The 112,775-nt window shown below is 34.5% G+C and overlaps 4 protein-coding genes across 4 annotated transcripts; 1 reads left to right on the top strand and 3 right to left on the bottom strand.

Moving 5' to 3' along the window:
- Window positions 1-11,546: 11,546 nt before the first annotated feature.
- Window positions 11,547-14,556, bottom strand: LOC134279252 (uncharacterized). The gene is made up of 2 exons (XM_062761607.1): window positions 13,525-14,556; window positions 11,547-11,600 (listed from the first exon to the last, which is right to left on the bottom strand). Exons 1-2 carry the CDS (start codon window positions 14,554-14,556, stop codon window positions 11,547-11,549), a joined length of 1,086 nt encoding a protein of 361 aa, XP_062617591.1.
- A 21,266-nt stretch (window positions 14,557-35,822) lies between these two features.
- On the top strand, window positions 35,823-53,552 carry LOC134279251 (uncharacterized). Its single transcript, XM_062761606.1, has 8 exons — window positions 35,823-36,252; window positions 37,270-37,311; window positions 37,589-37,719; window positions 50,665-50,961; window positions 52,315-52,407; window positions 53,099-53,134; window positions 53,239-53,292; window positions 53,391-53,552. The coding sequence occupies exons 1-8, from the start codon at window positions 35,823-35,825 to the stop codon at window positions 53,541-53,543; spliced, it is 1,236 nt and encodes a 411-aa protein (XP_062617590.1). The 3' UTR covers window positions 53,544-53,552.
- Window positions 53,553-56,351: 2,799 nt separating this feature from the next.
- On the bottom strand, window positions 56,352-80,922 carry LOC134279256 (glutamine--tRNA ligase-like). The gene is made up of 22 exons (XM_062761612.1): window positions 80,760-80,922; window positions 80,240-80,393; window positions 79,910-80,019; window positions 78,652-78,727; window positions 76,176-76,300; window positions 75,786-75,855; window positions 74,406-74,477; window positions 73,883-73,968; window positions 72,638-72,724; window positions 71,232-71,331; window positions 69,634-69,821; window positions 68,977-69,107; window positions 68,551-68,643; window positions 67,984-68,121; window positions 64,858-64,945; window positions 64,147-64,232; window positions 63,652-63,814; window positions 62,835-62,927; window positions 62,597-62,724; window positions 61,638-61,704; window positions 61,243-61,368; window positions 56,352-56,458 (listed from the first exon to the last, which is right to left on the bottom strand). Exons 1-22 carry the CDS (start codon window positions 80,871-80,873, stop codon window positions 56,408-56,410), a joined length of 2,346 nt encoding a protein of 781 aa, XP_062617596.1. The 5' UTR covers window positions 80,874-80,922; the 3' UTR covers window positions 56,352-56,407.
- Window positions 80,923-88,057: 7,135 nt separating this feature from the next.
- LOC134279249 (regulator of nonsense transcripts 2-like) lies at window positions 88,058-98,434 on the bottom strand. Its single transcript, XM_062761605.1, has 16 exons — window positions 98,381-98,434; window positions 96,616-96,717; window positions 96,365-96,424; window positions 95,833-95,971; window positions 94,132-94,271; window positions 93,768-93,951; window positions 93,173-93,265; window positions 92,704-92,783; window positions 92,311-92,394; window positions 91,562-91,657; window positions 91,161-91,242; window positions 90,886-90,986; window positions 90,424-90,486; window positions 90,131-90,209; window positions 88,625-88,736; window positions 88,058-88,453 (listed from the first exon to the last, which is right to left on the bottom strand). Exons 1-16 carry the CDS (start codon window positions 98,432-98,434, stop codon window positions 88,444-88,446), a joined length of 1,479 nt encoding a protein of 492 aa, XP_062617589.1. The 3' UTR covers window positions 88,058-88,443.
- Window positions 98,435-112,775: the final 14,341 nt, after the last annotated feature.

Raw genomic sequence — 112,775 nt, 5'->3', positions numbered from 1 at the left:
GTTTTATACTTATTCTCACTGAAAACTGTTGGACAATTTTATTTATTAAAAATCGTCCAACCCCCCAATCCCCACCAGCACCACCAACACAAAGATACACATATATTTACCAAACAAAAATGAAATATTTGTCCCTTAAATATTCATTCATTTAAAACACTGGACAAAAAAAATTCAAACTGTGCCAAAATTGAAATTATTTGTCTCCTGGGTCAATCAGTAATAATGTGCCTTCTAGCGTAGCCGAGGTGGATTGAAAATGAATTTCGATCTGCAATTTCAATCCCATGTTTTCCAAACGTCCGCGTCGAATTGTACCCGCCCATTTCATTGTCTATCACTGAATGTTTTGATTGTAACAGATAGAAATGACGTAAGCTGTATATTTCCAATTTTGCCAGTTAATGTTCCGCGGTCTTAAACATTATATGAAGTGTTTACTTCATTGTATGCGGTACTATTTTAATTATACGAAGTAGTTTTTACATTATATCGTGTGCAACTACCATTATATGCAGTTACTGTACTTTTTTCATTATATGATGTAATTATGTCATATTATTATGTACATCTCTCATTATATGAGGTGTTTTTATTATCATATGAAGTGCTTTTAATATTATAATATGCGGTAGTTTTAACATTATATGCAGTTAATACAATATACAATGTACTTCTCATTTTATATACAGTATCGTTAAATAATATATCCTCATATAAGACAGTCCCGGCGTTCCATAAGGGTCCCCATATATATGTACATGTAGATCTCTCTCCTACCCTTTGAAAACTCCAGACAGCTCAGTATTACGTTACATGTATGTGTTGGATCAAAAAGTAAAATAGGAGGTGCATAATGGAAATATGTAATAAATATTATTTGAAAGTTTCATCAAATTCATTCAAATAAAGGAATGAAAGGAGTTACGAATTTCAAAATTTTCTTTGTATTTTTAAACCTTTCAAATAAGTGGTACAAATATTCCAGAAGCATAAATGGTTAAATATAGAGTTGTTAAATACAATACCTCTGTTTTCCTAGTTTTGAATTGATTTTTCATTATCGAATCAAATGTTCTCTCTGGTCGATGACTTAATAAATAAAATAGGCTGACGAAATTACAGTTCTACATATTCCTTTTTAAAAAAATCCACATTAAGTATATAATCATAACTGGTTGGTTTAAATTGATCATTTTTGTAAAACTAAACTAAACAATATGAAAAATCTTGCATTTGTTAAAGGAAAAAAATTAGTTATACAGATGTGTGCCAAAAGTGAAGATATTTTTTTTCTATGTATATTTCATTGTAAACAACATTTTGTACAATCACATGCAAATTGTCCAATTTTTTGTCCAATTTCATCACGTATTTATTTCATTGGCGTTGGAAGCAAATTGAAAGGGGGGCTGAGTAAAAGAGTTAAAAAAAATCTCAAAAAACTTGACAAGCAAAAAAAAAAAACGAAAATTCTACTTCGAGGGGGGGGGGGGGTCCAACTTCTTTCAGTTCCAATTTTTTTTTCCAAACACAACCACTTAACCCTTTTTTGACCTAAAGTGCAACGTGGCTGTTGAAAGTGGGGGGCTAAGCATACGCCCAAATGCCCCCTCCCGGGTTTCAGTACTAGTTACATGTATTCTTTTTGTTAAAAATCATAACATATTTTGTTTTTAGTAAAACATCTAACAATTCATCACTTAACATCAGTTCTAAATTCAAGTTCAAGTTGACTATATTTATTGCCTGATAGTAAGGGAAATATGAAGATTTATTCAGTCAAGAAAAATCATATTCCACGAGGGCTTTGATCATGTGATAATCTAGAACCAATCATATAACGCGTTGTGCAGAATATGATAAAATTTATTTTTAAAAAAAATCGACTGTACCATATATATAACGTTAAGGCCAATCTCTAAATCGTAACAAAAGCGAAAAATATCAGAATGAGATATCGATTTACAAGAATGATATACTAGGAAATCATGTATTTCTGATTTTTTTAAGGGGGGGGGGGGGGGGGGGGGGTATGTCAGGTGCCTTTGGAAGCATGTCATTAAAATGTTAAACATTTAAAACAATGCCTATGGTATCTTCAGATATTTCACACTGGATGTATTGTTACTTTGTAGGATAGAAACAGAATATTCTTAAATACTTACTTATATTAATAAAGATTGTCTACACTGTAAACTTACAAAGAAATGTTGAATTTTCCATTTGTCGAATTTCGTCTGTCTGTTCTGTCTACTGTGTTGATCCATATTTTCTGTATTCCGAGCCCGATTGAAAATAGGATCAATGAGGCCTATAAATCTATTATCCAATACCATGATTAAGCTAAGTATCGCAAGGAATAATATCACAGGCACTTGATTCGGTAATAAGAGTATAACAAGCACATTCACAGAATTATGGTTCCCGGCTTTCTGTGTCTTGGTGGGTAAAATTTCATTATCTATTGCATATTTTGTCAAATATGAACACTCCATCATCTGTCATTCAAAAGTAATCATCAATAATGTAAGCTTTACTTGTCATTCTCTGATTGTAAAGCATTTGTTTTGGTAAGGATATACATCGGAATGCTATTTGGTAAATATACAGCCCCCCCCCCCTAAGAAAACAACAAAAACTGATTATACGACAGAAAGTCCCTTGTTTACATGTTACATTATTTTGTGTGTGAAATGTGTTTTCATATAATCTGAATTATTCACAAATGAAGGGCCACGTCCAAGGGTGTTGCTAAAAACTCGGAACGGAACGGAAAACGGAAAATAGCATCTTTTAAAAATCTTCTCAAAAACCACTGTGTCAGGAAAGGTGAAACTCATGTTTTTTAAAAGTGAAATAAATATTCTTGGGCATTTTTAAATGCCTGTTTATCAGATACTGAGGTCGAATTTTTTCTCAGTAACTTAATTGGCGTAGAGTAGTTACTCTTGCACTTCCTGTCAAGGAAATGTCATTCATGCTTTTGAAACACATGAGCCCAAAAAGTCGTTATGTAGTGTATTTTTGCATCTGTAGCTCTCCTTTTTCTTTATTTTGATAATTTCAAGCATGAGCAAAGAAAATGCGTGCTTTCAGTCATTTTGAGGAAATACAGTTATCAAATCCAGAAAAGAAAGAAGGATATTTTTCCGGGATTTTAGTACAATACTTATGATTAACAGGTACAAAACTTTGAAAACCCAAAATATTGTCAATAAGTTTATTAAAAATGCTTATTTTTGATTTTGTTAAGAGGGCTAAAATTCAACTTCCGGTAATGGAATGAAAATCATTCAACCGTTAAATAACTGATTTGGCAAATTTAAAAATGTCTTCACTTTGTTGGTACATAGTTATATCCCGTATATTATACTCACCCTAAAATTAGGGTGTTGCGTTTCTTTTGATTGTGAGTTTATTTAATTGCAAATAAAAGTGCACATTATCGTCCCTGAATTATAGGTGGCGCATGACACGTTTAAGTTCATGACTATTCGTACCTTCAATTTTAGAGAGAGTTCTTCAAAAGCATATTTCATGTAGACTTTTGCTAGATTAATTACAATTTATACTGTCTACGTTTTTATTTCAATGTCAGTCTGAGTCAGTTTTTGACGCATGTCATTGTCAATCTGTATTAGGCGAAGCCAAAGGCTCTTTACGTTTTAAACCTTTATTGTTGAATTTTATCAATGCAGATAAAAAGTTTAAAAAGTAAAGAGCCTTTGGCTTCGCTTACATAAATAATTCAATTAAGAGTGGACTTTTTAGTTATATACAATATTTGTAACATAATAGGCCTACACTGTATAACTGGTAAATGTTAGTAACATGATGCATTTAAGTTACATATGTTGTATAGAACGAAAAAGACCATTCTTAGAATTATGTAGGCTTAGCTTACAGGCGCTTGACGTTTAAAACTTTTTATAAATTTACTGTTACCTGACTGCACTGCCTATCACCTAGTATAGGCCCCAAAGTAAAAAAAAAATTAGGCCTGAGAGAGAGAGTGAGAGAAAGAATTATGGATGAGAAAACTCTGTTTAAACCATATAACTATTGCAGTCAGAGACATATAAAATATGTCTCTGATTGCAGTACATATAAAAATATGTAACAGTTTGGTTTTTTAATTGTAAGTTATATCTATACATACATTCACAAGTGTTCCCCTTCAACATATTTCAGACTTCAAGCATATGACAGGAATGCAAATTTTGGTGCTACAGAAAGAGTAGAGAGAGAATATTGTATGCAAGTTCCTTGTTATGAAAAGTTTAAAGATATTAACAAAGATACACAGATAGTGGGAGTGAGAGAAGAGGCAGTGAAAGCATACCTAGAAAGAATGAACAAAAGTGTTGATAGCAATGTGATGTACATATATGAGAGCAAGTTTCTGAAGTATGTGAGACTCTGTGCTGAAAACAATTTTTACTACATCAAGGCAGAATGCAAGGCACAGATGAAGAAGAGTGTGTCATATAAAGTGGATGTGTGTGTTGATATGGATGGGTGTATTGTTGAAAGTCAGTGTGAGTGTGCTGCGGGTATGGGCCCAACTGCTGCGTGCAAGCATGTGTGTGTTGTATTGTTCGGTTTACAAATGTTCAGTAAAAGTCTAGACATTGTCACAGAGGAGACATGTACGCAGAACCTACAAACTTTCCATCACACTAAAGTATACAAAGGCAGTCCAATTAAAGCAAATGACTTGCCTTTAGCGGGTGAAGTGGATGTCAGTTACGATCCACGACCCAGGGCATATCGGAATATGCCAGGATACCCTGATACCTTCAGAAATGTCTGGGTAAATCATCCTAACATTAGTGATTTGGCTGTCTCACAAATCTTCCCACTAGCAAACACCATTGGGTTAGAAAAAGATCATGACTATTTCAGTCATCCTTTGTCATACATATGGTTACAAAACATGAATATAACAAAAATTTCAGATGAAGATATTGTCAAGTTAGAAGAGCAAACACGGGGACAAAGCAAAAGCACCATCTGGCGTAATGAAAGACGAAAGAGAATTCACTCATCCAACTTTGGTCAAGTTTGCAAGGCTACTGATAAACTGATTTTTCAAAACTGGCTGAAAATTTAACTAAGCATGTGCCTGAAATTCGTGTACCAGCTATTTTGCATGGTAGGTGTTATGAGTCAGTGGCGATAAAAAAGTTTGAGGAAAAATTTAATGTTAAAACCTCAAAATGTGGAATATTTGTTTCAAAGTTGCATCCTTTTATTGCTTCTTCACCTGATGCCATCTTGGACCAACCCTAATGTAGATTTTCCAAAGGGTCTGGAAAAGTTTTGGAAATCCATGGAATTCCAATCATTTCCATACATAACTTGAAAAGTGTGTCTGGAAGTTTTTGGAATATTTTGGAATTTGAAAAAAAAAATTGGACTTAGACATTTTTTGGCTTGGAAAGTAGTGGAATTCTTTGGAAAAAATTGTAAAATGAGAACTTAGCTATTTTCTGCGCTGGAAAACTGTGGAAAATTACTTAGATTTTTTTAAGCTGTCGACTAATAGTACAATAACATCGGGATCGAAGTCGGGCTCAATAAACAATTAATTTTAACAACACACCGAAATTCAAAATGTAATAATGTTGATGTTGCACAGAAGGAAAGTTGGAACGAGGGTGTCACAAACAGGGGGATCGTGATTAGCTTGAAATGGAAGAAGATGAAGACATTTTAAAGACCGGTAGGTACAATATTGTACAGTATTTTTTATGTGCCCTTGAACGAAGAATGCTTCTGCTACTTTTGATTAATCCGGGCACCATACATAAAATGCCCGACGGTGAAATCGTTAGGACAAGCACTATTTCTGTAATAATTATTTAACAAATCTGAACCGATCATTAAGATCATGGATTTTAACCCAAATTTCCTTGTTTGTAATCAGTCTAGTCGAACCCTCAAACGGGGGTATACCCCCAAACGAGGGTTTTCCTTCCCTTAATGCAACGCGCGAAAGTCAAGAACGATAACTCTTCTTATTTAAAAAATATATATTTTTTTTAAAAAATCACAAACATGCAAAAATGATTCGTCTACACCTTTATTTTCAATTTTAAAAAAACAATAAATTACTTTTCGTTTTTATTTACCTCATTTCTGAAGCACAAAAGTTTGTTTACAGGGCAGAGGAAATTCTGAGAAAGTGTCGAAAAATAATTAATAACATGTTCATTACACAAAATTTGTAATACTTTGTATTATATGTAGTTTAACTTTAAACAAAACATTGTTTGTTTATTCATCCGTTTTTATTAAATTATGCATAAAAAATCTAGTTGTATCAAACCTGGTGGTTAAGGCACAGAAAACGCTAACTTTGGGAGAGAAAAAGTCTCGATTTTTGCAATAAACATATATTTTTTCGCAATACAATCTCTTTAAACATCTTTAATCTATCAAATTTGAGTACATACAGAGCTACGAAATAATCCATCACTTTGCACAAGCATATTTTGTGGACCACACGTTTTTCCGTGAAAACGGCACTTTTTTGAGTGTCTGCGCATGCGCGTACCCCCGTTTGAAGGTACGGATTTCCTACTTCCGTTTACCCCCGTTTGAGGGTTCGACTAGACTGGTAATGGAACTTATGTAAAGAATTTTACCTGTGGCTGTACCTTCCTTTGTTCAAGATAACATTTACAGAGTATGATGTACATGTAATTAATTATACATTTTGTAATGCATGACCATTTTCAGCTCTTATCTTGCATGTTTTGATTGTTTTAATAGTTGCTGCATTGCCTGAGATGATTTTCACAGCCCTGGCGTTTGATAAATTTAAAGTGGATATACATGTAGATGCTTAGCCAATACTAGGCTTGTGAATATGGTGAGAACCAGTTCAAATTATCATTCAAAACAAATAAACTAACTTTGATTTTATTAATCCATGTCTTTTAGCATAAGATTAAAAAAAATATTGCAACTATGCCAAGTAAACAACATTTAAAGGTTTACATTCTTAACATGCTTAATTTTCATATCCTAATAATTTATAACAATGAATTCTGAAAGGTAATCTAAACATGCTACCTGCATGGGTATGTATAATAATTTTAGATCAAATAGCTATCTTCTATGAAGTATACATGCATTTTACAGAAATCTGGATGCTCACAAGATTTAGGACAAGAGCTGTATGAAAAAAAACGGTAAGATTTCATCATTATTTTCTCAATCAACAAGCAAATTCAAAGAATTGTGGTCCCCCGCTTTCGGTGTCTTTGTGGGTGAGATGTTATCTTTTATGACATATTGTGTGTAATATGAACATCCTATCATATGTCATTTATTTAGAAAGTAACACTGAAGTTGATTTTTTTTAAGGATGAAAACCCTAATCCTGACCGTTAAAAAGTTATGGCCAAAATAAAAAGATTTTTAAAAGTAGGTCAACTCCAAGGTCAAGATCAAAGGGTCAAAATTGTTGATATCCAATGAAATGTTTTCTCACAAGGATTACATATGTGAAGTATGAAAGCCCTAGCCCTTATTATTCAAGATTTATGGTCAAGGTTAAAGTTTTTTCATGAGTACGTAAATCTTTAAGGTCAAGGTCAAAAGATCAAAGTTGTTGATATCCAATGAAAGGACTTGCCACAAAGAATACATATTTGAAATATAATAGTCCTAGTATTTACCGTTCAAAAGTTGTGACCAAAGTTAAAGTTTTTTTAAAAAGTAGTTAAAACTCCAATTTCAAGGTCAAAGGGTAAAAGTTTTTGGTATCCAATGAAAGGTCTTCTCAAAAGGAAAACATATGTGAAGTACGAAAGCCCTAGTCCTCACAGTTCAAAAGTTATGGTCAAGGTTAAAGATTTTTCATAAGTACGTAAATCTCCAAGGTCAAGGTCAAAAGGTCAAGGTTGTTGATATCCAATGAAATGTCTTGCCACAAGGAATACATATGTGAAATATAAAAGTCCGACTATCTACTGTTTAAAAGTTGTGACCAAGGTTAAAGTTTTTTAAAAAGTAATTAAAACTCCAAGGTCAAGGTCAAAGGGTAAAAGTTACTGGTATCCAATGAAAGGTCTTTTCACAGTAATTACATATGTGAAGTAAGAAAGCCTTAGTCCTCACCGTTCAAAAGTTATGGTCAAGGTTAAAGTTTTTTCATAAGTACGTAAATCTCCAAGGTCAAGGTCAAAAGGTCAAGGTTGTTGTTATCCAATGAAAGGTTTTGTCACAAACAATACATATGTGAAATATGCAAGTCCTAGTACTTACTATTCAAAAGTTATGGCCAAAGTAAAAGTTTGAAATTTTTGTGTAAAAGTGGGTCAAACTCCAAGGTCAAGGTCAAAAGGTTAGATTTGGTGATACCCAAAGAAAGGTCTTGTCACAAGGAATACACATGTGAAATATGAAAGTCATAGCCCCACTAAATCAAAAGTTATGGGCAAGGTTAAAGTTTTTGTGACGGACAGACTGACGGACAGACAGACAGACAAATGAGATTTAATGTCCCCTCGCTTTCGCGAAAGCGGGGGACAATAAAATCACATGAATTGAAATTGTGTTTTTTTTTAATGTTAGTCAGGCATGTTTTTTGATCAGTGTCACAGTCTGGTCAGTGGTGTTTGTCTGTTGTCTTTCAACTTTTCACATTTTTACATTTATCAGAATTAATCCTTATTTGAACAAAAAATTGCAAGATAGTGAATTCATATTCTACAGTAAACTGATCTGCCGGGTAGAAAGAACCAATTGTTTTGTAGAGCTTTAGTTTATTAATTGTCATATATTTATATGGATATCAATAATGATACATCTTAATGGTCATCTCCTCTTTCAGAAATTGTGCAAGGAAAGTTTGAAGTGTCTGTTGGAATGATCAACATCGAACTTGCTGAGCCTTCGTACTAAAAGTGAATCCGTTCGTGACGCCAATTATCTTTCAACCCTCTATTGCAAATTTCATGGGATATCTGTGAGGAAGTGATTCTAGCAACATGTCAGAAGTTTTGGATCCTCCACAATTGGGATCTTTGGCACATACATTGGGGGAAAATAGCAACTGTTCATTTTATGGATCTTTGTATCAATGTAGCTGTGTAGTACATATATTTTTGCATTTAATACATGTGTTTGTCACTCTAGTCAATAACTTTGTACAGTAAATTTACATGGGTCACTGGCAGTTTATTGTAAATGTATATCCTGTTGAGGTTTCAATGACCTCTCCCAATCCTTGGTCAATGTCATTTCATGAATCTAACCTCTTATTTTTTTTTTTTTTTAAAATTGCAGACTAGAGTTTACTACATACATCTATATCATAACTTGATTATCAGTAATTTAACCAAGGCGATCCTCCAGTAATCATATTTTTTCTTGGATATTTTTGTTAATAACCTTTGATGTAAAATACTTTGAAGTTTCAGTGAGAATACATGCATTGAAAAAGTGTGCTTATATTGTACATTTGAGAGGTATATGCTATTATATTTGTCTCAAAAAACATTGTAAAAGAAACAGTGAATTTTTTATTTTGCAAATATAGATTTGATCTATGAAAAATTGTGATGTTATCAAGTTTTTTTGTAATTATTTGGTACTAATATATTATACGCCCGTCTTCAGATGGGACGTATTATGGTATAGGCTTCGTGTCCGTCCGTCTGTCCGTCTGTCTGTCTGTTAGCTTTTTCGTTTCCGGCTCATAACTTTAATACTATTATTTATCAAACTTTGTCATCTGATGCGTCTTGGATTATTAGAAGGTGTCGCGCACAAAAAGTAGGTCGCTCTGACCTTTAATTAAGAAGTTATAGCCAAATATGGAAAAATCCTTTCCGGCCCATAACTAGAAAACTATTAGACTCAGAGTCATCAAACTTGGCCAGTTTATGCATCTTAGGTAGAAGGTGTGTCGCGGCCTATTTCAAGGTCACTGTGACCTTTAATTTAAGTGAATTTTTTAAAAAACTAAGTCTTTAAAATTTTAAATTTCATAATCCTAAAAAATGTAAAAATATAGTTGTATCCTTGTTTAAAAATGTTAAATCAAGTAAAAACTTATTTTTTCATTATATGCTTTGCAGCAATCTGTAACAAATGTTAATGTTTTGAGAGGAATTCAGTGTGTCCCATGGGCATAATTATCAAGCACTGGTCAAGAAGAATTTTGATAGCAGAAATAGAGAGAAATTAATGAGTTTATTGTCAGGAGCTAAGTGGTAGAGCATATCTCTGAAAATGCAGCTGTTATCTTTATCTTTAATCTCTTGGGAGTTGAGCAAAAAGAAATGGCCTCATAGTTGCTTGTGTTAATTAAGAGTTCTTGATGGCTAGTTCAGAAAAAGATCTTTCAATTGGTGTAATGTAATTAAAACAAATTGATGCTTTAAAATACAGTGTATGAAAAAAACTAATTTACTATTGTATAATATAATTAAAACTAATCCTTATGAAAAGATGTTAAATTAAGTAAAAACTTATTTTTTCATCATATACTTTAACAGCAATCTGTAACAAATGTTAATGTTTTGAGAGGAGAAATTCAGTTTGTCCCATGGGCATAATTATCAAGCACTGGTCAAGGAGAAGAATTTTGATAGCAGAAATTTGCATGACAAATTAGAGAGAAATTAATGAGTTTATTGTCAGGAGCTAACTGGTAGTCTATAAGAACATCTCTGATCATGGAGCTGTCATCTTAATTTTCCTCTTGGGAGTTGGGCAAAAAGAAATGGCCTCATAGTTGCTCGTGTTAATTAAGAGTTCTTGATGGCTATATAGTCCAGATAAAGATCTTTCAATTGGTGTAATGTAATTAAAACAAATTGATGTTTAATGGATGATTAAAACTAAATTAGTATTGTATAATATAATGAAAACTAATTATACATGTGTTCATTGAAATAAAATTACCGGGGTACATTTCAATTTTTATATATTTGCAACAAATTGCAGTCACCATGCCTCACTTAGAATTTTATAGTCTAAAGAATAATTTATTTTTGATTTTTTTTTATTAGACTGTAGCATTTCCATTATTCCATTAAATATGCAATAAACAATTTAAGCTGCAGATGGATATTTGTTAAGTTCTAACACAGCCAATTTAGAATTATATGATGTATTATTTGTTATAATTAATCCCTACACTGTAAGTCTCTTAGAGATGTATGTACAATATTTTAAACATGATAAGAAATGGAAATTAGATCATTGAAATCTGTGTCAATCTGTTAATCAAGGTAATCTGATTTTCTTGCACCTTAACCAATTTATGATTATTGAACAATATATTTGACGGGCGTATCATGCTGTGGCGGGGCACTTTTTTATTTTCATTGTATTTTCCTGGAATTCCACGGATTTCCATGGAATTCCTTAAATTTACAAATAATCTGGAATTCCACGGATTTCTTCCACAAATTTCTATTCTGGCATTGTTCCGCCAGGCTAGATTTAAAATTCCATACCATTCCGGAAAAAGTTCCGTCCCAATACTCTCAAGAATTCCGTGTAATTCTGCGGAACAAAATTTACATGGAATTTCGTGGAATTTGGTATGGAATTCCACGGATCTTGCGGAAAATCTACATTAGGGAAAGTACACTTATTGAAGTTAAATGCCCCTACAATGCAAAATACAGCAAAATATCAGAGGAAACTGTCTCCTATTTAAAAAATGTTGATGGATGTTTAGAGCTAGACAATACTCATGACTACTTCTATCAAATTCAAGGGCAACTCTTCTGTTCAAACAGAACATGCTGTTATTTAGTTGTTTACACATTGAAAGATCTCAAAGTTATCTCAATTCAAAGAGATCAAACATTCATTGACAGAATGTTGCAGAAATTAATTTCATTTTTTGACACATACTTCAAGACTGCTGTTCTTAAGAACTTTTATTACCATGACAACAAAATGAACTAATTTTTTGAAGTTGTTAACTATGACATGAATGGACCTTCAGGCACTGCCACACATAAGCATTTTTTATGTTGTACATAGAAATTTACATTGGTTACATGTTCATACATTGATACCTATACTCTATGTGTTCATTGTACATGTACCTCAATACATGTAGATCTATTCATATGATTATGTAACTAGCTTTAAGACTTTAGCTATACAGATACTTGCAACTAATTGAGAATTTTTAAATCAATAAATAAACTGACATCTCCAAGTTTATGGGTTATATTAGGGTATTATGTAAGAATAATGCACAAAAATGTAAATTAATTTTCACCACCTTGTTATCAGTAAAGAAGTTCATTACATAGGCATGTGAATTTTTTTTTCAACCAGTCTGTATAATATTTTATTAACAAAGTGTCAAAACTTCCCAATAAAAATGTTCTAATATATTTAATAGTTTGGTATGACTCTGTGAACCAATCAGCTTATTCATTTTCATTGAACACAACATCATGCATGTTTGGGAACAATGCATTTTTATACCCCCCGCAAACGAAGTTTGGGGGGTATATAGGAATCACCTTGTCCGTCTGTCTGTGCAATCGTGTCCGGTCCATATCTTTCTTACAGAGGGACATTAGAATCTACTACTCCACATTAAGATTGCTCATAACCTAAGGGTTTGTCATGACCTTGACCCAAGGTCATTTGGGGAAGTTCAAGGTCACTGGAAGAAAAATTTCATAATTCGTGTCCGGTCCATATCTTTCTTATGGATAAACTTGGTAGGTTCTCATTTCACACAAAGATTGCCCATGACCCAAGGGTGTGTCATGACCTTGACCCAAGGTCATTTGGGGAAGTTCAAGGTCACTGGGAGAAAAATTTCAAAATTCATGTTTGACACATATCTTTTATGGATAAGCTTGGTAGGTTCTCATTTCACACAAAGATTGCCCATGACCCAAGGGTGTGTCATGACCTTGACCCAAGGTCATGTGGGGAAGTTCAAGGTCACTGGAAGAAAAATTTCATAATTCGTGTCCAGTCTATATCTTTCTTATGGATAAACTTGGTAGGTTTTCATTTTACATAAAGATTGCCCATGACCCAAGGGTGTGTCATGACCTTGACCCAAGGTCATTTGGGGAAGTTCAAGGTCACTGGTAGAAAAATTTAATAATTCGTGTCCGGTCCATATCTTTCTTAAGGATAAACTTGGTAGGTTTTCATTTCATACAAAGATTACCCATGACCCAAGGGTGTGTCATGACCTTGACCCAAGGTCATGTGGGGAAGTTCAAGGTCACTGGTAGAAAAATTTAATAATTCGTGTCCGGTCCATATCTTTCTTATGGATAAACTTGGTAGGTTCTTATTTCACTCAAAGATTGCCCATGACCCAAGGGTGTGTCATGACCTTGACCCAAGGTCATTTGGGGAAGTTCAAGGTCACTGGAAGAAAAATTTTATAATTCGTGTTTGATACATATCTTTATTATACAAAAACTTACTTCTGAAAAACCCAGCGGGGGGTATTTTGTCCCGATTGGACAGTTCTAGTTTGAATTTACACAGTGTGAAACATACAAATAAAATTTCACTGGCCAATTTTGTCTCAGTTGTATTTAAGGGTGTTTTCAGAATTTTGTATGTCTTTCCTAACCCTATCAGCCGCTCAATATGAACTCTTTTGCTAGAGATTTTGCGATCACGCAAAACTGTCTTTCCAGACATTCTGTTCTTTTGTTTAAAAAATGATGGAATGTTTACGGTTACGTCTTTGGGAGCAAATAAATCTTGTACATTGAATCCCTTGTCTGCCATAAGAGAATCGCCAGGTTCAAATAAGTCAGCACTTAACAAAGGACTCCGTTCAACAAGCTGTCTGTCACTAGCAGACCCTCCATAAGCAGGTGACACATATGAAATTAAACCCCCTGGAGTTGAGCCTACGAGTACTTTGACAGTGTTTCTATTTTTATACGTAGAGAAGGTTGCTTGCTGGGCAATGGGGGGTTTAGGTTTCTTTACAGGAATTTCTGTTCCATCAAGTAGTACTCGTGTAGAGGGGAATTTACTGTAAAAATCAGATGGAGAGAAAAAGGTGACCAGATCTTTTTCCGGCCAGAAATTCAGTTCCCTCCACTGTCTCGACATAAAGTTCACCCAAGTAATCCAAATATTCTCAACAGTTGTTTGTGATATTGAAAATAATCTACTTAATTCAAAATTGGGCTTATGTTGCCTCAATTTAATCAGTGTCAAAAAGAGCTGATTTTCAATGGACATATTTTGAACCTGATTATAAACATAATTGAGATGAAAGGCTGCTTCACCAAGACTATACAGTACATGTAAAAAGTCTGTGTAGGAACTCAACCCTGTATAAAACATGACGCCTTCATCATCATACATGAAATTTTCAATACACATGATTGGCAATTTTGCTGTTTGACTCGACGAATCTATAATAAGAGGTGCAACAGTAGCACTTATATCAATATTATTAATATCACTAGGGCAAAACTTTTCATCCTCCACTTCTACACTGTTGCCCACTTCATATACATTGCAATCATCTGAAACCATTTCTGAATTTTCATGGTCGCCTTTCTCCATTTTGGCACAGCGGGCCACTACTCTTTTGCTCCTCTCATCAAAATTAATAGATGGCGACTTGGTCCAGGGGAAAATGGAGGGGACTGCCTCAGGTTTTCTTTGCCTCCTTAGTGGCTCAGTGCCTATATTATAAAAAAAAAAAAATTATTGTGACCTTAATAATAAAAATGTTTCGGAGGAAAAAGACATGATATTTCAGATTTCAGAGATGTTAAAATATTTCAATTCAATCAGATAAAAACTAATATTAAAGATATATGTATTGTAATGCTTATCGTGTCCAATGGTGTCTTCCTCATCCACTCATCAGGAGCTTCCAAGAGAGCATGATTGTAGAATGACTCTAATTCCTTGAAACATCTTGATGAATTATGACATAACAAAATAGCCATGAAGTAGCAAACTTGGTATTTTTCAATATATATTTCACAAGTTTGACCACTCCATCGCATATTTTGATAATATCAAACCGTTTAATATCCAGATACTGCGCTGGGAATGGAAAAGAAAAGTACTTGTCAACATGAAAAAATAAATGGAGATAATAAGTAACACATCATGCAAATGAGAAAATGAAAAAAAAAATTAAATTCTTTGTCATATCAGCTGTTTCAGCGATTCGTTTCAGTGTCAACTATGAACATGTGTAACAAAAGTAAATATTGTTGTTACTTACTTATGGTTACTTATGGTATTTTTCCAACACAGGTCCTGCAAGGTCCTCTTCGTCGGACTCCAAACTTGCTTTGTAACTGCTTGGGTGACTACCGGTGTACTCGGTTTTAAAGTCTACTTTGTAGTTATAGAGCACATCCTGGTCCTTCCAGAAGTTGTCTAGTCTATTCTTGAAAGTATTCAGAGTTTTAGCACTAACAACGTCCTCTGGTAAGCTATTCCATAGACTGACAGTTCTAACACTGAAACTGAATTTTCTTATATTGAGTCTCGGTCTCTGTACAAATAGCTTCTTGGAATTCCCTCTTCCTTGTTCCCTCATAACGTGGTCTCTCCTTAACTTGATAAAGTCTGCTGCTAATGGGTCATACTTTCCACTTGTTATTTTGTACACTTCAATCATATCTCCTCGGTGGCGCCTGTACTTCAGCGTTGGTAGTTTTAGTTTCTTCAACCTTTCTTCATAGCTTAATTTTGCCAATCCTGGAATCTGCTTGGTAGCTCTTCTCTGCACTCCTTCAATCATCTCTATGTGTCTTGATTTGAAAGGGAACCAGACCGAACTCGCATAGTCTAAATGTGTCCTGACAAGTGTCTTATAAAGAGGAATGAAAGTTTCTTCATCCAAATGTTGAAACGTTTGCCTTAACATTGCAAAAATAGAGTTTGCCTTTTTCACCTTCTCGCTTATGTGTCTGTCAAAGCTGAGTTGTTCATCTATGATGACTCCTATGTCTTTTTCCTCTTGTACCTTCTCCAGAGTGCGTCCTAACAGCTCATACTCAAAGTCTTGGTCTGGGTCTTTCTTTCCAATGTGCATGTGTTTACATTTATCTGGATGGAACTTTAGGAGCCAGGTGTTACTCCATTCTGTTAGTTTCTCAAGATCTCTTTGAAGTGTCATTTTATCTTCCCTACCCTTAACTATGTTGAAGATTTTCGTGTCGTCGGCAAATAGGTACACAGTTGAGCTCATGATATCAGGGAGATCGTTGATAAATATAACGAACATTATCGGCCCAATTACTGACCCCTGTGGAATGCCGGAAGTTACGCTATGCCATTTTGATGTTGCCCCGTTTATGGATACTTGTTGTTTCCTTCCACTTAGGTAGTTCCTTATCCAGTCTACAAGTTCTTTCCCTATTCCATATGCTTCCAGTTTCTTAAGCAGTCTGTTATGTGGGACAGTATCAAAGGCCTTTTGATAGTCCACGTAGATACAGTCAACATCATGTCCACTGTCCAAAGCCTCTGTCCATTCCTCTAATACCCTTAACAGTTGTAGTGATGTTGATCTACCACTGATAAAGCCATATTGTTTAGTTGTAAAGAGGTTGTTGCTTACAAAATGCTCTATTATGTGGTCCCTAACTAGTCTCTCCATGACTTTACACACCACTGACGTTAAGCTCACTGGTCTGTAGTTTCCTGCTATCGCCTTGTTTCCTTTTTTAAAGATCGCGCTAATACGTGCTGTTTTCCATTCTTCTGGAACTTTTCTCTCATCTATCGATTTCCTAAAGATCCTTGCTAGGGGTTCTGCTAATTCCACTCTTAATTCCCTCAATAGCCTTGGATGCATATTGTCTAATCCTGGTGACTTATCTGGCTTTAACAGGTTCAGTGCTTTGACAATTCCTTCCTCCAATATTCTTAATTCTGTCCACTCCTTCTTGATAGGGCGTTTGTCCAGTTCGGGTATGGCTTCCTCAGGTTCTTGTGTAAAAACGCTACTAAAAAAGTCTGCTAAAATGTTTGCTTTCTCTTCGTCCACTTCTGTTTTATTAGACTTTGGATTTTTAGGGTCTACACACAGTTCCCCGATTCCCTGTCTCGTTTTACTTTTTGAGTTAATATACTGCCATATCTTTTTTGGGTTAGTTTTTGCCTCTTGTGCTATACTCTTTTCGAATGACTTCCTTGCTTTCCTCACAAACTTTGCCACTTTGTTCCTAGTCCTATTGTACTTTTTCCTTATATTTGGATCCTTGGTAGCCACATATTTTCTGCTCAGTGCGTTTTTTTCTTTAATCAAGGTGACAGTTTCTTTGTCCAAGGGCATTTTCGTTTTTCTGCTTAGTCTGATGGTGACTACTGGCACATACTAGTATTTATCTTCTATGTCCTCAATTTTTTGTCGAAATTGACGCCACATCTCGTTTACTGTGCTCTGTGACTCCAGAATGCTTTCCCGATCTGTTTCGCTAATTTCCTTCTTCATACCCGCAAAGTTAGCTTTCCTATAAGTCCTCCTCAATATGTCAATATTGTCAATATCATCAATATGCTTTGATAAGGTCTGCATATGATATAAACTGATTAAAGCATTAAATTATTTTTCTGCCCAATTTCTCAGTATGGCTTGTCATTTAAGGGAAACAATTAACGAAGTCTTTCACTTTCGCTGTATATTTAAAACTATTTGATTTTGATATACACGTTTCAAAATTCTCTTGTGTGTCCGTCGCGTTATTATTACACAGCTGTTAAGATTTACAGACAAATTATTATTAATTGATAAAATATTTAAATGCAACTACAAATGGAGTCACATAATCTTACTAACCTTGCTGTGTTTCGCAGGTAAATCTTCCTCACGGAAGTGTTTGTGGCACACAACACTGAATGGCTGTGGCGTCCAATATTTATACGTAATATCGTCATCGTTTCTTCGAATGGCTCGAATCCACAGCTTTTTTATCTTCTCCTCCTTTGGGAAACTTAATCCTCCTCTCGTGGAGCAACCAGGCACGCAACAGCAAGTAGGCATTGGATGTTTATTTTGACGAACTTTTAAAATAGTTTAGTGACTAAGCGAAATCGAATCGAAACCGGAAGTAAATATGAACTGTAACAGGAAAGGAGAAAATGTATGGCTGGACCGGGAATCGAACCCGTGACCCCTGTATCACTAGTCAGGTGCTCTACCTACTGAGCTATCCAGGCCGATATCCACGACCCAAACCATTACATTCCTCCCTCCTTAAATGGTCTTCGCCCTCGAAGACACAACCCAAGTTCTTATTGCCCCTGGCAGGACTTTCACCTGCAATTCCAGGGGTGGTCAACGGCACCAAATCTGTAACAGGAAAGGAGAAAATGTATGGCTGGACCGGGAATCGAACCCGAGACCCCTGTATCTCTAGTCAGGTGCTCTACCTACTGAGCTATCCAGGCCGATATCCACGACCCAAACCATTACAGAACCTTAGCGTGTCGTGCGCCACCTATAGTACAGTAAGGGGCAAGAACCAGGGACCTATATACTAAGTATATAGGTCCCTGGCAAGAACTGACAAATATTTGCAAATCATTTTTTGGACAATAGAATTTGCGAAGTATTTACTTTAAATGAGACTGGGTTTTTTTTTCATGAACTTCCATTTTCAAAATATAGCAAATAGAAGCAAATTCTTGGACTTCTGAGCTTGAATACTCTTCATATATTTCATTGTATAAAGTGTTCAAAAGTTGTATATTTTCTTGTTCGAGTGACCTTAGTGATAATTTGTATACACGCCAAAATTATCACGCAAGCCAATTGATTGATCATCGTCACGAAACCAAAAAATCTGACAGTTATAACTATTCTTAATATGTTTTACGGTGTGACCGTTGGGGCGAGCGCAGTTGTACCATCAAAAACACTTGATCAGCCACTTCAAACTTCAAGCCGCGCGAGACATCTCGACTACCTGTGACGTCACACGACGTCACGGAGCTCGTCGGAGCTTACGGAGACAGCCGAGCGTCTGTTTGAAACTATAGATAGTTTTCGATTGACCAAGAGTTACTTCCCGTTGGCCGCCATTCTGGAGGTCCAATTGATCATATTCCTTCATTGTTCAACCAATTAAAAATTTTTATATATGCTATTTTGAATTAGAAATCATTATTTTTCTGAAGTATATAAATTTTAAGAAGCCTCCTCTATTTAAAAAAAATTATTTGATAAAGATTTTCTACCAAATATTTCTGTTATATTTTCTTAAACTTGGTGAGACAAAGAGGGAAAATCACTGAGTCGACCTCCAATATGGCGGCCAACGGGAGGTAACTTTCGCTAAATTCAGCCCTATCGAAAACTATCTATAGACCTAGTGCAATATTTGGGTCGAAAACAATTGCAGAGTTATTTTTTGTTTCTTTAAAAGATTTCTACATACTGTAAGCCGTTTATGTTTTAGTATTTATTTATTTATTTGCGCAAAGGACATTGGGTAGTAAAGGAATTCTGGGAATGTTTCACAGAAAAATTTGCCTGACGTATGTACAGATTCCATTCCGAATTTCCTCTGTTCTTACACGTTAGTCTATTGAGCTCGCTTTGCGAGCGTCGCTTGGCGACGCTCCCTGCGCTCGGTAATATTTACATGCTCTTGATTCCGCAAATTCACGTTCTAAAAGCCTCGCTTCTATCTCTATTTGTCCTGCCCCGCCTTACTATTTAGTTCAGACGGTAGAGCGCTCGCTATGTGATCGGAAGGCCATGAGTTCGAATCTCGGCCGCGTGTGACATAGGTCAATGAAGAAAAATATTGTTTAAACTGTTTCTTTGCCAATTCCAGCACTCGGCACATTAAAGTGAAAATTCGGATGAGACCTTTCAAGCCGAGGCCCTGTGTCACAGTACCGCTGGCATGACAAATATCCCTAACTGTTCAGTGGCCTTGAGTGTCGATTTAATGTTTAAATTTGAAGCCTTTCATCGGTATTTGATCACGTCTCAATATGGGTGAAAAGTCTCAAATAGGACGTAAAACAACATACATGTACAATTAAGGTATAACTGTCTTATTTTTCGATTTCGCCCTCGGCGTTTATGCAAATTATCACGCAATCCATTGATCATTGTCATGAAAACTAAAAATCTGACAGTTATTCCTCATATTTACATGATATTGAGTCCACCAATCCATGTGCTAGAAGCCCCGCTTCTGTCTCTATTTGTCCCGCCCTGCACGTGATTTTTGGGAGTTGGAACTATGTTCAATCTCCCATGGTCGTCACGCGATTTCTAGCGCAGTAATTTTACAATGAATTACATAGCGGCCGTCGTGGTGCTTCTGTGTAGACCAATTTACTCCCCTGTGATATTCAATATAAACTCGCACCAGTCTATATAGGATCCGGGCCACAATTAAAGGGTGAAGGTCAAATGGCTAAAACGTAGCACATGTAGGAAATTCATATGCCTCCCTTTCAATGATAAAAATAAAAATAGCTCACATGTTTTAGATACTTTTGGGGTATAGAATAAAAGTAGAGTGTCTAAAGTTTACAATGATATGCAGCAAGGTGCATTTCAAGCAAAAATTATGCCTAGAAATATGAATTGAAAAGAGCATTCATTTGGTTTGTTTACACTTTTTTTGACAAGCGAGAGCTATCCCGAGGTCATGACGTCAGAAGTTTATTAATAACCAGGGAATTCCACATTCAACACCCCTATTTCTGGATGTGAATATTGATCTGACACATTGCTCTATCATGTGGTCAAAGATATTTTGGAAATGAAGATTTTTAAAAAAGTTACAAAGAAAATAAAACACATCTTTTTACTATATAAGTCTATATGTAAGCTAATTGTGGTCCGGGTCCATATAAACTCGCAGAACCGCCCGCAATAAAAATAGTCCATCTCATTTTTCTGAATTAATCTAATTTTCATAAATGATTTGAAAGTAAATTAAATTGAATTTTATTTAACTTAATTTGAATAGCATATTTTTGTCATATCTCTGAGAAATGACTCATAAGTTTGATTTCCGGGTGAAAAAATAGTCCCAGTTTTCTGTCATTTATCAATCGACAATCCTCGGCTGACTCCACTACGCTCCAGTGCTGTTAAGAGTTTATTCTGAATAGTAAACTTTTTGATACGTGAGTTTAGTTCATTCTCTCCTTTATATACCAAGTGGTTCGATGGCCATGTCATTTAAAGGAATGAGAAGATTTAGGAAAATCTTTGGAAAGGGTCAGAATTATTTAAAATAGAGCTTTTGTCTGCTGTCAGAGTAAGAAGCTGTGAAATACATGTAATGTCAAAAGAAACGCTAAGGTTTTACACAACTTCTTTCAATTTGTTTCAGCAATGAAGAGATAGAACAACGTTTCGTTTAAAAATTACTACGGAAAAAAATCACTGTCAGACATTTATTTGTTCTGACAAGTAAAATGATCTGTTAGACTGGAAAAAGTTTTGTCAGACCACATATATGTAACTCATTTTTTTACGTTGGTAAAGGGGAAAAAATAATAGCATTTAAATGCTATTCAAGTTTTTTGATATTCGATATCACAATTTCAAATGACATTGATTTTTAATTTCATGAATTTATCAGCATTTAGTTGGTCACGTGTTCAACACTAGAACTAAACTTGAAAAATGTGCGTGGCTTTAAGTAATAATTTATAAAACAAATAAAATGAATGAATACATGTGTATGCAGACACAAAGCTATAATAATCCCAATGATCGATGTGTGAAAACATATCGTTCCTCATGTTTTTTTTCTTGTAGTAGCTCGTTAAACTATGTCTGGTTTTTAATTACATTTGAATTAAATCAAAAACACAGAAATTAAGTGTCACTCGCGTGGCGCAATTGTTAAAAAAGTTTGCTCTAGAGATTCAAAGTAAGGTATTGATTCCTTGCGTCGCACGTTCAAACCCTGCAGGATGCATTTGGAGATGAACTCTTTTGATGAGGCCATTATAAACCGAAATCCCATTTCGCTGTAGGTGCTGGCAAAAACGACCCAATACTGCTCAATGGTTCTGAGTGTCCTTTATTGGTAAAAATTTGCAGCCCTAGCCTCCATTGGCAAGTGGTAGTGTCTCAATTTGAGCGAAAAATTTTCGAACGTAAAACGAACAAAATGTAAAGTATTCAGACATACTTACTTCTATATAGAAATTACTTGAAAGGAAATTTAAAATTATTGAACATATAAAGATAGATACGTTTGATAGAAAAGATAAGCACAGAATTCTATAAAAATTAATTATTGTGTCCGAGAAGAACCATTCATACCCAAAAGAGAAAAGAAAATGCTTGTTTTAATCAGAGAAAGAAAAACAAGAGACCATGGGCCACATCGCTCACCTGAGTAATTTGGGTGATGCAGTTCTTATCAGATTTCCCCTCTTGCTATACCTATCATGCCCCACTACCCCCTTCCCTTTTATGATTTTAAGAATTTAATATCTACACTACCCAAGGATGCTTCCACATAAGTTTCAGCTTTCCTGGCCTAGTGGTTCTTGAGAAGAAGATTTTTAAAGATTTGTTCTATATATTTCTATGTAAAACTTGGATTCCCTATTGTGGCCCCGCCCTTCCCCAGGGGGTCATGATTTTAAGAATTTAATATCTACACTACCCAAGGATGCTTCCACATAAGTTTCAGCTTTCCTGGCCTAGTGGTTCTTGAGAAGAAGATTTTTAAAGATTTGTTCTATATATTTCTATGTAAAACTTGGATTCCCTATTGTGGCCCCGCCCTTCCCCCGGGGGTCATGATTTTAACAATTTAATATCTACACTACCCCAGGATGCTTCCATATAAGTTTCAGCTTTCCTGGCCCATTGGTTCTTGAGAAGAAGATTTTTTAGTGACCCCACCCTATTTTTGTCTTTTCTTGATTATCTCCCCTTGTAAAGGGACTTGGCCCTTCATTTTAATAATTTAAACTCCCCTTCAACCAAGGATGCTTTGTACTAAGTTTGGTGAAAATTGGCCCAGTGGTTCTTGAGAAGAAGTCGAAAATGTGAAAAGTTTACAGACGGACGGACGGACAAACAGACAGACAGACGGACAGACGGACGGACGACGGACAAAATGTGATCAGAAAAGCTCACTTGAGCCTTCGGCTCAGGTGAGCTAATGACAATCTAGTGTCTGTTGATGGTAACATCGAATATAAAGAGTTTGTTTGTTTGATGGGACCAAATATCTTGTACACATTCAAAAAGAGTAGGGGGCTATTTGATTCAAATGCTTCATAAGTATAAGGGCAGTGTTTGAGAAATAAATGGTACTGAAAGAAGTTTGAATCCTACCCAGAAAATAGTATTTTCGAGTTTGGAAAAATTATTTTTTTTGGTGGCGGGGGTTGTTTGTTTGGTTTGGTCAAATTGTTGTCAGATTTTTATCAGGTAAGTTGAATTGTTTTTCTCTGCCCCCCCCCCCCCCCCCCCCCCACACACACACTTTCAAAAACGGTGTTAAGTAAATTGAACTTACTAGTATTTCTAATGCTTGGTGTTGTATCTCTTTCAAATCTGCACTAACTGACCTGTGTCTAAAAGTAGCTGCAGAACTGTAGCTCTCCGAAAAAATATTTTGACAGATCGCAGAGCTACAGCGCCTACCATTGTAAAAAAAAACATGTACATTTATTGAGCACGAAAAGTTGAGCTTAGTTCGGGATTAATTCTTTCTAATTCTTCCCTCAGACTTAAAAAAGATTTATAAAACTTCCTTCCTCCTCTATGAAGTTCGCTTATATTTGACATTTGCACGAAGTGCGTTGGACCAAATTATCTTGCAAACCAAAATTGCAGCATAAATAGACGACATTTTATATGATCTCAATTTCGAGGCCAGAAGGGGCTGAAGGGCTATTCACAACAATTATAAGGAATGTTTTGTTGTGGAAACAGTGAAAGAATATTTTAGAACATGTTAGTAATATTTTGATATGACAGTTAAAAAACATGGAAAAATAAATCAAGAAACAGCGCACTTTTTTGCGCGCAGTAAATAGATACAGTTTTTTTTCAATGGATGCCACTGTAGCTCTCTATCAAAATATTTTTTTCGGAGAGCTACAGTTCTGCAGCTAATTTAAAAGCAACCCCATGATCTTCGCTATTAAAATGCAATTGAAATTATTTTAAGGTTTCGCGTTGTATCTCTTAACAGATTAGTTGTAGCTGACTTAAATCTGAAAGCATGAAAATGTTCCTCTACTTCCCGTGAGATCTTTCAGATTACAATGTTCAACTCCCATGAGTACTTTCAGTGATGTATACTATTCCCGAAGTTGTTTTTTGAATGCAATTGTATCATATACATCAGTCTTCCTCATTAAATAGAAGGTTAATTTCACCCATTTCCAATTCTTCTTTCTTCTCGTTTTGATCTGCCTGAAAAAAAAGATTTGTAAAATGAAAACACACAAACACACTACAAACTGACCATTTACATAATTAAGAAGTAAGAACATTACTTGTTCTTATTTTACATACCCGTTATATGTTCATATATTTGTGTGAAAGCAATCTTAATAGTTATAGTTATTAACTTCCAATTTCTAAACTGAAGATTTAAAATTTGTTAATTATCATATTTGTTATTCATTATCAGTGGTTTTATTCACTATTTAATGTCCATGAATTTGGACAGTTTAAACATTTACAATCGTATTTGTGAATACTGCCTGATCCTTCTTATAGCGAATTTAAGAATTTCATACTTTTAAGTCAAAGCAAAACACAGATGGTCTTGTAACAGGGAATATAGAAAACCTTAGTTGAAGCTTTACAAACTTATATATCAAAGTCAGATCATGAGATCAAGAAAGGAAATGTTGGTGTCCATAGAAATGTTTTTGGACCAGTGAAAAATCAACAGTTTAAAAAACTTTTCGTACACAACCATTCCCCACGATTAATTATAATCCAGGCTTTTTGATATTATTGACAGCTGCTTTTTCAATAAAAATTGAACTCGTAAAATCTACTTACATGGTCATTAGTTATTTACAATTCATAAATTTAATTACATTGTCATTGGTCATTTGCAAAATTATTTTATTAAAAAAACATTCTGACTGCACACAAAAGTACTCTGCAGTTGATATCAAAAAGATGATTGAGTTTCTGATTGACAATATATATGTGGTTTTAGAGACCAGGTCTTCCAATAATCTATTGGAATTCCCATGGGTACGAATTGCGCTCGCTTATTAACAAACCTATTTTTGCATTCATATGAAATAGAATTTGAGCACAATCTTATGCGTAAAAAAGAAGAAAACACTTGCTGTGGCCTTCAACTCGAAATTTAGATATATCGGTGACGTACTGTCAATTAACAACTGTAATTTCCATTCCTATGTCGATACGAAATGTTCTGGTGAACTTGATAAAAGCTACCACAGAGTCTGACACATCTGTTTCATACTTGGATATTTTACTTGAAAAATACATTAATGATAACTTTAACTTCTCTTTCGTCAACATCCCTTATGCAGCAATACACCTTCATCACCTGCTTACGGAGTATATATACCTCGGTTTATTCGATACACAGGAGTATGCTCTACATATGAACAATTTCTGAATCGAGGTTAATTATTGACAAACAGGTTGATGAAACAAGAATTGACAAAAAAAAATTGATGAAACAAGAACATCAGCAGTCTCGTTTAAAGTCATCATTTCGTAAGGTCTATGTTCGATACAATGACCTTGTCAGCAAATTCAATTTATCATTGAGTAAAATGCTGACTGACGTATTTCATTCTTATTGATAGTCCATTATTACACTGAATTGACGACAAATCTCCCCGTTATTTCGCGATCATGACAAGGAGTACATCGCGAGTGTGATCGGTCGGTAGGGTATGCCCACTCCTTCATGGCACCCCACCTCTGATGTTTTGGTGGTCTGTGTTTGCTCTGCTTCTGTTTTAAAATGTTTTATGGACTTAAATATTGAATACTGTTCGTTGTCTCTTCAAGAAGGCTCTAGCAAAAAGAAAGTTTGATTCATTGCGAAATGAAAAAAAATATACTAGGTAATTAGTCAAGCGGTCATGAAGACATAGTTCTGAAGTTAAAAAAAAAGAATTGGTACCTAAAAAAAGGATGTGTTACACGGAATATGCAATTGAAATATGTGTCCTAGAACTAACTATTTTAAAAATGATGTGCTATATTTAATATAATAAACATGTACTGCATTATCTTGATATATACAAAGATTTACCTTTAATACTTTCCGACGAAAAATTATTATTCTGACTCCAAAGGCGATATCAGCAAGAATTAGGATGGTTAAAATTGAGATCAAAACATAAACAGGGTAAAGAGATTTGCAGGTATTTTTGTCATCAGAGTGAAGTGTGTACGTGTGTAATAGACATTTTTTCCTACACCAGGAATCGTCGATAAATCCTTTGCAATCATCTTTATATATACAAGTCATGTCTTCTTCTGCCAGACGGTAACTCCCACAGGATGCCAAACACTTTTTTGATAAAATGCCATTTCTTTCTTTAAAAGGTTCCTCTGCCGGGCACCCTGTTTTACACTGCTGTCCGTGCGGGTATGTATTTGTAGGGCAATTAGCTATACATTCAAGGTTGCTATTATAATATTTTGGGCAATTTTCAACACATTTGTCTCCATTTGTAAACCTAGAAATGTCTGGACATTTTTCAACACATTCGTTTTTGTAAGTTTTCATATTATAAAGACAAGAGTCGTAGCAATGCTTTCCTCTAGTCATATTTGGACAAGAACTGACACAGAGTCCTTTATTGTTGAATTGGGCATGTTCTGGACAATCGTCTAAGCACTGTCGTTCGAATTCCACTTTATTTGGTGGACAGTTGTTGTAGCAGTTTTTTCCTATCATGTAAATATAATTTTTGCAGTTTTCTACACAGTTTCTGTCATAAATGTAGTGACGTTGATCGGGGCACATTACAACACAAGTATTGTTGTCACGGAATAAATTAGATGGACAATCATCCACACAGCTTAATCCTAATTTGTAGTGGGTGCATTTTTCAACACAGGATCCCCTGTATATAAAGGGAGCTTCTTTTGGACAATACAAAACACAGTTTCCTCTGAACTCAATAAAATTTTCTGGACATGATTCGTAACAATTATCGTTTAGTTTTACTTTTCCATCTTCACATTTTTCTAAACACAGGGGGAAAAGTCGGTGGTACTTCTCAAATTTCCAAATGTATGGTGCTTGTGATGGACATTTATCCAAACATGTACCATTATATATATAATTGTGTGTACCATACAAACAATACCATACACAGTGATTTTCAAGTAAAAAATATTCTTCTGGGCATTCAGTTCCACAGTAATCTCCTTTTCGTTGATCCCGGAGGGGGATTGGCATTTCGTTCGGACATGTCATTACACATGATTTGTTGTACAATTTTGTATTATAGGGACACTGTTGATAACAGTGAAAGTTGTATCCAATTTCAGGACAAACTTCAACACATTTTTGTCCATCATCGAATTTACCCATTTCCTGGCAGGACATGCATCTGCCTTTAACTATATACGGCTTGCTCTGTGGGCATCTCAAAACACATCGGTTATTCAAAATGTATTTAAATCCGGGACAAGTCTGAACGCATATAAATATATTAGTGTTACCATAATTTCGATTGTCTATCATTCTGACATTGTCAGGACATGTCCTAAAACAGGTTTTATTGTACATGAATAGTGCATTGGGAGGACAATAATCGTAGCATTCATTGTCATAATGAAAATGTCTACATTCATCGACGCATTCTTGGTCTTTACCTTGTGAAAACATCCCGATTTCCGTACAGTTGATGCATTCACCCTTGTATTCTGATTTATGAGACATTGGACAATTTTCTAAACAATTCATGCCAAAGTGTAGGTAATTACATGACTTTGAGCAAAAAACTTTACTTCCATTTTCAGTCATGAATGGTTGGTCATCTGGGCATTTCTCCAAACACGTAGAATTATATACCATTCTTCTACTTACATTCAGGCAGTCATGATAGCATCCATTTCTGTCAAAATAAAAATCTCGTGGACATTTGATTGCACAAACTATAAAGGCAGAAATTGGCTTTTTCACTGTGTGTGTTGATGTGATATTGGTTGTTTTTCTTCCATTCACTGGTAAATGTACACGAACTGGATCAGACACTGGACATTGTGACTGACATTCATTTCCATACAATACTTCGTTTGGTAGACATGTATCAACACAAAGCTTGTTTAAAGATACATACTTTGGACAAGAAGGTACACATTTGTACATCATCATGTCAAAAGGGGAAACTACTGCTAGAATGAAAATGGAAGAGTTTGGACATGTTTGCAAACAGAATCCTTCATGATAAAAAGGATTATCATTTGTACATTTTTTCTCGCAAGAACCGTTTACCTTAACAGTTAAATCAGGACACGATTGCACACAAAGCAGATAACTTTCTTTTTCAAAAGTATAACCATTAACACATTGTTCCATGCAGACTTTACCGGTTTCATTGATAAAGGTTTTATTGGGACATTTTATCAAGCATTTAGATCCAGATATATATCTCGCGGGTGAACAAGAATTGAGGCATTTATTGTCCTCGGTAACTGTGTTGTTGGGACACAATACAACGCATAGTCGTTCATTTTCGAAATAACCATTTGGACATTGTGTAACACATTTGTTTCCCGAAACATATCGGTTTTGTGAACAATTGTTGACGCAATGTCGTCCTTCCAACATGGTAAATGTAGAACAGTTCGACACACATATATTATTTTCAATATATTGGTTCTCTAAACAGCTTGTTACGCATACATTTCCTGATAAATACCGACCCTCAGAACAATTCGTTAAACAGAGTCCATTTTCAATAACATTTTCTTCTGCTGGACATTGTTTGACACAGACTCCGTTATGAAGAAATGGACGGTCCTCATAACACTCAATCAAGCAGCTATTGTCATATTGAACAGTAAAAATAGGACAAGATAGAAGACATTGCATGAAATAACAAACCGGAGCAGATTGGGGACAGTTGTTCAAAGGACAGAAGCCAATGTTAAGATATTTGTCTCTACAGTATTTTACATCACCCCTTTTATATTCTCTTCCTTCCAAACATCTATGTTGACAAGTTTTGCCGGATATAAGCTGAGTCGATCCAGTACATTTGTAAACACAAATGCCACTTTGGCCCAATGATCCAAAATTTTGATACAGTGTATTAGAGGGACAGGCCACACAATCACCATTGTAGAGTGCTTTAGGATATAAACACACTGATGCTTTAGATATCTAAAAAAAATAATAAAATACAGCTCTTATATTTACCTTAAAACAATTGTGTGTTTTATTTGAGAGTATCGTTGAAGGGGATTGATTTTTTTTTTTTGGGGGGGGGGGGTTTCTATTTACACACATGTTGATGAAACAAGAATGTCAACAGTCTGGTTTAAAGTCTTCATTTCTCAAGTTCTGTGATTAATGACCTTGTTAGCAAATACAATTAAAGTGTAATATTTTCCTTTCTCCATAAAAACGTTATATTACATCAACATCAAATTTAAATACATTTGAACAATTGCAGCTTACTTATCGGTCTATCGAGAGTCAACCATTTTCAAATTCCTTTCCTGTTTTGTATTTTAATAATTTTCTAGGGAAGTGTTGGGTTTTTAACAAAAGTCTCTGCAGCTTCAATGAATTTTGAGCATAAAACATCATCAATTGTCAAGAATGAAACCCAAAATATGATGCTTGTCCAGACCTGTATTGTCATTGGCAGAATCATGGTATCTTGGTATATCTTGGGAGAACAGTAACCGCCAACCTCTATAAGTAATTTGTGGGCTTTTATTAGCAGACTTATTTTTGTATTCATATGAAGCAGAATTTGTGCAAAATCTTATACGTGAAAAGAAGAAAAACACTTGCTATGGCCTTCAATTCGAATTTTAGATATATCGACGACCTATTGACAATTTAACAATGGTAATTTCCAATCCTACGTCGATACGATATATCTTAATGAACTTGAGATAAAAGATACCATGAGTCTGACACATCTGTTTCATACTTGGATATTTTACTTGAAAAGGACGTTAATGGTAATATAACAACCAAGCTACATGATAAACGTGATAGCTTTATCTTTTCTACCGTCAACTTCCCTTCGTAATGCAGCAATACACCTTCATCGCCTGCATACGGAGTATATATATCTCAGTTGATTCGATACGCAAGAGCATGCTCTACGTATGAACAATTTCTTAAACGAGGTAAACTGTGACAAGCAATTTGATGAAACAAGAATATCAATAGTCTCGTTTAAAGTCATCATTTCGTAAGTTCTATGTTCGATACAATGACCTTGTCTGCAAAAACAATTTATCATTTAGACAAATGCTGACTGACGTTTTTCATACTAATTGTTAGTACATTATTTATACACTGAATTGACGACGGATTTTCCCGTGATTTCACGATCATGACAAGGAGCATACGGCGGGTGTGACCAGTCAGCAGGGAATGCTCTCTCCTCCATGGCACCTGATCCCACCTCTGGTGTTTGGGAGGTCCATGTTTGCTCTGCTCCTATTCTGTCCTGTTTTATGGACTTTGATATTGGATACTGTTCGTTATCTCCTTTGGTACCCATCGGAATTCCAATAGATTGTTGGAATACCTGGTCTCCAAAACCACATAGATATTGTCAATCAGGACTCCTTCCTTGATCTCAATTTCAGAGTACTTGTGCGTGCAATCAGATTGTATTTTAACAAACTAATTTCGCAAATGACCAATGACAAGATCAGTAAATTTACGAGTTCCATTTTTATTAAAAAAAAAAAAAAAGCAGCTCTCAGTGATATAAAAAAGCCTGGACTTTAATGTATCGTGGGGAATGGTTGTGTACCGGTATAATGTTGAGAGTTCTTCGGAATTTTTGAGTATCCACACCTGGTTCACACCACTTCTTGAATAAATTGTTTCATAGTACTCATTTAGTTTCTCCTTCACTTAGGTCAATATCCTAGTGAGGAGTAAAGAAAGAGGCTTTGTTGAACATTTACTGGAACCTGCAATGTATCTTTGTTTGTAACGATTCTGATGAAGTTTCGGAATCCAATAAATATGTGGTAGTTCAAATTCATTTTGGTTCTTTTGGATATTAAAAATATTCAAAACTGACATATGATTTTGAAGAATTTCTTCCTTAGAAAGGGAAGTATGAGTATAAGTAGGATTACCACTTGTAGAATTAAATCCAAGTTGTTCTAAAGTACAATTTATATAATGAGCCTTACAAACAATGACAATGCTGTTACCTGTTTTAAAAGCAAGTTTGAGTTCTCCCGATCTGAAACAATATCCTGTAATTTATAATAATATCAAAATAGTAGTGTTGGCAACGAGTACCCGGTTAACCATGCGAGTATCGGTTAGTAAAATTGCTATTCGGTTACTCGGATAAAATGCATATTATATGGTAAATAACTAAAAAATAAAATGTTAGTTTGTTTATAAGCGTACAAATAGACATTTCTCTAATTTTCTTTACCGTTAGACTTTATGATCTATGGTTTCACTAATACGATTGATTGGTTTTCACACTTAACTGATAGCTTAATTGGATTGCCAGCAGGTTATACAAGTTTTGAAGACCAAAATTATAATTATCTCATTAAATTTATATAATTTAACGAGATGCCGCCAAAGACGTGTACATTTATAGCTTGGGGGTATTTTAAAAGAACAGCTGATTCCATACCTGTAAAATGTAATTAATGTGAATTGGAGTTACCGTGACTTCAAATTTCTAAATAATTATTCTCATTGATCCTGACATAAATCGGGGGTTGAAAAGTAAAGCTGATGAACGCTATTGTTAAATAGCGTGAAACATTGAATATTTGTTTTTCTACTGATTAAATTAATTTTTTGATTATAATTATATTTAAAATTCAAGATATTGCGTGTGTGTTCTTTTTAAGTTTATAAAAAAAAAGTTAATTCACAAAACTTTTGCGTTTTATTAGAACTGATGAGTAAAAGATGAGATAAATGATACAAATGAATAAATCATCCGAGTAACCGGGTACTCGATCGGAAGATTGAGCGAGTAACTGGTTACTAAAAATTGTCCGATTTGCCAACACTACAAAATAGCAATTTATATATTCTGAAAATAATTGGAAGTGCACCAAACTTTACCCATACTGCTGAATTAGCTTTATTAAGGACAGACGAGACGTTCCTTAATAATAGATAATTTTTTCTAAGAGTTTGCCATTGAATTATTGCTACTTATACATGTTTTCTCACAAAAAATTGAGGTACCTTACCAGGCATTTCTGCAAGATACCAGGTGTAATTTTTCTTATATATTCCTTAGGGGAAGAAAAATAATTCTCCAATTTTAAATGTTTAAGTCTTTGGATTTTTTTAAAAACGTTTAGAAACTGGTTTAGAAATCAAAATGTTATTAAAACGTTGAATATTTTTCATACATTACGAAGATATACGAAACAGATTTTGAGGAACGTCTCGTCTGACCTTAAGGAACCCTTAAATTTCCTTTAAGATTAAATTTTGAATTTTTTTCATTCAAATTGAGTCTTGTTAAAGTCTTTTATCTGTTAAAAAAACAAAACAAAAACAAAACACTTATCCAAACAGAAGTACATAGTTATGATAAACAAGAATGCCTCTTCAGAAAGTGTTAAAATCCTTGCCTCAGGGTCGGGGGTTCTGGTGTTAGGGTGGGATTATTATAGATCATTCAGTAAAAGTACATTATTTCTTTCAAAATCCTCTTCTTTACTCCTGGTTAAAAAACAAACTAAGTACATATTTATGATAAACAAGAAAGCCTCTTTAAAAATTATGAATTTCATGACCCCATGGTAAGAGGTTCTGATGTTAGCACGTGGTTCTTTTAATTATATAGTTAAAATGCATAATTCTTTGAAAAGAATTCGTCTCTGGTCCTACATGAGTGTCGGAAGCAAACTAAAAGGGGTGGGGGGTTAATTGAAAGTGGGGGGGAGTGGGACTAAACCAACAAAAAAGGTAAACATCAATTTTCAATGCCTATATTATGTATATACATGTACAATGTATTTGCTAAAAAATGATTAATTTCAGGGCTCTCGGATTAGGGGTACTATGGTGGGGGTACATATTCTGAAAATAAATGAATGCGTAGAAATTTGTCCTTTTATATTATTTATGATGACATTTATGATTAGCAAAGATGTGTTTTTGAACATTTTGAAATACTGGTATGTGGTCCCAGGGTCATTGGTTCCTGTGGGGTGGGGTGCACAACTGGTTATAAATTGGAAATGCATTTTCTCTTTCTTACTCAGATCTACCTCTGGATATTAAATAACCAAAGTAAGCATACAAAGTGTATAGTTATGATAAGCTATAGTGCCTCGTTCATAATTGTGAATTTCATGGCCTCTGGTTTAAAACACGAACCGAATTCAATTGTTGGAAAGTTGCATGATATTCAGGTGACATATATATAAGGCAGGCCCGTGGGCCTCTTGTTCAATAGATACATTTAGATTTCACATCTGGATCCATTCACGACGATTTCAAGGCAATTTGTCACATTTAAAAGTATTTTTGTAAATCAGTACAGATAACGGTATAATAATAGTTTCATGCCCCGGATCGAAAGATATTTTTGTCTTGTCTGTCTGTATGTCTCTCTGTCTGTCTGTCGTCAATTTCTACCTAGCCAATAACTAATGAGTTGGTGGGGCTATGGCTTTCATATTTCACAGGTGTATATTTTGTGACTTTTCCATGCGTACCACCAAATTTGACCTTTTGACCTTGGAAGTTGACCTACTTTTCAAACGAATACCACACTAAATTTAACCTTGGCCAAAACTTTTGAACAGTTGGAGCTACTGCTTTCATTGTTCACATGTGTATTTATTGTGACAAGACATTTCAGCTAGTATAAATAATTGACCTCGACTTAAGAATTTGACCCACTTATTAAAAAAAACTTTAACATTAGTCAAAACTTTTGAACAGTTAAAGTAATATACGCTATAACGTGCGCCATTTTAAAATACGGCTGGAAATTTATATATTTTGTTTACCAATAAAAGTTACGAAAATGCTGTAAATTACACCATTTAAATAAAATTTGTTATAAAGTTATCAAATTATAATTATTTATTATCCTGCAAGGAGAATAATGTCTATTTTTAAGTAAATCCACCACGTGACGCCGTCGCTACTTTTAGATTGATAAACAAACACGCGTCAAGAAAACGAGGTAAGCCCTTTGAGATACAACTCACTTTTGACATGGATGGCGTTTTACTATTAATATAAATTATCTTTAAATGTAATCAGTATCAACCATCTATACTCTGTTATGACGCATATTAACCTTTTATTAATAATCGTTGCAACGTGCTTCGTTGTCTATAATTTCCCGTGGACATACGTGTCTATATTTAGACCTACTGTTTACGCACTTCCTTTATCAATATTCATGAAAAGACTGAATTCTTGATTGCAGATATTGCATTATTGTTCTGTTATTACAACGAGTTTTATAGTTAAATTTTGTGGAAATATTATTTTTTCATTACACTTTATGTGTTTCAAATCATTTAATCATTTTGTTTCACATACAAATCGGCATCCATACGGCTTATATTACTTTAAAAATAGGGGGTTCATATTTCAAAGGTGGATTCCTTGTAACAAGACCTTTCTTTTAATTGGTACCAACACTTTTGACCTTGATTTTTGGAGTTTGACATGCATTTAAGAGAATTCAACCCTCGTCATAAGCTGTCATACGGCGGCATCCGTGTTTCACTGTTTTACTGTTCGTTATCTCCATATTCTTCACACATCTTTTTATTGTATTGTATTGGTGTTGACACACAGTGCTTTAGTTAGTAGTAATTGATGTTTTATTGTATAATTCAAGCATTGTGTTCGACAAACAAGTATGTACGAAGAACAGCTGAATATTTGCTTTATCAATTAGAGATATGAATGTCATTGAAGAAAATAACATATAAAGCAAATGCGCATATGAAAAAAAGCTGGAACAAGATGTGTTTGTGAAACACTATGCGCCCGGTTTCAACAAAGTTCGAAAAAGCTATTTTTAGTATATAGGTCACAGTCAAGGTCACAAGGTCATTGACCTTGGTTTTGTTTGAAAGAACTTAATTAGTGGAGTATGCGTACTAAATATGAAGTCCCCATCTCCTATGGTTCAAAAGTTATGGCAAAAAGTGGAAAAATCTATTTTTAGCATATAGGTCACAGTCAAGATTACAAGGTCATTGACCTTGATGTCATTTGAAAGGACTTTATTAGTAGAGTATGCATACCAAATATGAAGTCCTTATCTCTTATGGTTCAAAAGTTTTGGCGAAGGTTAAAGTTGACAACAGACAGACAGACAAACAGACAGACAGATAAACAGACAAACAGACAGGACAAAAACAATATACGCCCAGGATCTATCGATCCGGGCGCATAAAAAAGGGCACTACATACCGTAACAGTTGTGAACTGAAGGAGAAGCAGCACTTTTGACAAAATATCAAGAGTTTCCATCCCTGTTATCGAACCCGTCATATTCTTTACTTTCTTTTTAAATTCTAAGTATCAACCTACCCGACTTGATAAGAGGGTGACGTATAATAGATATTACATACGTCTCTGTTCAAACACAGTGAAGAAGTGGAAAGGTTTTAAATCGATATTAGGAATATTTCTTTTCTAAACAATTTTGACATGGCGGTGCCAAACATTCCTCTTCCTTATGGTAAAAAGTATCACATCTTCATGTCTTTCTGTTCAGAGGATCAGGAAATTGCACTTTCGTTGATAGAGATTTTAGAGAATCATTACCAGCTAAAGTGTTTGAATCATATCAGAGATTTTGTTCCGGGTGTGCCATCAGTAGAAAATATTTTGAATGGGATTGAAAACAGCATGAAAATCGTATACCTGATATCAAAGAAATTTAAGGACAGCTATCTATGCAGTACAGAAATCCTTTATGGGATCAAGGCTTCCCATGATCAGTGTGAAAATAGCACGATTCCAGTATTACTGGAAAAAACAAAAATGCCAAGAGAATTGGAAACAATCAACTACGTGAACGCAACCATTACGGGTACAGATATTGCTTCCAAAATTTATGATGCCTGCCTTTTTGGAGGTTTGTGCAGCTTTTGAAAATAACATTTTATTTTGATTTAAAAATTTCCTACGTGCATGCATTAAAGTTCCAGCATACTAAAGTTTTCTAAATTTAGAACAGGTACAAAAATATGTTCGTAAACTATATGATTATGTGCATTCAATTTGTTTTGAATATCGTGTATCTTTTAGGGGGTTAAAATCTTATTTCTTTTCCTTACTATATAACTATCGAGGAAATACAATCCATTATTTATATAAATAAAACCTTAGATGTAAATATTCATGCAATGAAATTTCTTTTTATGTTTTAAAGTAGGTAAAATGAATGATGATGAATGCATATTTTCTTTTTAATTTCGTCGTAATGTTATCGATTTCCACAGACGATTGAGGTCACTAAATATTTTTAATAGCGATGAATATATCTGGGACAATTTATATCAAATGACATGACACAATAACGGTTTACTGTCCGAAACAAACTCAATATTTTTTTATGCACCCAGATCGACAGATCGGAGCGTAGTTTTTGTACTGTTTATCTTTTATCTGTTTGTCTGTCTGTCTGTCCGTTGTCAACTTTAACCCTATAGCTATAATTTTGAACCGTGAGAGATAAAGACTTCATATTTGGTATGCATATATACATATCCACTAATTAAGCGCTTTCAAAGACATCAAGGTCAATGACCTTGTGACCTTGACTGTAACCTACATGCTAAAATAGCTTTTCCGAACTTTCGCCATAATTTTTGAACCATAGGAGAAAGAGTCTTCATATTTGGTAAGCATACTACAATAATTAAGTTCTTTCAACTGGCACCAGGGTCAATGACCTTATGACCTTAACTGTGACCTATGTACTAAAAATAGATTTTTTGAATTTTAGTGCCGCTGGGCGCATAGTGTTTCACAAACGCATTTTGTTTCTACGTGTATATTCTCATCAATGCCATCTAGAAGGTCTGTCCGATACAACTAACAACCAGTGCGTTAAGAACCTGAGATCTGATTTTGTTTTTCGTCTTTTCAGCGTCAGACAGCAGTATCTTGCCGAATTTCATACCATTTCAAGGTAGTTTTATTTTTCACGTTTTAGGGAAAAGATAAATTTGCAATATTTACAAAATGAATATTACATTTAAAAATACATTTGATTAGAAACACTGTCATCCAAATCCAGACATTCATCACTCTTTGAATGCTATCTTCACTTTTTGCATTAAGCCATAAGATTTAATTATATTGTAAAAAGAGTATGATCAACGGGAATGAGAAGATCGATATCCTTTTGTCTTTTCAAGTTACTAGTATTTTTGTTATTTATCCTGATTTATTAAATCTGCTTTAAGACTTGTACAACGGACAACCTCTTCGTGTCATCGAATCCAGAAAGCATTGGGAATTAGGACTACCTTATATAACTTTTGTAGAGAATACGAAGGAACGCCACAATATCAGCAACCACTCAAAGTCACGAAAGGTATACATTTGTGTATTTCTCTTTTTAATATAATTTTTGTTTGATAAGTGTATATTATATATATATATATATATATATATATATATATATATATATATATATATAGAAAGCACAGAGAAATTCACTTTTACAAGGATACTCACTTCCGCCCCAGCCCGGGGTTGAACTCTCGACCTACGGAATCTGTCTCCTAGCAGTACAGGAACAGCGCGTTAGACCGCTCGGCTATCTAGGCAAGTTAAAAACTTGCTTTCGATGCTGATGGAATTCTCACAACGCTGCCCTACACTACACGGTCATTGAGAATGGAAGTGAGATACAGTTATTTGGACATTAGTTTTTAGAGGATTGTTACCAATACATGTTGTGATGAAATTAATTTTATTTATACAGCACAAATTACAACAACTCTTAAACTAATATAACTGCCCTAAGTGAAGGAATATTAATATAGAAAGCACAGAGAAATTCACTTTTACAAGGATACTCACTTCCGCCCCAGCCCGGGGTTGAACTCTCGACCTACGGAATCTGTCTCCTAGCAGTACAGGAACAGCGCGTTAGACCGCTCGGCTATCTAGGCAAGTTAAAAACTTGCTTTCGATGCTGATGGAATTCTCACAACGCTGCCCTACACTACACGGTCATTGAGAATGGAAGTGAGATACAGTTATTTGGACATTAGTTTTTAGAGGATTGTTACCAATACATGTTGTGATGAAATTAATTTTATTTATACAGCACAAATTACAACAACTCTTAAACTAATATAACTGCCCTAAGTGAAGGAATATTAATATAGAAAGCACAGAGAAATTCACTTTTACAAGGATACTCACTTCCGCCCCAGCCCGGGGTTGAACTCTCGACCTACGGAATCTGTCTCCTAGCAGTACAGGAACAGCGCGTTAGACCGCTCGGCTATCTAGGCAAGTTAAAAACTTGCTTTCGATGCTGATGGAATTCTTACAACGCTGCCCTACACTACACGGTCATTGAGAATGGAAGTGAGATACAGTTATTTGGACATTAGTTTTTAGAGGATTGTTACCAATACATGTTGTGATGAAATTAATTTTATTTATACAGCACAAATTACAACAACTCTTAAACTAATATAACTGCCCTAAGTGAAGGAATATTAATATAGAAAGCACAGAGAAATTCACTTTTACAAGGATACTCACTTCCGCCCCAGCCCGGGGTTGAACTCTCGACCTACGGAATCTGTCTCCTAGCAGTACAGGAACAGCGCGTTAGACCGCTCGGCTATCTAGGCAAGTTAAAAACTTGCTTTCGATGCCGATGGAATTCTCACAACGCTGCCCTACACTACACGGTCATTGAGAATAGAAGTGAGATACAGTTATTTGGACATTAGTTTTTAGAGGATTGTTACCAATACATGTTGTGATGAAATTAATTTTATTTATACAGCACAAATTACAACAACTCTTAAACTAATATAACTGCCCTAAGTGAAGGAATATTAATATAGAAAGCACAGAGAAATTCACTTTTACAAGGATACTCACTTCCGCCCCAGCCCGGGGTTGAACTCTCGACCTACGGAATCTGTCTCCTAGCAGTACAGGAACAGCGCGTTAGACCGCTCGGCTATCTAGGCAAGTTAAAAACTTGCTTTCGATGCTGATGGAATTCTCACAACGCTGCCCTACACTACACGGTCATTGAGAATGGAAGTGAGATACAGTTATTTGGACATTAGTTTTTAGAGGATTGTTACCAATACATGTTGTGATGAAATTAATTTTATTTATACAGCACAAATTACAACAACTCTTAAACTAATATAACTGCCCTAAGTGAAGGAATACTGTATAAGGGGAAAATAACTCGCGGTGTTAATATTCGCTATATTCACGGCTTTAATAAATCCGTGAATTCAAGAAACAGTGAATAAATTTTCAATAATCTCCAGGTTTTATTTGGAAATTTGAGATTAGACAACGATAGGGCTACATACATGTACGCGCTGTACATGGTCATTTCGGCCGGTAATTACGAGTTGTACTCGTGATTCAATTAATTTAATTATCACGCTTTGCTTAAATTCAAATCAGCAGATAATAACCCGTATTTGTTAAGCAAGCTGTTTTAATAGCCAACGCTACATGTTTTATCAATCAAATCTCGTGGGTCATGGGTTTTGATTATCCGTGCGTAACTAATGTTACCACGTGTATTTGTTACTGCATTATCATGCATGCATATGAGTTTTTATCGACATTTTGGTTTTAAAAAATCATTCAAATAACTATAGAACTTACTGAAGATGTGGAAGGATATTTCGTCGACCTTTTCCAACATTAACACATTTATTACCGTCCAGTGCTTTTTCGTTGCGTTGTATCGAATATCTTAGGGTGTACACACACTCATTGTAATAGCATATAGGAAAGACATTTGATGTTTAGAGTCAAGGACTTTTGATAACTGCACTTGCTTTAATTAATCGTCAATTTTTTTTAATATCAAATCTAATTATTTTATTTAAACCTACCCTGTTGTTCGTGAAACAAAGTCATAACACTCATTGTTAATATCGTTTACATGTAGCTATGGTATGGGTAAACGGATATAGACAAGGGAGGTAACTTTTATTATGTACCAATTCCGCGAATTCAAGAAACCGCGATCTTGTCAGATGAGAGAAAAACGTGAAAATTACAACCCGTGAAATTAATCCCCTATACAGTATTAATATAGAAAGCACAGAGAAATTCACTTTTACAAGGATACTCACTTCCGCCCAAGCCCGGGGTTGAACTCTCGACCTACGGAATCTGTCTCCTAGCAGTACAGGAACAGCGCGTTAGACCGCTCGGCTATCTAGGCAAGTTAAAAACTTGCTTTCGATGCTGATGGAATTCTCACAACGCTGCCCTACACTACACGGTCATTGAGAATGGAAGTGAGATACAGTTATTTGGACATTAGTTTTTAGAGGATTGTTACCAATACATGTTGTGATGAAATTAATTTTATTTATACAGCACAAATTACAACAACTCTTAAACTAATATAACTGCCCTAAGTGAAGGAATATTAATATAGAAAGCACAGAGAAATTCACTTTTACAAGGATACTCACTTCCGCCCCAGCCCGGGGTTGAACTCTCGACCTACGGAATCTGTCTCCTAGCAGTACAGGAACAGCGCGTTAGACCGCTCGGCTATCTAGGCAAGTTAAAAACTTGCTTTCGATGCTGATGGAATTCTCACAACGCTGCCCTACACTACACGGTCATTGAGAATGGAAGTGAGATACAGTTATTTGGACATTAGTTTTTAGAGGATTGTTACCAATACATGTTGTGATGAAATTAATTTTATTTATACAGCACAAATTACAACAACTCTTAAACTAATATAACTGCCCTAAGTGAAGGAATATTAATATAGAAAGCACAGAGAAATTCACTTTTACAAGGATACTCACTTCCGCCCCAGCCCGGGGTTGAACTCTCGACCTACGGAATCTGTCTCCTAGCAGTACAGGAACAGCGCGTTAGACCGCTCGGCTATCTAGGCAAGTTAAAAACTTGCTTTCGATGCTGATGGAATTCTCACAACGCTGCCCTACACTACACGGTCATTGAGAATGGAAGTGAGATACAGTTATTTGGACATTAGTTTTTAGAGGATTGTTACCAATACATGTTGTGATGAAATTAATTTTATTTATACAGCACAAATTACAACAACTCTTAAACTAATATAACTGCCCTAAGTGAAGGAATATTAATATAGAAAGCACAGAGAAATTCACTTTTACAAGGATACTCACTTCCGCCCCAGCCCGGGGTTGAACTCTCGACCTACGGAATCTGTCTCCTAGCAGTACAGGAACAGCGCGTTAGACCGCTCGGCTATCTAGGCAAGTTAAAAACTTGCTTTCGATGCTGATGGAATAAGGATATGGAAATAACGAACAGTATTCAATCTCAACGTCCATTAAACAAATATACAAAACAAGAGCAGAGCAAACACGGACCTCCGAAACATCAGAGGTGGGATCAGGTGCCATGGAGGAGTGAGCATCCCCTGCTGACCGGTCACACCCGCCGTGTGCTCATTGTCATAATCAGGAAATAACGGAAAAAATCCGTAGTCAATTCAGTGTATAAATAATGGACTAACAATTGGTATGAAAAACGTCAGTCAGCATTTCATTCAATGATAAATTGTATTTGCTGACAAGGTCATTGTATCGACCATAGAATTTACGAAATGATGACTTTAAACGAGACTGTTGATATTCTTGTTTCATCAACTTGCTTGTCAATAATTTACCTCGTTTAAGAAATTGTTCATACGTAGAGCATGCTCTTGCGTATCGAATCAACTGAGATATAAATACTCCGTATGCAGGTGATGAAGGTATATTGCTGCATAAGTAAGGGAAGTTGACGATAGAAAAGTTAAAGTCATCACGTTTATCATATAACTTGGTTGTTAGATTACCATTTGTGTCTTTTTCAAGTAAAATATCCAAGTATGAAGCAGATCTGTTGGACTCTGTGGTATCTTTTATCTCAAGCTCACCAGGATATATCGTGTCGACGTAGGAATGGAAATTATCATTATTAATTGACAATACGTCGTCGATATATCTAAATGTCGAGTTGAAGGCCACAGCAAGTGTTTTTTTCTTTTCACGCAAAAGATTTTGCATAAATTCTGCTTCATATGAATATAAAAATAAGTCTGCTAATAACGGAGCGCAATTTGTACCCATGGGAATTCCAATAGATTGTTGGAATACCTGGTCTCCAAAAACCACATAGATATTGTCAATCAGAAACTCAAGCATCTTCTTGATGTCAACTTCAGAGTACTTATGTGTACAATCAGAATCTGTTTTAACAAAATAATTTTTCAAATGACCAATAACCAGGTAAGTAAACTTACGAGTTCCATTTTTGTTGAAGAAGCAGCTGTCAATGATATCAAAAAGCCTGGATTTTAATTTGTCGTGCGGAATTGTTGTGTATAAAGTTGAAAAGTCGTAAGTTTTTATGCTGTTGATTTTTGTAAAGTCTTGTGATTTCAAATTGTCCAAAAGTTCTTTAGAATTTTTAAGTATCCACATCTGATTTACACCACTTCTTGAATATATAGTTGTACAGTACTCTTGAAGTTTTTCCTTCACTACTGTCAATATTTTAGTGAGAAGTAACGAAAGAGGCTTGGTTGAACATATACTGGAACCTGCAATGTATCTTTGTTTGTAAGGATTCTTATGAAGTTTCGGAATCCAATATATATAAGGTAGTTCAAATTCATTTTGGCTCTGTGGAATATTAAAAGTATTCAAAACTGACAGGTGATTTTGAAGAATTTCTTCCTTAGAAAGAGTAGTATATGTATAAGTAGGATTACCACTCGTAGAATTAAATCCAAGTTCTTCTAAAATGCAATTAATATAATGAGCCTTACAAACGAAGACAATGTTGTTACTTGCTTTGTCGGCAGGAACCAGTACGTACTGATTGTGTAATCTATCTAATTCTTTTTTCACTTCTGGTTTATTGAACACAGAAGGATAGATGGTTTTCATTTTGCCCCTCAATCTTTTAATACGTGACTTTAACATGGATCTGATACAATGATGGAATTCTCACAACGCTGCCCTACACTACACGGTCATTGAGAATGGAAGTGAGATACAGTTATTTGGACATTAGTTTTTAGAGGATTGTTACCAATACATGTTGTGATGAAATTAATTTTATTTATACAGCACAAATTACAACAACTCTTAAACTAATATAACTGCCCTAAGTGAAGGAATATTAATATAGAAAGCACAGAGAAATTCACTTTTACAAGGATACTCACTTCCGCCCCAGCCCGGGGTTGAACTCTCGACCTACGGAATCTGTCTCCTAGCAGTACAGGAACAGCGCGTTAGACCGCTCGGCTATCTAGGCAAGTTAAAAACTTGCTTTCGATGCTGATGGAATTCTCACAACGCTGCCCTACACTACACGGTCATTGAGAATGGAAGTGAGATACAGTTATTTGGACATTAGTTTTTAGAGGATTGTTACCAATACATGTTGTGATGAAATTAATTTTATTTATACAGCACAAATTACAACAACTCTTAAACTAATATAACTGCCCTAAGTGAAGGAATATTAATATAGAAAGCACAGAGAAATTCACTTTTACAAGGATACTCACTTCCGCCCCAGCCCGGGGTTGAACTCTCGACCTACGGAATCTGTCTCCTAGCAGTACAGGAACAGCGCGTTAGACCGCTCGGCTATCTAGGCAAGTTAAAAACTTGCTTTCGATGCTGATGGAATTCTCACAACGCTGCCCTACACTACACGGTCATTGAGAATGGAAGTGAGATACAGTTATTTGGACATTAGCTTTTAGAGGATTGTTACCAATACATGTTGTGATGAAATTAATTTTATTTATACAGCACAAATTACAACAACTCTTAAACTAATATAACTGCCCTAAGTGAAGGAATATTAATATAGAAAGCACAGAGAAATTCACTTTTACAAGGATACTCACTTCCGCCCCAGCCCGGGTATATATATATATATATATATATATATATATATATATATATATATATATATATATATATATATATATATATATATATGTTCCTGCACTGCTAGGAGACAGATTCCGAAGGTCGAGAGTTCAACCCCGGGCTGGGGCGGAAGTGGGTATCCATGTAAAAGTGAATTTTTTGTGCTTTCTATATTAATATTTCTTCGCTTAGGGCAGTTATGTTAGTTTAAGAGTTGTTGTAAAATGTGCTTTATAAATAATAATTAATTTCATTACAACATGTATTGGTAGCAATCCTCTGTTAAAACTAATGTCCAAACAAGTATTAGCTTTCCTAAAAAAGCTTGTCTGACGTGGTTTGCTTAAATTCATAATGCAGAAAGAACTTATATATTATGCTATATAATTTCTTTCGTTCGATAATATATCTTCAAGAGACCATGCATGCGTAATCAATATTGTATATGATAATTAATGTACAAAGAACTCTAAATTGAATCTCCTGGCTCCAGGATCATGAAACAAAGTATGACATGTGAAATTTTTAATCGCCGATAAAATATTCATTAATTATGGAATTTATTTCTTCATTCGCACATAACAACATCTCTGTAAAACAATGTTTAAAATATCCCTAACCATAACCCTTCTGGTCTGCTTGACTTTTACAACATTTTATCATCTACTTAGGCTAAAGATGTTTCTTGATCCCGGGTCAGCATTTTTCAAGTAATGTTTTATATTTTAAATGACTAAACTGATTTTTTTTTAAACATACAGAATAAAATGAAGGTTGTAAATGATGAAATTTGATCACTTAATGGGCGCGTATAACCCTAGCCTTTACCCTGGCGATAACAATCTTGGCATAGCGTTACACATGCTGACGATTCCCCTGCTGTTCTTGAAAGCTTTCATTGTTTTTCAAACCATTTGATGTACAATGATTCTCTACTTAACACGTAATTGATTGATGAAATTCTGAACTGAAGCATCATGGAAAAGAAACAAGAAGATGCAAACTAATTTACAATGTAATATCGTCTAAAATATAATCGTCGGATCGGAGTGAAGTATAACACTTCAGCAACATACAAATCTATTTACACAATAAAGAATAGAAAGTGCTGCAGTTTTCTCAGGCACTGTATTATCAGTTTTTACAAAACGTGGAACAGGGCAATTAGGAGAAAATATTTGACCACGTGCCTGATGTTTAGGTACAAGTAATTCAATGTCAAGCTATAATTTTACTAAAACAAGCATTCAATTATTTAACCATAGCAGGTAAAATAACTTAATTATTAATCTTTGATTCACAACACAAAACAGTGAGATTTCTATAATAAGGCATTTTGTATAGAAAAGTGAAGCGGACATTTTCAAAGATGAAAACACAGATTATACTAAACACAAGAACATTCAGTAATGTAAATAAAAGCTAATTTCCTCCTGGGACCAACTACATGCGTCTTTGGAGATTATGCATGTATCGAATTTTCAACCATCGAGCTATCTAAACAATTTCATGGAACGACTGCATAAATAAGCCCTGGTTAAATCTAGTACTGTCTGACGCCGTGACGTCAGACAATAACTGTATCTCACTTCTATTCTCAATGACCGTGTAGTGTAGGGCTGCGCCACGAGAATTACATCGGCATTGAAAGCAAGTTTTTAGACTTGACTAGATAGCGCGCTGTTCCTGTACTGCTAGGAGACAGATTCCAAAGGTCGAGAGTTCAACCCCGGGCTGGGGCGGAAGTGGGTATCCATCATAAAAGTGAATTTTTTGTGCTTTATATATATATATATATATATATATATATATATATATATATATATATATATATATATATATATATATATATATATATATATATATATATATATAGTGTAGGGCAGCGTTGTGAGAATTCCATCGGCATCGAAAGCAAGATTGTTTTTTAACTTGCCTAGATAGCCGAGCGGTCTAACGCGCTGTTCCTGCACTGCTAGGAGACAGATTCCGTAGGTCGAGAGTTCAACCCCGGGCTGGGGCAGAAGTGAGTATCCTTTTAAGGCCAAAATAAAAAATACCTTTGTTTCCCCTAACGCGACCGACCCAATTAAATTGCGCCGACTGAAATGATTTTTTAAATAAGATGATTCAAATATTTTTTTTATTGTTGACCAGGTTTTATAAAATACAATTTCATCAAAATCAGTTTTTATCAGAACGGCCCTACTGTGATTTTCAAGCATTTGTTGGAAACAAAATGACGTCCAGACATGATTACAGGGCATTAGCTCTTCATTAAACAATGGCGACGTCTCAATCTTATCCTTTTAGCTAATTGGAATTCTTCACTCTTGAAACAATTCGATAATAAAATTTACCATGACTAATTAAGAGGGTTTCGGAGGTGTCTTGGCGTCTCCATGTGAGTGAATAAATTTTCGAAAGGGACGTTAAACAACAAACAAAAAAACCTGTCTTTGAATTTAAGGTACGTAATACATGGTAAGGCCCACCTCATGAGTAGATGAGGGGCCCACCTAGTGAACACATCATTCAATTTCACTGCATTATATTTAATTTGAGTTTTTATCTAATAACCTATATATTACTTTGGTAAACGTGAGACTGAAATCAAAAGTGAGCTCGTCTAAGTTTTATGGCCCCCAGGCCAGTTCATTTATGTTCCTATGTTTACTATATATGCCATTATGGAACCATAGGAGTTGTTGTAAATATGTCTGCATATTTATCCTGATAAATATAATTCAGATGTCCTTTCTTCATGCCTTTATTTAGTGGTTAAACTTTGTGACTATGGCATTGTATATAGCATTTTTATCATTTGCAGATTCGGTTTGGTTCAATTAAATATTGTTTGTTAACTCTTTCCAAAGAGTTTTGAAATCATGATTCAGCTTCCTGAGACGTCCAGTGTGTATTTTTCTTTAATTAGGCCCTTGAAGATTTGTTGTTTCTTTGCTTTTAATCCCTTCAAGATTTGTTAGGACGACATTTACGGTAAACATTTCCTCATGCTACAAATTTAGACGTACTCAGTACTTTTTTGCCATTAAGCAGTGAAGGATCTTTTTTTGAGCCAGCATCTATTGAGACACTGGACATAAGTTTTATGGTCCCCTTTGAAGGTCCGTTTTCAACGTTATTCACTGGGATTTGAAACTGCTTAACTCCAAAGCAAAATGCTCCAGAACCACTGCAAATCCAAATCTCATGGCCCTCAAAAAAGTACATTGATCGCCTATAAGCTCTGAAGGCTGATGGAATGTTTGAGAAAATATACTCGTACATGTATGTCTGGTCTTTGCGTTTTTGAGAATCTTGTGTATTTTATTCAATTGATGTAAATGTAATGGCGTGAGATATTTCACAAGTTCAACTAAATAACAGTTGTGAATTAATTAATCACGAATTTTGCTTTTAAACGGTATATGTATGATACTTAGCATTTTGTTCACAAATCACTTTCTATGTAATTTTCCATTAAATTTTAGAATGTATTTTCAAAGCTGCTGTCAGAAAATAAAATTGTTTACCTACCTACCGACCCAACTTGAGAATTTAGGGTCGGGTTAGGGGAAACAAAGATATTTTTAATTCCGGCCTAAAAGTGAATTTCTCTGTGCTTTCTATATATATATACATATATATATATATATATATATATATATATATATATATATATATATATATATATATATATATATATATATATATATATATATATATATATATATATATATATATAGAAAATAAACGCCAGAGAGACTAAATTTAATAAAGAAAATAGAAAAATTAAAACTAAAAATTAAATGTAGAGGATTTCTGTTCGCTTAATAATAGTAAACAAAACATCCAAGAAAAATATGGAAACGAAATACTATTTACAGGGTTATTTTCGCCCGGTTTTTATTGTTATAATGTTCTTGTTTGCATACATAATGTAAACTAATTATGAAAACATGGAAAAGAAAGCTGATGATTTGAAAAATGTGTCAAGTCTAGAGCACGTGCTCTACAATATACCACAATTGTAGCAATATTTGCAGGGTTTGTAAACTACATGTAGTACAAATAGTAAAATATTATTATGTTCATATTCTTTTTTCTTATACCAAATTGTCTATCTTTTAATGTTTTTTATTATTATTATTTACACCAGTTTTAATCTGGAATTTTTAAACATGCATTCTTTGGTTCAAAGATGTCACATTGATGAGAGTAAAATGAAGATGTAGTAATATACTTTTTATGCCCCCGTAAACAAAGTTTCGGGGGTAAATAGTTTTGTTGTGTCCGTCCGTCTGTCTAGCTGTCCAGCTGTCTCTCTGTCTGTTTGTCTGTTTGTCCGCAAAAACATTAACCTTGCCGATAACGTTTGATTAGGGTCAAATGCTGGTGAGGGTCTCGAGGGGTGTTTCTTTGGTCATGAAGATTCACCAATAAAACTTCGAGTTAATTCCCACCGTCTCAAACAGGTTCTGCCAGCAAGTCACATGTCACACCTCAACGTTTTGGTGGCCCTGGAAATGCTTAGATAGCTGAGTGACAGTGGTGAAAGGCGAGTCTCCGGCGCCTTGAAATAACTGGAAATTGTGAAGGAAGGGAAGGAAAACCCTGATAGAAAACCACTGGTCCTCCGAGTCCAGGGGGTTTGCTCAGGGTCAGCAACCCTAACATGTAAAAAATCAAGAGCTACAGAAACCAAAGCCGAGGATAATTGTACCAGGGGAAGAATTGAAACTATTCAGGTAACTGAACACATGAAGGATGGCAGTCATACCCAGCAGGAAACTGACACCCAGATAGTGAATATCCTTCACCCTAAAGAAGTATGTAGAGTTGGTTGCTGGAATGTCCGCACCCTCTACCAGACAGGAAAATTGGCCCAAGTCTTGAAAGAAATGGACAGGTATAAAAGGAAATGAATGATCAGGGGTGGACTTGGGGCACTGTACAGACTATGGCAGCAGACAGACAGAGATGGAGGTCCTCGGTGCAGGCCTTATGTGCTCAAAGCACGAAGAGGACTAAGTAAGTAAGTATAACGTTTGATTTAGTAGAGCTATGACTTTCATATTTCACATGTGTAATTCTTGTGACAAGACCTTTCTTTGGGTACCACCAAATTTGACCTTTTGACCTTGACCTTGGAGTTTGACCCACTTTTACACACAAATTTCAAACTTTTACTTTGGTCATATCTTTTGAACAGTAGATACCAGGACATTTATACTTCACATATGTATATTTGTTATTGAGAGAGCTTTCATTGAATACCAACAACTTTGACCTTTTGATGTTGACCTTGGAGATTTGCATACTTGTGAAAAAAACTTTTAACATTGGTCATAAATTTTGAATGGTAAAGAATAGGGCATTCATACCTCACATATGTAATCCTTGTGAGAAGACCCTTCATTGGATAGCAAGAACTTGTACCCTTTGACCTATACATTTGAGTTTGACCTGCTTTTAAAAAGCAAACGTTGACCATTACTTTTCAAGGGTAAGAGCAATTGCTTTCATACTTTACATGTTTAAATCTGTTTACATGTTTAAAACAAGACGTTTTATTTGATAGCAAGACCTTTGACCTTGATCTTGGAGTTTGACCTACTTTAAAACTTTTTTAACCATGGCCATAACTTCTAAACGATTAGGAGTAGGGCTTCCATACTTTATATATGTATTTTATGTGGCAAGACCTTTCATTGGATAACACTTAACTTAACCTTTTGACCTTGACCTTGTAGATTGAACTACTTTAAAAAAAAAAAACTTTAACCTTGGCCATAACTTTTGAACACTAAAGACTAGTGATCTCATATTTCACATATGTAATCCTTGTGAGAAGACCCTTCATCGGATACCAAGAACTATGACCCTTTGACCCTGGAGTTTGACCTACATTTAAAAAGCAAATCATGGTCATTACTTTTAAAGGGTTAATGCATTCATACTTTAAATATTTTATCCTTGTGACAAGACCTTTCATTTGATAGCAAGACCTTTGACCTTGACCTTGGAGTTTGACCTACTTTTTAAGATTTTTAACCTTGGCCATAACTTCTGAACTGTTAGGGCTAGGGGCTTCCATACTTCACATATTCTTTTTGTTACAAGACCTTTCATTGAATACCAATGACGTTGACCTTGAAGATTTTCGTACTTATGAAAAAACTTTAACCTTGGACTACCTTTATATTTCAGTTGTATTTCCAGTGAAAATACCCTACTTTTGGTACCAATATATTAAATTTGCATTGGAGAAATGTTTAATCTTTGCTATATTGCCATACGGGGGTATCAATGTTTCACAAACACATCTTGTTTTCTATAGAGTTACTTCATTTTAGATTGATTCTCTTTGCGACAATATTCTTCAAGAGTTGAACTCCAGCGATTACAAGAAATGGTATCCTCTGTACGATTGTGGATTCCTCTGCCTGTTGTGGTTTCTATTTACCTGTGGATTTATAGCATTTTGTCTTTGTCCTTTTCTACTGTATTTAATCATAGAAGCTGAGATATCTCAATCACAAATGGCTGCTGCTTGTTCAACTGCCGTAATCATACCATTTGTGATTGCATCTATGATATTCTGCTTTTGTAGCTGTAGATATACCACCGTTTGGATAGACACGTTAGTCAAGGTAGGCAGTTTGCATCTGACATATTGGTTTATTAAATTTTTATAGTACTAGTATGAATCCTTTGCATGATTATAAGAATATTGCAAGGATACTGTGATAAAATAATTTCTTTTTACTTGAATTAGACGTAAACTAACAACCAAGCTATATGTTAAACGTGATGACTTTAAGTTTTCTATCGTCAACTTCCCTTACTTATGCAGCAATATACCTTCATCACCTGCATACTGAGTGTATATATCTCAAATGATTCGATACGCTAGAGCATGCTATGAACAATTCATTTTCTAAAACGAAGTAAATTACATTGTATTGACAAGCAAGTTGGTGAAACAAGAATATCAACAGTCTCGTTTAAAGTCATTATTTCGTAAATTCTATGATCGATACAATGACCTTGTCAGCAAAAACAATTTGTCATTGAGACAAATGCTGATTGACGTTTTTCAATTGTTAGTCCATTATTTATACACTGAATTGACGAAGGATTTTTCCGTTATTTCCCAATCATGACAAGGAGCATACGTCGGGTGTGACCGGTCAGCAGGGGATGCTCACTCCTCCATGGCACCTGATCCCACCTCTGATGTTTTAGATGTCCGTGTTTGCCCTGCTCCTGATTTGTATTGTTGTATGGACTTCGATATTGAATACTGTTCAGAATAGTCCTAAATATAAGCAACATTTCAAAGTTTTAACAAACCATAATTATTGGTCAGCTATGAAGTGACCTTGAAATCACCCTCTAAGTCTTGAACAATTTTTAATCTACAACATGTCTTCATCCTTGTGCGTAAGTTTAGTGATAATATGCCCAATTGTTAAAAAATAGTACTTTTGTTTTTACTTTCCTGATTATTTCCCCCTTGGTCCAGATCCCTAGTTTTAGAGGAAAAAAATGAGAGCCCTAGGGCCCAGGATACTCTGTAACAAATTTGACAATAAAAGGGGTTCTTGAGAAAATTGAGCAACCCATACATTTGTTTTTATTTTCCTGATTATCCCCCCTTGTTTAAAGGTCACAGCCCTAGCTTTAATATAAACGAGAGCCCTTGGACTAAGCATTCTCTATGGCGAAATTTGAAAAAAAAAATGTTCCAAGGGTTCTTGAGTTATGACCCATATTCTAAAAAGTTAACGCATACCGCACAAATGGCCATAGCTTTTGACTTTGAAGAGCCATACATATACATTTAATAAATGCTGTCCAAATATTTCTGAACCAAATATTGACACCTTTTTTTTCTTTTAAAGATCATTGATGAAACTAATAGTTAACAGTTAAATTTCACCCAAGACTGCATATATGTTTTCTTACAATCATACTCTTAAAATTATTTTCTTTTGTAACAGGAGAATAATGAAATTTTCTCTATTGTGTGGAAGAACCTAAAGGAAAACTATATAGAGCATAATATTCTTCCTCTGCTTTCAACAAATGAAAAGGTATCATGTTTTTCAAGCAAAACAGATTTATTCAATTTCCTTTAGAAACCACACATACAGAAGATGAATGCTACACCAAAATATAATTAATGGATCTCTAAAGCATGTCATGAACTGTCGGCAGGGGATGCTCAATCCTCTAAGGTACCTGATCCTACCTCTGATGTTTCGGAGGTTCCTGTTTACTCTGTTCGTCTGTGATTTTTATTGTTTTATGGACTTTGAATTGAAATAGTGCATGTCCGTTACTTTAACATTCCATTAAAATATTGTTTCAGCATTTAAAGATCAGTGTTAGCTTCTTATAATTTTTTCGTGATTTTAAAAGAAAATGTAAAATTAGTCTGATTGCAAATAAGAGAATTAAGAGTGTCAAATCAATAAACAACATTTAAGAAATTTAAATACATGGAAGAGTGTTTGTAGATTCAGGAGAGATTGGCAAAAAATGGAGGGTAGATTGGAGAAGAGGGAGGTCAACTGAATAGGGGGGGGGGTGTATTTTATTTTAATTTATTAATTTTTTTTGCTATTTTCTTGTATGGATATAAAACTATAAATAATAATTTCCATCATTAAGATAATATTATGAAAATTCTTCTTGTTTTCACATTTTTTATGACCAGCTTCATTTAAAAAAAAATGGTTGGCTGATATAAATGATGCAGTAGATTTTTTCTTTTTTGGACAGATAGTTCTGTTGAATTACGATACAGATCCATGCAAGGTAAACTGTTTATCTTCTTAAGTTATTACACTTAGTACCTTAAACCAAGTAAAAGTAAATATTTTATTATAATACGATAAGTTTTCGACAAATTTACATTTCAGCAATTCATTATATATGTTCTAAAACGGAAATTTGACGACATGGAATCCATTAAGGTATTTCAGCTTTATTCAACAATTCTATATTTTAATTTGAATCTAGTAGATATTTTTTTCTTGCAATGTAATCTATATCCTCAACTTTAATTTAACAGAAAATGGCTGACGACTTAATTCTTGAATTCATACGTGAAAACAGAACGAAGCTTGTAGATTGGACACTTCTTGAGGATTTTAAATACAACAGACACAATACATATCTCCAGAAAAAGTGCATTTGTCAACATCTAGAACCACACATTATGTGAACCAGTGAATTGTTTACTTTGAAATAATACAACAAAACGCATTCATGAGCTGTATGTGCTGCTATTCACTAAGGATTTTTTTAAACAATAAAATGAGATAATAAATCTCTGTATATTTGATTACCAAGCAATACCTACGCTTACCCTAATAAAAAAAATACTACAGAAAACTATAGTCTATATACTATAGTTGACTTTAGTGATAACTTTGACAATATGAATACTTTGATTTACTATATTGTACAATGTAATAACTGTGAAAACTGATTTACTTTAGTATAAACTTTGATTTATTATAGTGATATCTTTGACACTATATAGTGATCACTTTGATGAAAATTGATTTACTTTAGTGAAAACTTTGATACTATATTGATCACTTTGAAAATTTTGATTTACTATCAGTGATAACTTTGACACTTTAGTGATCATATTAAAAACTTTGATTTACTTTAGTGATAACTTCGTCACTTTACTGATCACATTGAAAACTTTGATTTACTATAGGAATAACTTTGACACTTTGATTTACTATACGTGTACATGTAATTAACTGTATTAAACTATATTAAACTAAAGTTAACTATAGTATTTTTGTAAGGGTAATTTTTGGTGAACTCTATATGCTACGGAGTTTTGAACTTTAGTTTGCTTTTCCCTGAGTTTCAATACATGTTACTGAAGGTCCTTATGTTCAAAATGAATCAAAATTTTGAGGAAACAATATAATAATGATGTAAATATAAGTAATAAGGTATCATTTTAAAACATTTATCGGGCTATAAATACGGGTTGGTACGAGATTAAATTTATCATAAAGCCCTTATGGAATTTAATCTCGTGACCAACCCGTATTCTTAATATCCCAAAGAACCAAAATGAATTTGAACTACCATAGACTCGTATAATAATATTAGATTTCGAAACCTCATAAGAATCCTTACAAAGATACACAGCGGTTCCAGTACATGTTTAACCAAGCCTCTTTCTTTATTCCTAACTAAGATATTACATTTGTAACAGTAGTGAAGGAGAAACTTGAAGAGAACTGTTTAACAATATAGGTATTCAAGAAGTGGTGTAAATCAGATGTGAATACTTAAAATTTCCAAGGAACTTTTGGACAATATGAAATCACAAAATTTTATCAAATCAACAGCTTAAAAACTTAAGACTTTTCAACTTTATACACAACAATTCCCCGCGATAAATTTAAGTCCAGGCTTTTCGATATCAATGACAGCTGCTTTTTCAATATATGGCACTCGAAAATTTATATACCATTAGCAAAATTATTTTGTTAAAAAGCATTCAATTGCAAGTACTCTGAAGTCGACATTAAAAAAAGATGCTTGAGTATCTGATTGACAATATCTAAGTTGATTTTGGAGACCAGGTCTTTCAACCATCGGATACTAATTGCGCCCCGTTATTAGCAGACCTATTTTTTATTCATATGAAGCAGAATTTGTGCAAAATGTTATGCATGAAGGATATGGAGATAACTAACAGTATTCAATCTCAAAGTCCATAAAACGATACAAAATAAGAGCAGAGCAAGTACGGACCCCCGAAACATCAGAGGTGGGATCAGATGCCATGAAAAGAAGTAAACACTTGCTATGGTCTTCAACTCGACATTTAGATATTTCGACGACGTAATGTCAACAAGCAAATTCAAAGAATTTTGGAATTTTTTATAACATACATGTATTGTGTCAAAAGTTATAGTCGAGTTAAAATTTTTGAAAGGTAGGTTAAATTCCAAGGTGAAAGGGTCTGAGTTGTTGGTTTCTTAAGAAAGGTCTTGTCACAAGTAATAGTCAAGGTCAAAAGGTCAAAATTTGGTGGTACCCACAGAAAGGTCCTGTCACAAGGAATACACATGTGAAATATGAAAGTCATAGCTCCACTTAATCAAAAGTTATGGGCAAGGTTAAAGTTTTTGTGATGGACAGACTGACGGGCAGACGAATGAGATTTAATGTCCTCTCGCTTTCGCATAAACGGGGGACGATTAACAGTGGTAATTTCCATTCTTATGTCGATACGATATATCCTGGTGAGCTCGAGATAAAAGATACCACAGAGTCTGATTCATCTGTTTCATATTTAGATATTTTACTTTAAAAAGACGTTAATGGTAATCTAACAACCAAGCCTTTGATAAAGTCATCACGACTTTAACTTTTCTATAGTCAACTTCCCTTACTTGTGCAGCAATGTACCTTCATCATCTCCATATCATGGAGTTTACATATCACAGTTTATTAGATACGCAAGAGCATGCTCAACGTATGAACAATTTCTTCATCAAGAAACAAGTGAACAATGAAAATATGTATATATCATAAGGATTATATCTGTAAAATAAAAAAGCCATAGCCACACCCACTCAAAAGTAATAGGCAAGATTTCAGTCTTTGCAGGCAGACAGATGAGTACAGAATGAAGTGCCTGTGGATTAGTCATGTTTATTATGAACCATCTGCAGGTAAGGTATTTGTTCACTTCTTGCCCATCATTTCATGCTTGATTATGTTCCAACACAGAAAATGAAATAATGGTAAGGAAACCCTTTATAAGATCAGCTGCTATCAGTTTAGAACAGACAATTGAAGTTTCACAACTTGTGAAAAAGGATGCACTAATAGAATCTCCTAATAAGTGAAAGCAATTGTAAAAATCATGCTGTATTGTACAACATGAAAACATATTTCTTTACTGTGATCTTTATTCATATCATGAAAAAAATCAATGTCACATATTTTAAAATAAATAATTCCATGTTTTAACAGTCCTTCCTTAATGTCTTCTCCAGTTTTATACCTCAGTATTTTCCTGTTGTCTCGTAATATCAATATCTAACTTTTTCCTGGATCTTCTTTCAGGGTAACTGTTCTGTTGAACACCATCTTAAAATGAAAACAAGATTATTGTTGAGCTTTAATTAGGTAAAAAAAAATGAACAGAAAGACCAAAAATAAGTTTTGTGTACGAGTACTGTAAACTTTGCTTATAGTGAACAGTTTTTTTATGAATTGCATCAGACAGATGCTTACAGAGAAATGATTTTCATTTCATTGTTGCCAATCCCTGAAACTTCACTATAAGTGTGTCTTCCTGACAGTTTAACTTTCCGAGTGATAGGCATGTTTTCTGACAGTGTAAAACTTTCTGATAGGCATGTTTTCTGACAGTGTAAAACTTTCTGATAGGCATGTTTTCTGACAGTGTAAAAATTTCTGATAGGGATGTTTTCTGACAGTGTATAATGTTTTCTGACAGTATAAAACTTTCTGATAGGCATGTTTTCTGACAGTGTATAATGTTTTCTGATAGTGTATAATGTTTTCTGACATTGAACTTTCTGAAAGGTATGTTTTCTGACAGTGTATAATGTTCTCTGACAGTGTAACACTTTCTGATAGGCATGTTTTCTGACAGTGTATAATGTTCTCTGACAGTGTAAAACTTTCTGATAGGCATGTTTTCTGACAGTGTATAATGTTCTCTGACAGTGTAAAACTTTCTGATAGGCATGTTTTCTGACAGTGTATAATGTTTTCTGACAGTATAAAACTTTCTGATAGGCATGTTTACTGACAGTGTATAATGTTTTCTGTCAGTGTATAATGTTTTCTGATTCTGTATAACTTTCTGATAGGCATGTTTTCTGACAGTGTATAATGTTCTCTGACAGTGTAACACTTTCTGATAGGCATGTTTTCTGACAGTGTATAATGTTCTCTGACAGTGTAAAACTTTCTGATAGGCATGTTTTCTGACAGTGTATAATGTTCTCTGACAGTGTAAAACTTTCTGATAGGCATGTTTTCTGACAGTGTATAATGTTCTCTGACAGTGTAAAACTTTCTGATAGGCATGTTTTCTGACAGTGTATAATGTTCTCTGACAGTGTAAAACTTTCTGATAGGCATGTTTTCTGACAGTGTATAATGTTCTCTGACAGTGTAAAACTTTCTGATAGGCATGTTTTCTGACAGTGTATAATGTTTTCTGACAGTGTATTATGTTTTCTGACAGTGTATTTTGTTATACCCCTACTAAACAGTCCTATATAATTCCTAACTTTAAAAAGTCCAACAATTCGACTGCTTTCCCCGCCTACCAGTCTAAGGAATTTTTAAAATTGACAGTTCAAAAAGACTGTTGCCCACTGACGTCATATGGCGCTAAATTGAGTTATCTTTTCCTCTAGCCTGACCCCCTGGCTCATCCTTTCCAAGGCAGGAGAGCCAGGTGGATTACATTATATGCTTTCAAGCAAAACAGATACAGGGAACCAGGCTATCTTTTCCTCAATCGGCAAACCTCGGCTGATTTGGATAACCATGAGTTAAATGTACTTAGCCGAGGAGTGCCGAGTAATTTAAACTTGTCATTTAGCTATGACGTCACAGACTATCAAGTGGTTTGTACTACCTGTCGTTAAGAAATGGCCGATGTTTGTTTCACTGCTGCAAATGAGGAAGAAATCTAGTTGATACTCTAAACGAGGGACAGTAAGAATGCAAAACGTGAAAACGGCTGAAAATGATCTCAGCGTATATTAAGTGTATCTATAGACATATCTACCGCTTCTGCCTAATAAATTGTGTAAAGAATTGATAAGTATATACATATGATATACTGACTGGAGGAAATTCTATTGTGCCGCTTGGAAGAGGGATGGGAGCATTTTTGCAAAGAAAAACCATGATTTCTATCCGCTTTGCTTTACAGAAATCATTTGAGAAATCCCATGGCATTAATATAATAAAATGATCCTTGATTGAAGACGTTAAAATAATGACGATTGTTGATAAATACACATCTCTCTCCAAAAACAATTTTACTTTTGTTAAACATATGAATTTTGATTTGGTAGGAGTATAACAAAACAGTTGTTGACAGGGGACTCGGGAAACAGTTGACCTGTTGGACCAGAGTGCAAGCTGTTCCCGCGACCTACGGCCTTGTGCAACAGCTTGCACTCCTGTCCAACAGATTAACTGTTTCCCTCTACCCCAGTCAACAACTGTATAATGTTTTCTGACAGTGTATAATTTTTTCTGACAGTGTATAATTTTCTAATAGGCATGTTTTCTGACAGTGTATAATGTTTTCTGATAGTGTATAATGTTTTCTGACATTGAACTTTCTGAAAGGTATGTTTTCTGACAGTGTATAATGTTTTCTGACAGTGTAAAACTTTCTGATAGGTATGTTTTCTGACAGTGTATAATGTTTTCTGACAGTTTCTGTCAGTGTATAATGTTTTCTGATTCTGTATAACTTTCTGATAGGCATGTTTTCTGACAGTGTATAATGTTTTCTGACAGTGTAAAACTTTCTCATAGGCATGTTTTCACCAGTTCCAGGTTATGACCAATCAGTAGCTATTCTTTAAAACTTAAAGTAATATTCTTGTTAGTATTATTCTGTCTACAGTAATAGCCTTGTCTAGTAAATAGGCATTTAATGAAACACTGGTATCATTGGTGGATGTCTGGTTCCACAGATATTGGTGGGATACAAAACATTCAATATGACAACATTTTAATTTACTGAATATCTGGATGAGGCCTGAAAATTTTAATCAATAGTCTCAATTTCTGAATATAAACAATCTGGATGAGACAATGTTTACTGGTATTAATATTTTTAAGGAGGCTGGCGGGTCAACAATCTAATCCCAAATTAACCACCAGATTTAACTAATTTTTTTAGATACGGTATATTTAGCTGTCAACTATCATTTGGCAAAGAAAAAATTCATATATTTTAGTTTTAAAATTTCATCATTTTGTATATCTTTATATGGAGCTCTCCTTTTAAAGGAGATTGAAATAGTCTCAAAATGGCTGCCACCCCCTAGCCTCGTTAATTACCGTAATTTTCGTGTTATAGGTCGATGGGGTATATAGGTCGAAAGGCTCATTTTCAGCCTTAATTTTTGAAAAATCCTAAGATAGGACGAACTTACTATATAGGACGAGGCTTTGTTTCCCGTTTTCTAAAGATTCTTACACAGATACAACGTATCAGAACAAGTAAATCTCTAAAATTACCGGGGCAATTCCGTGACATGAACGTATCATGAAAACAAACAGGTATTTTAATGAGTACAGCATTTAAATAAAGTTTTTTAAAAAATGTAGTTAAAACTTCTTTGAATTGTTTTACTACTTATTTTTCTCCAACTTGCCTGTTCAATGCCTCCGTAGTTTCATACTGTTGTTACACTAGAGGCAAAAATAACACGTAAATACGTTTGTTATTTTAAGCTATAATTCGGGAAATATCCGAGATCAAAGAATAATAATTCTGATTTCAGAACAACTTGGACACATTCCTAATATAGTTTATTCAGTTAGTTATTTACCAGTGGACGACAATTGCTTCGATATCCGCCATTTTCATTTTTGTTCTTCAGGGATTTGCTAAAACCCGCAAACGACCATTAAATGTATAAATAAAGCAACAGTAGAGAATTGAAATAATATTACCACGCTGTAAGTTTAATTTATAAATTAAATTGAGAGTATCGGTACATCCACAATTTGACAGTCATTATGAATTTCATGGCTTTGTTTGTTCAATGATGTATAACACTAATACCCTATAACGGCACGTGGATTTGCTAATCATGCCCTGCGGGTATTAAACCAACACAGGTGTTAAAACCTTTGCGTGTACACAGTGTAAATCCTTTTATCTGTCAGACAATTAAAATTCGTTAGAAGCCAATCTTTGTATAGTGGTAATTCAGTGTACTTCTTGTGTACGGGGAAATTATTGGATGGAAGAATTAGTTACATATATAAAAAAAAAAAAAAAAAATCAGCAAATAAAAAAAAACGCATCGTGAATTTACCGATACTTTAGAGTTTATAAGAAATGAATTAATAACTTCCGAATACGTATGATAGTACCGGTATATTCAAAATAAGTTTGTTTGACCGGTATTATAACAAAATGTATAATTAAATAAAATAAAAAAATATATAGTAATGACTATCGGTTTATTTGGTAATTAAATTTAGGAATTGACTGGCAACAATTATTTCACTCATTTAACATTAAAATAAATATAAGACTGTCATAATAAAAAAAAAATAATACTATTTCAAGTTATCAATCTACTAATTAATGGTAAAACACTACACTTGTGATCTTGAAAAATTTTCCGTATTTTAAATTTTTATACGGTTGCGGTTTTACTTTTAGTAAACGGTAGCGACTTCCTAACTTCACAAGATGGCTACCGCATGATGGCAATGGATAACACGTTGAGGAATTATTAACTTGATGAAGCACAGTTTTTTCCTTTGTCATCAACGGATATTTAATGGAATTTATTTTGTAAGAAAGCTATAGAATAAATATTTTATTGTTTACCTAGGCATTAATTTTTTTGCGAAAAATAATCAAAAAAGTTACGGAAGTGGCACAAATTTGCTCTGAAATTAACGTAAATTTTATTGATTTTGGGACATTTTTCGTAAACTTGAGCCTTAGAAAGGTCGAATTCGTATATTGGGCGACCCCAGTGGTTCTGAGAAAAAAAGTATCGACCTATAACCCGAAAATTATGGTAGTCTTGTAATTAATCTTAGTGTAAAAACCTGATTATCCTGACTTGTCCAAGGACTGATTATTTCCTGCAAACCTTGAGTGATTTAGAGTGACCTACCTTGGTGGGACTCGAGTCTTTGTCCACAGCAAAGAAGCCTAACCTCTCAAACTGAAACTTGTCAAAGACTTTGGCATTCTTAACCGTGGCATCTACGTAAGCCTGTGGGATAATCTTCAGGGATTCCTGTAACACATATAAATAAAGAAGAAATGAATATCAATAGGCTCCGACTCCAAACAGAAGTTGTATTAAATATAATCAGAAAAAAAATCTCAATGAAGGATACTTTGGCCATGTTTCAAAAATGATTTAGTTGCCATCTACTGACTGACCTGGCTAAAAAAAATGTTTACCTGTATATCTTATATTAAGGTAAGGAATGTTTTATAGGAGTTACTTACAGGGTTTATATCTGATATAAAGGTGAGGAATGTTTTATAGGAGTAACTTACAGGGTTTATATCTGATAGAAATCCACCAGGCACTTCTGCAGGATCTTCTGGGTTTTTGTGAAAAAATCTGAAAAATGAAAATTGATCACAAATTTCTTTATTATACTTTCATGTTAAATACTAAAATCTGATTGGTTAAGATGCAGTTAACAATTTGTTCTATTACCCTCAGCCCTAGCAACACACGTGACAATGGGTAACACAACGGTAATGCCACATGCGTGGAAATTATGCGCGTACGGTTCACCGTAGAATTCTCAAAACATCAGTTGCGCGTTTGAAAGAACCGGAATAAACTTGACATCAATAAAAGCTTGCGTCCAAGGAGCTTACTTGAAAACAACAAACGACAGACAATACATGCTTGCAAGAGCAGAAATAATTAAACTTTAGATAATAAAGGACTCCTAGAGTATCAAATAAACAATTAAGAGGTCAGTAGATCTTTTTCAAAGAAGCGGGGAGTTTGAAAGCTTTCTAAACGTGAATGAAAAGGCGATCGATGATTTGTATTGCTGACATAGTAAATCAAGAAGGCATTCAATATAATAAAATAAATGGTGCCTGTTTTGGAGGGTAACAGTTGAAATTGACACCTCTCGGAAAACCATTGTCAACCTCCGAGGAAGCGTCGGTTGACAATGGTTTTCCTTGGGGTGTCAATTTCAACTGTTACCCTCAAAAACAGGCACCATTTATATAATGTTACAAATTTAAAGTACTGCTTCATTTGTTAAAATAAGATAAGGGGCTCGGCAAAACCTTTATCAAAGCTGTGGAATCATTCTAATTGGTAACTGATATATTCAGAAGATTCAATAATATGAATAAATATATTCATTTGACAAAATGATTGTTTTTGAGGATGTAAACTGGTAGATATAAGGATGGCCCATGACATAAGTCCCCAAGGAACAATGATGACTACGCAGTATAATGTCACCATTGATCATACTTACAATTTTTCGTACAGCCTGACTTCGCAGACCTGAGGATCAGACACCCAGTGTATGAATCCCTTGGGTTTATCTGTCTCGCTCGTCTTCTTACAAGATGCAAGGATTTCTGTCACATTTCCACTGTTATCCTACAGAGCAAAAATAAACCAAACCTGTTATTAAGTATCTTATCTTGATCATGAAATTTTGCTTTTCCTTTAAACATGAAGAATAGTCTGAAAACACTAATTTTAGTTACCTTGACAATTTTATTTACTGTGAGTATGTAGCCGGCATGTCGTAGACCTACTGGTTGATTCTCAGCGAACCTCTTGTAATTTTTGTCAGCAGTCTGCAAATAAAACTCGCTGTCTGTAAACATGGCACTCTTTTAAATTATTCTCAGAAGACCAAGCAAAACTGGACTTCCTTTTATAACTGCATTTTAAATAAAAACAGAAAGGTACTTTCACTGCAAATAATAACCTAGTATATCATTTTGCTTTAGAATGTTCTTTGCTTGCAATATTTGTAATCACAGTTGGAATCATTGTTCTTACAATATAAACAAAGAATTCCTGAGCGGAACCGCTGAATATCATTGCTAACTAAATATTCAAATGTTGAAGTGGGGTGAATTTTCAAGACCAAACAACTTCTAGGTCATTGCAAGTCACAACATAGTAATACGGTGGCCTGTTGGTGTAATAAATGTGGTTTTACTCAGAATTTATTTGTCTCAAATGTAAATACTGTAAACCAAGCAATGACTTTATTTTGCCATTTACCAGGGATAAACTAGTTCATGACTGTTAATTTTTGCGATCACGCCTATTTGGGATCTGTTTTAAAAAGGCACAAAGACTTTAAGGACTTCACGGCGAGAAATATTAGCGATGATGAAGCTCTTGTGAACCTCGCGAAAATTTCTTGCACACAAATAAAAGTTGGTTTACAGTACATGAAGTGATAAACAACAATGTTAAAAGTTTCAGGCTTCACAGGATTTGATCACGTCCAACTACGTTCATTTCCCAGAGAACTTTTTAACATTATTATTTATTTCTTAAGTTTACCTCTCTGAAGTCGGACTTTTCAATATAAATGACAGGTTTGAAGCTGATCGTGTGCGAGCCTCGCTTCTCATCCGCGGGAAAATTAGGCACGGTCAGTGAGGTGGGCTGGTCTGCTGGGAGATTCGTGATGGTCACTTTCAGTGGGTCAAGGACAGCCATTGCTCTGTAAAAGGAGAGTATATTATTTGTAGTCATTCAGGAAAAAAGACTTTACTTCCAAACATAAATCACTATGACATGTTTGTGTTTTCCTTGGACGAAAATGATCGAAAGATTTTTTTTTAGATAAAAAACCCATTGGTCAAAGAGTTTACTAAATTCAAAACAAGATGTACTAAAAAAGAAAAGTTTGAGAGATCCAACATCTCACTTAGCGGACAAACTTTAATTTTTTATGCCCGCTCAGCAAAACATTAGGAAAATTAGACTTTTTTGTAGCTATTTGTAATATAGGAACAAATTAATTTTAATGGTGTAACAATGGCCGTAACTGACCTTGGGGCCGTGACATTGAGAACATCTCTAACACAGGACTCTAGCATAGAGGGGTCTATCACTGTCTGAGCCATGGTCACACCCACCTATAACACAGAAAAACAGACAAGAACAGGATTACTCAATGTTAATAATACATGTAGCACAGTTTTAAGGAATAACTGTCTTATTTTTCGATTTCAGGATGTGATCAATCGATAGGGTTGCGTGATAATTTGCATAAACGCCAAAGGTCGATTGGGATGCGTGATAATATGCATAAACGCCTTTGGCGTTTATGCAAATTATCATGCAACCCAATCGATTGATCATCGTCATGAAATTGAAAAATCTGATGGTCATTCCTTATATTTACATGCTTTGATTCCACCAATCCACGTGCTTCGAGCCCTGCTTCTGTCTAGCTGTTTGTTCCGCCCTGCATGACTTTGTTTTTTTTGGAACCGCGAGAATACATTGATGGGGAAATAAAGTACATTTACAGTTTGTAACTTTATCTTGGACAAAGACATTGGAAATGCAAATATTTATGTATAATGACAATAAGGCTAGCTTAGAATGCATATCTGTTCATCCATAACCTAGTAAGAATAATTACTATACAATTTATATGGTAAGTAAGCACAAAATTAACATGGCTATGAACACTCCTCTGTTAGCTCTGTAGACTCACTAGTGCTGGCTATTATACAGGGGAAATCCTTGGCTTACCTTGGCACAGAAGAGGTTGATGGCCTCCGGGGGGAATCCCCTTCTCCTCAGGGCGGTCAGCGTAAACAGACGGGGGTCGTCCCAGTCCCTAAACATCAGCAAACAAGAGTAGTTGATAAATACTTCTATCCTTACTAAGTCCACAGGAGTCTGAAGTTTTAATCGTCAAAAAAAAAAAAAAAAAAAAAAAATCCGGAAAAAAATTTTCCTACCCTTAACTAAAACAAGAGGCCCCTGGGCCTTATAGGTCACCTGAGCATTATTCAACAACTTTCCAGTGACTGAATTTGATCCATGTTTTAAGCCAGATGCTATAGCATTTACGATCTGGTCATCATAACTATACACTTAGCAGTTCCTTAGTTTGGTTACTTTATACCCATAGGCAGGGTAGGGGAACAAAAAATGCATTTCAACTGATCAGTAATATTCAGCAATAATCAGTAGTGCCGCTACCACACATGAACCCTTGACTCTTAGGCCTAGATCCACACATTGCACTATTTTTGGAAAGGCATACTTGCTTTTCAAAAATATTTGATTAATACCAAGGAGCACATTTCAAACAATTCATTCATTTTCAGTACATAAGTACAGCCCCCCCCCCCACTATGGTACAACTGACCCTGGGGCCTTGAAATTTACAATTCTTGAAGATAAGGGATTGCTCATAACTATATAGGTAATTCATCTGCTTAAAACCTAGGAGCAAAGATGAAAATATTCAAAGATTTAATGTTTTTTCACTATACATGTATAATCAATACAGCCCTGCCCTAACACCAGAATCCCTGACCCTGGGGCCATAAAATTCAAAATTTTGGCAGAGGCACTCTTGTTCATCATAACTATGTACTTAGTTAGTTTATTTAATAACAAGGAGTAAAGAAGAAGATTTTCAAAGAATTCATGTATTTCCTCTATATAATCAATAGAGCCCCACCCTAAAACCAGAACCCCTGACCCTGGGGCCATAAAATTCACAATTATGGTAGTGGCACTCTTGTTCATCATAACTATGTACTTAGATAGTTTAATATATAAAACCTAGGAGCAGAGAAGAAGATTTTCAAAGAATTCATGTATTTTCACTATATAATCAATAGAGCCCCGCCCTAAAAACAGAACCCCTGACCCTGGGGCAATAAAATTCAAAATTTTGGTAGAGGCACTCTTGCTCATCATAACTATGTACTTAGTTAAATTATATAAAATCTAGGAGCAGAGAAGAAGATTTTCAAAGAATTCATGTATTTTCACTACATAATCAATAGAGCCCCGCCCTAACACCAGAACCCCTGACCCTGGGGCCATAAAATTCACAATTTTGGTAGAGGCACTCTTGCTCATCATAACTATATACTTAGTTAGTTTATTTAATAATACCCAGGAGTAAAGAAGAAGATTTTCAAAGAATTCATGTATTTCCTCTATATAATCAATAGAGCCCCACCCTGACACCAGAACCCCTGACCCTGGGGCCATAAAATTCACAATTTTGGTAGAGGCACTCTTGCTCATCATAACTATGTACTTAGTTAGTTTATTTAATACCCAGGAGCAGAGAAGAAGATTTTCAAAGAAATAATGCATTTTCACTATATACTTATTTAGCCCCGCCCTAGTACAAGAACCCCTGACCCCAGGGCCATGAATTTCACAATTTTGGTAAAGGACTCAATGCTGATTACAATCATGTAAACAGTTTGACTGCTTGATGTCCAGGAGTAAAGAAGAAGATTTTTGAAGATTGCATTAATTTTAGTGGTTTTGGCCCCACCCCCCAGGCCCCAGGGGGGCAGGGATCATGAAATTCACAATTTTTGTTCCCCTTCACCCATAGATGCTTTGTGCCAAATTTGGTTGAAATTGGTTCAGTGGTTGCAGAGAAGAAGCTGAAAATGTTCAAAAGTTTACGACCGATTGACGACGAACGACGAACGACGTACGACGAACGACGGACGACGACGGACAAAAACAGATAGCAATAGGTCACCTGAGTTTACTCAGGTGACCTAAAAACCCCAGGATGGCAACGTGTTTTGGGGGGACCCACCTAAACAAAAAAATCTGGGCTTGGTCGGAAAAATCTCGCAACTAATTCAGTATCTGGAGTGTTTGTGCTATTTATTCAAGTTAAGAAATCAAATCTGCTTGACGACCACGGGCTGTTCATGGCCTTTTTTCCAGTTTGACAGCTCATCCTGGACTCCATGCCACTAAACCGGAACTCCGAGGTGAATAAATGACGTAATTGAAGAAAAGAACCAAAAAAAATGCATGTAAAACTTCATGTACAATTTTATGTTACCATACGTGATCAATAAAAATATATATTTTTCAAACAAAATAATGCTTTATAATGGCGCTTAGTCTAACTGTTTGGCTCTTTGTCGACATGGCTTTTCAGTGATTCAAATTTGGCGCTTGTAAAAACTGAATTATCTGTCCCTGGTACACATCGTCGTACAAGTAAGAAAAAGAATAAATAACTTTTAAAAGTTCTGTTAAATATATATTTAAAATAACTGAATAAAATTACGTTGAACAATTATTTATTTTATTTCATTTGAACAAGTTTTCATAAACGTCAAATATACACTGCGAGATTCTCTTCCGGTTTAGTGGCATGGAGTCCAGGGTGAGCTGTCAAAGTGGAAAAAGGGCTAGGAACGGCCCGTAGTCATCAAGCAGATTGAATTTTTCACATTGAATAAATAACAAAAACGCTCCGGAAACTGAATTAGTCGCGAGATTATTCTGGCCAAGCCCAGATCTATTTGTTTAGGTGGGTCCCCCCAAAACACGTTGCCATCCTGGGGTTTTTTTAGTTAAGGGTAGGAAAAATTTTTTCCGGATTTTTTTTTTTTTTTTTTTTTGACGATAAAAACTTCAGACTCCTGTGCTAAGTCTGACTAAAACCCAAAACTTATCTCACAAATCTGTATATCATCAAACAAGATTACTTAACAAATTCTTCTTTCCTTACAAAGACTGACAAAAAATCATAATGCTTATAATTGTTATCCTAAAATATGTTTATACCAACATCAAGAAGTTCTGATACAAATAATACAATTAAAAGAAATGTCCTTTTGTGCTTTTGTATTCCAGTAACTTACAAACCTGACATAACCTTCCGTGATGAGTTTAGCGATCTTTCTCTTGGAGACGACAGCGTAGTTGAGATTCAGGCGGCCGTATTCCCACTGTACAGGACAGTAGACGTCTATAGCGTTACACAGCCAGTAGTACGATGATCGCCTGCAGAGGAAATCATATTAAATTAGCTGGACAGTACACGTCTATAGCGTTACACAACCAGTAGTACGAGGATCGTCTAAAGAGAAAATAATTCAGTACACGTCTATAGCGTTACACAGCCAGTAGTATGACGATCGCCTGCAGAGGAAATCATATCAACCATCTCAATTCCTTGTAACATTTACAGATTGTATTTCTTTATTTGAGAGAGGTCCTAATTTAGTTTAGTAAAAGATGCAAAATCCTTTTATGAGCAGGTAGGGGTAGATTAAAGATTCCATTACATGAAAAAATTATTAAAACTGGATCAATGCACCACTTTATTTATATTTTTCAGACAGTGAACAAATTTCATTTCATTTACTATTTTCAATGTTTTTTCTACTTGAAAAATGTTTATTTATCTTCAATAAACAAACAATTGCGTACCTTGATTGGAACTCTTTTGTACAGAGTGAGTGTGTGATGTTCTCTATGGAATCACACAGACAATGTGTGTAGTCATAGGTCGGGTAGATACACCTGTAAACAAAAATTAAATCAGATTTTGTTCCCTTTGCATCTGAGAGAAAAAATTCTTTATTTTCACCATTTTCAAACCACTTATCCTTGTGCATTGGTAAATTTATATCTGAATTGAGTTACCCTCCTTTTCTTACCACTTGTCCCCTGTGCATTGATGTGGGGCAGATTTGATTCTGTAATCCCCCTTTTCTTACCATTTATCCCCCATGTAGTGGTGGGGGTAAATTTAATTATTTCATTATGTTACCCCCTTTTCTTACCACTTATCCCCCGTGTGGTGGTGGTGGTGGTGGGGGGGGTAAATTTAATTTTGTTACCCCCTTTTCTTACCACTTATCCCCCGTGCGGTGGTGGGGGGTAAATTTGATTCTGTAAGCTACTGGGTCCTTCTTTCCCTCCTCTAGTGTTGTTTTCATTCTCAGAGTTGCCTCCCCTTCTCCTATCTTACCATTTTTCATATCCTTAATAAAAACAGAAAAGATAAAAATTAATACATGTATCAACATATGCCTTTGATTCAGATTTCCACTTACTTTCTAAATTTTTGCAATTAATAAATTGATCAATTAACATCAAATGAATTTCAAAAGGATTTAGCTCATTACAGGAATAATATGTTCTATTTCCACTAGTGAAGAGTTATAGTTCTTAGTGCGCTCTTTTGTGAAAAAGTCGGAGAATGTACAAATCTCGCGGGATTTCTGGGACAAACGTAACATGAACATGTAAACAACATGTTGAACATCTATGAACAAATCCTAACAAAATGCATATGAAATATCTAATTGTTGTGGACTTCATTTAAATCAAAAGCAGAGATGACAAGGATATGAATTTACATCTAAACATTAAATCAGGGTACATGAATCTTATTCAAACTGTTTATGTATAGCTGCAGATATTTAGCTTGTTGGTCTGGAAAAGAATTGGGATGGACGACAAGAAAGCTACGGTGACAGCCACTGAAAATTCATGTTGTTGACCTACTTCAAACAGCTGTAGAGATTCCTCGATGGGGCGGTCCCTCCACGGGGAGTCCGGCGTGTCGAAGCCCTTCAGGTCCTCAGACCGCATGTGACAGACGTAGGCATCGCCCCGCTTTATCAGTTCTACAGCGTACTCGTAAAGCTTGTCAAAATTATCCGAGGCATGGGTCACCTTAAATGGCTTGTATCCTGAGGGTTAATAAAAAAAATATCTTAAAACAGACGGAGAGCTGCTTAGAGCTTACTCTCAAACCTAGAATATATATCCTCACTAGAGCCCAATTCCATCATATCATTCATTTGAAAAATATTCTTTTATTCATTAATCAACATGGATATAAAAGAATTTTGCATGTACAGTAAAATTTGTCTAATCCGGACTCTGAGTACTCCGGACTTTTGTCCATTCCGTCTATAAATTTTAGTCCCATGAACTTCTTTAACAAATTCATAAGAAAAAATTCTGTGTAGTCCGGATACTGTCTATTCTGTATTCCGAACGGCCATACTGGTCCCAACTGCTCATAATTAACTGTAATTATTTCCTCTAATCCGGCCACACCTGCGTTACTTCAAAGCAATTAACACCTTTCGTGGTGGATTTGATAATCTGTGTTTACATTAGCAGTGCCATGAGACGAACTCAGTGAAATGCGGCGATGACACTGCCCAGTTGAAAAAAAAATTACTAGTATATGTTTGAACTACAATTTAGAAAAATATTAATTTTGTTTTAACTCCTTTTACGACATTATAACATAAATACAAAAAATAAATATGTACGCGATTTACAAATCAAAATATAAATCGGGATCGAAAATCGAACGCATTTCAAATTGGCGCCATAACACTGTGGGGGAAGACGTAATTTTTTACATAAAAATTAAAAATTCAATCTAATAATTAGCACATCGTAAATAATTGTGCATTACTGTTTTTACATTAAATGAGCTCTTTGACAAGCGAAACCTGGTCTGCTTGAACTATAGTAGGCCTATATTATGCGTGCCTGTAGATTTTGATTTAGGTAACATTTCACCCGACTTCGTGAACAAACAAGAATTGAAGAAAATACAGTAAGTCATAAAAGACTATCTTAAAATTTCTAGACTCCATAATATTGATCGATTTCATCATTTAATTATATTTTATATTATGTATAAAGATGAACTTGTAAATAAACAACGAAATTTTCAAAACGTATATTTTGCTGCATTTTTCCTGCACTCCGGATTCTGTCTAAACCGGCCAAATTTTACGGAACCGGCGGTAGCCGGTTTGGACAAATTATATTGTATCATCACTGTACTAGGTAACTTCCACAGTTCCACCAAACATGCATTCAAACTAAAGGCATATGTAATTTATCTCTGGCTTATATTAAGCATGTTTAAATCATTTTTCATTTAGTCATAAAACATAATTATCAAAAGGTGGTAAATATATTAACAAAAAGACACAATGTCCTTACACCAAATGCTAAACAGATAGACAGACAGATGCTGTATGTGTTATTAGAAAGGCTCACTTGAGCTTTGAGCTGAAGGGAAGCTCAGATGAGCTATAATGGACACAGACAAATCAACAAAGAAAGCTTACCCAGCCATTCTACCATTTCTCTGATTCCAGTGAAGAACTTTTCCTCTTCTTTCTCGGGGTTAGTGTCGTCGTACCTCAGATACGTGTTACCATTGTGTTTCTAAATGGGATTCAAACTCGAACTAGAAAACTGACCAGTCAGCAAGGGCCCCGCCATGGGGTAGAATTAATAGGGTGCAGCTTAGGGAATGATTAAAAAATGTACGAAGAATAAGCAACAGCAACTGTATTCTTAAAATTTCAGGATTATTCCTGAATATTCAAAAACCTGAAAATAATATCCTTGCATTTACATTAGGCAGTAAAGAACAACTTAACATTGAATGTATATTTAAACAATTATGAAGCTTGTGTTATATAAAATGCCAGCCTTCAATGAATGCAAATATCATGAAGGCTTGACCTTAACTTCAAACAAACAGCAGTTGCAGACAAAGGTTTTCATTAATCTTTAAAGTGACAGATAAAGAAAAGCCTACTAAATTTTCTGCAGCAGGCTAGATAATTAATCTCAAGGGATTAAGTGTACCTCTCTCATCATTTTCTTCTTAAGTTACAATAAGAACTTTTTCAGTATAATGATAGAATGTGGTTTTTATACAACTATCCTAAAAATTAATAATATTCTTGAATTAACATAAAGTGAAAAAAGTAAATCAAAAAATCTTCTTTGATCTATTTCTTGTTATTAGAATTCAATGAAATCATAACTATTAAACAAAAATAAATTATAAAAAATTATATTTAAATCCACATTTCAGAGTGTTCATGGCATTCCAAATTGACTTAACTTCAAAACAAACTTCATTTGCAGACAGTGGTGGTAATTCATCTCAATTTGACAGATAAAGATAATGCTCTGGATTTTCTTCAGGAGGAAAGCTAATTAATCCCAAGGGACTCATAGCAGCATTCAGTTTACAATGGGAACATTTTCAGCAGTTATCTCTCTTTGCCAATGCCTTCGTATATAAAGTTAAGGAATCTACCCCACCACCCCAGCTCCAAACCAGGGGACATAGAGAACCAAACTTAGCATCAAAATATGCATTTCTGCCCACTGAACTACCATACCAAATTTGAACTTGATTGGCCAACCATAAAAAAAGTTATTAGAAAAAAACAGAAAATTTGTGGACGGAAGAGTGACAGACGGACAGACAGACAGATGGACAGAGTGATTACTATAGGGCACCCGCAAATCCTTGCGGGGCCCTAATTAGAAACTTGTACATCATTAGGTGAAGGTTAACACAACTTTTTCAAAACATGAAGCAGAACTAAACAACAATAGATGCTAAAACAAAAACAGCAGTTAAATTGCAGCTGAAATTTACAAAATGAACTTGAAACTAATTAATTTTCAAATGATAACATAAACAATAAATAAGAAATATGATGCACACCTTCGCATAGCCAAAGTTAAAGTTGATTGCTTTAGCGTGTCCTATGTGTAAGATTCCGTTTGGCTCAGGAGGAAATCGAGTGTGAACCTGAAAATATTTTTAAACTTGTTAAATGTATTCAGTTGGACATGTAAGGGGTGTTAAGAAAGTCCGTTCCATGATGAAATATTTTTAAAAAATTCAAAGAAGTGCTTAACTAAAGAGATGAATTTTCAAGTCTGACAAAATCACAAGACTGTGCTTTAGATTTATAGCAATTCATTTCTAGCAGGAAGTTATAGGATTTTTCTTCCATATGAAAATATATGTGACATCTTTAAAGCACTCTAATGATAGAAATGCTGGTCATTTTGAGTGAAAGTAAAGGATAATTTGATTTTGTTTCTTCATATCTTATCTTGCATCAGTCAAGCTGATGAGCATAGGTATAAGAACGATAGATCACTTTTTAAAAGAATAGGTTTGTCAAGTTGAAATTTTTTACCGACTTCATAATTTTTGCATAGTATTTGAAAGGATGTTTTGACCTGTGTGCTTAATATATGTCACAAATATATGTCATGCCTATTTTATTCTGAACAGACATCGTCTGTTCTAATACCTGGCCTCCCCTTATTGATTCAAAAAAGACAGTTAAAACCTTATCAGTAGCAAGAATGAAGTCTGTAAAGATGAAATATCACAAATTTTGAAGACATTCTCATCGTACTTCTTTTCGAAAATAAAAGAAAAATGTGGAATGAACTTTCTTAACACCCTTTACACAAGACAGAAACCTTCATGTTCAGGGTTTTCTGTAAGAATTGAAATTGCAGGGGATATTTAAGAAGTAGAAAGATGTCAGGTGTCCCCCTCCAAATAAAAGGTTGAGGGGGAGTGCAGGAATAACCCTGGGATGACATCACTATAGTAGGGGGAATTCCCCCGCCCCTGGATTTTAAAGACTAGGGATAACCCTGTACTTGACTGACTTATATGCTGCATCAAATCTTGTTCAGTGTTTCATTTCATCCTAAAAACTTAAATTACTTTGAGAAGTTGAATTCAACACTACCATTCTTCTGTGTAGATGGAAACTTTAATTTTCCCGTAATAGGTAGAATGATCTGAAGTTTCTTGAACAGAAAAGATTTACCAGTAAATGTTTAAAAGCACAGACTATGACATTTTAGTTGCTGTTTCTCTACTATGTAATGATATACCTCCCCTCCCCCAATCTCTTTATAAGACTAATGATACACGTACCTTGCCCCCGATCTCTTTTAGGTGTTTCTTCAAGAGGTCCATTGTGTTAGGTGTGATCACATACCCGTCAGTCTTGTAATTCTCTCCTACAAAAAAATCAGCCGAACATTACCAGCAGCCAATATAGGACCAAGACATTATCAATGGGTAAAATTGTAGAAATAGAAACATACAAGGACTAAGAATTCAAATAAAAGTACTTTTGTCTTCATCTCCAATATTCTTTCTACAAATGTATTTAACTTCATTATGAAGTGAATTATGTATCTGTTGTGAATTGCGTACTTATTCATTGAATTGCAAACCTGTTTTGTTTTGTACCTGTTCTGTGAATTGCGTACATGTCTGTGATTTGCATTCCTATTTTGTAAATTACATACCTATTTAGTTCATCATAACAGCATGTGAATTGTGTATCTGTTTGAGAATTGCATTCCTGTTTGGTTAATTGTGAACCAGTCTGTGAATTGCTTACTTGAGTTATGTACCTGTGAATGATGTACCTGTTTTGTGAATTATGTACCTGTTTTGTGGAACTTCATGGCCTGTCCCATCACCTCCATAAAGCTCTTGACCTCCCCATCCTCACTGACAACTGTAGACAGAAAAAAGATACATCTACCCAGGGTAATCACTCTCAAACTGATTTAAAAGTTTACGTTAGAATCTCTGCACTTATAAAAGTTAAGATTGTGATTACATAGAAACAGGTAGATGTAAAGAATAGATAAAATTAGTACTAAATCTAATCTTTGGTAAAAATCTATTCTTATTTCATTGAATTCAGTACAACTTAGGCTACATTGACATGGTAAAATTATTTTGAGCATAAAATAATATTAACCAAGACCAGAAAGATGTATACATGTAGTTTTAAAAATTTAAAATTTTTGCTGTTGCCTATTTTCTATCATCTTCGCTAGCCAAGGGTTTCCGATCCGATACCTACTCTACAACCCTTGGCAGATTTGGCCGAAAATTTTAGAACTCGCGCAAACGAATTTGATTGGCTGCGAATTCCGAGTCTACGCAAGGTTTTTACTAATCGACGACTCTCGGCTGAATTAAAGTCTGTTCGTGTTTTATGCAAAATAAAAGTAATATTTAAGGGATGAAAGTTAGGACGTGATCTATGCTTAAAAAATCAAAGGATCGATTAATTTTGAATTTTTTTCTTTTAATTATATATATTTTTAAGAGTTATTGAAAGGACCACATAAGTCCGTGTTCCGCATTTTAGGTGCATCAATTTAAGCCAATCAAATGTCACGGCTCATTGATAATAATTGATACGGCAAAAAGTAGAAAGTAGTGTCAATCATGTCAATCTCATGACTAAAAATTCACGAAGAACGATATTTTTTACCACTTTTGTGGTGTGCCCACTGCCCACAGCTGTATGAAGTTGTTTGGATATATTCCACATGGAGGTCCCCATATTGTTTCAAACGTCATATTCATCTACGTATGTTACAGCTATTTTCATTGGACAAATATTAAAGAGCTTCAAGGGGCTTAACTCAATTACGGCGATAGGCGGCGCAATCAAAGTTCCCGTTTGATAGGACTAAATCTGCCAAGGGTTGTAGAGTAGGTATCGGATCGGAAACCCTTGGCTAGCGAAGATGATTTTCTATGTGACTTACAGTTTTTTTTTTTTTTTACAGACGATGAGTTTCTTTTTACAGTGAAGTTATTTCTATATGTTGCATATTTTCTATTTGTTACATATTTTCTCTTTGTTATATATTTTGCACAATTTTGTCTGTTTTAAATATTTTTCTCTGTTTTAAATATTTTTCGTGGTTTAACATATTTTCTCTGTTTTACATATTTTCTGTTTTACATATTTTCTCTGTTTTACAAATTTTTCTCTGTATTACATATTTTCAGTGCGACCTACAGCTTTCTGCGGTCTGGGTCTCTTTTTTGGCTCCTTGCTTTGTCCCACTGTTGTTCTGCTCCTTAACGACCTACAAAACAAATATGTGGTATCGTTACTATTGTAACTATAGTGAGAGTGTTCTTCAAAAACAGTTACTTCAATAAAATAATTTGTTTGAAATAATTTAATATGTTAGAATATCTTTTAAAAATTCATGAAATTTGCTGGGATGGAAGGTTCAAGGTTGATTTAATGATCCATTACTGTATAAATCTGTTAAATAAATGACTACACTGTATCAAATATTTAGCCATTTTTGGAAAACACAGCGTTAAGAGAAAATACATTTCTTAAAATCTTCTTAATTTCCTGGTTTTAGAACCCAATAATTAGGAATATATCTTTAACCTTTTTCTTTGCTGGTTTTTCTAGGTCGGCCTCGGTTTTTGGACCGAGTAGATCTAAAACTTGCATGTCCACTTCATTCTTCACGATCTTACCATCAGCAAACTTAAGTCTGGACCGAGCCTCCCCTACAATGTCAAACATTAAATATCAGACGTCAGCAAACTTAAGTCTGGACCAAGCCTCCCCTACAATGTCAAACATAAAATATCAGACATCAGCAAACTTAAGTCTGGACCAAGCCTCCCCTACAATGTCAAACATTAAATATCAGACATCAGCAAACTTAAGTCTGGACCGAGCCTCTCCTACAATGTCAAACATTAAATATCAGACATCAGCAAACTTAAGTCTGGACCGAGCCTCCCCTACAATGTCAAACATTAAATATCAGACATCAGCAAACTTAAGTCTGGACCTAGCCTCTCCTACAATGTCAAACATTAAATATCAGACATCAGCAAACTTAAGTCTGGACCTAGCATCCCCTACAATGTCAAACATTAAATATCACACATCAGCAAACTTAAGTCTGGACCGAGCCTCTCCTACAATGTCAAACATTAAATATCACACATCAGCAAACTTAAGTCTGGACCGAGCCTCCCCTACAATGTCAAACATTAAATATCAGACATCAGCAAACTTAAGTCTGGACCAAGCCTCTCCTACAATGTCCAACATTAAATATCAGACATCAGCAAACTTAAGTCTGGACCTAGCCTCCCCTACAATGTCAAACATTAAATATCAGACATCAGCAAACTTAAGTCTGGACCTAGCCTCTCCTAAAATGTCAAACATTAAACATCAGACATCAGCAAACTTTAGTCTGGACCTAGCCTATCCTGCAATGTCAAACATTAAATATCAGACATCAGCAAACTTAAGTCTGGACCGAGCCTCCCCTACAATGTCAAACATTAAATATCAGACATCAGCAAACTTAAGTCTGGACTTAGCCTATCCTACAATGTCAAACATTAAATATCAGATATCAGCAAACTTAAGTCTGGACCGAGCCTCTCCTACAACATCAAACATTAAATATCAGACATCAGCAAACTTAAGTCTGGACCGAGCCTCCCCTACAAGGTCAAACATTAAATATCAGATATCAGCAAACTTAAGTCTGGACCTAGCCTCTCCTACAATGTCAAACATTAAACATCAGACATCAGCAAACTTAAGTCTGGACCTAGCCTCCCCTAAAATGTCAAACATTAAATATCAGACATCAGCAAACTTAAGTCTGGACCGAGCCTCCCCTACAATGTCAAACATTAAATATCAGACATCAGCAAACTTAAGTCTGGACCTAGCCTCTCCTACAATGTCAAACATAAAATATCAGACATCAGCAAACTTAAGTCTGGACCTAGCATCCCCTACAATGTCAAACATTAAATATCACACATCAGCAAACTTAAGTCTGGACCGAGCCTCTCCTACAATGTCAAACATTAAATATCACACATCAGCAAACTTAAGCCTGGACCGAGCCTCCCCTACAATGTCAAACATTAAATATCAGACATCAGCAAACTTAAGTCTGGACCAAGCCTCTCCTACAATGTCAAACATTAAATATCAGACATCAGCAAACTTAAGTCTGGACCTAGCCTCCCCTACAATGTCAAACATTAAATATCAGACATCAGCAAACTTAAGTCTGGACCTAGCCTCTACTTAAATGTCAAACATTAAACATCAGACATCAGCAAACTTTAGTCTGGACCTAGCCTATCCTGCAATGTCAAACATTAAATATCAGACATCAGCAAACTTAAGTCTGGACCGAGCCTCCCCTACAATGTCAAACATTAAATATCAGACATCAGCAAACTTAAGTCTGGACCGAGCCTCTCCTACAATGTCAAACATTAAATATCAGACATCAGCAAACTTAAGTTTTGACCTAGCCTCTCCTATAATGTCAAACATTAAATATCAGACATCAGCAAACTTTAGTCTGGACCGAGCCTCTCCTACAATGTCAAACATTAAACATCAGACATCAGCAAACTTAAGTCTGGACCTAGCCTATCCTACAATGTCAAACATTAAATATCAGACATCAGCAAACTTAAGTCTGGACCTAGCCTATCCTACAATGTCAAACATTAAATATCAGACATCAGCAAACTTAAGTCTGGACCGAGCCTCCCCTACAATGTCAAACATTAAATATCAGACATCAGCAAACTTAAGTCTGGACCGAGCCTCTCCTGCAATGTCAAACATTAAATATCAGACATCAGCAAACTTAAGTCTGGACTGAGCCTCCCCTACAATGTCAAACATTAAATATCAGACTATGTGTCGGTATCAGCAGATATAATATTTTTACCTTCATAAAAAGGAAAGTCGCTTGGATATAAATTGTTGGATCTATTTAGCTATACTTTCTTAAAAACTATATGTTTAAACAGTTTTATTATTTGTTTACATAATATAATAGTGTAGGAAAAAACTGTACCCATCAGAGTGCCCATGTTAAACCTATATCTCTTCTCCAACAGCTCAGGCCTGTGTTTACCAATGACTTCTTCAACCTGTTCAAGACAAATAAGTGTGTCATTTAGAAATTATAGGAACAATGGTGAAAAAGGAATTTGTACTTCTAAATCACTTGTAATTATCACATAAAATTATAGTTACAGCATATACAAAGCCATTCTTTAATTTTCAAAATACATTCTTCTACTTTTTGTAAATTTATTGGATACTGTAAACCAACTATTATTCACATCATCTTTTATTCGTTAGTTTTAAACAATATGCGACTTTTAATTTTCATGACCATGGAAACATTTCTCACAAATATTTAATATCAAAATTATTGATTCACAGTGATTAATATTCACCAATAAAAGTAGGTAAGGGTGAAACGTTTACTGAATTTTGTAAACGTTTAAACGGATAGCAGTAAAGGAAACGGTACCGTTTAAACGGGAGATATTCTATGTTGGATTTTTATGGCTACTTACTCATGAAACTCGAATTTAATAATCAATTCTTTCACTTTAATATAAGTATGAGTTGTTATTACAACATTGTTGGTCATTATGACTTAAACGTAAGAATTTGAGGCGCATTAAACTCATTCACTTTCTACCTCGTCACCCAACTGCTTGGTTTGTTTGGCTACATACCGGACGTAAAAAAAAGAATTGTAAAGATGAATCTTTTAATCTCGAAAAAAGTAAAACAAGACCTGCTGACTGTATCGAAACACTTTTCAAAGACTTGTGAAAAATGTTTTAATTTATTTAATCAAAATATACATCAAGTTTTATATTTCAAGTGTCGTAAAACATCGCTAGTATTGGTATCTCGGAAATCGGAATGAAATATGTTAGACCGTATCAGGTTTTAGATATTTTTATTCAATATGTTTCGGGTTTAGATTGTTGCTTATCAAATGGTCAAAGACAGTGCTTCTTTTGTTAATTACGAAATAAAACAATTTGTTTGTGTTAAACTTTATTTCTGATGGACATTGATAATGACTTTTGTGTAAATGTTTACTCAAACTGTAAACGTTTAGAGAATATAATCGAAACGTCGCCGTTTACACGTGTAATCGTTTCGCCCTTAAAAGTAGGTCACAGAAATCGCGAATATTTCTCACATACAAATTAAAGTTGATTTCCAGTATATTAAGCTGTACAGCTATTGGGTATATTAAGCTGTACACTTATTGGGTATATTAAGTTGTACGGCTGTTTCCTTACCGCTGCCTCCACTTGGTCCGGAGTGATGACCACGCCCACACCACACTCCTCCTCAAACTTCTCTATGTCAACTGGGGGGAGGGGGTGATGTAGCAGGTAGTCCAGCGCAGCTGACAAAAATAATAATATCAAGACATTAATATTATAACAGGTCACATCATAAAAACAGTCTCCACTATAATCATTCTTAAAATGTCATAATGTGCCTTTTTGTGTAAAGTTATATTTACACACACTAAAGCAGAACTTATTTGTTTAGAATTTTATCATTTGCAGCTAGCAAAAAGAGCTTAGGAATTTATTTATTATTCAGGAAAACAGTAGACAAACCATTGAGCTGTATTTCAGTGGTGATCTCGCGTTTAACAATGTACTCCACAAGCATCAGTTGGTGGTTCTTGATCTGAGCCTTTAGTTTGGTGGCGATGTTGTATAACAACTTCCCATTCTCTTTGTCAATCTGACCCGGGGCAATCTTCTCGGCCTGAAAAATTAGGAAGAAGGTTCTTCATTAAACTATCTAAGACTTGCAAATCTAACTGTTCTAATGAAAATGCCATATGATACAATATCAAAATAGTCTGTGTCTGTTAATGAACACTAGTAAACGTTGATCACATTTGTTTATCTTATAATATAAATGGAAAAAATCTCTTTCTTTGATTTTTTTACCGCTCCTATAAGATCTGCCCTGTATATTTTTTTTCTTCTTCCGTGTACTTATGCTTGCACTTAAATAATATGTCATAAAGTACTACTACTGTATATTACCATAGTGTTGCGTCACGATAGGCACCGACTGTCACAGATGAACTTTTCAGCTAAGTCCACTTTCTCTTCGCAAACTTACCTGTTCTATGGCAGTTTTCAGATTCTGTGAAACAGCTTCATTTTTTAAAGTTTCTTTTGCCTTCTGTTCGCTTAGACCGATGGCCATAAACGCCGAAACAAGTTCAGCGGACATCTCTCGAAAAATGTCAGCGTGCGTGTACCGTGATGATGAAATATTAGAGTGATCTCCCTTTCCGGAAATATCACTGGACAAGTCGTACAAAAAATAGTCATGTGACATACCAAAAATAGGAAATGGCGGATCCAGACGTTCAAAATTGGAGGGGGGGGGGGGTGAGTTCCCGAAAGACCTAAGGGGTATTGGAGGAGGCTCTCCCATGGGTGACCCCCGAAAACATCTATATGGTGTATTTTTTCAGCCACCTTTAAAATTAGTAGCTTTTTTCCACTTTTAATTGGAATTTTCATTTTTTTATTCTAAATTCTTGCTTTGACAAGACGAGTGTGCCTCTCCTAAATTAAAGATGTACACATAAAATTTTATCACTGATAATTTAAATAAATAAAAAAAACAGGGTATAAGACCCTTATTTGCCATGGCCCCCGAATTTTGGTGTCTTTCAGAATGACCCAACGATTATCCACAAAAACCTTTTGTCACCCCTGCAACAAAACGAGTATTGGTTCTAAAATTTAGAGTAAACAGAGGTCACAGAGAGATCAGGAATTTTTTTTTTGGATTTTTGTCTTTTGTTTGTTTATTTGTAAATACTTTTTTTTCAATTAAAAGGTGTCATGAAAGATAAATTATCTAAGCTGGATACATTTAATAGAATATAACAGAAGTCTTACACTAAATAATTTTTGTGCTCAGTTTTCAAATGCACTGAAAATATTGAATGCAACAGAATGATCGAAGTTGCTTTTTTTTTTTCAATTATATTCAATATTTTTTCATCAGATGTAACTTTGTAGTTACAAGTTCATGTATATTTATTTCTATTTTGAAACGTTAGCACTATAAATGACAAAATGTGAACGCATTGGAAAAAAAAAACAATTTTAAAATGTAAAATAATTTATAAAACATAATTTGCAACTTTATTGAAGGAGTATTTTTTTTTTACTATCAATTCAAAAATTTCAAACAAAAAGTAAAAAAAATCAAATAAAAAAATTCACTGTATTCGAACCTAAAATGCTGCTTCGATATGGCTTGAATCCAGCAACAAAGCAATGTAGCTAAACCTCGGGACACTGTATATAGCTAGTATTTAAACCATTATTCAAACTCGAAGTCCTATATATAATTGGACTTTGTCAATTTTCTATCAGAAAATAAATGGAAAAAGTTTAGATTATGGTATTTCTGGGTCGTCTCTCCATTTTTTTTAAACAACTGGAATAAATTTTACGGTTAAAAATACACTGATAACGCATTTAAAATTCACGGAGAGAAGACCCAGAAACAACAAAATTAATGAAAAAATGCTATAATAAAAGAGTCGATTTTTGCATCATTAGACTCGTACGGCTATATCCAGGTGCTTATTAATTCAAATAAAATCAAACATATTTAACTGAATATTTGCCCATCTTACATTCACCTACAACAAAGTCAATGGCTAGGTTTTGAAAAAACATGTATAAATCAATTATACATGTATTTTTTTTATTCTTTTTATGAGCCACTATTCCTGCCGAATCGCCATCTAAAGCGCCCACTTTCTTTTCATGGATTTTAAGGGACTCCGACCCTCAGCCAGGAAGGACAACTCTTTAATTTATAATTAAATTCAAAAAATTCTAAAAAATGAAGCTTGTAAATTAAATCTTTTCATGCAACAATTTTCATTACATGCCTCTCAATGAGCTTCAAGGTCCTTTGCAAAGCTCCATAAATCAATTCTAATTTCTATATCATTTTAATAAACATTGGTATCATAAAATGCTTTTTCGGGATAAAAAAAAACTTCTACTTTTAATTAGACCTTTCTGAGAAGCTCAAAGAACCTTGAAGCACATTGAGAGGCATATAATGAAAATTGTTGCATGAAAAGATTTAATTTTCAAGCTTCATTTAAAGACTTTTTAATTAAATTATAAATTAAAGAGTTGTCCTTCCTAGCTGAGGGTCGGAGTCCCTTAAAGCATAAAACATATAGAGCAAAGTTTGCCTATCTACCAAATTTATATATTCTATACACTCGTATCAGATGCAGTTTATGTGTAAAAATCTCAGATAGGCAAGCTTGTGCTCTATGTTTTCTGAAAAGAAAATTATCTCAAATATGATGACTGAATTCGGACCTAAACGTTTAACAAGAGGCCCATCAGCCACAATTTAACATTCACCTGAGTAACCTTGGCAATGTCGTTTACCTACACCGGCGGGGGTCATGATTTGAACAATTTAGAATTTACACTATTCTAGGATGCTTCCAGTAAGTTTCAGCTTTCCTGGCCCAGCGGTTCTTGGGAAAATGATTTTAAAAGATTTTTCCTATACATTTTGTATATTTATTTCATTGTAAAACATGGATTCACTATATATTAATCGTGGCCCCGCCCTACCCCTGGGGTCGTGATGTGAACAATTTAGAATCTATACACTACTCAAGGATGCTTCCACATAAGTTTCAGCTTTCCTGGCTCAGTGACTCTTCAGAAGAAGGGTCTTTTTTTTATAACTCCATTTTGTCTTTTCTTGATGATCTCGATCACCTTGTAAGAAGGACTTGGCTCTTCATTTAACAATTTAAGTGAGCTAAAAGTATATGAAACGGATAAAATCAAAATTTCAAATTTCAAAGTCTGACAGAAATCCGAAGTGCACGATATTTATTTAAAAAAAAATTAAACTTTATGTGAATACTTCGAATGCACTTTATAAAAATAAATATACCAATGAAGACATCATTATTTTGAGCTATATTGGTAAATCATAACAGGTAAAATATTGTAATAATCAGTGATTGTACTTCGACTTTTGACACTTAGAACATACTCTCTCTCATAACGAACATGGTTAACACCCTATCATATTCCTAGTAGTGTATCAACCCTGATACAAGCATTTTGGACATAGTACAGTGAGAATAAGACTGTTTCGCTTTCACGACTAAGGACGGGCTGTCTCAGCCCGACCGTTGTGTATTCAAACAACTGTTAAACTGTGCAACTAGCATTTTATATGTACATGTATGTAATTTGACCAATACAATCTATACTGCACTTGAGATTTTTCTTTTATCTTACGATGCCATGTACGATTTTGATCTCCTACTCTGGCACAAACTTCTCCCTGTGGGTAGGATCTGAACAAACAGGAGTCCAAACTGCAGTAGAAAGTGTCACATGCGCGTTTTATTTTTTTACAGTGGTTCTGAGGATTTTATCTTTTACAGTGGTTCTGAGGATTTTATCTTTTACAGTGGTTCTGAGGATTTTATCTTTTACAGTGGTTCTGAGGATTTTATCTTTTACAGTGGTTCTGAGGATTTTATCTTTTATAGTGGTTCTGAGGATTTTATCTTTTATAGTGGTTCTGAGGATTTTATCTTTTACAGTGGTTCTGAGGATTTTATCTTTTATAGTGGTTCTGAGGATTTTATCTTTTATAGTGGTTCTGAGGATTTTATCTTTTACAGTGGTTCTGAGGATTTTATCTTTTATAGTGGTTCCGAGGATTTTATCTTTTACAGTGGTTCGGAGGATTTTATCTTTTATAGTGGTTCTGAGGATTTTATCTTTTATAGTGGTTCTGAGGATTTTATCTTTTATAGTGGTTCTGAGGATTTTATCTTTTATAGTGGTTCTGAGGATTTTATCTTTTATAGTGGTTCTGAGGATTTTATCTTTTACAGTGGTTCTGAGGATTTTATCTTTTATAGTGGTTCTGAGGATTTTATCTTTTATAGTGGTTCTGAGGATTTTATCTTTTACAGTGGTTCTGAGGATTTTATCTTTTATAGTGGTTCTGAGGATTTTATCTTTTACAGTGGTTCGGAGGATTTTATCTTTTATAGTGGTTCTGAGGATTTTATCTTTTATAGTGGTTCTGAGGATTTTATCTTTTACAGTGGTTCTGAGGATTTTATCTTTTACAGTGGTTCTGAGGATTTTATCTTTTACAGTGGTTCTGAGGATTTTATCTTTTACAGTGGTTCTGAGGATTTTATCTTTTACAGTGGTTCTGAGGATTTTATCTTTTACAGTGGTTCTGAGGATTTTATCTTTTATAGTGGTTCTGAGGATTTTATCTTTTATAGTGGTTCTGAGGATTTTATCTTTTATAGTGGTTCTGAGGAATATAAGGACGCTTTTAAGTATTTTTTATTCCCCTTTTCCCTCTAAAACAAGGAATGGCCTTTTTGTACAAACTTGAAGTCCCTTCACCCAAGGATGCTCTCTACCAAATTTGCTTGAAATTGTCTTAGTGTTAAACGATTTTAAAAATATATTGTATTTCTTAAACACGAATACTTTTTTTAATTTCTTGTAAAGAAATGGATTTTCCCCAATATATCTGAAAGATAGAACTCCAAAAGAGTATAACATGAATACGTATTCCCTTTTACACTTTGATAAACCAAATGGTTTTTGAATTCCTCCCTGCAGGCTATAGAATACTTTTCTCCCTTTTTCATAACCAATACAAAGTTTAGGGAGATTTGCACTACAACTTACTCTGATAAAGCGGTGCGGTTAAACATGCACGTATACAGGATAATGGACAGCAAGCAAAAAGACATTTAACCATTCCCTTCAGACGAGAAAAAGACAAAAGCGTGCAAAAAAATTTACAATGAAAATATTCAATAAGAGGCCCACGGGCTACATCGTTCACCTGAGTAACTTTTGCCATACTGTTCTTTACCAGACCCCCCACCCCTTAGTAATACATATTGTAACTCCAACGTACCCACAGGAGTCATGATTTTTAAAATTGTTTACATTACCTGAGGAAGCTTCCACATAAAGAACGAGGGCGCCTTTGATTGGCATTCGGCAGAAATCTGGGCGTAACTGAAAATTAAGGTCAGACGACACGTTCCTTAAATTTATGTTTTGTATCTCGTAGTGTTATATAAAAAAATATTCATATTTGTCATTTTCTTCTGATTTCTACATTATTTTCAGAATGTTTTTAAATATATAAGTACACCAAAACTGTGTTATAGGCCAAATTGAAGATTACCCATAGGGGCTATGAAAGAAATATGAACCTTATGATGGTATCTTTGCCAAATGCCTGGTAAGGTACCCTAATTTTTGTAAGGAAACTTCAATGACAAATTCTTAGGACAAATTATATATTTTTGAGGAACGTGTCGTCTGACCTTATGTGAAAATTTTATGGACATGTCACATGAAATTTTAACATTTTTTTAATTTATTGGGTTCTTGTGCAAAAGGAAAGGAAAATATTTTCTCGAAATTGAGCTTTGATTTGCTAAAAAATAACTTGAAAACTGGCCAGATCAGACATGTACATTTGGTACAAAAAAAAACATTTTTAAACACGTTTTTCAACAAATTTTCTATCTCTGGGTTTTCTCTCCATGATTTTGAAACGTTATTTGTATGTATTTTAATTCAAGGAAACGAATGCACTTTTTTTAAAAAATGGAAAGAAGACCCAGAGACCATGAAAAATGATAAATGAACTATTCTCCAAAAAATCCAAATCTTTGAATGTGGTGTGTTGCAACCACTATTGAAATAACGACCACTATTGAAATAATTATATCAATAGTGGTTGAGAGTGTATTTCAATAGCAAACATAGTTAGTTACCACTATTGAAATACAACCACCATTGAAATAATTATATCAATAGTGGTTGAGAGTGCATTTCAATAACAAACATAGTTAGTAACCACTATTGAAATACGACCACTATTGAAATAATTATATCAATAGTGGTCGAGAGTGCATTTTAATAACAAACATAGGTAATAACCACTATTGAAATACGACCACTATTGACATAAATATTTCAATAGTGGGTGAGAGAGCATTTCAATATAGTAACCATAGGTTTCAATCACTATTGAAATACTACCGGTATTGAAAGAAAAGTTTCACCACGTCATCAACTTTTGAAATAATTATTTCAATATATATTGGATTCATTGTTCAGTGCACTATTGAAATCAATAATTTAATCCACATTGAAATCTTTATTTCAAAAGTGAACATTATTTCAATAGTGGTTACTATCTATATTTGTTATTAAAATGAATCTTACCCACTATTGAAATAATTATTTCAATAGAAGTCATATATCAATAGTGGTTACTATCTAAGTTATTAAAATACACTCTCACCCACTACTGAAATAATTATTTCAATATCGGTCATATTTCAATAGTGGTTATTACCTATGTTTGTTATCAAAATGCGCTCTCAACCACTATTGATATAATTACATGTATTTCAATAGCGGTTGTATTTCAATAGTGGTTACTATCTAGGTTTGCTATTGAAATGCACTCTCAACCACTATTGATATAATTATTTCAATAGTGGTTGTTATTTCAATAGTGGTTGCAACAGTGGTGCTTCTTTGTCCTTTTAATATCATCTATATACGTGTAGCGGCGATAGCTCAGTAAGTTGGCCTACCTGTTCAGTGCGCTCGAAGCAAAAATTTGTTGGCTCGAACCTGGCATGGGGCGTTGATTTTTTTTTTACAAACAACCATTTATTTTGTCAGTTTAATTTCGTCGTATTATGAACTGATGTATTAAAATTTTGAATTACCAAGCAAGATGCCCTGCCTTCTTTAAAGGGGGGGGGGGGGGAATAAAAATAAAATCCTGTAGCAATGTTGAATACACAAAAATGTCTCTGAAAAATAACATTTTTAAAATATCCATGAACAAGAATAAAATTTGTATCTTTATAATTTCTTTTATTTTTCATCAATTGGTAAAGAACATTCCAGGAGTTTTCTGAAGTTTGTACATTTCCTTACTTACCAACAAACACTTTTTTTACTTATCCAAATAGAAACAGAACTTCAGGATACAATTGCATGTAAATGTAATGAGATAGTAACAAAACAATAACTTGTACCTTACACACAATCACAAAACTAACAACAAAAGCAAATACAACCTGCAGTCTCTCACCAGATCTAACAGTACTACAATAATAATCACCTGTTCAAAATCCTCGGAGGAATAGTTCGGTTTGTAATAGGCTTATATATAATAAGCAGATACATATTTTATTTGAGACAAATCTAAAAAAATGGAAGATTTGGTATCCAAATTTAGAAAAAAAATTTCAGACAAACCTTTGAATTCTCAGTTGAAATGTTTTCCAGCTCTACATTCTGAATGATTTTTTGTTGTTGCTTTTACAGTGAAATACTCATGAGAGATGACTAAGTTATTAAGATTGGTCACAGGAAACTGCAGCTAGTTCAGACCAGCAGAGGCAGCAGTGTATATGTATACATAATAATAATAATGAGTAAAACAATCTATAATAGACTTGTCAGACATTGTGAATCTACACATTCCCACCACAACAAATAAATAATAATTTATCTCTCCCTGTAATTTCCACAGCCGGTAATAATCAATCATTGTATTGTACAGTAATTGTTGTCAACAGATCAATGCTAGAGTTAAGTCCCCTGTTTTTATCCGTGTTGGACTTTGGACGCGATGCCAGTGGTAGGTCATGACCCTGTTTTGGGAAAGGGTTCTCTTTCACTTTCATTTTTCATCATCTCTTCCTACAATCAAGTTAAATTATAAATATATTTTTCCATTTTTTACCCATTACTAAATGATTCACATAAAAATCACTTTTTACAGAGTAGTTTTTACGAATTAAGGTTGTTGAATGTGATATTCACTAGACTGAATGCATGCTGTTCTTCAGTCGAGTCCATAGCTCCCCTTACTTGGATCCAAAGATCAGATCAGCGTCTGGGGCCCCCTTGGGGTGCTGGTATCGCACTCTCCTCTCTCGGTTAGTGTTGACCGGCATTACACGATTCAGGGATGCTATCATCTCTGTAATAGAAGAAACAGTCAATCAAAACACTCTCTTAACAACCACTCTGATAAAAAAAAATTGTTTTGAGAATTTCCATGTTCTAATTTTATTGAAATTCTGCTGTTTTAGTCTGGAAACTGAAAATAGATCCTGAATACACGTTCACAGTGTTTTCCCCAGAAAATTTTTGATGCATGGGGGGAACTTTCCTGAGTTGACGGCGCGCGGTGTGTGTCGGATAAGTTAATTGTACATGTATTTAAATGTATATATGTATTTAAATGAAAAAATACAAATTAATTATTTAATTAAATAATTTATTAATCAAATAAATACATTTTGAACAAATAGTCAATTTTACTTAAAAAATATTCAAAAATTGAATTGAAAAAAAAAATTAGAACTAATCAAAAAAATTTTGCTTTATTAAAATTTTCTCTAAGTCCACTGTCTTTTTATTGTTTTGTGTTTTGTGTTAATTTTGCTTTCTACAAATAGACCCCTATAGTGACCTCCACCTTTTTATTTTTATTATTAATTTATGTCCCTACTTTTGCAGTCTACTTGAAACAAAAAAGATGTTCATTAATATGTAGCACTAATGCTTACATGTAAATTTTGTGACAACTTACTTGCACTCATCTGATGTTTGATTTTTCCCGCTTTTGAATATAGGTGAAGGTCACTGTGTATTAATGCACATACAGTGTTTGAACCTCCCCATAGTTTATAAAGTAAATAAACATTCATAATGTTAATTAGACATGTTTATTTTCAGCACTTTCATGCAAAGAATGTCTTAAATATTATGAGTTTAACTAATGAAACATTTTTTTATGTCGGAGCATCAATGCTATTTATAGAACGACCTGTGAATGTTGGAAAAACCCACATGTGCATTAACAAGTGTATTGCTTTTACCGTGTATACTATCTGACAGCAATTTATTACTTTTTTTATGGTTATGAATTAATTATTAAAAGCTTGATACTTAGTAACATACCAGTAAATTGCAATTAAACAAACATTGACAGCTAGGCCTATTGCATATATATCATACCCCGTGCCGTGATTCGCATCGAATTGACAACAGGTGCACAGTACATGCTAGGATTCTAGTGATTTGAATTGTTTTATTGAAAGATTTGTAACTGATAACATTCACTGGGTAATAATTCATGCATAGCGGGAAGCATGGCGGCAACATGTGATGCATGGTGGGAGATAGTGAATGCATGGCGGTACCGCCATGCAAAAATGGCCTGGGGAAAACACTGCGTTCACATGACATATTTAATACTGTGACAGTAATAAGTAACATGTGACATATAATAAGTGACATGTGACATATACAAGTAACACGTGACATACAAATAGGATTAGTAACACCTGACATATACTATACAGTTACCTTGGTAGTCTTCTTCCTCCTGTCTCTCGTGGATTCCTAACACGACTTGCTTCATCTTCTCCTTCTCTGCTTTCTCCGCCTGTCAATACAACGTTCATCCTCAATTTGTAAAATGTCATTTAATTTGATCAACACATCCATAATCTCTTCATAAAAGACTTATCCACTTTTAAAATGTCATATTAATTCTGCTTGTCAGTAAACCAACAATATCTGCATAATATACTTCTTTTCTTTAACAGATGATTTTAGAATTGTTATGAAAGAAACTTAATTTGAGAGTAAAAAATGACCTGTTCTCTTTCTCTGTACTTTGTGGCAAACTCTTCAGAAATGGGAACATTCAGATTAGTGAACTAAAGAAAAGAAAGAAGGCATGAAAATTCAATTAACAGTATTATGATATCTAGTATATATATATTGTATATTTTACAATAAACACTTTACATTTTAAACAGAATTAAAATCATTACAAACTGTAAGCATTAGAACTTTATGCCCACAGTAACCTCAGATGTTCCTTTCACATTTGAAAGAATCTTATAAATACAATTCCCAACTTTCAGTTTCAGCGAAAACAATTGGAGTTGGTCACGAAATAAAATTGTATTACATTTTATGTACAGAGAAATACTGATTAATGAGGATTCTCTTATAAGATGTACATTGAGTTCTGAACCAAAATTTAATTTTCAAAAATCTTCCTTACATTTCAGCATGATAGAGAAGTGTCCCCCTGCTATAGATATAACTACCTGTTGCTTGTTCCCCCGCCGTGTCATCAACACAAATTCTATTGACCTGTCTTCTTCTTTTGGCACCTCCTCCTCTTGCATTGGATACAAATTCACATTTACTGAAATAAAGTCTACAGTCATGTATATGTTCAGCATTTTGAATTTCATTAACACTGCTTCAATACGTAATTCACTAAACCAGTTGAATGAACAAGAAAATAACAATTGATCAAAACTTCCTCAGCCCTGCCACTTTCTATTTTGACTTTGTAGTGATCTTTTCACACTCCTACCTATTTTCTTGTTCTTGTCTTTGAGGTTCATTGGGACTGCGATGTCCAGCTGAGGAACTTTCAGAGACTCATTCGTACGTGCCTAGAAAAGGAAAATCAAGTCAATATCTTACAAAATCTATTTATTATATTTAGTACTGACAGCTTTAGATTTTTTTTGCAAAGTAATGATATTTGTATTCTGCCTCACAATTTAAATGTCTGAAATCACAGAGTCTTAACATATGCTATCTATGCCACTAAATACATAGTGAAAACTTTTAAGATTTTAGAACAAATAAAAGAAATATCTTGCCAAGATCATAACTTAATAAATGTATTGAGAAATGTGTGACTTTTGTGTCTCTTTAGCCAGTGTGGTAACTTATGGAGCATCTTCCTTTAATCCTCAAACCACTAACCTGAATGTTCTCCGACATCATTTTGTCAAAAGCTGTCATAAAATCCTCATCCTCCGTACACTTGATGTGCTTAGGGCCACCTTTCATAATTGTCATCTATAAAAGAAATGATAAAGTCCATATAGTGATTCAAACACGTGTTCAGAAAATACAGCCTTTTGTGAGTGAAAATTCCCGAAGGATGAAATTTGAAAGACTAGCTGTCACAATGGACTGTCAGAGTGATGCATATTTTCTGCAGGGCTGAGGTCAAATGAAATTAAAATTATAAACAAATCAATGTAATACTCTAAAGCCACCTGGACAAAGGGAAAGTTGGGTATGTTGCATATCCATCCATATCATTTTTTTCAGTAACCTCTAGATCCCAAAGCAACACAAACACATTTCATGGTAACAAAAAAGTACCAATTTGAAAAAATAACTTTTCCCTTATTCATTTATGGATATTGCACATCAACAGTACATTAAATGTTCTTTGCTAAAATTTTGCACATTACAGACTTTTTTTTATGTAAATACAACTTTCAAATGATGTCAAGAAATGAAGAGGTGGATCTACATATTAAAAGAGTAGAGGTGTCTAGCACTCAAACCAATGGTAGCACCGTCAACATATTAATTCTCCTCGCATAAATGTCAAATCTGGCTTCTCATTCATTTAATACAATAATTTCAGGTATTTTGTACTTCCCATTTGTACTTTCTTTTTACTCTTTCACTTTGTACTTTCACTTTTGCTTTCTCACCTGGTCGTCCTCTTCGTTTTCCCCCGCACTCTCCATGACATCGTCGTCTTCCTCATTATAACTGATTCCTCCCTCCTCTTCTCCCTGGCAAAACCATTACATGTTTGCAGTAATATGTTAACAATTTTACCACTCATTATGTCTTCAAAATCTACTTCATAGAGATAAAGAATAAAATCTATTCAGTTTGTACATTCCAAAGATGATCTTTTATCATGTTTATCACACTTAATCCCACACCGAGATCCTGTAAGTTACTTTAAACATTTTGAATCCTTTGGCAATTTTTGTGCCAGATTACATTAACATAAGAGGAACCATTCCTTTTTTTTCAACAGCAGTTCTGTGACCAACACATTATACCATTGCTATAACAGCCTGGGAGTTTCTCACCTCCTCATTGATACTCCTCTGGCTGATATCCTCCTGACTGGTTTCACTCTCATCCACCCCACTTAAACTTAGATCCTCACCTTCAAAAAAAAAAATTCAAGTTTTTCATTAACGTGTTTGACTGTGAGAGGAGTCAAGGACTAAAAGATGGAAGTCAAGAAATACTTTGTATTATTAGTAATATGGGTCGCAAAAACGTTTTATTGTTTGTGTTTTAAAATGATGGTGTTATTGTTAACAGATTATACTTAGATTTATAAAGTCGTGCAAAAACATAATGATGTTTGTAACTTCTGAAAATCAAAACAGAACTGTACAGGATTTGGATGTGTCGTTATTTCCAGTAACAATCCACATATTGTACAGGTACAGTATCAAAGCTGAATTGATGCACTGACCCCAGCCTTGATGTAGGTTTTACAAGACCACCTGACAGATTTTAAGAGGACTTTACACCCCCTCCCCTTACCATACTCCTCTGTCTCCTGTATCGTCCCCAGCCCCTCCTCTGTCTCGCTGGCACTTCCCTCCTGATCTGTTTCTATAATCGTCAACACGGAGGCTGAAATAATACAATGTTAGCTGTCAAGGTCTGTTAAACTTACAAACACAAATAACATGTCAGGTGTCCATTTCTATTCTGAATTTTATCAACTTAAAGGTGGACATTTCAAATTGGTAAAAAAAATTTTTCTTTGAATATATCTTTTAGAAAAAAGGAACAATTTAAAGCATATCAATTCAGGTTTCTTATTTTCAATTTTAATTAATACTTCTCTATTTTTCCACAGTGACTTAATACATGACCTACTTTTTGTTTACTTGTTCTGTGCGACACTGACCTACTCTTTGTTTGTACTCGTTCTGTGTGACACTGACCTACTTTCTGTTTGTACTCATTCTGTGTGACACTGACCTACTTTCTGTTTGTACTCATTCTGTGTGACACTGACCTACTTTCTGTTTGTACTCGTTCTGTGTGACACTGACCTACTCTCTGTTTGTACTCATTCTGTGTGACACTGACCTACTTTCTGTTTGTACTCGTTCTGTGTGACACTGACCTACTTTCTGTTTGTACTCATTCTCTAACTCCTCCACGGCTTTACCCGCCTCCTCGTAGTTCTGATGGAGTTTCAGTTTGGGTCGTACACACTCCATTGTGTCGATCATCAGGTTCTCTACGTCTACCGGGAACGGTCGAGTCTCCGTGAAGATCCCACTGCTTCTCTTGAACCAGTAGTAACGCTAGAAAAATATTACCGTCTCATTTTTTGTGGATTTGAGTACAAACATAAAAGCTTGAATAATCTTTTCATTTTAGTAATTCTTTACAGATCTAATAACAATTGATATTGAATGATAGAAAGTTTTAAAGAGCCATGAGGAGCTACTTGAAAGAAGCAAGTAAACAATCCCTTTTCTTACCTGGAAGTATGCCAGGAAACAATCCAGTTTCTTCTTGCTGGATCCCTTGTCAAAGTATGTACCACAGGTCTCCAGCAGCACACACACCAGTCGGATCCTGAACAAGTGCTCTGGTGGATCTAACGGGGACGGGTTAGCCTCTATAGAAAGGGTGAGCAGTTCATATATTTGCATCACTTATATTAAAGACATACAAAAAATATAGTTCTGTACTTCATATTGTTGTAATGAGTAACAAGAGGCCCATGGGCCTTATAGGTCACCTGAGCATTATTCAACAACTTTCCAGTGATTGAATTTGTTTTAAGCCAGATGCTATAGCATTTACAATTTGGTAATCATAACTATACACTTAGCAGTTCCTTAGTATGGTTACTTAATACCCATAGGCAGGGTAGGGGAACAAAAAATGCATTTCAACAAATCAGTAATATTCAGCAATAATCAGTAGTGCCGATACCACACAGGAATCCTTGACTCTTAGGCTTTGATCCACACATTGCACAATTTTTGGAAAGGCATCCTTGCTTTTCAATAAAATTTGATTAATACCAAGGAGCACATTTCAAACAATTCATTCATTTTCAGTATATAAGTACAGCCCCCCCCCCTCTATGGTACAACTGACCCTGGGGCCTTGAAATTTACAATTCTTGAAGATTAGGTCCCTTGCTCATAACTATATAGGTAGTTCATTTGCTTAAAACCTAGGAACAAAGAACAAAATATTCAAAGATTTAATGTTTTTTCACTATACATGTATAATCAATACAGCCCCCCCCCCCCCAACACCAGAATCCCTGACCCTGGGGCCATAAAATTCACAATTTTGGTAGAGGCACTCTTGCATATCATAACTATGTACTTAGTTTATTTAATACCCAGAAGCAGAGAAATGGATTTTCAAAGAAATAATGTATTTTCACTATATAATCAATAGAGCCCCGCCCTAACACCAGAACCCCTGACCCTGGGGCCATAAAATTCACAATTTTGGTAGAGGCACTCTTGCTCATCATAACTATGTACTTAGTTAGTTTATTTAATACCCAGGAGCAGAGAAGAAGATTTTTAAAGAAATAATGCATTTTCACTATATACTTATTTAGCCCCGCCCTAGCACAAGTACCCCTGACCCCAGGGCCATGAATTTCACAATTTTGGTAAAGGACTCAATGCTGATTACAATCATGCATACAGTTTGACTGCTTGATGTCCAGGTGTAAAGAAGAAGATTTTTAAAGATTGTATTAATTTTAGTGGTTTTGGCCCCACCCCCCAGGCCCTAGGGGGGCAGGGATCATGAAATTCACAATTTTTGTTCCCCTTTACCCATAAATGCTTTGTGCCAAATTTGGTTGAAATTGGTTCAGTGGTTGCAGAGAAGAAGCTGAAAATGTTCAAAAGTTTACGACCGATTGACGACGAACGACGTACGACGGACGACGACGGACGAAAACAGATAGCAATAGGTCACCTGAGTGACTCAGGTGACCTAAAAATGGATTTGCTGAAATTAAACTAAAGTTTAAAACTAAAGTTTGAATTATAAACAAGGAAATATATGCTCATTCAACTTGTGATGTGTGAAAATAGATTCATTTTAATGTATCAGATTGGCCATTTTCTCTTCCACCTCATATCTGCACAATCAAAAGTCTTCATTGTCTTAAGATCCATCAATTTTCAGTTCTGTCTTACCATCCATGACGACTCCGAAAGTGATGAAGGAGTAGAGAGTTTTGAAGATGACGGCGGACTCCACCATACGATAATTGTACAGCTCTCCCAGGTACTTAACACAGCTCACTCGCCTCTGGTTATACTTAGGGTGGTTTATCTGAAAAGCGTATTAATAGTTTACACTCATTGACAAATTTTCTTTCATTTATACAGCATATAATTTGAAATATGCATTACATGTATCTGTATCATTGTAAAAAAGATGCACTTTCCTTTGCTAAAAAATTATGATGCAAATCATTCTGCTCTGAATTTTTTTTTTGACGTTTAAGCTTTATATACTTTTTTTAAAAAATGCGAAAATGGTGTGATATCAAAAATTAACATAATTTTTTGATTAAGTAAAATCAATTTTCATGTAGCTTAGTTTCCTGTCAAGCACTGTAAGGTAAATATTCCTCAACAGTTACTTCTGTAACAGTGACGGTATGATGGATCTTTGCAAATACCACATGATACACAGGAGATAGTAATTATATATAGTACTGACCTCCATTCCTAGTCTAATGTCTTCCAAAACTCCATCTACCACCTGAATGGCTATGTGTTCCTGTCAGTAAAGCAGTAAAAAGATCATAATCACAGCATCACACAAGCATAGTGTTAAAAACTGGTGACTCTTTATAGTTACTCTTAATGCTACCTAAGTATAAGGAACACAAAGTGAAACAGTTTTATTGACTTGAAATATTTTGTTCATAATTGTAGAAGTCATGAAATTCAGTTGTCCGTCATACTTACGTGATAGGGAGCCAGACCAGCCAATAGATTGGCAGCACAGTGAATAGAGTTATAGCGTACATTCCACACGGCAATCATACACTTAGTGGCGTAGAACGCAATCTGTAATCATACAATACAGAAATCTATACAGCAATCATACACTTAGTGGCGTAGAACGCAATCTGTAATCATACAATAAAGAAATCTACACAGGAGTTCTATACTTAGTGGCGTAGAATGCAATCTGTAATCATACAATACAGAAATCTATACAGCAATCTAGGGCTGTGCAATATTACCGGTATATCGGTATATTGCGGTATTATCCACCATGACAATATATCGCGATATGAAAATCAGATACCGGTATTTCACGATATTTATAAAAATATATTTAAAAAAACCTCCTTTATTGTAGTAACTGCTGAAATAATTTTTGTAACTTCCCCAGGCCTTTTCAATCTAGTAAAAAAAAATACTTCGACAGCTTTCAGAAGCAGATAGAGAGAAGAGAGAGAGAGTCAGGAAGCTTTTCATTCACTGTCGCAATTTTAAATATCTTACTTTAAAATAAAATTAAAAATTAATAAAAATACTTTTAAATAAAATTATTAACTTATGAAAGTAAATATATAAAACATTTCTACAGGGTGTATAACATGTGTACTGTGGTTCTCAAAATCTCATGGAATCACAGGGACTTGCTCCTGGCGTGTAATAATTATTTATTTAAAAATCATATACCGTAATAATAAAACTAGTTTTATTATTACGGTATATGATTTTTTTTTATTAATAATTATTACACGCCGGGAGCAAGTCCCTGTGATGGAATCTACACGATCGACGATGAATGTTAAGTTCAAGATACGTATTACAAATAAATGGACATCCATGTTTTCAATTTATACAGTGTTGCTTTTTATTATTTTTTAACAAGTTTCATGCCATTTTAAACACCTTCATGCTATACCAGGAGCATGTATATTAAAACAATAGAAATAGGCCAATGGCATTCCTGATCGTATGTCATAACGTGAAATTAGGTCGGGTCAGACTAAAACACCAAACGCACGAAAATAGATCACAATGTCTAACTGGCTTTAATTTTATTCTATGACCACATAAAATTTCCATACAGTATGTATTGTTTTAATCATTAAGTTACATTTTATGCTATTTCAATAAAACACCCCCCCCCCCCAAAAAAAAAAACTATAAAGAATATACTATGCATAAACTTTTTTTCAATTTGAAAATACATCAAATGAGTACATTTTGTTTTATTTTTTTACCTAGTTTTTGATTAAGGTAGTACGAGTGTGAAATCAAAGTAATGGAAAACAAACTAGAGCCGAGCTCGTTGCAAAGCAACGAATAGGTCTTCCGTTGGAGCTACGGATAAGAAGACGTAACCTTGAGTCTAGGTCAAGCCACATTCTAAAGTTCTACAAGTGAAAATTTAAACCTTTTAAGAGAAGCAACTTGCAATGTTTAGCTAGGAAAAAGACTGTAAAGGAATATATGTGACCTTGAACTTTCCAAGTGACCTTGAACTCTCCAAATGACCTTGATCTAAGCAATGACTAGCTCTCGTTATAAAAATATTATCCATGTGTTACCGTCTGGAAAATTTCAAACATTTTATTTAGATATTCTTTCTGTCCATGCATCCAACCAAAAACATCTTATCCTTGGGGACTTTGAACTCGAGTCAAGGTCATGTACCACCCTGCATTATATCAGCAATGTTTCACTAGTAGAAAAATGGTAGCGGATTTACAGTTTCACTGTCACTAATCTTGACTCGTCCAAATGACTGGATATGTTCAGCCATGAGTTTTTTTCTGACTATAATCGAGGCAAAATGATTCATTGGGTTCAACACAATGTCGAGACTAAAGACTACTTGTTTGTACTTATAACAAAGGAACAGAATACTAGCCATTGCCATCTGACCAAAACTGTAGAAGGAGTAGTGTTTTAAAGGAATTTCACATACATTTCTATTTTTTGTAATCATGATGACAACACCGTTCATCGAAATCAAAAAAGATGCACTTAATTATGTATCACATTGAAGTATACTTGTGTGTCCAGTTATATTGAAATCAAACTAAAACTGTAAGAGGAGTAGCATTTTTAAGGAATTATATACAGAAATTTCTATTTTTAGTAACCATGGCAACACCGTTCATCGAAATCAAAAACGGATGCACGATATTTTGTATCTTAGTGAAGGCTACTTATGTGCCAAGCAATATTGAGTTCAGACAAAAACTGTTGAAGACGTCGCATTTAAAAGCATTCAAAAACCGATGCACTATACTATGTATCTTAGAGATGTGTACTTGTGTGCCAAGTTATATTGAAATCAGACCAAAACGGTATGAAGAGTAGTATTTTGACAAATTGTTTATAGACAGACAGACAGCTAGACAGACGAACGGACGGCAGACACTTTACTATCGCATCCCACAGACAGGTGGGACAGATATCTACATATCGAAAATAACCAAATTAAATAAAGAAATCATTTTTAAAGCATTGAATCGTAGCAAAAAAGAAAATATCAATGGATGCGACACTTTTCAGACGAGGTAAGAGATATGAACCTCTCATAAATACGGTACACATGTATCAGATCATTGCACGTCGGCAATCTAAAATGACACATATTATTTTTTTTCTTTGTACATGTATAACTAAACCCCCCCCCCCCCCAATTTCTTAAAAAAATGTTTGTACAATCAAGAAAATCGGTTACTTTTCATAAAGACTACGACGTTTCTTTCATTTTCAAGAACCGTATAATAACGAGTGCAGCGAGCTCAATAGAATAACGTGTAAGAAAAGAAGTTCGGAATTGTACACACGTCAAGCAAATTTTGTTGTGCAACATTCCCAGAGCTCCTTTACTACCCAATGTCCTTTGCGCGAACAAATAATAACACAAGTAACAGCTTTTTAAAAAGCTTGGCTGACTATGTCATCAATATCTATAGAATCTATGAGCATGATAAACTATAAACGTTTACATTTGTGGGGGGGGGGGGGGGGGGTTAAATTATTTCACTGGAGTAAATTATGGAGATGTTGAACAAAACATAAACCATATATAATACTGTTTGTATCTCAAATAAAAAATGAAATCATGATCATGTCCCGCTGTAGATTCGAACCCGGGACGAAAAGATGAACACCTCTGTCCGCAAGTCTAAAATGGTTTTAGAGGATGACGTAAATAAGGAAAAACATTTGATTCATGCTTGAAAGCATGGCTACATATAAAGGTGGCAGCTGAAAATATGATAACTACTAGTGCTAATTGTAACGGGGACCGTTACAGATGTTCCCCAAACGCTCCCCATGTCCCTTATCGTGCCTTATTCCTCTAAGACCTTTTATAAATATGCTAAGTATCCAAAGATTTCATTTAAGAATATAAAAGTTACAGTGATATCAACTATCAACGATATATTGTTTAACGTTTTGCATGCGCGCACACGTACATGTACATGCATATGCAAGATAAATATGGAATGTTGATTAAGCGATTAACATATCTTTCTATCCCGCGAATCAAAGAAAAAAATACACATATAAATTTACCATTTTTCAAGCATATGTCATATTTTTAATATTATTTCTCTACTTATTTTAACCTCGGGCTCAAAGTTGGTTTTATTCCGACGACAAGGCAGGGTTAAAGTCGACTAAGGGTATCACGCCAATACCTAACCAATCAAAATGATTAACTTATTCAATAGTAGTTCCATACATGGAAAAAGGGATTTTCCTTTCTGTTCAGATTTTTTTTTAATATTTCCTCTCAGGCCATTTTGACAACTCTGATACCTGTGCCTGGTAAATATTATATACCTTGTAAATAAATATATATAGGTTTTTTTGACCGGAACTATTCATTTTTTCCAATGCATAGGGGGCTACTCTCTGGGTTTTACAAGAGATGTTTAAAAAGACATTCGTGTCAGCTAATGTGACCTATATTGTTTAACACCTTCTTATTAATATTTTTTTCATGAATGCAAATATCTGATTATTTTACGAAGGAGCGTACATGTATATTGATTTTTTAATATACCGAAAATCGCTATATCTGGGGATTGCGTAATTCTAAAAAAAAATTCAAATAAATTTCAATGGTAAATTTAACAAAGGATGCTTGGTATTAAAATATTATTTCAAATCAGTAGAATCGAATGCTATTAACGACATCTGAATAAATAGGCTATAAAAGGCTTATATGCCAACTTTGGTCATCTGCACTTTAATTTTAAACACGACAGGATTTGTAATTTTTTCTGTATATATAAATTAATAATTTCTATATACTTTGGAAACTCAAATGAAATATTTTAATACACTTTCCTCGAGCTCTTTTCTGCAGTTTTCCTGAAATTTTATGTGGGTCCGAGGTGTTATTTGAGTTTAACAGTGATTCTCTACGTTGCCATTAATTTGATTTGTTTGTGTGTGTGGGGGTGGGGGGGTGGGGTACTTTTATTCTTAACCTATTTAACGTTGGAGTTGAATCTTGTATCTTATTCCAAGAACTTAAGATTGATTGTGACATTTGGATGAAAGGTCAAGGTCATTAAAAACCACCACCTCTTTAACTTCTAACCTGTCAACCGAAATAAACTCTGAAAGGTGTTTCTAGATACATGTACATGTACTTCATGTTTCTTTTTACCCTTGGGTCAAGGACAAAGGTTAAGGTCGATTTCAAGTTCATAGGTCAAGGTGATTTTGGTAAATAGTTAATATCAATATTTTATTCAGGTTACCAGTGACCTTGACCTAAGTTTCAAGGTCAAGGGTAAAAAGATCTGCATGCTTCAGTATGTTACATGTCTTGACATTTAGAAGTTCTTAATTCTGCATGAACATCAAACACTCAAGTATACTGTCTTTTAATACATTGTGTGCGGTCGCATGTGCATGCACGTCCATGTATTTACTTTTGATAGTAGTATAATGTAGGCAATCATTATATCTATTCATATTTGAAATTTCACCCTGTATTATTGAGAACCAAGAAAGTTGTAGGCATTTAAAGTTTTAGCCAATCAGATTGCAGCACACGTGCATGTGCGTGCGTTCATGATTATTCTTATATATCATGCTGTAGATCTTCATAATGTAAGACTATGTTCAAAGTTTCAAAGGATTTTGTCAGAAAACAAAATAGATATTAAGACTTTAAGTTTCAGCCAATCGCAGCGAAGGGCACCTGCATGCGCGTGAGATCTTGCTATTTTGACCATGTCATCATGTCTATACTACTATTATATCCTTATATTATGAGTTTCAAAGCATTTCATCCAATATTTAAAAAGTTACGGTTAAATCTATTATATTGGTCATTTCACGTGTTACACGTGCGCGCACCTGCACGCACGTGCGCGCAAAATGACCTTCGTTCCGCACATCTACATAACATACCTAGTGACCCTAAAAAGGTTTCACCTAGATCGGATGAGTAGTTTACGAGAACACTCGCGGACAAAAAAGTACCGGAGAACAAAGAAAAAATTCAGAAAAAGTAAAAACAATATGTTCCCAAACTTCGTTTGGGGAACATAACAAGAAATTGGGGATCTAACAATTATGACTGACGTGTAGAATATGATTACCGGCCGCCAGGAGGCGGTCGGTTATATGATATGAAAGTTTTAAGTCCCTGTGCGTTTCTGCGGAGCTAAAAATTTAAATAAAAATATTCAACATCATATCACCGGCGTTTTAATATTAAACAAAGATTTCTAAATGTTTAGGAAAAAGCACAATAATCGTAAAATTCAATTTTATAAATAATGGGGTAAATATTTCATCCAATCCTGATTGACAAACTCTGATACAACTGAAGTGCGGAGAAAATTAGTAGGAGTGTTAGGCATAGTCTAAAACAAAGACAACGTTGTAAATCAACAATTTTACTTTCTCTTTTTAAAACAGGATCTGCTGTATTAATTTGAAATGAAATGTATATTTAAACATTTCCTATGGATATTTTTAAAAAATATGATGAAATATTGATTTCTTAAAAGCAAAGAATATTACGACATGTTGGTCCAGGAGACTAGGATAGAGCGCGTTTTACAATGTGCCAAACATTTTCCCGCCACATCTCATTACCAAAACAAAGAGATTGAAAGAGAAGAAGTGTAGTGGTGGATCTTGAAGGAGTGAGGGGGGGGGGGGTACATCCTATAAGAGAGAGCGAGGAGCCCACATGTTAAATATTTGTTGCGTTTTTGTTAAGGTCAAACTATAGCTAAGTTTAAACTTTAGTTTTGTACTTTTAATGTAAAAACTACTTAAACAGCAAGTTGTGCCAAACTGAGTGCAGAGACGCAGAGGACTATTGCATAGTTTATATTGCCTATACATATAATACTGTACATGCATTATGCAATCGGCATTGTCGCATGCATTTTTTTTTTCATGTCACGAGGATATTTTAACAGATAAATATAAGAATTTTTTTTAAACAGTAAATTTCAGTTTCTGAAGAATTTTTTTTTTAGACAGCAAATTTAAGTTTCTGAAAGGAACTTCAACAGTTATATAAATTGGTTTGCGGCCAATTTTTTACGCTTGCGTCAATATGTTTCTTGTTGATATTTTCTTGGGTATGCCAAAGTATCAAAGATTGTTGGAAACGTGGGGAAAATAATTAACATGCATTCTCTGTAAGCACCAAAAAATCTTGGAAACGACATGTCTCCGATTTTGATGAAATTTGCACCACAGGTGCACCTTGGTACAAAACCAGCAAATATGGTGTTAGAAGTTTCCCACGTGCACCCGGTTGCCATGGAGACGGATCCATTGAATTTGGCCATTTTCGGCCATTTTTGACCAAACAAAAGCATGAAAATTGAGGAAATATGAATGCATTTTTATCTTTATGTAGTGAACTCAGATATAAATCTTTGTATCATAAGAAAACATCAACTGTTAAAGAATACAGGGCATATAACCAGTTATTCCAGAATTGACTCCACTCTTAGAAAATGGTTCGGCAAAATAGCATAGTTTCTCAAAATGTGAAAAATGGAAAATTTGGCATTTTTTGAGAAATTTAACGTTAAATAAAAAAAATTGTCTACGGAAATTTTTCAAATCATATGCGTGTCGTCAAACTTCAGTATAAGTAGTGTCCCCTCATGAAAAAATTGGAGTGGGATCTCAACGCTATTTTTAGTAACATGTATCTAAAAATAGACATATTTCAGAAAAATCCAAAAAATGAAATTTGGGCAGAGTTTAAGATGCCATTGCTAGGTAATTATGAAATATACTGCAAAAGTCAATGCGCTAATGTCAGGGACTGGACACCAATAACTACCATGCATATTATTTTCAAGGATTTCCGTTTTCTATTTATAGCTTCAAATGCCTAAATATAGACATGTCTCATAAAATGATGAAAAATGTCAATTTTTCCTCATTTTGAAGCTCCACTGAATCATAAATAATAAAAATATGGATCTCTCCAATATTTCATCAATAAGAACAAGGAATAGTATAATATCTCACAAATTATTGAGGACAGGCTCTCATCTCTATAATTAGTACAAATGTCTAAAAATAGACACATATGAAATTAACTGTTTAATGTTGATTTTCCACTAATTCTTAAATTAGAGATGGGAAATTTACCTACTAACAGTCACTAACTGTAACTGATATTATGTGACTGACAAGAACAAACGAACATTCAATGGAATGCAGCATGATAAGCAGAGGTTTCTATTTATAGTAACACATGTTTAAAAATAGTCGTAATGCAAAATATCAGGAAAATTTCGTTTTTTGTACTTTTTTCTAAAATTTTGGATGAATAATTGCTGACTATCTGTTTTTAATTGCTATTGGCATATGGTGACCAACAAGTAAAATAAAGCCTTATATCAAATACAGAATGAGAAGCAGAGGTTTCCATTTCTATTTATAGTAACACATGTTTGAAAACAGACGTACTGCAAAATATCAGAAAAATGTAGTTTTTTGTACTTTTTTCTAAAATTTTGGATGAACAATTGCAGATTATATGTTTTTAACTGCTAATTGGAATATGGTGACCAACAAGTAAAAGAAAGCATATACGAAATACAGAATGAGAAGCAGAGGTTTCCATTTCTATTTATAGTAACACGTTTTAAAAATAGACGTGATGCAAAATATTGGAAAATGTCATTTTTTGTACTTTTTTCTAAGTTTTTGGATGAATAATTGCTGACTATATGTATTTAACTGCTATTGGCATATAGTGACCAACAAGTAAAAGAAAGCATTATATCAAATACAGAATGAGAAGCAGAGGTTTCCATTTCTATTTATAGTAACATGTGTTTAAAAATAGACGTACTGTAAACTATAGGAGAAATGTCATTTTTTGTACTTTTTACTAATATTTTGGATGAATAATTGCTGACTCTCTGTTTTTAACTGCTATTGGCATATGGTGACCAACAAGTAAAATAAAGCCTCATATCAAATACGAAATGAGAAGCAGAGGTTTCCATTTCTATTTATAGTAACATGAGTTTAAAAATAGACATACTGTAAACTATCGGAAAAATGTAGTTTTTTGTACTTTTTTTCACATTTTGGATGAGCTATTGCAGACAATATGTTTTACTGCTATTGGCATTCAGTGACCAACATGTAAAAGAAAGCATATACAAAATACAGAATGTGAAGCAGAGGTTTCTATTTCTATTTATAGTAACACGTTTGAAAATAGACATGCTGCAAATTCTCGAGAAAATGTAGACTTTCGCACTCTTTTTTCTAACATCAGGGATGGTCACAGTGCGGACAAACGGCTTTTATTTGTTATTAACAGAATGTGACTAACGAGTATGAAAAAGCTTTAGCTAAAGTGTATAAGAGTAATGTTTAAGGGTATTTTTACATTTCTGCCTATAGTAACACATATTAACACATATTTATAAATAATCAGGAAAATAAAGAATCATTCGTTTTTCTCAAATTAGGGATATGAAATTTGCAGTCAAACTTTCATTAGCTGTAACTGACATGGCTAATTGTATTCGGCGCGCCAGCGCGTCCACCTCATTCCAATACATATACATGTATCACAAAAGTATGTTCTCCCTGCATTAAAAAACTCAAATGACAGCGATTTTCTTTATAAATTAAGCATTATCGTTTATATTCAGGTCGACAGCCCAATTCCAATTGAAATTCTTTGAAAATCCAGAAAATTTCAAGGTTCAAAGTCACTGAAGAAAAATTTCATAATCGTGTTCGCTCCATATCTTTCTTATGGATGAACTTAGTAGGTTCTCATTTCACACAAAGACTGCTCATGTCCTACGAGTGTGTCATAACCTTGACGCAAGGTCATTTGGGGAAGTTCAAGGTCACTTAAAAAAAAATATTTGTGTCTGGTCCATATCTTTTTTTATGGCTAAACCTGAATCTACTACTTCACACAAACATTGCTTATTACCTGATTTTCTGTCATGACTTTGATCCAAGGCCATTAATGCAAGGTCAAGGTCACTGACAGAAAAAGTTCATAATTCGTATCTGGTCCGTATATTTAGTCTGTTTTTTTTTTATAAGAATTCATTTATGAAAATATTATGAGCAATTACATTTGCATTAAAAATGTTTTAGCATTTCTCTCTTCTCTTAGAATAAGATCCATTAAATATTCATGATTTAGCACCTCTGAAAAACCCAGCAGGGGTATTTAGTCCCGTTTGGACAGTTCTAGTTTAAACTGACATAGTGATTTGAGACACCGGCTCCTAGGGAAAATTTTCTGGATCCACCTAACAAAAGAATTTCAATCGGGCTGGGGCTGTCGACCTGAATATAAACGATAATGCTTAATTTATACAGAAAATCGCTGTCATTTGAGTTTTTTAATGCAGGGAGAACATACATTTGTGATATATGTATTGGAATGAGGTGGACGCGCTGGCGCGCCGAATACAATTAGCCATGTCAGTTACAGCTAATGAAGTTTGACTGCAAATTTCATATCCCTTATTTGAGAAAAACGAATGATTCTTTATTTTCCTGATTATTTATAAATATGTGTTACTATAGGCAGAAATGTAAAAATACCCTTAAACATTACTCTTATACACTTTAGCTAAAGCTTTTTCATACTCGTTAGTCACATTCTATCAATAATTTGAGAAAAAAGAATGATTCTTTATTTTCCTGATTATTTATAAATATGTGTTACTATAGGCAGAAATGTAAAAATACCCTTAAACATTACTCTTATACACTTTAGCTACAGCTTTTTCAAACTCGTTAGTCACATTCTGTCAATAACAAATAAAAGCCGTTTGTCCGCACTTTGACCATCCCTGATGTTAGAAAAAAGAGTGCGAAAGTCTACATTTTCTCGAGAATTTGCAGCATGTCTATTTTCAAACATGTGTTACTATAAATAGAAATAGAAACCTCTGCTTCACATTCTGTATTTCATATATGCTTTCTTTTACTTGTTGGTCACTGAATGCCAATAGCAGTAAAAACATATTGTCTGCAATTGCTCATCCAAAATGTGAAAAAAAGTACAAAAAACTACATTTTTCCAATAGTTTACAGTATGTCTATTTTTAAACTCGTGATACTATAAATAGAAATAGAAACCTCTGCTTCACATTCTGTATTTTGTATTATGCTTTCTTTTACTAGTTGGTCACTGAATGCCAATAGTAGTAAAAACATATTGTCTGCAATTCCTCATCCAAAATGTGAAAAAAAGTACAAAAAACTACATTTTTCCGATAGTTTACATTATGTCTATTTTTAAACTCATGTCACTATAAATAGAAATGGAAACCTCTGCTTCTCATTCTGTATTTGATATGAGGCTTTATTTTACTTGTTGGTCACCATATGCCAATAGCAGTTAAAATCAGAGAGTCAGCAATAATTCATCCAAAATATAAGTAAAAAGTACAAAAAATGACATTTCTCCGATAGTTTACAGTACAGTATGTACGTTTATTTTTAAAAGTTACTATAAATAGAAATGGAAACCTCTGCTTCTCATTCTGTATTTGATATAATGCTTTCTTTTACTTGTTGGTCACTATATGCCAATAGCAGTCAAATACATATATTCAGCAATTATTCATCCAAAAACTTAGAAAAAAGTACAAAAATGACATTTTTCCGATAATTTGCATCACGTCTATTTTTAAAAGATATGTTACTATAAATAGAAATGGAAACCTCTGCTTCTCATTCTGTATTTCGTATATGCTTTCTTTTACTTGTTGGTCACCATATGCCAATTAGCAGTTATAAAAACATATAGTCTGCAATTGTTTATCCAAAATGTGAGAAAAAAAGTACAAAAAACTACACTTTTCTGATATTTTGCAGTACGTCTATTTTCAAACATGTGTTACTATAAATAGAAATGGAAACCTCTGCTTCTCATTCTGTATTTGATATAAGGATTTCTTTTATTTGTTGGACACCATATGCCAATAGCAATTAAAAACAGATAGTCAGCAATTATTCATCCAAAATTTAAGAAAAAAGTACAAAAAACGACATTTTCCCGATTTTTTGCATTACGTCTATTTTTAAACATGTATTACTATAAATAGAAATGGAAACCTCTGCTTATCATGCTGCATTCCATTGAATGTTCTTTTGTTCTTGTCAGTCACATAATATCAGTTACAGTTAGTGACTGTAAGTTGGTAAACTTCATATCTCTAATTTGAGAATTAGTGGAAAATCAACATTAAACAGTTAATTTCATATGTCTATTTTTAGACATTTGTACTAATTATAGAGATGAGAGCCTGTCCTCAATAATTTGTGAGATATTATTATACTATTCCTTGTTCTTATTGATGAAATATTGGAGAGATCCATATTTTTATTATTTATGATTCAGTGGAGCTTCAAAATGAGGAAAAATTGACATTTTTCATCATTTTATGAGACATGTCTATATTTAGGCATTTGAAGCTATAAATAGAAAACGGAAATCCTTGAAAATAATATGCATGGTAGTTATTGGTGTCCAGTCTCTGACATTAACACATTGACTTTTTCAGTATATTTCATAATTACCTAGCAATGGCATCTAAAACTCTGCCCAAATTTCATTTTTTGGATTTTTCTGAAATATGTCTATTTTTAGATACATGTTACTAAAAATAGCCTTGAGATCCCACTCCAATTTTTTCATGAGGGGACACTACTTATACTGAAGTTTGACGACACGCATATGATTTGAAAAATTTCCGTAGACAATTTTTTTTATTTAACGTTAAATTTCTCAAAAAATGCCAAATTTTCCATTTTTCACATTTTGAGAAACTATGCTATTTTGCCGAACCATTTTCTAAGAGTGGGGTCAATTCTGGAATAACTGGTTATATGCCCTGTATTCTTTAACAGTTGATGTTTTCTTATGATACAAAGATTTATATCTGAGTTCACTACATAAAGATAAAAATGCATTCATATTTCCTCAATTTTCATGCTTTTGTTTGGTCAAAAATGGCCGAAAATGGCCAAATTCAATGGATCCGTCTCCATGGCAACCGGGTGCACGTGGGAAACTTCTAACACCATATTTGCTGGTTTTGTACCAAGGTGCACCTGTGGTGCAAATTTCATCAAAATCAGAGACATGTCGTTTCCAAGCCCTATAGTAAATTTTTTGGTGCTTACAGAGAATGCATGTTAAAGCTTTAAATGACCCAACAAACTTGACGGCGATATATGAAGGCCATGGTGCGGATTCAGGAAGTTTTTCCCAGAGATGAGGGATCAACATCAAATGTTTTATTACTTTAAATGATGTAACTTCTAACTCACTTCACAATGTCACCGAATTGTTTGTTTGTTGTTTTTTTTTTCCAAAGTTCGACCAGGAAAAAAGAACAGACTTTACATAATTCATGCAGTTTTCATTCAATAGAATAGTCCAGAAAAAGGGTGCAAAAACCTACACGTGACATTTTGGCGCGAAATAATAGCGTCACCCCTTACCTAGAAGACAAATGGACTAATCCAGTAGTATAGAAACGCAGAAAAACGGTCAAACGGACATATATCCGTATAAGAACTCGCATGAAATTAATATGCTAGCAAAAGGCTAGAGAAAATAAATACTTCAATGTATTGTATTAGCAATAAGTTTATTTTTCTGCTAACAGAATATAGATAACTGTTGTTGCTGAAATGCATGTAACAAATCCGATGATAATCAGCATGCACAAAATTTTGCTGGCTAACTGCGACCTCTTCGAACCCTATTGATCCTTAGCGTGACGTCATGCAATAAAAGGCTTTCAGTTTGAAGAAATATTTCAAAAACTTTTCCGCAATAAATAAACAGTTATTATTAGCTAACTCTAAAGTCTTCTATAGTACATATGTACTAGCGTACTCTGTTTAGTAGGACCGGTTTTTTCAGTGGGTGGCTCAGTACAACTCTCCTGTCAGTTATTTTTTTCTGCAGCTATACTGTGTATGAAGTTTGATTATTTTTAAAAATATCTTGGTTAGTTTGTTTGAAACTGAGCTTTGAACTTAGCTAAAGGCAAAGTGTGACGGAAGGAGATAAGGCAGCAGGGGCGGATCCAGCCATTTTTGAAAGGAGGGGTTCCAGGGTTGTGTCCCTTTAACACCCCCCCCCCCCTACACACTCTCAAGCAAAGATTCACACACACGTACTGTATGGAAAGATCTAAGATTGTGGTAAATAAATTCTTTGTTTTAGTTCCATTTTTCCTTTGAAAAGGTACCCTCAGTCCAAATAAAACAAGAAACACATTAATTTTTCAAAAACTACCGAAGCCTTAAAATTGAATGGAAGTGCAGCATTTCCGAAGATTCCAAAAAATTTTCTTTTGGAATTTGAGATACTTTTTGGGGGTGGAGTGCGGTTGAGGTTTAAAATAAAGAGTTACATATTAGTTCCTTCGAAAGATATAATAAAAAAACGGTACATTAAATAGCCAACACATGCAGCTAAAGATCATTGGAATATATAATATCAAATTAAATTTCGCATGTTACATATCATATATAAGATATATAAAAATAAGTAGAATATTTTCTACCATTCTCTCATTAAAAAAAAGTAACAGTGAAGGTGAATATGGAGGAATTAAACGAAATGTATATGAGAATATGCCCGGTATCTATGTAATATCTATGTAAGTTAAACTCATAAATATTTATTCTCTAAAATTGTTTATCTTCTCTCTCTCTCCCTCTCTCTCTCTCAACTTGGCAAAAAATAAAGGGGGGGGGGGGGGGGTTCCAACCCCCGGACATCACCATCAGATGAAGATCTTGCAAATAAATTTTCAACGTTTTTCATAGACAAAGTAACATCCATCAGAGAGACACTTAAACAAAAAACAGAAAAAGAAGACAGCTATTTAGGCACAGACATATACTATCATGGGCCTCTATTAGCTGCTTTTGAACGTACCACTGAAGATGAAGTACGATCACTAATAATGAAGGCACCCAGTAAATCATGCGAACTGGATCCAATTCCAACAAAGCTACTGAAAAAGTGCCTGGATCCGGTAATACCGCTTGTCACAGAAATGGTTAATGCATCTCTCGATCAGGGAATTTTTCCGTCTGCTTGGAAGGAGGCCATAGTTCGTCCACTGCTGAAGAAACCTGGACTAGATAAGGAAGTGTTGAAAAACTATCGGCCCGTATCGAACTTGAGTTTTATCTCAAAAATATTGGAGAAAGTTGTGGCTCGTAGGATTGATGCCCATTTGGATGCGAATTCTCTTCGCGATCCACTTCAGTCGGCATATCGTCCCAGGCACTCCACGGAAACGGCCCTCATCAAGGTCCACAACGATATTGTGACAGCCCTAGACCAACAATCTTCAGCAGTCCTTGTCCTTCTGGATTTATCCGCTGCTTTTGATGTTATTGGCCATAATATATTGTTCCAACGCCTGACTGTGTCTTATGGTTTCCGTGATGGAGCTCTTGAGTGGATCAAGTCTTACCTCAAGAACAGAAAACAATGTGTAACAATTGGATCCGTCCGATCAGAGTCTAGACAGCTGCCTTTTGGTGTCCCCCAAGGATCTGTACTCGGACCGAAATTGTATTGCCTCTTCTCCAAACCCATTGGAATCATATGCCACCGCCATGGAATGATATATCACTGCTATGCAGATGATACACAAATCTACATGATCATAAGACCACTGGAAAATTGGAACAATTACTTCACTCGACTTGAAGCGTGTCTTAGTGAAATTGGCTCATGGATGACATCAAACCTACTCAAACTAAACCAAGAAAAGACCGAGCTAATAATCTTCTCCACAAAGCAACATCAGAAATATCTGCCAACATTACAATTAAAAGTTGGTGATAATATCATTGAAAGCGTGCCATGTGTAAAAAATTTAGGTGCATTTTTCGATCAACACCTTACTATGGAAAAACAGGTATCCTCGGTCGTCAAGTCATGCTATTTTCAAATAAGCAATATTGGACGAATACGGCGCTTTCTCACAAAAGAAGCTTGCAAGACCATGGTGAATGCCGTTATCACAGCCAGGCTGGACTATGGGAACTGCCTTCTATATGGAGTGTCGAAGGCCTTACTAGACCGGATTCAAAAAGTCCAGAACACGGCAGCTCGTTTAGTTACAAGATCATCGAAACGGGAGCATATTACACCTATCCTAGCTGATCTTCATTGGCTACCTGTTTCTTTTCGTCCACAATATAAAATCTTGACATATGTCTACCAATCCTTACACGGGTTAGCTCCATCGTATATCAAAGATCTTATGATGGAATACAAGCCTACCAGATCACTGCGATCTGAGTCAACATCACGGTTAGTTGTTCCTAAGATCAGGACGAAGACATATGGTGAACGTCGACTTGGTTGGGCAGCAGCATTTTTGTGGAACGACCTTCCTAATGATATAAAGCAGGCCCAGTCTCTGGATATTTTCAAAAGACAATTAAAGACGCATTTTTATAGGATAGCTTTTTAAATTTTAGGTGCTCAATTTTTAGCAGCAAATCATAAATCACAAATGATGTTCTTTTATTGAGTTTTATTGATGGTGTAATTGTATTTTGTATGTAATTTGTAGTATTTTAATGTTATA

This window comes from Saccostrea cucullata, unplaced genomic scaffold (genome assembly GCF_032062105.1).
Source record: "Saccostrea cucullata isolate Sc308-1 unplaced genomic scaffold, CSIRO_AGI_Scuc_v1 ctg1592, whole genome shotgun sequence".
Taxonomy (NCBI): domain Eukaryota; kingdom Metazoa; phylum Mollusca; class Bivalvia; order Ostreida; family Ostreidae; genus Saccostrea; species Saccostrea cuccullata.
The sequence above is the reverse complement of the archived record's forward strand: the minus strand, read 5'-3'. Positions and strand labels throughout refer to the sequence as shown.

Bases quoted from the DNA above. Each gene is read 5' to 3' on its own strand.
- LOC134279249 (XM_062761605.1), bottom strand. From the start codon at position 98,434: ATGGCTGAACATATCCAGTCATTTGGACGAGTCAAGATTAGTGACAGT. The intron at 92,784-93,172 runs GTAAGGGGAGGG...TTTTTTTTGAAG, and splicing joins ACAGGAGACAGAGGAGTATG to GTGAGGATCTAAGTTTAAGT. The intron at 92,395-92,703 runs GTGAGAAACTCC...TGGTTTTGCCAG, and splicing joins AGAGGAGTATCAATGAGGAG to GGAGAAGAGGAGGGAGGAAT.
- LOC134279251 (XM_062761606.1), top strand. From the start codon at position 35,823: ATGGCGGTGCCAAACATTCCTCTTCCTTATGGTAAAAAGTATCACATC. The intron at 50,962-52,314 runs GTAGGCAGTTTG...CTTTTGTAACAG, and splicing joins GGATAGACACGTTAGTCAAG to GAGAATAATGAAATTTTCTC. The intron at 53,293-53,390 runs GTATTTCAGCTT...TTAATTTAACAG, and splicing joins ACGACATGGAATCCATTAAG to AAAATGGCTGACGACTTAAT.
- LOC134279256 (XM_062761612.1), bottom strand. From the start codon at position 80,873: ATGTCCGCTGAACTTGTTTCGGCGTTTATGGCCATCGGTCTAAGCGAA. The intron at 72,725-73,882 runs GTACGTGTATCA...AAATATTTTCAG, and splicing joins TAAAAGAGATCGGGGGCAAG to GTTCACACTCGATTTCCTCC. The intron at 61,369-61,637 runs GTAAGTTACTCC...TATGTGTTACAG, and splicing joins TTCTATCAGATATAAACCCT to GAATCCCTGAAGATTATCCC.
- LOC134279252 (XM_062761607.1), bottom strand. From the start codon at position 14,556: ATGGAGAAAGGCGACCATGAAAATTCAGAAATGGTTTCAGATGATTGC. The intron at 11,601-13,524 runs GTATGTTTCACA...TCCCTAATGTAG, and splicing joins TGGCCAGTGAAATTTTATTT to ATTTTCCGCAAGATCCGTGG.